Source organism: Gossypium hirsutum, chromosome A09, assembly GCF_007990345.1.
Source record: "Gossypium hirsutum isolate 1008001.06 chromosome A09, Gossypium_hirsutum_v2.1, whole genome shotgun sequence".
Lineage (NCBI taxonomy): Eukaryota > Viridiplantae > Streptophyta > Magnoliopsida > Malvales > Malvaceae > Gossypium > Gossypium hirsutum.
Window position 1 is genome coordinate 76510827 of NC_053432.1, and position 104233 is coordinate 76615059.

Below are 104233 nucleotides of genomic sequence, written 5' to 3' on the forward strand. Positions count from 1 at the left end.
GTGTAACAGTAAGTTGACATGCCATATTAAATCATCATTTTAAACGAAACTTTTAAGTTAAATTCTACAATTGATCCTTACATTTTTTTTTATTTTGAGAAATTTAATTTTTTTTAATGTTCTTTTAATTTTTTTTCATTCTCTTTTGTTTCTACTTCTGTTTTCTTCTATTCTTCATTTCTTTTAACGTAAGCTTTATATATTTTTTATTTGTTAAAATTAATCCATAAGCCCACTTCACTTTAAAAAAATATTATTGTGCACCCTCAAAAACATAACGTTTCAAATATTATTTTTGATTATATCTATTTTTTTAGAATAATATTTAAAACTATTCATAAACCGTCCTTAATCTATATCTATACCTATTGTGCACCCCCGGCGACGTTAGCAAACGAGGGAAAAGTTAATCTGACGGAGCGGGCGCACTTTAGCAGGGAAATATCTATACCTATTCCTACTTAAAATATTTCTGTTTGAGTTAAATCCTAAGTTAATTTAGGTATAATTTAATTTTACAAAATTATAATTTTTTTTGTTTTATTTTGAATTGAGTAATTTTAATATTAATTTTATATTTTTATATATTTTTCTAATATTCTATTGTATTAATTTTTTTCGTAAAAAATTTATACAACATATTGATTTATATTCAAATTCGTTATAAAAATTAAATTATGTAATATTATTTCTGGTATTTCATAATTAGTGTTGTTTATTTTGGCGAAATTTTTTATAAACCCTTTAATTTTTGTGTTTTTATAATTTAATTTAAAATCTTATTATAATCCTTTTTTGTTTTGCCTATATTCATAGTTTTAATCTTGATTTTTTTTATTACAATCAAAGTTTATATTATAATTTAAATAAGTTTTTTTTTAATGCTTTGTGGCTGTGATTAGCCATATTGTATCACTGACTTTTGTCTTGTATTTGTCAATGTAGAATGAGTTCTAAAAGCCACATTCTTTGTCACTAAACACTTTATACATATAAAAAAGATTCAATTTTCTTATCAGATAAACATTGTGGTTGTAAATCATTAGCCAAATTGTAGCACCGTTGATTGTTGTCTCTGAAGGCAACTTCAAAGTCTTATTTTAAGGTTTTCTTGGGGGTGGTCCTTCCATTTCCCATACCAAACACATATTTATATATATCATTTTACAGTTGATATTTAGATTTTTATTACTTTTTTTTAATAATACCATTTTTAATATTTAAATTTTAAATAAAGATTTTATTATAATTTATTAAGATCTTAAAAATGTTATGCTTTCGAACAGTCATGTAGAACTCTCATTTAAAATTTATCATGAAGACTTGCCTAATTAACAATTTGCATGATAGGCGAATTTATTTATCAACCATCATATCTAAGTTTCAGCCATTACACCAAATTTAAGTTAACATGAGACACATCAAAATGCCATTCTACTAAACTTATAATGTTAGGCCAATTGCTTTTACTCACCGATATCAATTCAGTCCGTGATATCTCAAAATCAGTATATAAAAGATTAAGAGCTTGAAGTGAGGGAAGAAACCATTAACCTCCTTCCTTCTCGCCAAAACCTTCACTCCCTTCCCTTACAAATCTTGCCACTCTTTCCATCGATCAATAAATCCTATCTTAAACAAAGTGAACCAATCATCTCTACAACCACTCCATCAACACAAATGACAGAATCATAACTTGCTAAAATTTTTAGGAGCATTTTGGTTTTAGTTTACAACAACGCATAACACTGTTAACTTTTGTTCTCCATTGGTAAAGCATCAAACTCTTGCATTGCGCTCTCAATTTTAAAAAAGAAAAAACAAGACATTGATAATGTAATAACTTTCACCTTTAGCTTTTAAGAATAATAATTATTACAAGTCCATACCCTAAGGTTTAATATGCTTTTCATATCTTTCCATTGATATCTTCGTTCATTGAGAGCAGCATATGTTCGGGTTTCTCCTGGATATATATTATTATGCTCTAATCTCCTGGATATTATATGTTGTTCCTCTTTTCCTATATTTGCAGTAAAGTCCAAGTTGCAATATGCCCAAGAGGAGGCCAACCAGATTGGGTGACTGCCATATATAATAACATATAAACTGCTTCAGAAAAAAAACATTTATTGATCTTTGTAAAAATCAAATGAAGCTTTCTTTTGAAATGATAAAATCCAAGGTTTAACTACTATGATGTTAGTTCAAATGTTGTTATGCATCAGTTTTTTTATATATAAACAGTTAAAAATATGTTTGTAAAGTGTAATTTTTTTTAAAAAAAATATGTTAATAAAAAAAATTTATGAGATTTAAATTTAAAACTTTAAACATTCAACTATTATTTTTTTTATTTTTATCAATCTCGATGCGCCATAATGTAATAAATATAATACGAACCGCAAGAAGGAGATCGTGACTCAGTAGTCCATAAGCCAACCAAAGAACACTAGCCAAGAACGAGAAAAAAGATAAATAAAACGGCATAAATTCCACACTCTTTGTCATTATCACTTGTTTCTGCAAACTTAAAATAAAGAAAAATAATCAATTCCCACACGAAGATGACACGAATCAAGCTGAAAAAAAATTAGAATTTTCTGTTCTTTTTTAAACGGCTTACCACGACGACAAGTGGAGCAGCGTACATTGCCACTGAAGCCACCAGCCCAATAGTCCCAACAAAAACTTTCCGATGATGATGATCATGAAATACAAAAGCCGATATAATTGCAGTTACGGTAAATATTACCATAACCATCGTCGTTATGGTACCAGCTTTAATCTGCAAATTTTTTCACCAAGCTACCATCAATGGTGATCACATGATAATGAAAGAAGAAAAAGAAAAACAGGGTTTTATTAAGAAACTCGCCTTTCCTCTTGTTGGAGCAAACCAAAGATAGATGAAGATGAAAGATAACTCTAAGATGATCCCTAAACCATTAATGGTGATGACAGGGAAATTTTCCCACTTGTAGCTCACAACAGGCAATCCATACCATGTGTAAAGGAGACAATTCGATAGTGCAACGATGTATGGGATGCATGAGAATTCTTCAGTGCTTCTTTTCCTTATGACCCTTGTAAAAGTCAAGCTGTACAACACATATATTCGTTTATCACGTATGTATGTATGTATGTATGTGTAGGGATATATTGACATTACATTGGTGCAGCATAAAGCAACAAAGAAGAAGCATTGCCTGCAAGAGAAAGATCGTGTAGGTATTATGCTTTTTGTATCAGCAAAAAACTAAAAAAAAAAAAAAGAAGTATAGAGGAGATGAGAGAATTACCCATGATACCAACTGCTAGGCGTAGCCTATCACCCATGATTTTGGACCTTAAAAGAAAAAAAAAATGGTCCCTAAGATGGAGAAAAAAAATGGTCCAAAAGGTGTGAAAAACTTCATAAAAAAACTACATAATTTAGTTGTCTTATGGATTGTTTTAATGAGCTTGAAGGGATATAAATTCCAGTGAGATATTGGATTTTTTTCATGAAAAAAAGTGGGGGAAGAAGAATAGGAATAAATATATATTTATATATATTTTTTAAATTGAGAGAATTTAAGAATAGGAAGTGCTGTCTACGTCTTATAGGGACTTGTGGATGCCAATAGCTTGATTTTAATAAGAATGAAAAAATAAAATAAAGATTTTTTCTCTAATTGTTCTGTTAGGTTTGATAACAAGGTCAAATGGAAAATGGAAAATGAAGTATATATCTGCTGTTTATGGTTAGTGGAATCAAGTTGAATCACAAGAGACGAGAGGACAACAAAAGGGGCAAAATAGCTGTTGAGCATTGGCCTGCAATGCAACAAGAGACCAGAAGCAGTTCAGCATGGAGACCAGCACCAGCTCAACATGAAGATCAGCATTGGAGTTGAACCGAATGCAATAGCATCTTTAGTTCATTCTGTTACTATGTAACTTTACTTAGTTTCCTTGTAATTTGTCCACAAAGTTAGTAGGATTAGATTTTGATTTGAATTTGATGTAATAGCTGATATGTCAGCTTACTTTTGTGTGTAATTCAAGTTTGTATTAGTCATGTATTAGTGGGAACAGTTATGTCATTAGGTAACTGTCCAATTACCATGTAACTTACATATATTTTCAAATTTTCAATGAAATCAATGAGAATTTCGGTTATTTTTATGTTCAAACTCTTTCCTCCCGATTTTGCTTCTGTCCTTTTTGTTTTTGCTTCTGTTTTATTTTGTTTTGTGCCAAAACTCCAACAATAGCGAATAAGCTACTGCCAAAAAGAATCCAAATTTTCAGATACTTAAAGGAAACAATTGTCCTGCTTATCATTATGTTCAAATCATTGCCAAAGCTTAAAACGTCATCAATTTAAAGCTTACAGTAACCATAAGTATAATGATGGTAAATCAAAATCCTATAATAACTCAACATATTTCCTCACCGCAAAAGGAAAATCTAGTGAGTACCGAAAAGACAAGTTTAAATCAAGATACTACACACACAAAAAAAAAAAAAACTGTAACTCATAAGAAGTCTGAGTGTTTGGTATATCTCAGATCCATGGAAGGTTCACTCAAACGTTAAAAAACATAGTATGTAATATTCCAAGACCAAAAATACCCATAAATCTGCATGTTTGGGCATGCATGCAAAAGTAGGAAACCCAGGAAACAAGGGAGAATTTCGATAGAAAGAAGCCAAAAACACAAGAATCAAAAGTCTATGAACGTGACGTACCTTTGAAGAAAAAGTGCAGAAGAGAAGAGAAAAGAAGATAAGAGGAGTTAATAGGAGAGAAACAAGGAGAAGGGAAGCCCGGTTCCAACTCCGGTACACAGCCAACGGGGTTAGACTTCAAACCTCAGACGATATGTCACCAATTGGCAACCTTTCTATACTATATACTATAATGCAATATTTTCAGATTCTTTGCTTTCTAGTCCCCATACTGCTTTGGGATTTGCATTTGGGATCATTATTACAAATGGGTTCGATCATTAGAGAATATCATGGCGAGTCGAAGGTTTCATTCATTATAAAACTATTGACCAAGCTCGTTGGTTGCTTATGCAATTTTCATAAAAAAGGAATTAGAGGAGGACATAGACAGTTTATTCAGAATCATCAGGGACTGATGTGAAAAATCATAAATATTGATAACTGGCATTTTCTAAAATTGGATTCCGCAACCTGAATATTCCAATCCAGGTTGACCTTTGTATCTGGACATTTTACTGGCATTGTTTAAAAATGGAAAACATTAAACATCTTTCCTTTTAAATCTAAATCATAAAAAGCCCATTCGTAATTATGTTTTAGGATGCTTTTGGAAAGAATCTGTGGACTTTTCAATTATTTTGATGTTATATGGGATATTCTTTTATATAATTTCACTTTACTCCCCTTTTTTCCGTTACAAGAGATAGGATTCCAGCAAATTTGTAGTTAATCAAGAACAGAACCAAGATAAGTGGAGGGTAGGTCCAGTTCATGTTCACACCTAACTCCCAATTCTTTTTCCTAAAACAATCCTTTCCAGTTTCCCCTTGGGCTTAATGATGTTGACAAAGACTTGTGCAGAGGGATGACTATTAAAACTTTGGGAAATTAAAAATCCATATCAACCTTATCTTTAAAATTAGACATAATCACTTTTTTTTTTCCATTAATTTAACTTTTTAAGATATTTAAATAATTTTTAAGATGAAGTTATTGTTTTATTTTTATTTAAATTCATAATAAGTGTTAATTTATTTTTAATTACACTTTCATTATAATTTAAACTATCCAATTTAATCAATCTTATTATTTTAAATTATTTTTCGCTTGGTTTACATTAACATTGTTATTAGTGTAGGAGGATATAGGTTGAATGTGTTGAAACACGTTTATCCTCCTATTTAAGGATTAATGAGGGATTATGAATAATTATAGACAGTATATAAAAATTTAAATTTTTAAAATTATTTTTTTTATTTAAATCGAGATCAATTTTATTATCAAATAGAAAAACAAAAAAATGCCGTATACAAAGAGGTGTTACTACAAAGTAAACACATATAATATATTTATTTTAAAATTGAAAATAACATTATTATTTAGAACATGGATAATATTGTTATTTTGTTCACATCGATTTTTTAGAGATTAAAAATAAATAAGATTGAAGAATAAAAATTATAAATCTATAGTAGAGGTGTGCATGGGCCGGGCGGCCCGGCCCGGCCCGAAGGCTCGCCCGAAAAATAGGAGGGTTTGGGTAAAAATATGGGCTCGAAAAACGGGCTTGGACAAAAAATGAGGCCCGTTTAGAAAACGGTCCGGGCTTCAAGTAAGATTTTTTTGGCCCGGGTCCGGCCCGATTTTAATATTAAATTATTTTTAAATTTTTTTATTTTAAATTTTAAATAACTTTAATACTTTTACTTTACTTTTTTTGTTGTTTTAATGTTATTTTGATATTGTAAAACTTTTGTTATTAATATAATTTAATTCTTAATTTAGTTTTAATTTGTTTCAATTTTTCAATTTTAATATAATTACTTTTTATTATATTTTTAATTTATGTATTATTTTAATAATTATTTTAGTCTCATTTTTTATTTATTTTTTGTTTTAATATTTGTTTTTATGTTTTAAATGTATTTGATTTATTATATTTTAAAGTTTTTTATTTAATAAAAAAAGCAAAAAAAAATTAATATGACCGGGCCGGGCCGGGCCTACCATTTTTTTCTCGGGCCGGGCTTGGACAAATTTCTAGGCCCATATTTTGGGTCTGGCCGGACCCGAACCCGGCCCGGCCCATGCACACCTCTAATCTATAGTATGTCCATCTTTTAAACATTGTACATATATATTTTATAATATTGTACAATTATTTAATTACGATTTAAAATTATTTTATTTTTTAAGAGTAAATTTCTTAAAAATGTCTTTTTTTTTAATTACTTGATTAGGTTGTTTCTTTGAAAAATTATTGGATTAGGCCAAAATAACGAAAACACTTTCAGCGGATTTGTAGGAAAATATATTTTGTTAGAGCTTAATGTTGTATAAAACTTTGTCTTTAATTTATAAGAATTAAGTGTAGTCTTTAATATTATGTTGTTAGTTAAAAGAGTAAGCAATCCCGCATTATTTGGAAACAAATTGCAAATAGATTATGAGTCTATATAGACCCATATCCCACATCGTTTAATAAAACAAGAAAAATGAGACTTGTGGTCTATATAAAGACATATTTTTGTAAATTTTATTTTTACAAGAGATGGCACCAAAAAAATAAAAGATATTGATTATTTTTTCAATACAATGCTTCCAGTTGGAAATGTTTTTTGTTATTTCAGTTTAGTCTCATAATATTAAAAAAAAAAAAGCCTAATCCAGTACTTTTTTTTAGAAAATGACATTTTTGGGAAATTTACTCATTTTTTAATACTAACTTCTAATGCCACATGTGATTTTATTCATTTTTTAATACTAACTTCAAATATTATAATAAAACATTTTCAAATATAATTAATGCATTTTTAACATATTCAAGTGACAATATGGTTTTACTTTATGTAATTAAGGCAAAGTAAAATTATTTAAAAGAATAACTAATTAGCATAATTAAATATAGTATTAATTAAGTAATAATTAATATGCTTAGATTTCTATAATAAATTTATTTTACATCAATAAAATTAAAATTAGCACAACTTTGTTCCTATATTTTATGCTTAGAGTTCTATTCAAGTAATAACTCTAATTTAAAATTAGCAAACTTTTTTAATTAGTAATGTTAAATTCAATAATAATTAATTTTAAATATATAATTATCTCAACTTCTATTTTATTTGAATTTTAAACTTATAATTATAAATTAAATATTATAATTATTTTTAAATGTGAATTTAATAATATGATAGAAAATAAAAGAGTATTCTTACCGATTCAAAAGTTTTCCAAACTTATGCTCTTATATACATTATAGATAATGTATATTAAATGTTTTTAAGAATAATAATTATGAAATAAAAGTATTTTTTAAAATAATAAAAATATAATTGTATATATTCAAGTGCAACATATATGATATAAAAAACTAGTAATATTTCAACAACAACAAAAATAGTAATATTTAAAAGCTATAAAATAAGACTAAATTAGTTGAATATGCAAAAAAAAAGTTGATTAACTAAATAGATTTTTTTTAAAAAAATTAGAGAAATAAATCATTTTTGAAGAGAGTGTGAAAGCGCGTTCACACCTAATTTGGTACGTTTTTCGATAATTACAAAGAAAGTATGTCCAGTTAGGTGCGCTTTCCTTGACATGTCAATAGAAAAACTAGTTTAGCTGAATGCGCTTTCACACATTCTCTCAAAAGACGGCCTAATTTTTAAATAAAAAAAATTGCTCATTTGGCTGGTTAATTTCCTTTTGACATATTCAACTAATTTAAACATGAAATAAAACTCATTTTGTAAAAATAAATAAAAATCCAAAACTCAAAATTAAAATGAAAAAGAAAGACTCAACTAGATAAAAATGATCATAAAAAATTAAAAAAAAAATCCAAAATATTCAACCAACCAAATCTTACTTGTGCATAAAAAATTAGTATATCATCAGCGGGTCTATTTATATTTGGAAACTAGATACGCTAATGCTTTCATCTACTCTACAAAACAAACACACTAAACCATGATAAAAACTAATTCATCTTCAAACAATACAACATATTACTATTTAACAAATAAAAGAAGTCATTTAAACTTTAATTATGAAGATTTATTAATATAAACTGTAGGCCCCAATTTTAGCCCGGGGCCCAACAACTAAAAATCCAAATAATAAACAGTCTCCTATTAAAGTCTAGTTTACAAACCCAAAAGTATTACAGGCCCAATTCGTAAAACAAAAACTTAGACCTAAAGAAGATACAAAGGCCCGATAGACCCAAAGCTTTGAGGTTTTCGAAAACCCTAGGTTTCCCTTTGCGCCGCAGCACTAGCACCTCCACGCACGACCTCTGTGCGCCCCGCTCCACGTCGCCCTCCACCACGTCCTCATGGCACCTGTAACTTGAGTGAAAAATAGCAACAGAAATGGCTATAAAAGCCCTCAAATTTCCATTTTGTTTGGACTTTTTTTTTGTACGAACATATACACAAAGAAATCAAAATACAAGGTGACCCTTTTATTATTTTCGAGTGTTTTTTATTTTTTATTTTTATTTTTTTGAGACGTTTTACTACTATTGTTTTATTTTTATTTACATATATTTCATAAAAAAAGAAACAAAAAATAGGGGAATTTTACGATGGCACCGGAAACGGTGGCCGGCGGCCGGCGGCGAGCGGCGGTGATCGGCACTAGGGCCTGGCCGGGCTTCAGGCCTGCAGAGAAAAGGGGAGAGGGGCTTTTGTTTTTTTTGAAGAAAGAAGGAAAAAAATGAAGTTTTCAAAAAAAAATTGGTATTTATAGGCCTCTCAATACGGCGCCGTTTTGGGCCAAAGCATAGGCACTAAAACGACGTCGTTTTAGCTTAGCCCGTGTGCGTGACCTGACCCGACCCGACCAAAGGATCCGCGTGTTTTCTATGGAAGGGCTAATTCCACATTTGGCCTCTCTGCTTTTTATGAGTTTACAATTAATGTTATTTTTATTTTTTAAATTCGCCCTACAATTTTACTGTAGTTTCAAATAGGTCCCCCTGGCAACGGCGCGTTTTGGGAAGAGGGATATTTTCTTTTTTGGTCCCTCCCTATTCTGCGCGTTTTTTTGATTCAGTCCTTCCTTATTCTTTTATTTCTGATTTAGCCCTGAAACTTCTGTTTTAAGTTCAATTTGGTCCGTTTCTGTTATTTTTGCTATTTTCTTTTTTAAATTAATTAATTTTAATATTATTATTGTTATTATTAGTATTATTGTTAATATTATTTTTATTTCATTATTACTATTTTTCATTTTTTGCTATCGTTATTATTAGCCTATTTTTATTCACATGTTATTATTTTCTTTTTTTTATTATTGTTGTTAACTTATCATCATTATTATTGTTATTTATTTATCTTATATATTTCTATTATTAGTGTTATTTCATTATTATTATATGTTACTGTCACATTCATTTTATTATTATTATTATTTATTATTATTATTCTTTTTATTAATATTATTATTTATTATTATTATTCTTTTTATTAATATTATTATTTACTATTATTATGTTTACTTTTATACTATAGTTATACTTTCTCTTATGATCATCATTTTTATTATTATTATTATTATTATTATTATTATTATACTTTCTTTTTTACGTAAGCATTTATTTTATAATTATTTTTAAATTATTTTTACACTATATTTCGATTTGCTTTGTTTTTTTAATTTGTTATATATGTTTTTAATTCATTTACCTACATTCTTTCAAGTTTTGATTACCTATTATTCATATTAGTATTATAATCATTATTATTTTTAACTTTTTTACATAGTATTTACTTATGTATTGGTTCACTAATACTACGATATATTCTTATACTACAAATTTGTGTTGTATCGATTTTTACCCAAACACATAAAAGTTTTTTTTTCAAATAAAGGCAATATTTTGTATTTGAAAATTCGAGGAATCGTGCCCTAACGTGCTGGGTTTCGGTTTTTCGTTTGACTAAATAACTAAATATCCTTCTAATTGCATGCTTTGGAAATTATGAGATGGTCTCAGTTTGTGAGGGTTTAAAATGTCGCATCCTAACGTATTGGATGTAGTATTTTATGCCTTCGAAACGAGTGAGTCTTAAATTCTAATTCAAGTTATTCAAACACACTTTTAAATGGGATTGTATTTTTAAAATCATTTCAAATTTTCGACATTAGGATATTAATTAATTGATTAGGTACTAATTTTGGGCGTTGCGAAGGTGCTAATCCTTTCTCGTACGTAACCGACTCCCGAACCCGTTTTCTTGACTTTTGTTGGCCAAAACCAATATTTTAATAAATCAAAACGTTTTATTAGGTGATTCGATCACACCTAAACAAAAAGGATTGGTGGCGACTCCAAACTTTCGTTTTAAAAAGTCGATTCCCGTTTTTCAAAAAATAGTTTCAACATAAACTATGGTCGATTTTCGGATTGCACAATCAACAATGGCACCGATATTTTTATTGTTATTGAATTGCATAAATCATTAGTCAAAGCTAGAAAGGGGGCCGGGGGAGTGACAAGTTTGTTACATGCTCTCGGTTGGTTTAAGTGATGGCTTTCAAGCAAGACATTGCACTCTGTTTTGGGTTGCCATTTGACGGACAACTTGAAAGCCATGTCTCAACCTTCGATTTTCTTGGTTCATAAGATAAACATCCAATAGATTGGATTCCCATGCTAGCGACCTTGTGACTATACATGTAAGCTTAGATTATCGGGGTGCATTTCTTAAGTATGATTTGTTGTTATATAAAATATATATTACTAAAGTTTTATATTCTTACAACAATCATATATATATATATATGTAAAATGTTTATATATAATGGAGAAAAAGGAAAAAATGTAATTGACGAAAGGTATTTCTATGTAAATAGAGATAATTATTGATAAAATTTTCTAAAAAAAAGTTGCGTTCTTTTGAAGAGACATATAGATACCTCTTGGAACTCTATATATAGACACCGAAAATGAGAATTGAATAAATGGAATTAAATTTTAAGAGAACACTATTAAAATTATATTTTTATTTCTTGTGTGTCTCTAGATTTAATTCTAGTTTTAAAATAATTGATAATGCAGTACGAATTCTTCCGTTCGAGTAAAAACATAGTATTCTAATAATAGTTTTTCTTGATAGTTGGAGAGAAAATATCTATTCTTAAAATAGTTTCTTTGAAACACCTTACCTTTATAAAATATCAATAATCCAACTATTTTTTTTTACAACATGATCTACATTTAAAGTCACCGAAACCAATTCATTTATTATGCATTGTGTTGGTGTGAAGCTTCTATTGTCGGTAAGTCCAATGGTCATAAGAAGCATTGCAATTTAATCATTAGAGGTCCTTGAAGCACTAAGCAAATCATTAGAGGAGGAAAAATCATGGAAAACTTGTTGGTTGCTGATAGAAATGGTGGTCGCCACAAACACCATAAAAAAACAATTTTGAGCCTTCCATATATTCCACCATAAAATGGGAATGAACAGGGTATGGATTGGAGTGGATTGGAGTGAATTGGTAAGTGTCACGTCTAGGACTTGCGAGGTGGATTGATGGCAGCGATTGATAATCAAAGTTTACAGTGGAATTTTCAAAATCTCAAAAGCCCATGCCTCGTTGAATCTTAGTGTGGCGAGTCAACCAACTCATCTAATCGATGCCATTATGCACCTCCTCACCGTCACTTGTTAAGCATCAAATTAACAATATGGCAGAGGATGTGCAGTAATTTGAAGCACAATGTTGTGTAAAACAACTGCTTTAAAAAGAACCTCTTTCCCTACTTGGGAAAGCAATTTTCCTTTTCATATCGGCGTTTTACCGTATCTAAAACAAAGCGGAGAGATGCTTTCTAATTTTTGCCTCAAGTACACGGTAATCCCAAATATTTGGCCCTTTGCCTCATATTACACCTAATTAACGTCTAGCTTATATGTTCAAGATACAAAAATTCTATTGAAATTTAATAAGATTTAAGTAAAAAATATTAATTTCGGAAAATGAGCTTAGGTAAAAATATGGTCTGAACTTAAGTTTAAACATTCAAAGTTTAAGTCCAGCTCGACTTAATTTCTAATTTTGCAATTGTAATCTACTGTATTATGTTTTTATATATATTATATGCAATTTATAACATAAAAAAATCCATAATAATATATTAAGGGTAAATTACACTTGTTGTCCCAAAACTTTGATTAAGATTACATTTCGATCACTCAACTTTTAAAACTTATGTAATAGTCATTAAAATTATCGAATAGTTACATTTTGCCACTCATCTATTACCTTCCATTAAAATAATGACATGGCACGTTAATTTAAAGAGCTAATAACCAATTTGATCCCTAAATGTAAATAATAAAAATATAATTATTAAGAAAATAATTAAAAATATCAAAAATAATATTTTATTTATATTTCAAGGACCAAATTAGTTATTAGCCCTTTAAATTAACGTGCCACATCATTATTCTCATGGGAGATAACGGATGAGTGTAATAATTTGATAATGTTAATAACTATTACATAAGTTTTAAAAGTTGAGTGGTCGAAACGTAATCTTAACAAAAATTCAAAAACAATGCATATAGTTAACCTATATATTAACATCATGCTTAAATCAAACCCGGCTCATAAAACACCTCCACTTCGTATCATTAACCCCTAGTAATCCCAACTAATCTTAGAGGTGTATTGATGGAGAAAACTTAATTAGTAAGGACATCCAGAGCTGATCCAAAATTCCTTTGCACGGCATGAGGGAACAAAGGAAATAAGACATCAATAATTAAAATAATAGAATCACATTGTCCGAGTCCTCTTCGTCCCTCAACTCATTAACCACAATCTAAAAACTTTATACAAGTGACACAATTCATTACCTATTGAACCTAAAAATAACAAAATTCCAGCTTCGTTAAAAAGCGGTTGAAGCTCCAATCTTGATAATGATAAGTCCAATTTCATAGCCATAACTCCTTAATTTCACACCTGGATTTCTGAGCTCAAGTACTTATCTAAGGTTGTGGAGTATAACTGAAGACCAGTAATGACTGAGGCGGCTCAAAATGGGGCCTTGTCGCAAAATTTATTTTCCCACCTTTAAATTTATTTTTTTTAAATTTTAATTAAACTATAATCTTTGAAAATCCTCATTAATCTAAAAAAAATTATTAAAAAATTTTACTAACCCCAAAACTTAGTTCCAAAATCCTTCATGGAATAAGTTTTGAAGATTCGTATTCAATTATTTTAAATTTGATTTTATAATTAAAAATGTTAATAATTATCAATTAAATGTATTATAGTAATTTTGTAGAAAATCGGATCTTAATTAGTATAATCAGTTTCGCACCAATTTCTGTTATTATGGCCAATGCACACCATTCCAATAATATACTAATGCGATCAACTCCCTATTCTACACCAGTTAAATTGAATTAGTCAGAACATTATGCCCCAACTGATGCATGAATAATATTAAAAGAATATAAAATTCTAACTTTTTATCGTTATGGCAATAAAGAGCTTTACTAAAACATTGTGCATCATTAGCTACATGAACATTTTATATTTGAAAGTTATTAAATATCGTTTATTTGATATTTGTAAATATTTTATAAATATATATTAAATATTTTTTTAAAAAAAATATCAATAAATTCAAAATGGTATATTGAAATAGATTGATACTATTATACACCGCATTAATTCAAGTAGAAAAATGATGTATCTTTTGATGCTTTAGTTATTACCATGTCTAAATTATTAAAAAGAAAATTAAAATATGCCATAGGTTTCTATGTTCTTAATAAATTTGAAATTTAATCTCTATATTTTTATTTTAAAAAATTTACTAGTGTAACATTTTAAAATAAAAAAATAATCATTTAATAATCATATAATTAAAAAATAACTTTTAAAATGTAATTTTTTTTAAAAAAATCATGATATATTTAGGATAATGATGGAGAAACGTGTGCTACTGCCAAATGTCAAACACTCAACCGCAGTTAGCACCGCTTCCGTTCACCAACCAAAGCCAATCAAATGCCACATTCTCCTTTTCCCAACCTCCGCCCCCAATAACTTTGCTTTGGCTGCCTGCCACACTCACCAATCTAAACTCGCCTCCTTTCACACCCTCTCCATTTCACCAATCCCTGATTTTGGGTGTCTCTTTATATAAAATATTACATCAAGATGTGCCTTTTCTTTTCATACTGCTTCTCGAATTTTCCTTGGGTTTTGGAAAGTTACTTTTTGAGATTCCCCTATTTGATCTTAGGTGAAAAGTAAGGGCACCTGGGATTCCATTTAAATGCTTCCATGAGTTGATACTTCTTTGGTCATTTAAAGCAGTCGCCATTTTTGAACATTTTTATTCAAAAAGAGAGCAAAGAAATGATGAACAGGGGATTTGAGATTCTCTCCCCACCTTCTTATTCACATGCTTCGAATTGGTTGTTTCAAGAGAGCAAAGATATAAAATGGACTCACCAAGAGAACAAGCGTTTTGAAAATGCTCTGGCTTTGTATGACCAACAAACTCCTGACCGATGGTTTAATGTAGCTGCAATGATTCCAGGGAAAACAGTGGCTGATGTAATCAAACAGTACAGAGAATTGGAAGAGGACGTTAGTGATATAGAGGCAGGGCTTATACCAATTCCTGGATACCTAACTGATTCTTTTACATTCAATTGGGTTAATAATCATACCCCGGGTGGAAAAACGGGCACTGGGACTCCACCTTGTGATCAAGAAAGGAAGAAAGGTGTTCCATGGACTGAAAATGAACACAGGTATTTTTGCTTGTCTTTGTTGATTTTTTTAATGTCATTTAGTTATGATTGAATAAATCAGGATACATTACCAACTAATATAGGAAATTCCTGATTGATCACAATGTGCCTGTGCTTGGTTTATGAAGCTCCATTTGATGATTAAATGACAGGCAATTTCTAATGGGTCTTAGAAAGTATGGTAAAGGGGATTGGAGAAGTATATCGCGCAATTTCGTGACGACTAGAACCCCAACTCAGGTGGCGAGTCATGCTCAAAAGTACTTCATCAGGCAGCTCACCGGAGGGAAGGACAAGAGGCGGTCGAGCATCCATGATATCACTACACTTAACATCGCCGATACGCCCTCTTCTTCACCAGATCATGGAAAGCCTTCGTCTCCCAAAAATGCTTCTGCAGTAGCCGGGGTAACAAATGAAGTGCTTTTTGATTTTGAGTGGAACCTACAGAAAGAAGGAGCAGCCATTGTTTTCGACCAGAGGAGTAGTGGCAATGCCTTGCTGTCTCCTTTCTGTAAGGTTCCTTCATATGGACCTAAGCTAGATGAACAAAATTTGGCAAGTGGAACTTTCCCCACATCTCAATTCGGACCTTACCGTGGGATGTGAGCTATCTGTGCCCATGCCTCGTGTATAAACCTTGAATATGCATAATAGTCCATAGCATGGTTTTAGTTTTGTTGTCACCGCCTTAGATTAATGATTCGTAAGTATGCCATGTCCTGGCTGATGAACTCTCTCTTTATCGGTTGTATATAAATTTGTTAAGAAATAAGAATTGTATTCTCATTTCATCGTATGGAAGCAATCCTATTACAGGTAAGGTTGATTGAGGGCATCTTCCTTTTTCTAATGTAGTGGGATAGGAATCTTAATTAATGAGGAAGAGCATAAGTGACCACCTTTATACTTGTCAAATTATTTTTTGGTTTAATGATAAATTTGATCACTAACCTTTGCATGTTTTATTAAAATAGTCCTATTTGCATTTTTGAGACTTTATTTACATCAATTTTTGAATTTTTTTTTCTAACTGCTTTTTTTAACAGATTTAATGAATAAATTTTTTTCATACGTTTGTTTACTGAGAAATTTTTCGTTAATTTTTTTAGATAATTATGTTTATTTTCTTTAAATTAAGAGTTATTTTTTAGTTTAATATATTATTTATTTCTTTATCTTCCACGTGTAATTATCTTATTAGGTTATTTAAGTAATAAATTATATCTCATTAAAAATGTTCCACATATGAAATTTCACATCATCATCATTAAATTTTTTAAAGATATTTATATTAAATTTGTTAGAAAAAGCAGATTGACAAAAAGAACAAAAGTTGATGGTAAAAAAAAGAGAAAAGCTTAAAAATACAATTAGGGCTATTTTGACAAAACATGTAAACATTAGTGGCTAAATTTATAATTAAGCCTTATTTTTTTTAATAATTTCTTTTGAAAGTTTAGGTCAATCTTCTCGATAAGAAAATCCTAAGAAAAGGGTTTGGAAAAAAGTAGTAATATCATGGTTTTTCTTGTTGGTAAAGAACACATAAAAATTGTAAGAAGCACCTCTCCCTGGTTAGTGCAGTGAGGAATCCTGATGTTACTTTTACCCAATATCAAAAGAGTTTACTGTTGCAAGAAAACTATGTACTAGGAGACTATACAATTGTAAAGAAAATAAAAAAGTTCCAAAAGTCTTTTGGTTGTTGCTTTTTTTTGTTGATGAAAATGATAAATAAAGAAGTAGTGTTAATGCTCAAAACGTGGCAGAAAAATGAAGAGCAAAGCAAAGCAAGAGTTGCCATCGATGCTTTCCTGAAAATATGCAAAAAAAAAAAAAAATCTTTTGGTCACTATTCAGGTTATAGGAGAGAAGGGTAATGATGTTTACTTTTACGATTACTAATAAATTTCCGTTATTTAGTTGTTTTCATTACTGCTTGTTACTGTTGCTGTTGCTGCATGCTTTAGTAAACCATGATGAAATGAAAAGGCCATATTGATTGCCCAGTGCATATATAATTTTCTGGTCCCACCCGCTACACAAACAATATCTTTTGGGTTCTTTACTACACTAACAATTTCAGAGCAAAATCAAGGGATGGGCTAAAATTAGCACTACCTTAATAAAAGTTGATGCAACTGTTGTTATTAGCTTCATGATTAATATTGTAATTTTTAGTAGTTTTCTTAATTGGTGTTTTAAATAATGACTGGAGGACGTTTTTGACTATGATCTCGCATACTAAAATCATGTATTTCTTCAAAAAAGGGAATTGGCATGTTGATGCTTTGGCAAACTTAGGGAGTCATTTTCAGCTTTGTAGCTCCTCGGATAATAACTATTGTAATGATCTTATTTCCTTGTGATGAGCCCCCTCATGCCATCAAATTATATGTGTTGGAAAAGGTTCATAGATCTCCTTATATGCACACTATTATGTAATCATTCATGTTAACACTTGTTCCTTTATTTAAAGGGAAAAAAAAAACAAGGCAATATAAACATGCTAGTTTCTTATTCTTGTTAGTGACAAATTTGTCCATTTTCATTTTCTTTTAAAGGAAAAGAAAACATCACCTCTAGTTTCATGCAAGTTGCATAGGTGAAGCACTTTAGGCACCTTATTATAATTTTCAATCTATCCCTACCTTAGATTGTGCTTGGTAAAATGAAAAAAAGAAAGAAAGAAAGATTTCAATAATATATGTTTCCTCTGAAAGGATAAAGTCTTGGCCTAGCAACACCATTATATCCAAGCAAGAGTTGGTGTAAGGACGGCATCATCTCGGTCACTTTTTTTTCCTTTCTATCCAATATACTCAAGCTTTATTTTCTTTTCACTTTTTAACTTCCTTTCTTTTTATATATCTATTTTTTCTTTCAACCAAGCATACAGAGTATGTTTTAAGTCGTTTTGAGATCACAATGATCCCATTCTTACACCCCATTCTTCTCTGATCTTAACATTTATTAATTTCCCTCACAATTGAAACTTTGATTCTTCTTTCTCAAGCCATTCAAATATCATGTCCGACATATATTCGATAGTATAAAAGTTTAAATCTCTAAATATATATTAAAAAAAAAGTTGAAAAAAGTTATTGTACTTATCATGTAAGGAGCCCACACTAGACTCTCATTCATGTATAAATATCCCCCTCTTCCAACATTATAGGACACACAAGATCAACTTTATAGTCCACTCTTGCTCAAATACCATCCTAACATAAATAAACCGCCATCTTTAATAGTTCTACCACTACATATGGTGTGAACCACTGCCATCTTTATTGGCTGTTCGGACTATCTACCATAAAACCACCTTCATTATCTATAACATGATCTAAAGATTGTATGATGATGTTATTTTGAGATTAGATTCCAACGATTGGATAAATTATTAATGGTTAGAAAATTGTTAATGGTGTATTTTTGGGGATAATGGCAAGAAATATTTTCGTGCTTTAACAAATTTGTCAATGTAGTACTTATAGTTTTAATTTGTTCAATTTAATGCATGTACTTTTTTAGTATTCCGGATTAATTATTGTCAGAAATTGAAAACCCCCATTATCTTCCATCATTCATATCACACAAAATGGACAGGCTAAGCTTGTCATTGGTAATTAGTAAAAATTAATCCAAGAGTTAAAAAGGTAAAATTTGAAGTTTAATTAAAATGATCAATACAATCATTATTTTAAAAGTAGTAATTTTTTTCGAGTTATAATTACAATCGGAACTACAATATTTACGTACCATGGTACTTGAAATAAAAAAGAATTATCTGAAAATCTACACATAAGGGTGAACATGAGATACCATTTGTGCAAGTGACATTTCCTAGAGATGAGACCTCGTCAGAATAATGGTTCAGCCCAACCACCCAATCTATGGAGGTTGAGCTACTTATTAGTCCAAAATTCCATTGGGCCAAACAAAAATGATTCGAACACCACAACTATCCCTTAAACAACAAAAGTGCTGAACGAACAGGGTAGAAAAGCCTAAGCCGATTCATAATAAAGACCTTTGAATCCATTTAATTTAATGCTTAGCCCTAACGACATGGTCCATCCTCCATCCAATAATAAGGACTGTCATCGCTTCACATCACGGGGACAAGAAAATTTATGACAAAAAACAGGAAATGCCAAGTGCTGAAAAATGGTTCCACATCTCAGTAATGACAATCGAAAACAAGCATTTATGGAGTTATCGTCACTCTTTGTACCGCGGGCACTATGACCCTTAATCACGTTGAAAACCAAAGCCCAAACCTCACATATTTTCTATCATGTACCTACCACTATTCCAACATTTTTATATCAACGAAGTTATTGCTTTGAAATCTCGTTCCACTGTCACCTTCATGCTTATCTCACCTACGGAATTCCACACTGGACATTAAAAACTTTGATTGGAACTTTCAAGGAAAAGAAGGAAATGCAATCCTCTAGCCTTTAACCCCACTTCTTAAGTCATCATCCTTTTTTATCCCTAAAATGAAATTTTCATTATGTTTATATATTATATCAGCATTCGATAAGCTAAGATAATGAGGGAAATAAGTCGTGTGAGTGGCTAAGACTCACTTTTGCTGCTTTCCCTTTAATATTTGCTGTGCATTCAAAAAGCTTTATTTATGAACATGACGTCTTTGATTACTTGACCCATGAATGCACTCCAATAGAGATGCAAAAACTGAAAACTGGGGCCTTTTTCGGTCAAAAAATATCCTTAGCAGGCAACAAAGTTCAACATGAAATTGTCTTCTGCCAAAGTGGTAAAGGGGATGGGATGGTTGGTTGGTTTCCCTCGTATTCACGCCAATGCCCACACTCCCATATTCAAATCAAATAGATTCCCTCTTCTTTCTTTTTCATGTTTGAAAAATGGGCCAATCTCTCAACCATTCTATTTCCAGAACAGGATCAAGAAATGGCCAACAAAAGAGAAATAAAGTAGGCCCTGACACCACCTCAAAAGCAACGCTGATAAGAAGAGTATCGAGTGCTTGTCTCCCTGTGTTCCCTTCCCTTCCTACCTTCTGCTACTCTCTTTATTTTTGACCAACCCTGCACCCCCCCTTTTTTTTTTCCTCTTTGCTTCCCTTTCCCTACCTTCCATTTTCTCCTCTAATCTTCTTAATCTCAGGTTTAATAGTCTTATAACACTCTATATGGTTGTTTTCGTTCTTCCAAAGAAGTCGAATTATGAGCCAACTATGACAAACAATGTCATGCCGGTATTTGATTGGGGGAGGGGGGGAGTTGGGTATCAATAATTATAGTGAAAATAAACAGCAATTATATTTATACATTCCAATACGCCAGATGCATGGCTCATGCATTTAGATGTGAAAAAAATTGAAATGCTATGTTGAAAACCGTAATTAGCCCCTGCAGTCAACATCTATGAACATTATTAATACGCATTTGCTTTGCTCACCCACAAATTAAATTCCTCTGCCAATTACTCATTTCAATGACAAATCCTATCCTATCCCATCCCTTGCTTCAGTATTCTCCCCTTTTTTTTTCTCTCTTTTCAGTTTTCACTTTATTCACAATAATTCGTCAATAAATTAAATACCCCTCTTAACCTTTAACAACTGCCCCTTCTTCCGTGTTCAAAGCTTCACATATCAGAGTTCCTTTCTCTTTTTCTCCTCTAGAATGTCGAGAAGAACAATCAAGCGAGTGAGTTTCAGTCCTGACGTCAGTGAAAGGCCTAAGTTGTTTGTGAAACATGGAGGCAGCGCCACAACTAGAGGAAGTAACCGAAGAAGGGTGGTGGTTGGGATTTTCACGTTTAGGCTTGTGGAAAGGTCAAGCTTTTCACCAGCAAGTTTTTTGAGACATGTTGGGGCTAAAGTTGCAGGCGCTTTGCGTTTCGTATCCATTCGAGGGAACTCTTCGCGTAAAGTTTCTTCTTCCAACCTACCCAGGTCTCGATCGCTGGCTGAATCTATCGACTCCCATCGTGCTGAAGCTATTGAAGACTGCATCGAGTTCTTGAATTCTTCTTCCTCTTTGTCAAGGTCAAACTCGGTTACCACATGTTCTTGCTAGAAACTTGAGTAAATTTATATGTAAATGAAAAGGAAAAAGATAAGGGATTCCATATAATTCATTCATCGCTTAGTTTCCAATATTAGATGTAGAAAAACACATGCATATCTATTCATTAGATGGTTATTAACAATCATTTGCTACCATAAATTTTCATGGAAAACCATTCTATCGCTGGCCAGGGCAGAGGGTTGAGCCTGAGGAAATATTCCAAAGGAAAAAGTCAGAGTTAGGACCCTAGGTGTAAGCTCAGTAAAATACCCCACTTGGTTTCTCATTTATTTCGGTTCTTCAGATTTTAAGATTGTTTGGACCAAGTCCACCTGATTATGTAGTTTGTAAAGGATTGAGACCAGAGAGAATTAAAAATAAACTCTTGATAGGTTCATAACATGAATAACTCGTATGATATACTATGGGTTTAGTTCAATGATTTAAACATTAGAATGGAAATCTTACCTTTGAATCATGATTTCTTAAAAAAATACAATGGTCATTGTTTGGAACAAGATGCCAAGGGATTAAAGATGACTGATAGTTTGAGGGACAGAGAGGGCATAATGAAAGAAGAGCACTCCACTTTCTTTTCATAGAAAGAATGTAAATTGTATATAAAACAATAACAGTAATCATTGTTTCTACATTAAAAACTCCCATCTCACAATGGGTTTACCCTTCTTTTTTTAATTCAAGCATCCAAAGAAAGCTTTTCAAGGTCTCGGATACCATGACTGGAAGCTTTCTTCATCTCAAGAGCTCTCTTATAAGGGGGGGCAATGGGAGGCTGGACAGGATCCAAACTCTGGTAAGTTCCATCAGCAACTTTCGGCAGTGGATATGAACGGTCAGAATCGTACCCGCTTAGGTCCCCGCAAGCTAAAAATGGAATATAAACCTTATTTGGTCCTTCTAACCATCCACTACTGCAATCTGACAAATGAATAAAGGAAACAAGAAATACAATAAAGTATAAACCTTTTACTAAAAAAAGAGGATTATCAAAGTATCTTGAACTCTTAAGTAGGAAATCGGATTCTTTGGCAAACATGATGTCCATTTACCTAGATCATCTCCACCCGAGGGACTGCCAACCATTTCCAGGAGACGATGCAAGTCTTTTGGATTGAATCCTCCAGGCGGTGAATAATTCTCACAAACTGCAAATGCCTCTGTATTAGAAATAAGACAAGAATTAGCCACTATCGACTTAACGTCAAGTTGTTTAGAAATTGCTATGAAGCAATAAAATCCAAAGAGGGGAAATGAAAGGAGGTGAGAACTAGATATAACATATAATGTCTAACTGCCCCTGCTTATACATAGCAATATAGAGCATTCCACAGGTTCGATTATAATGCATGAGCCAATGTCTTATATTCAACCAAGGTAAAAAATTATGCTGCTAAACAAACTTAAAAGCGTGAAAGATGAAGTCAGAAGATTCTAAGGATAATACAAACAATATATCAATATGTTCTAAAAAGAGAAGGAACAAAAAAACAAACTGATGCAGCTGCCAAGGAGAAGTACATGTATGATCTACACATTTTATTCCTACCTATGCTGGAGTTTCTGCTGCTTTTTGGTTTTGCAAAAGTAACTACAGGGAAAAATAATTTCAGCTGCAAGAAAGAAGAAAAAAAAAGGAAAGAGTGTTTCTCAATTAAAGGAGCTCGATATTGTAATAAGCTTTGTTACTAAATCTCACAAAACTAAGACACTAAAATTAAGTGTTTTTGGAAAAACTTTACCTGGCAATACAGAAGACTTGTATCTTTTCCACGAAATATTTTTGCAATGAATTTTCCACCTGGTCTAAGTATATGAGTAACAATTGTTAAACCCTGCATTAACATGCAAAATCATAAACAAAGACTGGAAAATTCAGGGAAACGAAAAGAAAGAATAAGATGTAATACACACAGAAAAACTATATTATCAAGTTTCACAAATGGTATGGGAATGGCCGTATATGATGAGGCATATCACAATTCACATCCATGCACATCACACATCCAGAATTATTCATAAAACTGAGTTTCTCATTACAGATGAAGATCAACACAAGGAATTAGAACACTTACAGCAAGAATGAGTTGGGACTGAACAAATTCATCCATGTCATGAAGACCAGTTACTGCAAAACCAGAGAGAATAAAACAAGCTTAAGAAGCTTAAGGGGACAAAAAAGAAACAACCAAAATGCTTTAGACCGTAGGCTAAGTTAGAAACCCTAAATATTGTTTTACCATCAGGAGCACCATCACACACAACAAGGTCAGCCTTACAGCCATCAAAATGTCTAATTACCTGCAAATGACTCAAATAAATAACAAATGAAATTGATGTCGTATATAAACATTCGATAAACAATATAGGGTCAAACAAATTAAACCTTAGCTCCAAAAAGTAAATCATATATATGCACTATCCATATTTTCTAACCATTTCACGATTCTAAAACAAGCACAGTGAGTACTGAATCATCTTAGATTTTAGAAGTGGATCAAGGCTTCCAATTTTCATGGAATTATCAACAGAATATTGGACCTAAGTAGAAAGCTAATAATTAATACTCAACATCAAAACAACATGCAAACACTCCACTGAATTAAAGAATCTTGCCTATAATAATTGGTTCTGTCCCAAAGCACTTTTGGCATTCAGGGATTCTCCTAATGTGACCATCCAAAATACAAGCATGGAAAATTTCTAATTATCATAAACTGGAAAGGCAGGTTAAAAACAAGTCAATTAAAAAAAAAAAAAGAGGAAGTCCTCACCACTTCAGCTGTCCGGGCATTAGTTATATCGCCCTGCACTTGGATTACGCCTTCAATTGGAGCCATTGGCTGCAAATCAATGGCTACAATTAGCGGAAGCTCACCATCCCTGCAAGTTTTAATAAAGTTAACGAAAAATGGTAGCAGGAAATTAAATTTCAGGTGCAAAAGGAACGAGCAGGCAAAACCAAACTACAAGGTGTGTACTTCAGCATGCCTCCTAATTCCTTAAGCAAAGAAGTAGACACTAAACGCATGAATCAGGCAAATATACACCAACAAGTAAGCAGAAAAAGAAATTACTTTGAAACAGGTGATTGCTTCGAAGGAAGATACAATTTGCGGCTCAAAACCTGTAGGCATTATTACAAGCATGTTAACAAAGAACACTAGTTACTTAAAGTAGCCGATCGGGTTATCATCACTAAGTAAGTGCAAACCTGACTCCAGCTACCAGGGGCAGCACATAAATCTACCACGCGCTTAACTCCTACACATCAAAACAGAATCAAAACCAATGAATTCAATGTTCTACGCATGTACTTAAGCATAGACATATATAAGAGAATTTGACCTTCAAAAATATTGAATTCTTCGTCAATCTGGAGAAGCTTAAAGGCACTCCGAGCACGCCAACCTTCTTCTTTTGCTTTCCGATAGTAAATATCCTGAATATCAAACAGCTTACCCTTGTTAAAAGTTGCAAAAATCACTGAAAAATCCAATAAAGAAATTAATACGACAAAAAAAAAAACTCACCCTCTTATCCCTGGAAGCTTTACCCATTAGTTTCAAAATATGATACCGTTTCGTTTTCTAAATACACGGAGGAATAGGGAAATTTCTTAGTTCTAACTTCAAAAACCCAGCCGTCGAGGTCGAGGTCGAGGTCGAGGTCGAGGTCGAGGGTTTTACAGTAAAAAGAGGGTGATCGGACAATCAAGAAGGAAAAGACTGGGCAAAACTACGTACCCAGAAAAAGATAATTGGGCCGTGAAACAAGAAAAGGTTGGGAATGGAAACCGGTTCAACAACCATGGGCTATTTGCCTATTAAGCTATAATAATAAAAACCCACTAAGTTTGATCGAATAGACTTTTTTCCTTTCTTGGAGTGCCTTCCCATTCTTTTTTAGTGGTATATACTATGCTTCAACTCCATGCAGACAGTTTATAGCATAAACATAGTATATACCACTAATAGAGTCTGAATCACCTTACTGTCTCAGTAAAATTACCCTGAATTTCTCTATGGACACTGTTTTATCAGTTTTATTGAAGCGTATGAAAAGGACAAAGGTCCTTAAATGTCCGTACAGATTTACCGGGTCTCATTTATGTACGGTTACTGTACTCCCTTTTTATTTTAATTGGATGAATTGGGATTCTTTTTGAATACTCTCTTTTTTGGAGGACTGTTTGCTCAATGTGTGGAGGATAGGCCAAAGCAAGTACATGGTGTTTTCAATCATATTATTCGATTCTTGTTATAATATTATCTAATAAAAAAGTTTCTGATTTTATGGGTCCAAATATCCTTTTTGTTTTTCTTTCAATAAATTATGCGAATGGTGAAGTAATTGGGTTTGGAGCTTCCACTCTTTTTTTTCCTTTTGAGCAAGTGGAGCTCAGAAGTTCAAAAGAGCCCTCTTGGCATACAAATTAGATTTATCTATTATAAGCAGTTGTTGATTGGATTGTGAGATGGATTGAAGCAAACCCTATGGAGTAAACACTACTGAGTAACAACTCATGGATTTACTGATATAATAAATGTTGATTCCATGCATTAAACAGGCCGAATTTAAGAGCTGCTGCAGTTGTGGGACTGCTTGACAGTGTGGCTAACATAACGGTGCCAGATTTGGAGTAACTGCAATGCAAGCTCAATTCTTTTTCTGTCATGGCCACGTGCATTATTACTGAATGAAAAACAACACCCAAAGTTGTAATTTGAATATTAGGCAGGGGATCTAGAATTCCAACTGTTTGTAATCAAAGGTGGGGGAGAACATGGGGATTGGTCCCCATTTTCCAGGATGGACCACTCCATTTTAGATCAAACCAATGGTTTTTCTAATATTTTTGTTTAGCACTGAAGCCAGCCAAATCTGGAGGTTTGTATATCACCCAACTCCTGGAATTCATGAGTGGTGGCCGTATTTATTCTTCTGCTTAAACAGTGGGAGAAATTCAAGTAATAAAATTGGGCTGGTGGGTGGAGACTGGAGAGGTAAGGGAAGATTCTGGTTTATGAGCTAATTTTGGAGACATTAATGGTCTGGTTTGGTCTATGGCTCTATACTAGGTCAATAAAACAGAGCTAGACAAGAAAACTAGTGTCCTGCAATTTCAGCAAGTGTTGGTCACTATTCGTTGGCATTGAGACAGAAAAATTCTTAGGTAAACTAGGTTCTAATTCAAGCATCTCACCCTAGCAAACAGGGAAATCAAAGGTGAAAAAAGCAGGCTGCAATTGCAGTATTCATCTCTCAACTTGAATTGAGGTTGGAGGCCCATTAAAAATAGAAAAAAGGAAACGATTTTAGTTCACCTATACCATCAAATCCATACGCTTAATCAATTCCGTTGACACAAATGCATTTAATTTTATCACCTTACTAACTAACTAGGAGCCCGCAGCCGTGGCTTGATGTCTTCAACTTTATTTAGTAAACAATGAAAAGATAAATGTAAAAAAAATATCTTCATTACCGACTTTCTCATTAGAGGTAGATTGTATTCATAAGCTATTTATGTTTTAACTTGATGATTGTTTTCCTTCGTTGGAGATTTCTTGAAGTTAAAAGAAGAAGAAGAAACAATCACGTGACTCAAATCAATGCAGCGTTACTTGCTCTGGATCTAATCTCTGATAAGTCCTTATCGAGCCAAGCCAACCCTTAGGACCACAAAACAAAGCAAACATCTCATTTTCATCAATTCATCAAATGGTCATCACCAAAAAATATGGTGATATCCTAGAAGAATGAAGATGCAGAAAGAGAGGGTAGGAATAGCAGAGAGCAACCAGTGACATTAGGCATTGGCCATTAACACATTAAAGATTTGTATGTATTCAAATTACTAGCAAAATATACATATTTGTTATTTTTATAACTAGCATCACAAACAATTTTTTATTTGTAAGACAAAGTTTTAACGTAATGAAAAACAATGGCCAAATTAATATAAATCATCTCTTCTTTTTTTTTTTTAAAGTACTAGAGCCTTTTCCTTTTCTTTCTTGGATGGAACCCGACCGTCCGTTCCTGCAAGCATGGCATACTTGTCCTTCCTTGTCAAGTTGGTGCACTCAAATCCCAATGTCCCAGCCAGCACCCTTTGGATGTAGTTTGCAACTTCAATGGCTGATTTTCCACCTTTGCAAGTAAGCTCTGTAGGCAGCTGGTTCAAGAAGGTGATCTCGTAAGTAGGCATCGGATTCATGAATACAAAATAAGGATCCAACAATTTGTGTCCCCGAACTGTTGTCCCGTGGAAAACTGTTTGTTTTGTGTTGATTGCGACCGGCACAATTCTATCAGTGAGTTCAGCGAACAGTGCACTGAATCTTAGCAGAAAAGGTTCTCGGCAGGTAGTCCCTTCAGGACAAATAACCAAGTCACCTTCCTCGAGAAGGCGCTTGATGTCGGCTGCATCTTTTTCTCTTTCTCTCGATAATGCAACGGCCCGAATAGGCGAAATAATTTCAGTGAATTTGCTAATACTGTAAGTAACACAACTGATTTTTCGGCCTAAGGCAACCGCTGTGACAACTGGGTCTAAAACTGTTCTATGGTTGCAAACAAAGAGGACTCCACTTTGGCCTTTCCTAGGTGCTGGTGGAGGGGTACCCTTAACAATCAATTTGATCCCCAGCAACCTGTAATTGTATCGAGCAATTCGCTCCGGTAACGGGATGTTGGTGTAGACCCTGAGTAGGGAGAGGATGAAGCCTATAGGAAGCCATAGGAAGGTCAACAGAGCAGCCAAAGGGGTTGGCCTTTGGACTAGGCGGCCCTCATGAAATATAACATGGCTTAGAAGCTTGTTCCTTGGCAATGGTTCGCATTTGGTTCTTGGCACCATGTATCCTTCCTGTACATAAACAAAATCAATGTAAAAAATGCCAATCAATTCCATAAGTTTATTCAATAAAACTTGAAACTTTTTGGTGTTCACTTCACCAACAATCATCTAACCATCTTGCCATGCATTAACTCCAAATAATATTGCAGCTCAAGAATATGAAGTTATACGTAAGGAATCCATGCACATGTTAATTTTTTGTGTTAATTATTATTACAGAGTTAATTCAAAAGTATTAGTACTATATTTATGATACATGTTAGTTTCATGTAAAAGTACTTTTCCTTTTCTTCTTATTATTAATTGGGAGACAACCCATTGAAAACATCACGTGGATGGCGCTGCTGCTTGGAACAAATTGACCATGATTTGTACAAAAACTAGAGGTACAAAAGAGTGGTTATGGCACGAAAAAGTTGTGTTCTTTAGTAGAAAATTAATTGAAGAAAAACTGGCTTGAAAATTGAATTGCCACTTGTTCTTTGATAATCTTTTCAGCAAAAAAATAAAAAAAATAAAAAAAATAAAAAGCTAGAGGAGAAAAGGCTTTCAGGATTAGGAAAGGTGTTGGGTAAAGCTAAACGTAAAATTAGGAGTATGGAACACTGTGGACCATTGAAATATGAATTTTGTAACTATAAAAAGGCAATAGCAATCTAAAGATCTAAAGGGACAGGCATCTCAAGCAAAACCATTATTGGATCATAAACGCTCTCACCAAACATATATAATCTTATGTTTAAGGAATATGTGTTAGATCCTATACTAAGAAACCATTTGTAAAATTGTTCAAATATGGCAGTAAAAAAGAGAAAGGAGCGAGGGTTTAGTTAGTGAGACTGAACCTTGCATAATGACATGAAATCATGGTCGGTTTCTCTGTCTCCTAGCCCCAAATCTGGCAAGTTGGTGCCGAATTCTTTCAAAACGGCAGCCCTTTTGTGTTCTCCGACGAGAACTCCAGGTTTAATGGCAAAACCAGTTGCCCTGCCAGATTTCGTCACTTCTAACTCTGTTCCAATAACCTTGTCAGCTCCTAAATATGTCTTGGCAAAGGGTTCCACCATGATCCTAGGACTCGCTGTAATAATGTATCGTTTGCCAAAGGAGCTGAAAACTCTCCAGGTGTCTGGATGAACATCCTCGGCATAAAACTTGGGCAAGACCGACCCCGAAACAAGCTCAATGTCTCTAACTTTTAGCCCGGAGAAGGTGATGAAAATGAAGGTATTAATGGCTACGGACTCAGAGATGAACAAGTACGTAAAGTACACAAATGGAACGGATGTTAACAGAACAAGTGCTCTAACAAGGCTACCAGCTTCAAGAGCAACAAGCATGAAATAAGGAAAAGCACTTCGTGACACGAGAAGGGTCCCATCTAAATCCGCAGCCACTGTCTGATTCGATCTTCCGTCGCTGCTACATTTGGAAATCGGTTCGAAACAACGGTAAGCCCCCATGATTATGGAAGAGAAGTTAAAAGATAGCCTTAGCCAATTGGTTTTTGTCAGTAATGTCGAGAAAAGAGAAAGGAGAAAGGGGACTTTAATAGGATTGGAGAAAGATGGCAAATGGCAATGATATTGTTGAAGCTATTCGTTAGCTTTTATAATTTAAGAAAAATAAATAAATAAATAAGCAATGTAGTTGAGACTTTGAAGGATAAGAAAATGAAATGTTTCTAATTAATAGATCCCTCAAAAAAAATGATTATTATTGTAGACTTGTGATTAACCTTTTCAACGACAAAAAGATTATATGCATCATATATATTTTACGTACAAATTTGGGCAGTTAAGTGAGAAGAGGGGTCCGTCCGAGTAGTTGGAAATCAGATACCAATGTCCACAGGGTCATCAATTAGCCTAAATTTTAGTTCTCGGACGCCGCCCACGGCCGCTTCACCAAAGCTCATATTTCGGCTCCACTTCATTCCTCGATTGCTACTAAATTTACCATACCCTCTTTAGGTTAGATGAAATTTTCATGGTTGTCAAACTTCTTTCATTTTTAATAATCATTAATGTTAGGAACAAATATAATCTACTTTAAACTGAGTTTTGTGTTTATATTTGAAGGTCTGATTGAGGGCAGGCATAATGAAACATTAATTTCGAGTTTGGGTTGAGCAGAAAGTGACCAATAACTAATTACCACGTGGCTTTAAGCTCTCAAATTAAAAATATATATATTAGCATGTGGTGACAAAATAATATATAAAAAAGTAAATAAGACATTAAATTCAATTAGATGTAGTGGGAGAAAAACAGCTGGATGAGGCTTCAGCAGTTGAGCCAACTGGAGACTGGAGGTGCTTGACTTTTAATTAATGCAAGGCTAACTAAATGGGCTTCATTTTCATTATCTTTTCTAAATATTTCCGACATATTATTTTATTTAATTTTTTTAATAACCCCGTTATAAAATTACTCATAATTCTTTTCCAACGGTCTAACCCATATAATACGCTTCAACGCACTCGAGCTAAGAAAATTAATTTCGTTATCAACTAAATTAAATTTGTATGAAATGAAATAAAAGAATAAATTATTTGTCTTATTTTAACTTAAAACAGGGATTTTCAGTTGAACCTGTTATGGAAATTTATAGAAATCGAAAAAGTAGTTAAAATTCCAAGGGGGTTAGATATTGACATCAACCAACTTCGACTCGTCTCTTGTAGCCAATAAGAAAGCGATTAAATAAAATAAGGTCATCAAAACACCAATTAAATAGAAGCAGGATTTTGTGGTTGAAAGGTAGGAAAGTTTTAGCCTTTTATTTTTCCTATCTATATTTTATTTTATTGGGTAATCTGTGAAAATGGTCCCCAATTATTCTTGTGTTTCTGATCTGGTTACTCAATTTTAAAATTTTCAATCTAGGTACTAAACTTTGTGTTTGTTTCTAGTTTGGTCATCTGCCGTTAAATTGATAACGTAAATAATAACATGACGTTTTTCTAACTGGTATAATGACACATTTAGTCATTAATACTTACATATCCTATTAATTTGATTCTAATTCTAAATAATTTAATAAATTTAACTTTTCACATCTACAAATTCTATCAAATTAATCATCGCACTTCCTAACCAAAGCTTTCAGAAAGCTTTGACAACAGAGGCATTCCAAAACCCAAAAAAAAAAAAACTTCTTCGATTGTGCAAATATAACATGCTTTAGAGGGTTTCTTGATAATTGAACTGAATGGGGATTTTAGTTTCTAGGTCATTTAAATTTCTACTTTTTCTTGTATTTAATGGTTACCCAATTTAATCCATAGCTCAAATATAGGTTCTTTGCTACTAGAAAAACTGAAAAAATAGAATTTTTGTTGTTAATTGATTTTATTTTGTCTGCTAAATCATCCTTAAAGAATAACTTCAACTTTGATATTAGTTATTCTAAATTTTATTGAATTAGTTAGTACCTACGGTTAGATTTTATGTTTCAAGCTCGGTTCTTTAGATTTGGATGTTTAGTGGTGATTCGATTATTGTTTAGTTTCTAAGCAATAATATATTTTGCACGTGTTATCTATTATATGTTATATTTGTACAGCTAGAATATATATTTTTTTCTTTTTGGGGTTTTACAAATTTATAAACGTAGAATACATATGTTTTAAAAGTTAAAATATAGAATTTGTAAATGTGAAGAGTTAAATTTATTAAATTATTTAGAATTAAGATTTGGCTATTTGGTTAAATTTATTAAATTATTTAGAATCAAGATTTGGCTATTTGGTTTCTAAGCAATAATATATTTGCACGTGTTATTTATCACATGTTATATTTGCTCAGTTGGAGAATTTTTTTTTTCTTTTTTGGGTTTTACAAATTTATAGATGTGGAATGCCTCTATTTTAAAAGTTGAAAGCTTCGGTTAGGAGGTTTAAGCATCAAATTGATAAAATTTATAAATGTGAAGGGTTAATTTTTTTTGAATTATTTAGAATTAATATCAAATTGAAAGGATATGTAAGTATTGATGACTAAATGTGTTACTATATCAGTTAGAAAAAGGTCATGTCATTATTTCCATTATCAATTTAACAGCGGGTGACCAAAATAAGAACAAATACAAAGTTTAATGTTTAAATTTGAGTGACTAAAACAAGAATGTGATCATAGTTAAGTAATCATTTGTATAGTTTATCTTCTTCTTCTTTTTTAATACACCTATCTATATTTTATTAAGGTGCTCCCAAGTCCCAACGACTCATGTGAACCCCCCCTCCCCCGCTTTATATAAGGGGTAGTAAAATAAATGACCCATCTCAAACCATATATTTTAAATTAAGTTACATGTTATTATAATTTTGAATAACATTATTATAATTAAAATAAAATATTGTCATCGGTTAATTGTTTTATATTAAAAATGCAAAAAATAGCCAATTTTAAAAAATATTTACCAATTTAGTACAAATTATCCTATTCAACATCCAAGAACAAACAAATTTTGGGAGAGTAAATAATGCAAATATTTTGCATAGAAACAAAAAATAATAATAAAATAATCAAGCTATGAACGAGGGGTAGTCTCTAAAATGAAAATTTTTTCATTTAAGTTTTTTTTAAAAAATTTTAAATTAGTAAAAATAAAATTACACTTTAACTTCTTTAAAAATAATAAAAATATAAACTATTCAAATGATGAACTTATATTTTAATATCATAAAAATTAAAATTTAATTTCCACCCTTAAAAAATAATTTTTACCTTCACTCCGGTTGGCTTGTTTCATTTCTATTACCAGATCAAGGAAACTCCATGAAAAAGCAAATGAAAATAGTCACCAAGTGCTTTAGAAATTTTAAGATTTTTTATTTTAATATTTGTATTTAATGCATTAAAATAGACTGAAATTGCCAATTTATTTATTTGTTTGTAAATAATATAAAAGGAAAATGTTATGCTTAATGATATTTGATATTGGTTAAGGTGATATTAACGAATTTTCTCTTCGATTCAATAAAATTAATACATTAAAAATAAAAATTAATTAATAAGAAAATAATAATTTATTAATAAGGTAAATTATAATAGTCATCCAACTATTAATATTTTTTTTTCTTCAACCAACCATGAAAAGTCCTTTTTTGATCACCCAACCATTAATAACTCCTTTTTTTATCACTCAACTATTCAATTGTGTCTTTTTTCATCGTTAGCTCACTAGTGATGACAACTTTTAAAACTAGCATAATAATCACTTTAACCTTATACATTGTGTCAATTTAGTCTTGATTCTAAAAAATCTAACCCTCAATATTTACACATTATATAAATTGATTTTTTTTTACAGTTTTGCTTGACCCTTCTACCTAAAAAGCAATAAATAAATAAATAAATTATAAGTTAAATTTAGTTGAAAATATACAAAAGATGGACACGCCCTAAAAATCCAATGTAATAATTTTTATTTTTTCTCATTCTTTTGAAATTAATCCTCAATATCATAAAGAAAAGTAAAATTGAAAAAAAAAACATAATGACTAAATTTAATAACAAAATTTATTATCTTCTAAAATTGTAAATATAGTTTTAAATTATTAAATCAATTATAAAAATCAATTAATTATTTTTCAATTATAACCATTTTAAATAGGTAATAAATTTTATTCAAACATAATATTTTATTATTATGAGCAAATATAACCTAATTTTGGTCTAAATTTACTAACAAAATAAATTAATTAATTAAATGCATGGACCTAATCGAACATGCTAAATGCTTCAAATAGGGACATAGTTACATAAACAGTAAAATGTGAGGAACCGAATATGGAACTAGCCCATTATTCATTTCCCTCAAATGCCAACATTTTCCTCTCTAGGTAGGTGTCACCATGCGAATACCCATGGACACTCGTTTCCTATATAGTTTATGTTAAATTATTGAGAAAATATTTGAGGTAAAAATATGCTTGCAATCTCTATATAATTTCTACGTTTAGGGTTGGTTAGTCAAATTTTTTTAAGAAAAAACTTATTAGTCTAATGACTTATATAAAAAAATTTCGAATAGTTCAATGACTATTTTGTAATTTTTTTAAAATTGAGTGACCAAAATAAAAATCTATAGATAGTTAAGTGATCTTGGTGTAGTTTACTCACATGTTAGTCTTTAAAATTCTTAGAATATTTAAATTATATATAATGATATAATATTTAATAAGACAAATAATGACTAATTAATAATATTATAAAAAAAATTAACTTCTAGAAACAATGAATAAACCATAGGTGACAAAAAACATGGGAAAAATAGAAGAGTGAGAAGGCAAAGAAAAGCAGAAAGATATGATTATAGAAAGAAAAACAAAAAATTAAGGCCCTGTTTAAACCAAAATCCTTCAACTAGAAACTGGAGCTTAGCGTTTCCCATGAAAGTTGGCACAAAAGCATGTGCGGGATATTAACTTCTAGAAACAATCAATTATAAGCAAATGACAAAGCAGAGGTCAAAACTAAAGACAAATCCATATCTCAAATCTAAAAACACCAAAATCATATCATACGAGTTTACAAAACCAACAACCCTGAATAAGTCTAAAACACTTGTAAATCAAGAAAGATATGCTTAGACAAAGCAGTCATGGATTCAGTTAGGTTAAGCCACCGGACTTAAAAAACAAAGGAAGATTAACCAACAAATTGCTTTTTGGTTTATACTAATAATTTATATGAAAAAAGTTGAAAATTAGCAGCTCAGGATATAATTTGTATTAAATTAGGAATATTCATCACAACTAACATAGCGGCCTAGTTCGGGAAGGTCCATTTTCATTAATTCTTTTTATATACAATGTTGACATTAATTTGTTAGGCCATAGTTTTCTTTCATTAATGTATATTATATACATATTTTTTGGATAAATATAATAGAAATATTTGTTATTTATATGATGTAAGTTAAAGGTTACATGGCTTTTTGCATTTGGTCTTACCTAATTTATCGGCACTTCCTCCAAACCCATTTTTCAGTACAGTTGATCATAATACAAGTAACCAGTGTAAATGTAAGGAGTATTATTAAGTATATCTGCAGCAGTTGAATTTATAAAATTCCATAAATATAATGAAAATTTCACTATTGATTATATTTTATAATATAGTCGGATTCAACGGCAAAGGAAGAGGGGCATTCCGCAAACATATTTTTTTTAAAAAAATTATTATGCATTTTTTTAATTCAACTTTTGAAAAATGTTTCTTTTAATATGTTTATGAAAATCCATGAATTCAAAATTAATAAATTTTTTATTTAATCAGGGCGGAACTAAGAAGGGCTGGCAGGAACCTCGGTTTCTTCTAAAAATAAAAAATTTATCTTTAGTTCTTTTATAATTTTTAAAACTTTAAATTAGTATATAGTAAAATCACGCTCTAGCCCCTAAAAATAAGAAAAAATTGATTTAATACTTTAATAATTATAAAGATAAAAACTATTAAAATTGTAAAATTTCACTTTTGCTATCATAAAAATATACAATTTTATTCTAGACCCCTCAAAAAATTCTTTATAACTCTACCCCTAAATTTAATATTCCTAAAAATTATAAAAATATAAATTAATACAATAATAAAATTATATTTCAATTCTCATTAAAAACATATAACTAGCTTTCGTAGAAGTGATGTATTTGATTCAGATTTCCTGTAACTTCACATTGATTATAAAACAAAAAAAGTAAATGCTTGCCGAATTAAGCTTTGATTTAATCTCAATGATTTGGGGAAAAATAACCATTTAGTCTATTTTAGTCCAATAATGGGTAAATTTAAAAATAGTCATTTTTATTTTCTTTTGATTATATTTTAGTCATTTACGTTATCATTTTATTATGAATTAGTGATTCTGTTGTTAAGCTCCGTTACTTCCCTAATAACAATCCTACGTGGTTGTTCAAATGGGTTTTAAATACCAACTTGGTCCAACTAGGACGAGAATCAATTTTTAATTAAAAACTTTAAATTAATTACACCTTAAACTGAAAAAGAAAAACCGTTTGTCTTCTTTTTCTTTTAGTTTTCTTTTCCATTTTGACAGAAAAAATTATTTTCATCCCAATTGGACATCCAAGTTGACATTTAAAACCTATTTGGGCTGTCACATAGGATTGCCATTAGGAATGTAACGGAACTTAACAACGGAATGACTACTTCGTAACAAAACAATAACGTAAGTGACTAAAACGTAACATTTCAAATATAAATGACTAAAATATAATCTAAGACAAATAAAAATAACTATTTTTATAATTTACCCTAATTATAAAATAGGTATAAATTATTAATGGGGAATAATTTAGATTAAGATAGGCATGGCATGTCATGTCCTTAATGAGATTAACATAAATTCATTTGACAACAATAACTTAAGCCTACCTTCCTTAAACATATACAAGTGTAACTTACACGTCAATCAGCATTTCATTCAAATGTCATGTAAAAGAAAGAAAGTGAATTAAATGCGGTAGAAATAGACATCATTTCATTCCTTTCTTTCGTTAAACACATTATTTACTTTTATGGGAAAAGAAACTTTCTAGTATTTTTGTAGTAAGCCTTTTTTTTTTCTTTTTTAAGCAATTTCTTAAAACGGAAACTACTTTTTTACTTTTTTTTTAAGAATAAATTGAATTAGTAGTAAAAACACAACAAAAAAAGTTAAAATTCAGTCTTAGATACACTCAAGTTCTAGACTCTTTCTGTCACGTACACATTAGAAACATCTATAGAAAAGAGATCATATAAAAATAGTCAAATGCGTGAATAAAATCGCATTTAACGTCACCCTTTATTTTTAAGAAAGGTGAACACAGATTAATAGGTGATAATATAAGTTTTAAATTTTTATATTTCAATCATTTATATTATATAGATTTTGAAAAATATCTAATATATATTGGGTTAGATTAATATAGACGTGAATTGTCATATAAATGCCACATGAGCGGTTAATTAATTTTTAAAAAAATTATAAAAAATGTAAATGTTAAAAAATAATTAATTGCTTACATGGTATACATGTAGGTGTCATGTTAGCAAAGTTCACAGACAAACAAATAATGAAAATTCAGGAGTTAAAAGAGGCAAAAATTTAAATAAATGGCTAAAATAGCTTTTTTTAATAAAGTTAGAGAACCAAATAAATCATTGTGCCAAAATAAATAAATACCAAATTGCATATTAAAATCTAAATTTACGTGCTAAATGATACATGAAGCAAGTGCATTTTTGCTAACATTGAAGACGTTGTGTGTAATATTATCTTGTTATTTTACCCTAATAGTAACAAGCCAGCCCACAAGCGTGCGAACCAAATACGGGCCAACGTCATGGGGGCCAACGTCATAGGCTGTCAATGAAGAAGCCCACTAATAATTGTTTTCTGTTTGGCCCAAAAAGGGAAAATATCGAAAAGTTATATGCGATTGAATGGGAAATTTATATTTTAAGCCACTTAATTTACCATTCATTTTAATATAGGTTACAAACTTTTAGTTTTATCAAATTATATCACTAAACTTCAATCATTGTCAAATCAAGTCACTTATGCTAATTCTATTAAGTGATTTTCATAGAAAAATGGGCTCAAAATGCATACTTGACTTAGCATGATATCCCGAAATTGATTTTATTTAAAACACAAATCATGTATGCATGCTAAGATAGATTTTAGATTAAAATTATTGAATGGAGTTAGCATAAGTAGTCAATGTTAAAGTTAAAAAGATGGATATAAAACTTAATAAATCGAGATTTATCATGTCAAATTATCAAGAATAAAACTAGATGCAAAAATGTACATTAATCCATTGATATTTTGAAATATTTGAGTTTTGCAATTTTGATATTTTAAATTAACACACAAATTATTTAGAGAAGGTGACTCTCTTTTCTATGAAGATGAGATGTCAAAAAAATTACGTATATTTAATTTTGTTAATATACTTTTGCATAAGTAATTTTTTCACATGAGAAAGCTTTACTTAGACAATGTATTTAAATTTATGTTATATTTGTTTTTAGTAAGGATGAAAGATGGAAAGGGTGCAAAATGCAAATCATATGGAGACTTTTTTGTGTGAATAGGCTTAGGGCGGTGATAGAGGAAACAATTATTTTGCTACTAACTCAGCCTATACGGCTATACTAGAGATAGAGTGAAACAAGCCGGCAATTTATTTAAGAGTAGAAAATGGTCAATTTGCCTGCCTTAATCATAACTTTTGTCGTGCATCAATTACATTCATATTAGAGAAAACCATTGATATGGAACCACCACTAGTACAATATAGGTGCCCATGCTTCGTTCCTTAACCGACCATTAATTACATAGATGAAAAATAAACATCAAACTCACTCCTTGGAAGAGAAAATGATAATGGAGAACACTTCATCATAGACTGGCACTTATCAAGCACCTGTTTCCTCCCTCACTCCCTTACTTGGACTTGAAAGGGATGGCCCTTATCACTATTTGGTGGTACAAAGCTGCTAAGGCTGCTCCAATGAAAGGTCCTACCCAGAATATCCACTGCAGTCAAAAGAGGATTTTGCATTAGATATACATATGGTTTCCAAATCATATTTATTTGGCCTCTTCTACTTGCTTGAAATGGAAAAAAAATTAAAGAAATATGGGAAGACTTACATGGTCATCCCATGCTTGGTCCTTGTTGTAAATAAGAGCTGCGCCGAGGCTCCTAGCTGGATTAATGCCTGTTCCAGTAACGGGAATTGTTGCCAAGTGGACCAGGAACACAGCAAACCCAATAGGCAGCGGTGCCAAGATCTGACATCCATTTTAGATTAAACAATGGGCAACTTTACAATAAATTTCAGATAGAAAGGAAAGGGAAGGTAGAGAAGCTGTAATTTTTGCTTACAGGGACGTGGGAGTCTCGTGCATTACGCTTAGCATCAGTGGCGGAGAAGACCGTATAGACCAGAACAAAGGTACCAACAATCTCAGCACCAAGGCCACTACTCTTGCTATATCCCGAGCTAACCGTGTTTGCACCGCCGCCTAGCCTTTCGTATTGGGTCTTTTGGAAGCTCTTTACGACGGCAGCGCCACATATAGCTCCAAGGCATTGCATTATCATGTAAAAGACTGCTCTTATCAGCGACAACTTCCTCGCTAAGAACAGCCCGAAAGTCACCGCTGGGTTAATATGACCCCCTGCCAACATACATAACAACATTAGTACATATCCATGTTGGAACTAATCTCCAAGATTTTAACTCGAGTAGTGTACCTGAAATGCCAGCAGTGCAGTAGACAAGAGCAAAGATCATGCCACCAAAAGCCCAAGCAATGCCCTGAATCCCTACAGTAGAACACTTGGTTGAAGATTTAGCGACACCCATTACAGTTAAAACGGTGATGTAAAGAAACAAGAAAGTGGCAACGAATTCGGCAATGCCAGCCCTGTAAAAGGACCATGAGGATAACTCGGCAGGCTCAAACAGTGGTGCAGCAGGTGGTTCCTTGTAGTCCTTGGTATCTTGGGTTTGAGCAGCTGTTCCTATAGGCTGCCTTTCCCTGTACTTATTTGCTCCCAGCCTAACATCTTCACCTTGTCCTTCCATTTTATCGACGATTAATACTGTTTCAGGCTTTTGCTGGGATGGAAATGGATCAAGCAATGAACTTAAATAAAAATCAAGGCCATGGCTTAGGAAGTGAGGGGATTGGGGGGTATTTATTTGTAGCGTGACTTTGGGACAAAGATTTGAGGGAGAGTAAGCCGAACCCTTCTGGAGTATTCTGATTGGTTGAAGAGGGAAATGGACTGTGTCACTGTGCACTGGTGTGACATGTGACCGACAGTCCATTCTCCACGCACATCAAGAAAAGGTCGCTTCTTTGCTGGATATCATGTAAAGATTTTGGATGTCCTTGTCCTCTGTTGTTTTTCTTGAGTAATTTTCACTTCATTAAATATGGACCTCGCATTTGAATATTGCATGCAGGAGTGGGTTTCTTTTTCTTCTCAGTATGTGGTTTGCAGTATGGTTATGATTCTCGCTTTCGGCGTAAATTATTAATGTTTATTTTGTATGATAAGAAAAATGCTATGGAGGATTAATTTGTTAAAAGGGTTGGTGGAGTTTTCAAGTTCTCAACGTGTTTCATTAAAAAATCTAGTTTTTTTTTTCTTACGACATAAACTCAAAATTCGTGTAATCTTCGTTGTAAAATACTACGCTTTATATAAGGGAATGATGGTACCAAATATTATATTTACTTTGAATTATTTTTAACCTATAAATGTAGTTAATATTTCAAACAGAAAAAATGTAGCTGGTGCTATAATAGTACATTTTTACCTAAAAATAAGAAAACAAAAGGTTATATAGCACGGGTTGGCAGATGTTGCGGTGGGCGCAGTCACATCCTGGGACCGAGGCTCACACCCTTGCGGGTCCCAAACTAGGACCCTCAAGAATGACTACTGATCAATTTATTTATGAAACTAGATAAATGGTTTTCACGCCTACAACACCACAGTCAGAAACTACATTATAAATTATAGCAAATTCTTACTATGAGTCAAGTACTAAGGTTGAACCACGAACTAGATTATTGTTTCCATGGCAACATCACCAAAATCAATATTGTTTTAGTTAAAAATCTCTGTCCACATTCAACTCCATATAGGTCTAAATTTAAGTGGTAGTCCATACCGGGACTTGGGAGGAATAAGATGACAATAAACAATTAGAAATGATTCTCTCCAAAGATGTGCTCTTTTTAACTGCTTAATCACTAACATAAACATTCCAAAGAGTAAAGACAATTATTTATGTCCTCAGAACTTAATAATTGGTTATGGAGGATGATGGGTTTCAGGCAATGGTCCAACCTAATAATCTAGTAACTAAAAAGCAATGTTGCTTTTACATTTATATTGGTTGTTGTTTTTCTTCCACTATAGTGAGAGCTGTAGCTATAGGACCGACCTCATCCAAGGGGAGGATGATGGACGAAAAGTGCGAGTGGGTGGTAGGGCCCTGATGTTGCCTGCTTTTGGTTGAATAAGAGCCGCAAGATGAACAGACTCCTACTTCTAGTCACCAAATTGGGCATGGTGACCCCCGACTTTTGCCGCCCTCTGTGCTAAACTAGTACAAAACTCATGTACGTCACGTTGCTAGGGAAGGGACATTGGGCTCTACTCTCAATAATGACCCATTAGCTAAGGCTTCTTCTTCATTATTTTTAGTGGTTTCTTGAGAATGAACCCACCACAGTCTGGGCTATGAGCCTATAATGTTTTATCATTATCTACTTCTGGGCTTGACCTCCTCATAAATTTGCCAACCGAATGCAGTGATGACTTTGCTGACTACACCAATGCGATTTTTTTGGTAAAAAATCCTCTCTGGTTCCTCTCAATTTTGATATTAAACAAATTGGTCCATCTCAAAAAATTCAAAGCAATTTGATCCTTTTAATTTCAAAAGTGAGCAACTAATGACAATTAATCACAACATTAATGTTTCTAGCAATTGTACACGTTTTTATTGATATAATAACAAATTTAACCCTCAAAGTTTACACATTTTGTCAATTTGGTCTTAATTTAAAAAAAAATTAGCATGCAACATTTACACATTCTATCAACTTGGTATTGATTTAACAAATTTAACCTACATTTGTTAACATTTAGGCAAGATATGTAAACACTGAAGGTTAAATTTGTTATTACACCAATCAAAATTAAGTAAAATTAACAAAAAAATATTAACATCATAATTAATTATCTTTATTTGCTCAATTTTGAAATTGATAAGAATTAAATTGCTCCAATTGTTTGAGAGGGACCAATTTGATCAATTTTAAAAATTGATAGGGACTAGAAAGGTGTTTTTACTGAACTTTTTTTGTAGTAGTTTTTAGTCTGGAATTTCACTCGTAATATGTGGCCCAAAGCTGAGCCTGGTCAAGAAAACTCCTCTATGCATCATTGATAAAACCCAAAAGTCAGACGATTAAATTTAACGAGGCTTTGTATTCTTAGCCATAGTCGTTAACCCAAATAAGTGGTTTTCTTACTTTATAAAAATTGAAAAGTTAATTTAACAGTTAATAAACATATAAACTTCAACTACAAATTAATGAAATATTGATTTTCATGTCCATGATAATTGGATTAACTTTTCAGTTTTCATAAAGTACGAGAGGTAATTACTGAGAAATTAAAATAAATGAATTAATTTAATAATTTCTGTAAAATTCAAGATTATGCATCTTTTCAAATACATGCTCCATGTAGGACATTGAAAACACCCTGAAAATCGATACCACTTCCTTTCTGAGCCTCCCTTCACCTTGTATGCTTCGATACAATTAAACCATGCAATTTGGGCAATGCATTATTAAACTTAACGGTCCAGCCATCCAAATCTTGAAAAACAATTTCGCGTGGGTTCCCTTCATGTCTGCCACAAACACTATCCAATCCCTTCTTGTAATGAGAGAAGGGAGGCAAATATTAGTGGCAGAAAAGAAAAGAAAAAAACAAAAGAACATGAAGTTGGAAGAAATACACTTTCAACATGGACTCCTTTTCATTCATTCATAATAGAAAACCATTTACTTCAAATCATGCCAACAAGCTACTGGTTTAGTGGGCATTTAGAGTTGCCACCAAGTTCAAGATTTTAATTCTTGGACAAACCCTAAAATTAGCAAAATAAAGAAGATAAAACCAGAAATGAATGTGCCATCGGTTACTCTTTTTCAGTGCCTGGAAGCATCAGCTCATAAGGCTTCCATTTGAGCAACTCGGTTCATCACATGCACTTTCAACAGTTGTAAGGTGTAGGACACGAATGCCCACTAGCAGAGGTAAAAGGTGAAGCTTTAGTTTTGTACCTAGGAACTATAGAGCTCAATCAATCAATTGATGTCTGTGTAAATATCCATGTATTTGGATTTCTAAAGTTAGTGAAACCAACGCTTAACATTCTATCAAATTCTTATCCTCGCATAAAACTTACATTAGACAAGAAAAAGAAAGCCAGAAAAAGGCCACTTCAAACTTAGAAAGCGGGGTCAGAAAGCAAGGCAAATGGATAAAAAAGCAAAGGAAAAGAGGTGTAAAGTGGAAGGATGAAGACAATTTTTTCTATTATCTTTCAAGTCCTCTGTCCTGCTCTGCTACATGGTTATGAAGTTTGAGTACTCAGTTTCCCTAGAAAACTTGGAAAAAGACGTGTGGTGGGAAATGGCTCATATTTTTGGTACACCATAGTGGCTGCAAATATGCTATGTTAGCCCCTGGAAATCTAACAAGCCCAGGAAATACTTTTCGTCCTCTGGCATTGGTTCATGCGTGTCACAGAGCTTTTGTGTGGAAATATGAGGGATGTATCCTTAAGTCAAAAAGATGCCCACAAATTCGATGGTGGCTATAGTCTGATAGGACAATTGGTATTGAAATTAATCATTTGATTGGATTCCATCGAAGGGTCTTAAAATATCTCAATATCCAAGCCCATAAAAATAGCAGTAAAAGGACTAATTTGTGCATAAAAACAAACTCTGAAAAAATGTGTGAATACTTATTGATTCAAGTTTGTTTATAGGATATTTTTGTTTCATTGAAAATGATTTTTGAAAAATAATTTTTTTTATTTTTTTATGTTGGTAACTTTTACAAATGACTCGACAGGTAATTTTAATTTTTTATAAAAATTAACTTAAGTCAAGCTTGATACTATTATAATAAATAATAATTTTTTTTATTTATAAAATATTTAAAATAAATAAAATATTATAATTTTTAATATTATTAAACATACATATTTAATTATCTATGTCTAATCATATAATAATTTATATTAATAATTTATAATTTTAATAAATCAATTAATATTTCAATTTTATTTTAATAATAAATTTTAAAAATAATAATTTTAAATAATATTCTTCATATATTATTGAAATTTCTTCAATATTAATATTTTAATAATAAATATTTATTAAAATTATAAATATATTAATAATAAATGTTTTGTAGTGTAAAGGTTAAAATATGCCTTAAGTCTATGCACTTTTCACAAATTTGGAATTTAGTCCCTATACTTTTATTTTCAAGAACTTTGTCCCTCTACTTTTCAGATTTGAAAATCAAGTCTAATTGTTAATGTTGTTTTTTTTTTCAATTTTGTTAATATCACATTTTTAAATAAAAAATACTTGGAATTCATGTAACTAAAAAATGACGTTATAATAAACATGAATTTAACAAAAAAAATTTAATAATTCTAACAGCTGAATCTGAATTTTGATATCTAAAAAGTAGGACTAACCCCAAAATAAAATTACATGAACTAAATTTCAATTTTACAGAGAGTACAAGGACTTGTGACATATTTTAACCTAGTATAAAAATATGAATATTTTAATTGTTTAAATAATGCTTAGCTTCATTTATCTATTACAACTCTAATGTGTCAATATGTACTCTCATATATATAATTTAAACTAAGTTTTAATTAAGCATTATTTATTATTAAGTTCATATACAACATTGATTATTACAAAATATTTTTTAATTATAATATAAATTTCGATTGTTAAAAGGAAATTGCACTATAATATTTTATAACAAATATATTTATATTGTGTTTGCTTTACAAAGAACAATGTAAAATATAAATGTATAGATATAAAATAAACTTAATTAAACAATAAAAATATAAGAAAATATCAAATATATGTTTGTTTGATTGAAAATAACTTTTACGAAATATTTTCAAGAAATTTATTAAATAATAGAAAATATTTCGCATAAATCTATTTAAATACCAGAAAATATTAATTTTTTTAAAAAAATAAATATTTTTTAGAAATATTTTTTGAAAAGTAATTTCAGTGAAACAAAGGGAGGAGGTAGGCATCAAATTTTGTTCATTAGCCTAACTGGCATACGACAACGTGTGGCAATTCAAGAAGGGATAAATAGGCAGAGCTGCCTTTGTGTATAAGAACAGGATACACGTGACTAGCTCGATGATCCCTAATCTCGAATGTCTGTACTCTTCGATAGCTCCAAATAGTTAACCACCCTTACCCCAACCTAGCTTCCTCAGTATGACATTGAGGCGCCATTAATGTTTGACATTTGACAACTTAATTGTTGAACTCATTAAATCGGAATTTGCTGAAGTTATATTGCAAATTCGTTGTAAGGTGATGATATATACAATTGTAATAGGGTGCTCATTATTTGTGAAGGAATGGAAATGGAAGGGGCTTCTCCTGGACACATGAATCCAAATAAAATTCAAAGTTTTTGTTGATGATCCATCATGAAGGAACATTGAAAAGATTGATGGGAAATTGAAATCAGGGAATTCCCCCCCCCCACCCCACCCCATTAAGCCCGAATAATTCTTCTGCTCACCACCAATTGTTGTTTCATATCTAAAATGGAATACATACGATGTGCACAGGTTTGAGACAGACCCCATTAGTTTCTCATTTATGATGATCCACCCCATATGTGTCCATCCAGAGATGCTAATCATGTATATGACTTACTATAGCATGTCTCAAACATGACGTTTGGATTTTTTTCCCATAGAAATTAAATACTTTAAGTTTCAATAAAAACAACCAGAGATAGATTGTCAGTTTGATTATTAGTACGCGTATAATAATTGTACTACTATCTTTAGCATGCAAATGTTTGAAACATCGACAGCTTCAAGTTAAATAATTGAGCATGGAGTAAATTTTGAGCAAGAGAAAAACAAGTACAGATTGAGAGACAAATGAGGAAGCATATATAAACTGGAATCATGCCCATGTTAGGAAGAAAACAAGTGGGCTATAGGCTCACATGGCATCTAAAACAACAAACATTGAACCTCCTGACATGAAATACTTTCCCAAGGAGGGAAGAAAAGAATCTCATATTCAAGATTATATTATATATATTATGTGCCTTAGAAGAGCTGGTAATTAAATAGAAGGAATAAAGTATGGGAAGTCCTTGAAGCTTCCTTCAAACCCCAGATGGTGTAGCTCCTTATATGGCGTGCAATGAGGGCCGAGACTCTCAGGACTCTGATTACCACTCACATTTCATTTCAAAACATAGTGTAGACAATACATAAACATCACACAATAGCTCCTCCACATATATACATATTTAAAAAAAAACACAGACAGAGAACAAAAGAAGCATTATTATCATTATTAGGGTTATTATTATACATGATTCGTAAGCCAAATTGTCACTGTTATGCCACGGGCTTTTCCAACAACTCCCACATGGCTATGTAACCAAAAAGCCAGGCATCTGATGTGTGTCTCCTAATCCAAGGCCTTCTCCTTCATCATCTTCCGGCAAAACAAAAAGAAATCTTTAATTACATGATCTGTAAATAATTTTTACAACTTTGCCTAAGCCTTAACCACAAATCTCTTTACCTGCAAACAAAATCAACAAATTCATTTTCCCATGCACGTTCAAATATTAGCTCAAACATATGACTCTATCATCGCCATTAAAACAGTCACTGATCGAGCATAGAAACTGAAACTGAAATGGCACAAAAACAATTGCATTGAGCTCAGCACGAAAATTTCTGTTTACGTACGTACAAGATGGATGAAAAGTAATTATTAGTCCATTTTAATCACAAAACCAGAATTCGTGGGCACGATGTTCTCTACATGTCCAGCTTGCTCTCGAGTGGAGGCTGCGAATGTGGGCCACTAAAAATCCCGGGCATGGTTCAAATCACTGATTTTGTTTCTCCAACACAATGCTTGCATGCTTTGAATAGCCGCACCAATTCCTCTCTAACAACTTTCACCACCCAAAACTCATCTCCTTATTCATGCTTGCCATTCGCAATGCACCCTTATCTCTCTCGACTCTAGTACTACAATTGCCATGCTCGTCAATACCTGATTGGTCCCGGAAGTTCAATTGGTTGATGAATCATATACGTTTGAACTGAAAAAAAATTTAAAAAAATTGTTAAAATAATGAGATTAGAGTAGGGATGAGTGTTCGATTGAATTTAGTGAAAAATTTTTGAGTTGGTCTAGTTGACGAATCATATTTTATGATTCTAACTTGATTTTAATTTTTTTTCAAATTGAGTCCAGTGAAATGAAATTTAGAGTCAAATCGAGTAAAATTATTCAAGTTAAATTAAAAAATTAAACATGTCAAATCAAAATCTTATTATAATATAACTAATTCTATGTTAGACCACATAAATTTGAAATTATATATATTTAAAAAAAATTCAAAGCAAAATAAAAAAATTGAACTATTAATTAACTTATTTAGGTCCCGAAATTATTATTTTAGAAAATTTTAAAAATTTTAAATTTCTTTATATATATTTTAGAATTTCTATAATTTTTTAAAAATATAAATTTTGAAATTTTTATAAATATTTTGAATTTTTGAAAATTATTTTGATTTTTGATTTGTAATTTTTGTTGAGAGCCAAACCAGTTTGCTCATTTTCAAAATTGATAGAGATCAAAAGTATATTTACACCAATCTATTATTCGAATTATTCAAATTGTAAAATTTAACTCGACTTGAACTTGAAACTCGAATTACTTATTTGAGTTGACTCGAGTAGCTCGATTCAATTAACTCGAAATTCAATTTTTTTTCAAATTGAGTTAAGCTTTGCCCATCCCTAGATTAGAGAATAAAATAATCCCGTAAAATCAGTTTGTTATTATTTTTATTAATTCTAGATTAGTTTAATAAAAAAATGAGCTTATTTTGTTTTTTGGTTTATTTTTTTGTAAATATAAATTTTAATTAATATCTTTTAAAGAGTCACAAAATAATTGTTGATTAAGTCTTAGTTAGATTGACACGGACATTATTGCCAATGTAGAAAGACATGAGTTCAAATGTGTTGAAATGCATTATTTTCTTATTTATGAAAAACAGATACAATTTGAACTTATAATAATTCAATTTATTTCACCCATTTTAATAGATTTACTAATTATGGTTCACGTTGAGAAAAGAAAAAGTAATTACAATAGCAAATATTTAGATATCACCACAATTTTAAATGGAGGAGTTCTCCTAATTTGTTATTTAAGATGAAATAATTCATAATTTTATCATTTTCAATAATATATTCACCGAAGATAAAATTATATATAATAACCTTAAAAAAATGTTTTCACAACACTAATTTATAATTTTATCTTAAAACACCATTAGATGCTTGACGGTAAACAATTTGCTTCAAGTGACATCGCAATTGCTACTTTTTTTATTATTATTTAATTTCCATTTGATCAATCCGCAACTTTTGGTATTGTGATAATGCCGTTGGAGTTAATCCAGCCATGTCTTAGATCCGTTGAAGAAATTAAAGTGGAAAAAGTTGAAGACAAAGTGCATGTTTACTAGACTTTGGTCTCCCAATTGTGAAGCCTAATTTGTCATGCAAACTCTATGGTGTCTTTGTTATCATATTTTGCTCCTAATTGTACCTACCATCACACTCATTCGTTTCCTACAGTGTGGAGCCGATCATTCATTGCTCGTTGCTAATCAAAATTAGTGTTTTGTACGTAAGTTAATATTGGAGATTAATGCAATTCAACTCTTTGGTTAAGTTCAACTATGAAATTTTCCATTTTCTATTGAATAGGTCATAGTTTAATTCATAATTCTTTAATTGTTAAATTATATTTAAAGCATAAATTAAGACGATTTTTTTTTTGCTTGGACACTTTTTGATATTCATAATTACATTGTATTTAATTAAATTTAAAATTAAGTCGAATTAAGCTACGAAATTTGCCAAAAAAATTGATTTCTGTGTATATAAAATTTAAATTCAGAATTTTAGTTAAAGCATTATCTTTATCATAGAATTCAATGTGTCTAACTAGGGTAGCATTGAATAAATATATACTATATAAAGTGAAAAAGTTATTATGATTTTGCTACAACTTTGGCAACTTGCGGTTTCATTAAATGTGAATTGGGTTAAACGATGTTGCTTTGAATTGGTGAAATTCCGAACAGCTTTTTGTCGCTGTACTGTCTAGCAGCGGTGAACTCATGTTGGCGTCACAATTAGTGGCGCCACCTTCGTCGGCAGTTTTACCCATCAAAGTAAGAAAGAAATTGTTGGACGGCAGTAAAAGTAAACTAATAATGTATATACTGTTTCCGCATTTGAAAAAAAAAAAAACCGACAGAACAGTAGCTTCCATTACTCCCAGAACAGTAGCTTCCATTACTCCCTAATAGCATTTTTTTAATTTTTAACCTTTCGTAACGGAATCTTTCAGCCCTGTACATAAAAAAGATTTTACACTATCATATTCTAAAATAGGATTTATTTTATTTTAATTATTCTAAATTTTTATGAGATTAATCACTTTAAATAAGATAATTGTATTAATTAATCACTATCGTTAAAATTTTTAGTTTTTAATGGATTGTTGATGTGATATATTAGCCTATTAAATAAATGACATGTAACATTTTTTATTGACTTTTTATTAAAGTTTAGGCAGAAAAAGTTTTGAACTAATTATAAGGAGGTCTCTAAACTTAAACCAAAAGTTAATAAAAAATGTCATGTGTCAATTACTCAATTGTTAATGTGTCAAATTAGCAATCCGTTAAAAGAAAATGAGAATTTTAACAACAGTGACTAATTCATATTGTCGAAACCATTTTAAATTTGAAAAACGGGAGTTGACTTAAAAACAAAAATGGAGTCGCCACCAATCTTTTCCAATGTGAGATTGGGCCACCTTAAAATCAATCGTTTTAATAAAACATCTGGGCCTATTAAAACAATAATTCTTTTTGGTCTGCTAAGTTTGAGAAAATGGGCTCGGGAGTCGGTTACGTACGAGGAAGGATTAACACCCTCGTAACGCCCAGAAATTGGTACCTATTTGATTAGTTGATGTCTTGATGTCGGAATTTGAAAAGATTTTAGAGTACGATCCTTTTATTTGAAAGAAAATCGGGATTATTCGAATAAAATGTAAAGACCTACTCATTTCGAAGGAAAGAATGCCATACCCAGTAAGTTAGGGTCCAACATTTTAGACCTTCGGAATTAAGTTGGTCTTCGATTTTACAATTCATGTAAGGAGGTTCAAGAGAAGGGTATTCGGTCATCCGAGCCTTGTGAAAAATTGATGCTTAGTAAGTTAGAACGCAATCTCTCAGAACTCCCAAATACCGAATATTGCCTTGATTTTGGAAATCATTATCCTCAATATAACGCAACGCCACACCCAGTGAGTTAGGGTGTAACATCCCGAATTTTTAAGAATAGGTTTTTTATTCGAACCTCATACAATTAAATTTGAGAAGGGTACTCGGTTATTTAGATTCAACGAGGAAAATTGGAACCCAGTAAGTTAGGGTACAATCCTCCCGTTTAGGGCACAATCCTCCCGTGGATCCTAAATATCGAACATTGCCTTTATTTTGAAAACAATCGAGGATAAATCTTTGAATAAAATGAATTTGGGCGGCTGAAACTTAAAAAAAATGATAACATGCAATATGAAAATAGTAATATAATAACCCTAATAACATATATTAATACCTAAAATATAGCAAGCATAAAGAAAATTAAGAACAGTAGTAATAACAGAAGTGATGAATGTAATAACAGTACAAAACTAGTTAATATAGTGCCATTATAATAATAAAAATAAAAATAATAAAAATAACAATATGTTACTAATAATAATAAATAAATATTGGTAATAAATATATATAAAATAATAGTAAAAGTAATAAAATAAATAAAATAATAATAATAATAATAATACTCTCCCCCTCCCATCTAAATCCGGCCATCAGTCCGACCTTGCTCCGGTCACCAGACCCCCATGAGCCACTATCGGCGCCACCGTACACGACAGTCGAACCTCAAAAAAACCCTTTTTCGGTAATTTTAAAATGGGTAAGCTTCTTCCTTTTATTTTTACTTTCGTATAAAAAAATAAAATAAAATTGAAATGAAAAAATAGACAAAAAAAGAACTTAAAACGAGAATAGACAAAAAAAACCTCTTTTGCTTTGATCTTTGATTAATCTCCAAAAACCAACCCCCCTTTACAATAGTTTTAAATGACTTTTATAGCCAAATTTTACAACTGATTGCCTTCTTCCATGGTGGCAAGTAGGGTAATGGAGTTAGTGGGGTAGCTTAGTAGGGTGATAGAGTTAGTGGGGTGACTTAGTGGGTGATGAAGTTAGTGGTCAGTTTAGTGGGTGCTAATTGGATGGTTGGTGTTCTGGGCTCTGCTTATTGGTCCCGGGCATAAATTTGGTCCTACACATATAATTATCTTATTTGAAGTAACTAAATTAAAAGAAAAAATTAGATTGATAAAAATAAGACAACGTATTTTAGAGAGACTATGGAGGTAGTTTATACTAAAAAAATTATAATGAAGAGTAGATATATCATTTTGTACTGTGCATATATTGCTATATTTTCACTTATAATTATATGTGTGTTTACATCTGGTTTGTGGATCATAATTCGTTGATAAAAAAGATGATATGATTTATGTTTAGTATGCTATTCCACCAATTGAAGGATTCTCTTCGTCACTTCTTCATGCCATATGCGCGCACATATACACATATATAATTGTTTATACCTCTCTCATTGTTTTAACTAAAATCAAATATGATTTTATGTATTATTTATAGTAAAATAAGCTTGTTTCACAAGAAATTTAATTTTCTATAAAATCTCAAATATATTTAGTTTTTGGAGTGAAATCATAATGTGGCAAGGTGCTTCTTAACCCTCACACACCATCATATATGTATGTATATATGACAATTTGCATCGACAAAATCCCAAGAGAGAACTTTTGGGGGGAACTACTGGAAACCTGCAAGCTTCATCTTTGTCCATTCTACTCAACCACCATGATTATCTTTAATCCTAACCAACCAAGTAGAAAGCCTGTTATTATATATTATTACTGGATGGGGGGCATTTACATGATGTTTAATGAGAATTTGGGTTCCAATCCCTACAAAGTGACGCCTAGATATGGACTCACCTTTCTCCAACTGGAATTCCCATGAACTGCATGTTTCCATGTTGATGCAATCCATCAATGTAAACGCAATTAATTGCATCAGATGCACTCCACATTTAATCCCAAAGCTATAAATGTAAGGATATATAATCCCAAAGCTATAAACTCTTGAATCAAATTCATAATATAATAATTATTTTTTATTCCAAGAAGTGGGAAAGTATGAGCCGATCATCGTAGGCTGTAGCCACTGGTTTGACCCTTATCCCAATTTTGCTTTTAATATGGCCTACTCAATTATCACCTATTATTAAATCCCATTACAATATTCTTCTTCAATGTGCAAACTCTTTATATTTTTAATGTTTTCCGTATTCCAAAATTTACTCAAAACTTCTTTTAATTAAATATCACTCGACTCAGCATTTTTATAAATTTAATTTCTCTTTATATTTTTCGAATTTAATTTTCCAAATCCCGTTTATATATAAAAGATTTGCCCAATCATCCAATCTTTTAGAGTTTTTTACAGGTACCTTTAAACCCCCAAAAAAGGGACTGTTTATACATTTATTCTTATTGGCATTTTTTGAAACAAAAGTAACTTTTACAAAAATAGAATTACAAAAATGGGGAAAATATAGTTGATTTAATAAAGACAAAGAAGGGCGGATCCAAGTATAACATAATGGGCCACAACAAGTCGTCCGATTAAACTATAAGCCTTCCGGGAAGTGAGGTTTTATTTGTAAGGCTTCATTGCGCGCGTGTTTTTCCTTTAAAAGCGTGCCGCGTTCTGGCGGGTCCTTCTTTGCTCCTCTTTTTACCCTTCTTTTCCTTTTATATCAACTTCCAATTATCCCGCTGTGCCCATGTTGACTTTCCTTTACTGCTTGCGAGGAATTACTAATTTATTTCTATTTGTTTTATTTTAATCATTAATTTTTGAAACTAAATATTTTGTTCACTTACTTATTAGTTGGTCTAATAATAATTTTAACTCTCCAATATTTACTCATTTTTTAATTTAATTCTAAATAGAAAATATTTAACAAATTTATCCTTTAATATTTACAAAATTTATCATTTTAATTTGAATTCAAAAAATTAAATAAATTTAACCCTCAAAATTACAAAAATTATTAATTTAATTTTAATTCCTAAAAAAAAAAATACCCATCAATCTAACTCTTTATCTTTTTTTAGGTCTCTCTTTCAATGACATTTCATCTTTATTATAATTTTTCTTCTTCACACACGCTTAATGAAAAGTAAGTTTACGATGGGATTCATGTATTCTTATAATACATAGAGAAAAGAAAAGAAAAAACACAGGCTAACATCATTAAAAAGAGAAATAAAAAAAAAAGTAAAAATGAAAACCAAAATGGACCTCCATTAGTCCTTATTATTGGCTAGATTAGGTGTTCAATTACTAAATAGAGAATAAACAAATAAAATCCTCCTCATATCTTTCATTTGGGACTTGCCAATGTGTACCCACAACCGTCACAAACACACAACTTTAAACTCATGGCTAACTAAGCAATTTTAATGGGTTAATACTGAAAATTTACCATCATATTTTTTTTATAATTATTGAAAATTTTTGCTATACATTATTTTTATTGATATTTTTCATTATATTTTAAAATTAACTACTTTTATATGTTTGAATTTTATCATTAAAATTTATCATCAATTTTAATTTTTTTATTATTAAAATTTACCATTCAATTTCAATTTTGATAATTTGAAAACATAATTCAATAAAGATTTCTTTTAAGGGAAAATATTTGGTGCAAAATACTAGCCCTTATTTTAATTGTTAGCAATAAGTTAATTTATAAAATATAAAAATATATAAATTGAATTCAAATTTGTATTAAAGAAACAAATACTTGAAAAAAATTTAAAAACTACATGGATTAAAAATTAGTTTACTTTAAAAAAAAACCATTTTTATTATTTTTAATATTATAATAATTAGTTTATTATGGTTGAATATTAAAGTAAAATATAAAAATATTTATTTATTAAAATTGTCTTCCAATTATTCCAAATTAAAATTGAATAAAAATAATATATTAGTGGCAAAATTGAATCCAACCAAAAGTAAAACCATAAAATTGAATATGAAGTTAAAACATAGTGAATGAAATATAATGAAGAAATTTTAATTTTCAAAGGCAGACATATAAATGTTTGAATTTTTATTAAATTTGGATTAAGGGTTTGATTATATGATTGATTGAATTGGTTGAGAGTGTAGTGTAAACCTGATCCATGTGCTGATGGGATGAGTGGGAAATGGAATCCATTTCATTGATTGAAGAAGCCTGCATCAATGACCAATTAAAATTCAATACAGAAAATGAATCCCCTCAATTATTTTGACTGAGATTTGGTTTTGGATCTGAGGTTAAGCAACAAGCAGCAGCTGAGCCACCATTAATTGGGAAAATAAATCCCCGGAATTACACAACTTAAGAGCCTCGTAAATCAGCTCTGGATCTGTTGCTTGCTGTAATAAATAAATTATCCTCTCACTGACACACACAGCCACCATTACATATGTAACACCCCTTACCCGTATCCAACACCGAAATAGGGTACGAGGCATTACCAAAACACATACACTTGTAAACGTATTTAACCGAGTTATAAAATTTCATCAAAATTAAAACTTTCAAAAATAATTAACATGTTTCTATAACTTTTCACAATATATCCTCAAAATATTATAATCATAATAATTAGGGCCTGCGAGACCCGATACATACTCATGCAATTTAATGCTTCATTTCCATTTCATTCAATTCGCAATTTCTCATGCTCATAATTTAAATCATATCACTAGAAATTTCCATTTAATTCACGTACAATTCAATGACATCAAATTCAAAACTAATACGTATTTACCATTTAACTCAATGTTTATTGATTATACCATTCAATAACACATTTATGAAATTCTCAATTTAGCAATGAAAATATCACTTTAGTTTGAATAACAACATCGTCCTGATATAAATACACTACCACTTATCCATTTACTTTAATTCTTTTGGGCCCATTTGTCACTTACCATCCTTAATCAAATTAGGGAACGGTCACGGAAAATTGAGTACTTCACTTTCACTTTGCCATAGTATAACTATGGTCTTACGTATGATCACTTATCACTTGTCCCTTGATCAGATAAGTGTAGCCACTTATCACTTTGTTTCTTGATCAGATAAGTGTAGCCACTTATCACTTTGTCTCTTGATCAGATAAGTGTAGCTAAAGCTATCACTTATCACTTTGTCTCTTGATCAGATAAGTATAGCCGAAGCTATCACTTATCACTTTTCACTTGTCACTTGATCAGATAAGTGTAGCCGAAGCTATCACTTATCACTTTCCACTTGTCACTTGATCAGATAAGTGTAGCTGAAGCTATCACTTATCACTTTGTCACTTGATCAGATAAGTATAGCCGAAGCTATAACTTATCACTTTATCACTTGATCAGATAAGTATAGCCGAAGCTATTACTTATCACTTTCCACTTGTCTCTTGATCAGATAAGTGTAGCTAAAGCTACCACTTATCACTTTGTCACTTGATCAGAAGTACTCAAATCCGGCGTTCCGCTCAATTTGATCATTTATTCATATATCAGGCTTACCAACATGTGTTAATTCATAAACCATTCATGGTATCATTTCATGCCAAATCATATACTGAATATACCATACACACATACTATGAAACTTTATTTTCACACATGAGCTTAAACCATGACCAATAATGCACAAAAATAAGCATCATTCATATTTCATCGTTTATGAGTTATAATCAAACATATGACCATTTATACACGAATCATTCATATATTTCCCAATTTTCCTCCTCCTCCTCTCCATTCCACATCCTTAATGTGTATAACACACTTAAACAACATTAACCATAATTTCAATATTCACTAACATGTATATTCAAAGCTGTTTATCCGAGTCAGAGTCACTAAATTATTTTTATCTGGAGCTACAGAGCTCCAAATTAAGATCCGTTAATTTTCCCTGAAACTAGACTCACATATCTTCATACCATAAAATTTTCATAATTTTTGGTTCAGCCAAATAGTACAGTTTATTCTTTAAAGTTTCCCCTGTTTCGCTGTCTGACAGTTCCGACCACTCTTCACTAAAAATTAATTATCTCATTGTACAGAATTCGGATGATGTTTTAGCTTGTTTCTTCTAAAAATAGACTCATTAAGGATTCTAACCATATCAACTATAACTCATAATCATTTCTGTACAATTTTTAATGATTTTCCAAAGTCAGAACAGGGGAACCCGAATTCATTCTGACCTTGTCTCACAAAATCTATTATATCTCATGATTTACAATTCCATTGCTCACATCATTTCTTTTATAAGAAACTAGACTCAATAAGCTTTAATTTCATATTTTATTCATTCTATAATTCAATCTATACAATTTTTGGTGATTTTTCAAAGTTACACTACTGCTGCTGTCCAAAACTTCTTTAGTGCAAAATGTTGATTTCCATTTTGCCCCAAATTTCACAGTTTATACAATTCGGTCCTTTCTCAATTAACCCCTCAATTAATCTAATTTTCTCAATTAGTACTTTACTAGACATTATAAGTTGTTACACAACTATTGAAATTCAGAATTGCCACATATAACTCTATCTTCAAACTCTTTTACTATTAGGTCCCAAACATTCACTTTCTATTCAATTCTTTCAATAAAATCAGCATATGAACAATTTAAAGCTCTAATTTCATGCTAAATCATCATATACTTCCAGCACATATTCATATCAACTTTCAACTTCTTTCATAAAATCAAAAACTAATGAATTTAACAAGTGGGCCTAGTTGTAAAAGTCATAAAAATACAAAAATTTCAAGAAATAGTCAAGAATTGAACTTACTTGTAATAAAAATATGAAGAACCAGCTTGAAGAAGCCCTTCCATGGTGTTTTAGCTGATGAGAATTCAGAAAAATGAAGAGAAATCTGGATAATTCCACTTGGGTCCTAACTTTATTAAGCAAATTTTGCAATTTTCCAATTTTGCCCTTAATTCTCCTTACTTTCTTGCTGATTTCATGCCTCTGCCGTCCAGCCCAAATAGACCTTGGGTCTATTTTCTTTTAAGCCCTCTTCCTTTTATCATTTAAGCTATTTAATCATTTCCCAAATTTTGCATTTGTTACAATTTAGTCCTTTTTGTTCAATTAATTATCGGAACTTTAAAATTTCTTAACGAAACTTTAATACTAACTTTTTAACACTCCATAAATATTTATAAAAATATTTATGGCTCAGTTTAAAATCCCCGAGGTCTTGATACCTTATTTCGATTCTAATTATTTTAATATTTATTTCTAGTGCACTATTCACTATTTCAAAAATTTTCCTAACTTCATATTTAACTTACACTTGCTAAATTAATAATATTTTCTACCCATTTGTCGAATTTAGTGATCTCGAATCACCGTTCCGACACCTCTGAAAATTCAAGCCATTACATTTTTTTTTTCGTCGGATTTGTGGTCCCGAAACCACTGTTCCGACTAAGCCTAAAATCGGGCTATTACAACATAAATACCAAGCAATAACTTGACAGAATTAGGTAAAAAAACTTTTGTAAAAAAAATTATGGTATTTGGTTAGGTTGGGACTCTCCATTTGAGATCAGAACAACGTCTCAGTCGCTTTGATCTTTAATTGTCTTTTAAGAATCGAATCAAAAGTGAAATAATACACAGGGAATTTTGGGTTTAGTCACTCTCACACTTTTCCTTTCAAACTCCACTCACACAAAAATAATTATTATTAAGAAAAAAGAAGTATCTTTAGCTGCTTACTGCTTGATGTAGTGAACTTTTCAAAAGCCAAATACAAAAGCAACTGTAGTATTACTTCAGAGTATATAAATATAAATCTATATATAGTAGTTCAATAGGAGTGAAATGAGCCTTTAATTCAACCACTGCAAAGACAATTGAATCTGGTTGGAAGGAGGGCGGTTGCAGTGAGAGAGAGATTTTTTTACTTCCTACTTTTAAGGTCTCGCCGTCATTGGGTGCCACAGAGTTGTTCTTTTTTTTATTTATGATTTCAGCAGAGAGAACCATGGTGGCTGCATTAAAGTAAGAAGCTTTTACTACGCCTAAAGTCTTGACTGACGAAGAGGAGGCAAGCAGACCCAGAGCTGGATTTTTGAGGCAATTATTTCTGCCAATTCTTCAAACTCTTTATCCCCATTTATACAAGTCTGTGCTACACATAGTCTGCCTGTTAGTTTCTTTGGCTTTCCCTTTTTCATCCAAGACATAATATTTGGGGGTCATTCGCACATATCTGCTTGATTTTCTTCAATCTTTTTACACGAAAGAGACAACTCAGAACAAGGTTTGTGCTCAACTCACTTGACTTTTTTCTTTTTGGAGTTTCTATGGAGTTTATCTTTTTCTACATTTTGGATCTGGAGTGTTATTGACTATCGTTTTCCTGGGGGGCTGCTCTCGTTTTGATTATAATTTGTCTCGTTAATTGTCCTTTTATATGATTCAGATTCTACCAGGATTTAGACGTTAAAACAATGTTGCCTCAAAAGCAAGCGGAAGAAGCTATCGTCTCCAACTTTAGCGAGACGGGTCATGAAACCAGAGAAGAAGAAAATGAAGATGAGCAACAACAATCGATGTTCAGCGTTACGAGCTTACTCTGGCATGGTGGCTCCGCCTGGGATGCCTGGTTCAGCTGCGCCTCCAATCAAGTACCCATTTATCTTCACCTACCAGTACCCACCATTCTTTCTAAACCTCTTAATGTAACAAAGTTTTTCTCCTTTTGTTTTTCCTTATAGGTGGCGCAAGTGCTATTGACACTTCCCTATTCCTTCTCTCAGTTGGGGATGCTGTCAGGGATTTTACTTCAGGTATTTTATGGACTGATGGGAAGTTGGACTGCATATCTCATCAGTGTGCTCTATATAGAATATAGAAGCAGGAAGGAGAAAGAGAATGTCAGCTTCAAAAACCATGTCATCCAGGTTAAGAAACCTGCTGAAACCCACTACTACCACCATTTCTGATGCTTAATCTTTCCTTGCAAAACCCTGAAAGAAATATCTAAAAAACCTTACTGTTTGGATTTGCAGTGGTTTGAAGTGCTTGATGGGTTGCTGGGTCCATACTGGAAGGCAGCTGGACTTGCTTTCAACTGTACTTTCCTCTTATTCGGATCTGTCATACAACTCATAGCTTGTGCTAGGTTAGGAGGATCCATCTTACTTCTTGATTTAACATCAAACTTAAGCAGAATCTGAAACTGGGTTTTTATTATTTTGTTCTTTTGTTATGCATGATAACAGTAATATTTACTACATCAATGACAAGCTGGATAAACGGACATGGACCTACATCTTTGGTGCTTGCTGCGCAACCACAGTTTTCATACCATCCTTTCACAACTATCGGATTTGGTCTTTCATTGGCCTTGGGATGACTACCTATACGGCCTGGTACATGGCCATAGCTGCTGTTCTTCACGGCCAGGTAAAATATATAAAAAAAAATGCCATGCAACCACCGGCTTCAATGCTTTTTTTCTTTTTTTTCCTCTTCTCTTTGCATAACATAATTTTGGTGCTTAGGCCGAGGGCGTAACTCACAGTGGTCCAACAAAGCTAGTACTCTACTTCACCGGAGCTACCAACATTCTCTACACCTTTGGCGGACATGCGGTGACTGTGTAAGCTCTTGGGTTTCTCCTTGAAAAGTTGGAAGTGATAATAGATATTCATTTCTCTTTCTCTTGTTTCTACGCGGCTTTTCTTTGCAGCTTTTGCCGGCCATCTCGGGGTTCGAGACCAACACAAAATCATGCAAACAACTTTTTGTTTGCTCGTAAATGAACATTATAATCCCACCCACGCCCTTTATCCATTTCTATAGGAAATTGAACAGTTAAATAGTCATATGTTCAACTTCTTTTCTTCGTTTCTTCAAAAAAAAAAAAAACTTTATTTTGGGGGTTCAATCATATATTCAACAATTTACGAATTGTTTTCGCTGCTACATACATCTTGATTCTAACAATTAGCCCAGTTTAGTCTCCTTTGTCTTTACCTGTACCATAATTTCTCTATAATAGACTAAAATGTGATTAGTTCATTCACCCAAAGAATATTACTAAAAAAGTTACATCACTTGGCTTTAGGGCATTTTTGCCATTTAGTTATAATTCCTAAGCAACTTGTTATATATAGACTAAGATTAAGCTAATGAATGAACTTTATTGACCATTTTATCACTTTCTTTTTTTGAGGTAAAAACTATTTTGACTGAAGTTTTTTTTTCCTTTTCAGGGAAATAATGCATGCAATGTGGAAGCCTCAAAAATTCAAGTGCATATATTTGTTGGCCACATTGTACGTTTTTACCCTAACAATTCCATCTGCTTCAGCCGTGTACTGGGCATTTGGGGACCAGCTTCTCAACCATTCCAATGCCTTTTCTCTCCTCCCTAAGACCGGTTTCCGTGACGCCGCCGTCATCCTAATGCTTATTCACCAGGTTCCTTTATACTAGTATTTTTTTTTTGCTTCATAATTAAACCAGCGAGTTTTCTGAATTCGAACGTGTAATAATGGTTTTATTTAATAGCAAAACTAACAGTGGGATATTGATGAAATGTTTTGGCAGTTTATAACATTTGGTTTTGCTTGTACTCCATTGTACTTCGTGTGGGAGAAAGTGATAGGGATGCATGACACGAGAAGCATTTGTTTGAGGGCGCTGGCTAGGCTGCCAGTGGTGATTCCGATATGGTTCTTGGCCATCATCTTCCCATTCTTCGGACCCATAAACTCAGCAGTTGGTGCTCTTTTGGTTAGTTTCACCGTCTACATCATCCCAGCTTTAGCCCATATGCTCACCTACAGAACAGCCTCTGCCCGACAGGTAAAATTTTTTTATTTTGTTACCCAGTTTTTTTGGACTGTTATATAATCTATCACTTCACAAAAGTTTCAGTAAGGCCATCATCTTGTTGTCCCACTTGCCATTATTGCCCTCTTTCTTCATCACTTCATGCATGGTGCTAGTTGTAGTTTCTTTGTTTATGAAGGCTATGTTGTTGGCATTTAATTGTGTGGAGAAAAAAAGGGATCGGGATGGGGGGAGTCTGCAGCAAGTGTACAAAAGCATTTAAGGCTTGGATTTGGAAACATTATTGTGTCTTGGATTAGCTGGCTGACTTGACTGTTCCCCTTCCAGTTTGGTTGTGTATAAGTTGGTCACACTCTATATCAACAAATGCCTAACCCCAATTGACTGATTTGGTGGCCCAACTTTGATACTAACCCTTTTGGGTGTAAGGATTTTGAACTTATTCTGAGTGGTTCGTTCTCTTTTCCCTGTTGTGAGCAGAATGCTGCAGAAAAGCCTCCATTCTTCTTGCCAAGCTGGACTGCAATGTATGCAATAAACGCCGTGGTTGTGATGTGGGTGCTAGTGGTTGGATTTGGGTTCGGTGGATGGGCTAGCATGACCAATTTTGTCAGGCAAATTGACACTTTCGGGTTGTTTGCAAAGTGCTATCAATGCAAGCCTCCAACACCAGCAGCTGCACAGCACCACTAGTCTTACTCATGAATCCAAACCCCAACAAAAAAAAAATTGAATTCTCTCTTTTTACTCCATGTTTTGTATCATACATAGGGAGATAGCAAAACCTCCCCTACATGTGATGTATGTTAGATTTTGCCTTTTCTCCTTTATATATATATATTTATCCCCTCCCCCCTCTCTAAATTAGTTGTTCAAATTAAAATAGTGTGCTTAATAGTGATGATTCCTTTTTGTGTCATGGCAAAGGCCTAAAATTAATCATAAAATAGTCTTGTATGTTTAACTTCACTTCATTCTCTTCTTTTGTTTATATATATTGCTAATTTTTTTCCTTTTGTGCAATGCTGGTTTATATAAAAAAACGAAGGGTCGATTACATTATACATTCACAAAATATTAATCTCTAAACTTCAAAATATTTTACTTGAATCTTTAAATTAAACATTATTTCAATCAAGCCATCAGCTTTCACATCAAGTGCCACTTTAGATTGAACATGATTTTCTTTTTAAATACATATAGATTAATAAATATTTTCTAAAGCTAATTGATAGATTGAATAATAAACTTGATTGGAATAATGAAGATCCAACTCTAAAAAACAATGAAAGCGTATGGGTGTATAGTATATGGTATTTTGGACATGTTTAGACGGGCCTTTTAACATTAAATTCAGTGGAGGAAAGTGGACCATGGACCCGCGCCACATTCACATGGGTTTCATGTTGACTCATCTGATTGTCACATGCCACTCTTTACTCCAAAATATTCCCTCCCAAAACTTGGAATGTGAACATACCTACACTACTAAATTCATGTATCTCACCTCACGTGGCTTCATGTATAATCAAAAACCAATAATCATATAATATATCTATCCTCACTAAATTATTAATAAATTTATATTATAATTTTTTTAATTTTAGAAAATTATAATATGATAATTAAATTATTTAAAATTTTTTATTTAAGTTATTAAGTTGTGAAGTTTTTTATTATTATAAAAATATAAAAATTAGTGAGCTTAAAGTGACGATTGGATAGGTGAATCAATAAACATTGACAAATAGAAGAACATATGTTAAGTTCAAGTCGATCTGATAGTCAATATTAGAGCTCGAAGAAAAAAAGTATTTAATTTTTAGTTTGCAAGTTGAAGAGAATAAAAAAGAAAAAGAAAAAGAGAACGATAGTTTTCAATTGGTCTAGACAGTATGAACAAAGGCCATATTTTTTAATAACAATGATTTTAATAACTCAATGACTTAAATGAAAACTTTAGAATAGTTCAATAATTATTTTTTAATCTTTTGAAATTAAATTACCAAAATATATATTTTCAGATAATTTAATAACTTTGGATATAATTTAGGTTTATATATAAAACACTAAAATATATATTCTACTCCATACACTTGAAGATATTTTATTAAAATTCTAAATATGGTATATGAAAAACGTAATGATGCAATTTATAGATAAATAAATTTACAGTTAAATTTGGAATTAATGAAACATGCCATAGAAAACGAAAGTAATATCAAAATTCGACGAATGCATTAACGTGTGAATTTTAATAAATTATTAGTATAAAAAATTATATACATTTATGATGTTCTACCCGTAAAAGATATTAAATGCAATTTCGTTATGAAAATAAAGTTTTATATAAATTGAAGATGAACATATGATGTAGGACCAAATTTATGCCCGGGACCAATAAGCAGAGCTCAGAACACCAACCATCCAATTAGCACCTACTAAACTGACTACTAACTCCTAAACTATCCCACTAACTCCATCACCCCACTAAGCCACCCCATTAACTCCATTACCCTACTTGCCACTATGGAAGGAGGCAATCAGTTGTAAAATTTGGCTATAAAAACCATTCAAAACTATTGTAAAGGGGGGTTAGTTTTTGGAGATTAATCAAAGATCAAAGCAAGAGGTTTTCTTTTTGTCTATTCTCGTTTTAAGATCTTTGTTTGTCTATTTTTTCATTTCAATTTTATTTTATTTTTTTATACGAAAGTAAAAATAAAGGGAAGAAGCTTACCCATTTTAAAATTACCGAAAAAAGGTTTTTTTGAGGTTCGGCTGCCGTGTACGGTGGCACCGATAGTGGCTCATAGGGGTCTGGTGACCGGAGCAAGGTCGGACTGATGGCCAGATTTAGATGGGAGGGGAGAGTATTATTATTATTATTATTTTATTACTTTTACTATTATTTTATATATATTTATTATCATTATTTATTTATTATTATTAGTAACATATTGTTATTTTTATTATTTTTATTATTACTATAATGGCACTATATTAACTAGTTTTGTACTGTTATTACATTCATCACTTCTGTTATTACTACTGTTCTTAATTTTCTTTATGCTTGCTATATTTTAGGTATTAATATATGTTATTAGGGTTATTATATTGCTATTTTCATATTGCATGTTATCATATTTTTTTTAAGTTTCAGCCGCCCAAATTCATTTTATTCAAAGATTTATCCTCGATTGTTTTCAAAATAAAGGCAATTTCGATATTTAGGATCCACGGGAGGATTGTGCCCTAAACGAGATGATTGTGCCTTAACTTACTGGGTTCTAATTTTCCTCGTTGAATCTAAATAACCGAGTACCCTTCTCAAATTTAATTGTATGAGGTTCGAATAAAAAACCTATTCTTAAAAATTCGGGATGTTACACCCTAACTCACTGGGTGTGGCGTTGCGTTATATTGAGGATAATGATTTTCAAAATCAAGGCAATATTCGATATTTGGGAGTTCTGAGAGATTGCGTTCTAACTTACTGAGCATCAATTTTTCACAAGGCTCGGATGACCGAATACCCTTCTCTTGAACCTCCTTACATGAATTGTAAAATCGAAGACCAACTTAATTCCGAAGGTCTAAAATGTTGGACCCTAACTTACTGGGTATGGCATTTTTTCCTTTGAAATGAGTAGGGCTTTACATTTTATTTGAATAATCCCGATTTTCTTTCAAATAAAAGGATCGTACTCTAAAATCTTTTCAAATTTCGACATCAAGACATCAACTAATCAAATAGGTACCAATTTCTGGGCGTTACGAGGGTGCTAATCCTTCCTCGTACGTAATCGACTCCCTGAGCCCATTTTCTCAAACTTAGCAGACCAAAAAGAATTATTGTTTTAATAGGCCCAGATGTTTTATTAAAACGATTGATTTTAAGGTGGCCCAATCTCACCTTGGAAAAGATTGGTGGCGACTCCATTTTTGTTTTTAAGTCGACTCCCATTTTTCAAATTTAAAATGGTTTCGACATATGATATCAATAGTCTTTTTTTTTTAAATGTTATATTTTTTTACCATCCAGACACATGTCCAACACCTTTAAGAGAAAGGTACCTGAAATGTAATCAGCTGAAGCTCGAAAATGTTGTATCATTTCCCTAAAGTTGACAAAAGAATGAATAATCCTTCCCCTTCCTTCTACATGTTGCAATCATATTCAACAAAGCTCATCCACAAAACAAGCGTAGACTTAAAAGGTTCAACAATGAGGTCTAAGGCCAACCTTTCAGCATCCAAAAGCTAAAGTTGTGGAGGTCACAAAATCTCTGTCCTTAAGTGCAGATGATCCGGAGAGCAGTGGCGAATCTAGAGGGGGGCTGGCATGGGCTTTGGCCCCCCTAAAATATAAAATTATTATTTAAGCCCTTAATTTTTTAAAAAAAATTTAAATTAGTAAAGGTAGTACTTTGGCCCCCCATAAAATTATAAAAATTCCATTTAATCCTTTAAAAATTATAAAGATATAGACTATAAAAAATTAAAATTTCATTCGGCCCCTCCTAGAATATTATTCTGGCTTCGCCCCGGCCGAAGAGTGTCACAAATATGGGTGAGCGTTCAATAGAATCGAGTAAAAAAATTTCGAGTTAATCGAGTTCACAAGTTCTATTTTATTATCCTAATTCAATTTAAAATTTTTTAGAATCGAAGCTAGTGAAATTAAAAAAAATTGAACATGTCAAATAAAAATATTGTTATAGAATAAATAATTTCATATTAAAGCACATAAATTTAAGACCATATATATTTGAAAATTTTTCAAAGAAAAATATAATAAAAAAAAGATACTTGAGTACAGAGGTGTTCATGGGTCGAGCTACCCGGCCCGGCCGGAAGGCCCGCCCGAAATGTGGGAGGGTTTGGGCATTACCGAAATTTTCAGAATAATTTGAATTAATTTATATCATTTAGTATTCATTTTCATGTTTCATATAACATCCTTTTCATATTATAATTCTTGTATCATATCAAATATTCTATCCGTTGAATCATTGGAGGTCCGATGAATTTTTCAACAGTACACTCAAAGTGTACATTTCCTATTCCATCAATTCATATTCAGAAATAACCCTTAGAACGTTTAATCATCAAGTACTCTCTCGAGTTACATCTTATGTAACTGTAGTGAATCAGGATTAGCTGTTCAGGTCAAATCCTATCCACCTTAAGTTATCATAAGGAATCATATATCGTGTAACCGTAGCGAATCAGGATTACCATTTTCAGATCAAATCCTATCCACCTTAGGTTACCATAATGAATCATATATCATGTAACCGTAACGAATAAGGATTACCCTTTTCAGGTCAAATTCTATCCGCCTTAAGTTACCGTAGTGAATCAGGAATAAATCCTATTCACTTTAAATTACCATAGTGAATCAGGAACAAATCCTATCCACTTTGAGGTATTATAGTGAATTAGGAACGAATCCTATCCATTTTATATTCTCGAGAAGGCTTTTTTCAGATTAACCGTCCGGGTTATCTATTTCTGCAACACATGCAGGAACTCTTTCATTTGGGAAATCACCTATATCCATCCGGAACTCAATATTCAAACAGATTTTATCCCTTTCAAGTAGTTTCAGAACATGTATTATTTCTTTCATTTCAACATCCATACATTTCATATATTCAATTCAAACATCATATAAAATACAATACAATATTTAAATTGACATATTTATATGCTCATTCAAGTTATACGAACCAGAAATACCAAGATTTAAGGGCATTTGGTAGTTTATTATTTTCCCAATTTTCACCCGATCTTAAATTAATAATTTCATTCAATTTATTAATTTAGATAATAAAACAATTCATTCCCTTCAATTTGGTCATTTTTTTTACATTTTTACAAAATTACCCCCTAAAGTTTTACTTTTATTCAATTTTGTCCTTGAGCCTAAAACATGCAAATTAACCATACTAGGTGAATATTCATATATATTTTCCTCGTCCTCCTCTCCATTCCACATCCTTAATGTATATAACATGCTTATAAGTAACATTATCTATAATTTCACTATTTACTTATATGTATATTCAAACCTATCCATCTGTGTCATAGTCACTAAATTATTTTTATCTTAAGATAAAGAACTCCAAATTAAGATTTGATAATTTTCCCTGAAACTAGATTCACATATCTTCTTACCATAAAATTTTCAGAATTTTTTGTTTAGCTAATAAGTACATTTTATTCTTTAAAATTACCCCTATTCTGCTGTCTGATAGTTCTGACCCCTTTTTTGCTAAGAATTAATTATCTCCTCGTACGAGATTCAGATGATGTTCTTGATTATTTCTATTGAAAATAGACTCATTAAGAATTTTAAACATATAAATTTAAGCCCTTAATTATTTTTCTCCAATTTTTTTATGATTTTCCAAAGTCAGAATAGGGGAACCCGAAATCATTCTAACCTTTTCTCACAAAATTTATTATATCTCATAATTCTCAATTCCATTGCTTACATTGTTTCTTATATAAGAAACTAGACTCAATAAGATTTAAGTACATATTTTGTTCATCCTCTAATTCGATTTCCACAATTTATGGTGATTTTTCAAATTAGGCTATTGTTGCTGCACAAAACTGTTTTATAGCAAGATGTTTATTTACCATGTTTATAACACATTCTTATTTTCTTTCTCTACACTATTTCTCATTACTTTCTCTTCACTACATATCAAGAACATAAAACCTTATATAAGAAAACTCTACATTAACATCATTTCCATGCTTTTTCAATAGTATCAAACTTAAAAAATATTGAAATCTTGATGTTCTTACCTTGTCTCATTGATTTCAATCTTTAACTTGATTTTCTCTCTCCTCCAGCTTCTATTTCTTGAACCTAACTTCATATTCTTGATCCTCATAGTCTCCTTTTCATCTTTCTCTCTTGATAGCTATGAAAATTCTTTTGATTTCTAAGTGAAAATAGTAGATTTTTGGTGGAAGGACCAAATTGTAAAGAAAAGAAAATTTTCTTTCTTTTCTTCTCTTCAAACATTGGTTGCATGGATGGAAAGATGATAGAAATTCTTCATCTTTCCTTCCTTATATATTAAATAAATTAATAATAAAATAATAATAAATAGTAAAATATCTCATTAAAATATTAAAATAATATTTATCTTAATTAAATAATCATAAAATATCACCACATCATCATTACTTTCTAGATTTCTCTCTCTTTCAATTGACCATTTTGCCATTTATTATCTTTTAAAATTCTATCCTTGAGTCATCATTTAATTTGGTAAAATTATCATTTAGTCCCTCATAACTCTTCACCTATTCAATTTGGTCCTAATTCATCTATTTTCCTTAGTTTCTAGATCATTCCACCCTTAAAATATTTACACTATTGGCCCTTCAAAATTTTTATATTTACACTTTAACCCCTCAAATTTTGAGTATTTACTCTTAGGTAACAAAACGTTTCACACTTTTACAATTTAGTCCTTTCCTGAATCAAGATATCATAATTTACTTCACAATGTTGTCATAACTCAAAACTTCCCTTTTTGCCACTTATTTCCTTATTTTTCTATATCAAGGATAATATATTACTATAGAAATTTTCAAGGTATTACATTTTCTCACTATTTTGCTACCATTTTACTATTATGTTGCTGCTATTTTGTTATTATTGTTTGGATATTGTATAAAACTCATTTTATTGTTAATTTTCTTATTATTTTAAAGACATTTGTTAATTTTTTTATTATTTTAGGGGTATTTGCTTGTTAAGTTGCATTTATCTTAGTGTTATTTAAGTCTACATATTTTTTAAAATTTATTTTCAATTTGTTAGGAAATATTTATTTTGATATTTTTAGTATTTTTGATGTATTATATATATTTAAAAATAATATAAAAATAATATGGGCGGGCTTAGCCAGACTCAGATTTTAATATTTTTATCTGTGTCGGGCTTGGGTAAAATTTTAGGCCCGTTTTTTGGGCTCGGCCCAGCCTGAGCCCAATAAATGTACATGATTTTTTAGTTGAGCCCGGCCAGGCCCAACCTGACCTGGCCCATGAACACCTCTACTTGAGTATGATACATTTGAATTATTAATTAGCCCCCCAAACTTATTATTTTAGCAAATTTTTAAAATTCTAATTTTTTATATATTTTTATATATTTTTGGAATTTTTGTAAATTATTTTCAAAGTTGACAAGGACAAAAAAAGTATTTAAATCAATCTGTTATTCGAATTATTTGAATTGTGAAATCCAACTTGAATAACTCAATTTGATTAACTTGAAATTCATTATTTTATTTTATTTTTTTCGAATTGAATCGAGTTTTTCTCACCTTTAATCACAAAGATGGCTGCCACTTCCTAGCAACAGAAAAAGAGTTGTTGAGCTCTTTACTGAGTGAATGTAAGGATGTTTTCATTGGATCTGGTGCCTTAACTGTAGTATTTTTGTCTATATACACTTGCAATTTTAAAACAAATTGGTTTAAAAAAATATTATGCATTAATTTATATGACTTTTATAAATGTTTTAATTTTTTTTGGCTTCGACTCTTATTCAATGATTGCAAATATTTATAATTGTATATGACATTTATTTTCTTGTTTTTTGTTGGTAATTATATTGTCGACTACTTTCTTATACTAACATACTACAAATGATTATTTTGATTTTAATTTTAATTACTAGTTAAAATTTTTTTTCTCAAGTATTATTAATAATTACAATTTATAGTACTAAAAATGACATAGATAATTACAAAGTAATTACCCTCTACCAATTAAGTATGTCTTGGAAATTACAATTCTTATAATTACTGGGTGATGTAATTACTACCTTAATGTTACACTTTTATCTAATTGTAAGTACACCATTAAAGATTATGAAATTTTAAGCTAAAGTATTAAACTATCTAAAGGTGAAATAGGTGACTAAATTTCAATCTTCAATCGTATTTGTTGTTTTTGTTTAAGCACATGGAACAGATACATGGTTGTCTTGTTGCTGTTCTTTTTTATTTATAAAGGATAGGTGTCTAATTCCAAACGTCCCCATTTGACAATGCTGACTGACTAATTAAGATCAAAGTACGAGAAGTAAGTGAAAGGGAAGAAGCATTGATTAGGCATTTATCCGATTTCAGGTCGTCATTTTAACTTTTAATCATGATTAGGTAAAAAAAAAAAACCGATTCATGTGGGAAAGCTGGGTTCCAATAAGATGATAAATATGGTAGTGATCGCAAAATCTACCACATGCTGACTTCTTTGGTGCAATTATTGCAACCTCAACAAGTTGATATTCATTCCAAAAAGATGGCTTAGGATTCTATCTTCATAAACAGTTTAGTAATTACGAGTGTTTATGCATAAAACAATTTGATAAATGTATAAAATATCTAATAATAGAAACGGGTTTTTAAATTTTCTTGTCTATGCTCGAATATGATAAAAGAAGATATAAGTTGCAGAGACAACTCAAGTTTATTTTGATTACTTTTCTTTTGGCATTCAGTAGTTATTTTGAATTCCGATAAATTTGGAGTCAAATTAATTTTCACGTGAAAGCAGCAATTTCAAAAGATTTAATTAGATTCAGATCAGATTGCAAAAGAGGAATGATTAACATTGTAATTTGCAAAAGGGTAATTAGGGCCATGGACCTTACTGTACTTACTCCTTTGGGCCATCCATTTTAACTTCCATTCTCAATTAAAGAGTTTGAACATTGAAGGCTTAAACTGAGCCAACATTTGAATCTTAACTCAATCTACAAAATGTAACTTGGTTTGGAAAGGGAAACCTTGTAAGATCCATTGTGTCCCCAGCTGTGTCCATTTTTTTTTAATTACTTGGTTGCTTGATACTTTGTGCACCAATTATTGGCATTCTTCAACCCGTAAACCTATAAAATAAAATAAATTGAAATCTGTATACAAGTAAACTCCCTCATAGTTGTACAAAACTGCTTAGGCTGATATGAGAAAGATGATTGAATAAAGAAAGTGAGGCAGGAGCAGGGTCCATATTCCCATTCTTCAAGTCATCAACCCTGGTTTAAGCTGGAGTATTCTTCACTTAAAGTCACCTCAATGTGACAGCAAAAACATTAAATCCACCATTCATGAGTGAATTCAGGATCCTGTAACCTTCTGGGGTGTTCATGAATCTATACAAATTAGATTAGTAAACGTATGCACAATCTATCTGGTTTGGTGCCGAACAGTCAATCCAATGGCTAACAACTATCTAGGTCCCAAAGACTGCCACATTATGAAGAACTGAGCCGAACAATTTGAATGTAATTTCTCACTCAATTCCACTGCACTATTCCATTCTTTCATCTACACAAGCATTGGGAGGTGGAGATGAATGATCTTCATTCTCTTTTTCTGTCAATCCCCAAAATCCAAATGTTGTATTCTCACGAAACGAATCTTATAAGCATTCCAAGTAATATTTATCATATTAAATAAAATCAAATTACTAAATGCCTTTAAATTGAAGAAAATACAAAAACATCAAAAATAGAAAGAAAAAAAAGAACTAACTTGATGAGATTACTTGGAATCTAACAAGTTGAGTTTTTTTCCTTTAAAACTATGTACAAACTTGTTATTCTCCTTCAAAGTTTAATCAAAATTGTAAAGGGTAGGGCACTAAGGGTGGGTTTGGGGCGGCGGTGCGGTGTCGTGCGGTGCGTTTAGCTTACTTTTTGTCTCACCCTACAGTATCGCTACAATATCTAATCTCACCGCCACCACTATTTTTACACTAACTACAGGTAAACATACCGCCCATCCAAACTCAGCCTAAGTTATCTATATGGGTAACAAAAAGTATAGCAGCAAAGGAGATAGTGGAGAGGCAAACTGGCACATTCATGGGTTAGTGGATTTTTTTTTTGAAACAATGTTACAAAAACTTCCGAACTGCACCATCAGTGTTCAATTGAATTCAATTTTTGAACAAGGTTGGAGTCGGAGTAGGAATTTGCAACTTAGACACATTTATTGTTTAGCCCAACTATAAGATGCGTTTTCAACACCTAAAGATATTCCTTGAAAAACAAATAGATTGTGATTCGTTCAAATATGCTAGACAACCATTTCAAAAAAATATTGTCACTCAATCCCTTCCATTTGCATAGTCAGCTTATTCTGTAAATTAGACGCTAATCACTCATGTAAACCTCCAAAAAAGAAAGCATTCAACTTGACTACTAGAATTATTTGAGACCATATCTCATTTGTTGCAGGACAATCACGAATAACATGTAATACAACCTCAGAGACATGCCCACATAGACCACAAGAACCATCATGTCCAATCCCTTGCTTCATACATTCCAAAGTAGTAAGTAAGCATTGTTTGCGTACAAGCCATATAAAGTACCTAACCCTTTGAGGCCCTTGAAACTTCCATGGAAGCTTCCAAATCATCCCCTTAGGATTCCATGACTCCTCACGAATTTTTCAATAAACACTTTTGATGGAAAAGAATCCGATTGATGACCTAACCCAAATGATCCTATCAGATCCTGCTTTCAGATGGAGGAGAGGAAGGCTTAGAGAAATATTTTAATTCTACAAGAGAATTCAAAGATGAATAAATATCTTCTTTTTTTTAAAATGAATTACTATACTTTAAATGTTACATGTACCTCTCCTTAAAACTTTGCTAAAAACTCTGATAATAATATATTAAATAATTTTCCGTGTAATATTGTTGGTGGGTCAAATTTAAACAAATTGTGGTTGTACATGCATATATACATGTGATCATAATTATACTAATAGAGTAAATGCATGATATCAAAGAGAATTTTCTTGCATGCATCTGAGGAGAAATGGATGTATCCTAGTCTGAACCAAATTTGGATGGATAAATGAGAAAGTGACTGAGACATGCCTGGTTTCAGGTAGTTAATAATACCGTTCAGGGATCTCATGGAATCGGCTCCATAATTCGGTCCTACTTATAAATGCGTGAGCTAGGATGTTCAGGGGAACAATATATATAGATGGATGTGCCTTGTTCTTTTCATTATTACTGTCCTGGGGAATTCCAAAGGTATCTCCCTTATCTAGAATGAACATATTTACTTGATGAAATTCTTTTCTTGGTTTCTGTATAGCATTTAATAAAATGTGTTCTTTATTTAGCTTGTTTATAAAGCAAGCTTCAACCATTATCTAATGTAAGAACATCCCTGTTTAAGTCAAGTTCCAGGTTTACTTATAGATATGAACCCAGGATGTGTGTCATCTAGCACAAAACTAGACCCTCCCTCTTCTGGTCTGTTTTCTTTTACCATGGCCGGCTTTTACTTTTGTTTTCTGGCAGTTGTTGGCATATGTGTTCCTTTTTTATTTCTTCTTTTGTCCATATTGAGTTTCTCAATAACAATGAATTGTGTTTTAATTCTTGAATTGAGGGTTGATTTTGGACAAAAGAAAAAAAAAACATTTTGGATTATGATATCATCGGAGATAACCGAAGAACACGATGAAGAGAACCCTTATTTCATCAATTCAGAAGCTCAAAAAGAAAGCATTAGGCGGATAATCCAGCACCAGAAATCTCTGTGTTGGTCTTCATCATCATCGTCTTCGATAACTTCCAACACAGCGGCTTCGAGTTCCTCCATTTCGTCTTCTCGAAGAAGTAGCAGTTTATTAGAGTTGATGAAAAGCGGAAGCACGTCATTGAAGAGATTATTCGAAATGGAACATACTAGTTTGTTAACTCATTTCCAGGATTACAGTGGCTCACCAATCGTAAAATCTGTACCCTTATGGGGAAGTGATACAGATGGTGAAGTAGAGGATCCCTGGGCATCGATTAAGCCGATTGGATCGATAGATAGGTTCGAAACCGGTAGCCTAAGTGGCTCTGTTTCAGATGGTAGTTCCATGGGGAAAGACTCTAGATTCAACAATAGGAAAACAAGAAATAGTAACCGTAGACTCAGCAGGAAAAAGTCATATAGGAAGCTGCCAGGTTTTAGATTCAGGTTGAGGTTGAGAAGACTTAGGATTATGATTTGTGGTAGATTGTTCTGATTTATCTGTATCTAATTCACATTAAATTTACAAATGGAAATCATAAAGAAATGAAAAATCACAGACCTCGAATTCGAGTTCCTTTCAAGCAACGAACTGTACAAAATTGTGAACCTGTTTGAATCGACTTTACAATGTGCAATCAAGAACTATATATCTGATTACACAAGACACAGTGTTCTGATAATAATTTTCCCATTGCGCTTCCCTCTTCAACCATTAGTTTGCTACTTTGCTTATTCCAGAGATGGAGTCCATAGCTCTTCTCGTTTAGCTCTTGCAGCTTAGCTTCAAACCATTTGGGGTCAGCCTGTTGTGATGGCACCTTAAAAAGGCTAACTATTTTAATCCAATCAACAGGATAAAAGGCCACAGGTGGCAAGATGGTGAAATTGTAACCAGGTCTTCCTTCCACTCTATGAACCACCCTGGAAACCATATAGGGACCATTATATCCCCATTTGTTACCATCAAATGTTAAAGCAAATTCCTCAATGAACTTGTATAGGAGGGGATGGTTCTTATCGAAAACCAGAACTGCATTGTTCAATCTCGTCCAGTTCTTCGCCGAATTAATGCTTTGTGCTCCTATTGTATTCTTCAGACCTTTAAAACTTTTCAGCACTATGAAATCCGTGTCCAAGTAGACACCTCCGTACTTGTATAAAGCTGCAAGTCTCATTAAATTGGATAGATTCTGAGCCAGAGGGATCCCACCAGGGTCCTTTTCCCCACTCTTGATGTCATTGAACCAAGCTTCGGCCGGCGTATTGTTGAGCAAGAATGGCAAGTCTGGGGTCACTGCTTGAACTTTGAACCCCCGATCGAGCAGGGGTTTAAGGATCATGTGACCCTGGGCAGAGTCCAGGGTTCTTGATAGAATCATCAGACAACCATGAGGATGCGCCTTAAAAACACTTTCCACAGCTAAGATTTCTCTTGCTCCAAAAGACTCCGTCGAAATCCATGTCATGAAGAATTGAACCTCGCACTTATGATTAAAGAATTCCTGGACCCGACCATGGAACTTCTCCGTCAACTCGTCCGACCTGAAAATCTCGTTTTCCGGTAGTTTTCTACGGATTCCCCTGTGAAACTGATCATTTTCACTATCACCTTCAACGATCATATTCCTTTGCGTAGAAATAGTGAATGAAATAGGAAGAACATTGAAGGCAGCCGATTGCAGCGACATGTTAGAAATGATACTGTATGCAAACATAAAAAATATAAGAAGCGAAAACAAGACAATAGAAATAACAGGCGATTTGGACCGGCTAACTAGCCGGTGCCCAAAAATTTCATGAGAAACTACTCTTTTAAACGTCATGGTACTTGGCAAGATATGGGGTGGAGTTTCAGAAGCAATTAGAATTTAGAGCTCCCGAAATAAAGCATGGATGGAGGTCAGAGAAGAAAGAGATGGTTTCAAGTAAATAAAAAGAGTGTCAGAGACACGTCCCAAAGGAAACATGTATAGAATTAAATATATAAAAATGGGAAACTATGAAAATCAATTTGTTTTTCCCATAGTTGGTTTTTCTTTACACACGTATTAATATTTATTATAGGTCTAAAGCCTGGCGTAGTGATTGAAGAATTCTAAAGGCATGTTGCCAGTCGTGTTTGGCAAGTTTGAAAAGCCGCCAGCCGCCTGGGTGTATCGAAAATAAAGGATGGAAATTAGCAGTTTCCTTGACCCTTCTTACGAGTTCTATTTATCCCGTCCTGCTTATATCATGCTCTTCATGGGTAAGGCTTGAAAGGAATAGTTGAGGCTATCCATAATCCTACAAAAAAGCCAATAATCATGTTATCTAAACGTTTAGCTCTTTAAGGAAATTTTGACCAATTTTTTTATTCCCATTAATAAAAACAACTCTCCGATATAATATTAACTGACAAAAATAAAATAAAAAACTTGTCCTTACTTAAACCTGCTTTAAAATCTAAGGCCGATAAAGAAGAAAAGTCATAATTTTGAACATTACTTGTTAATTACCAACCCTATCTAAAATTACTCGATTTATTATTGACTTCTTCCTTTATTTATGCTTTACAAAAAAACTATTTTTATTTTTATTAATATGACCCACATACACTCTTAAATACTATACCTAATATTCAGTATCTTGAATTTGTGGGTTTTAAGTTTTAACTAAACTCACATGAAATTGATTTTTTCTTTAAGTAAATCTTTTATGTACAAATAAGCTTAAATTTTATCCCTACCATTCAAAATATTTCATGTAATTATTCTTTTTAAAAATCAATTATTTATTACACATTTATGTAATAATTGTTTTTTAAATAATTTAATTACACATGATATCTATAATCATAATTAAGCAAATCCATTAAGATTTATTTCCTGCAATAATCGTGCGAAAGTAATGCGGATTTCTGACTTTCAGGATTCAATTAATATACTTGGAATAGATTATGGATTCTGACACAGACAGGTCCGACTCTAATTTTTATTTAAAATTATGTTTAAGTCTACATCCAAAGTTAAATTTATCAAAAATTTGTCTAAATTACTTGTTTTAAATAAGGTTAAATTATTATTTTTTATTTTTTATTTGATGTTATTTTACTTATATATTTTTATAGCATCATCACTAGTTCGTTAAGTGATTTTTTTATCGAAATGATTTTTATAAAGTACAAGTTTAAATTATAGGTTGTCCCAAAAATAATAAAATATCTATTTAGTTCTTCTAAAAATTATAAAAATATAAGTCAATACAATGATGAAATTGTATTTTAATTTCCATAGAAATGTTAATCTAATATTTCCCCCAAAAAAAAAATCTAACTTCACCTTTATTGGAATATTAGATTCGATTTTCTATTTTAATATAAATAACGCTTCGTATCGTTCATAATAATACATCTCGATAAATTCCACCCATACATATTTGAAATGCGGCGTCTCAATCGTATAAATTTTTTTTAAAAATTTTAAATAAAACTTCGCTTGAAATCTATTCAATATAATTCATTAATATTTTATATTTAAAATCTATTTAACTTTATTAATATGTTATTTGTAAATATTTTTTATATATTAAATATTTTAAAAATAATAATTAATCTGAAACGATAGATCAAAGTATCAATATATAATAATACTAATCAAATGTATATGTATCTGTATGGTACTCACTGTGTTGACAAAAACCAATCTATACGTATATTACCTTATCTTACGCTAGCTCAGCAACACCCAATTAGTAATTCTTATAGGACTTAAAATTGGTTGAATTTAATATCGGTGGAATTTGAAAGGTTATAATTAATTTTAAATATTGTGTTAAAAGAGTTATATTTATTTGTCTTTTTTATTAGATCTAAAAGATTTTGTAAAAAAAAATAAAATAAAATAAACATTAATTGAGTTTGATGGGTATAAATGATTTTAGGAAATAAATTATTGAAATTTATTGTTTTAAAAATTGATGATAAAAATAAATAAAAAGTAGTGGAAGGGAGCAAAATAAGTTGATATCAATTATAATCGATTAACAAGAGAGGACCAATGGGTTTCGGTTGATGATGTTTTAGGGAAATGGTTAAATCAAGCTATTTAATTTTTATGATGTAACCATTGAAATTGACTAATTCTTTGATTTTGACCCATCTGAATTTATAAATTATATGGACCAGCATTGGAGGTCTTGAAGACCAAAATTTGGTCCCTAATTATATTTTGGAAGATGAGAAGTCCCTATATGGTTTAAGTATTTACAATTTTTTAATTGATAAGAATTATTTACAGTAAAACAAAAACCTTCAATTATTATAAAAATTAGTCATGAATCATGATAAAATTGTACTTTTTGTTATGTCATGTCAGGTACAAAAAATCATCATAAAATATTTAATTAGAGATAATAAAAAAATCAATGCTGCTTCATGATAATTTATCTTCTTTTCTTTCTTGCAGGTCTTTACTTCTCTGCAACTTGGATTTAGCATTAAACTCATGTATGCAATAACAAGTTTAATTATATTATTATATTTATTAATAATGGTCGATTGTCCATGTCTTAATCTCTAAATTAGCTCAATTAATTATTATATAAAAAAATCCAGGCATCTAACAAACACAAAGATGACAACATGTGGAAATTTCTGCATTATTTTTATTTTCGATAAGTATTTTATCCATTAATTGCTGTATTTGTAAATTGAGTAATCAAATCGTGACTACATGATTAATGAAGAATTTAAAAGGATGGAATCAGGGACCGCGCTAGGGGGCGGAGGAGGGCAGGGCGGCTTGCCCCCCAAAATGGTGAATTATAGTTTAGTCCCTTTAAATAATAAAATTTTAAATTTATATTTTGAATTTTAAAAAATTATAATTTAATTTTTATTTTTTTTAAATATAATAATTTTATAGTTTAATTCCACTAAATTTTAAAGTTTTAAATTTACACGATATTAAAATTTTATTTTAACCCTTCAAAAACTTAAAAAGAGAATTCCTAGCTTGGTCCTTGGATGGAATGGAGGCTTCATTTTTCTCCATTTTTTTATTATTTTTTTCTTTTTTGCCCAGAAACATCAATTGGCTCCACATTTGACTTTAAGCACCATTTGATTGCCTTCTTCATTGGGTCTAAACTATTATAGGTTTTTATTTAGATTTATTAGCCTATATATTAATATCATATTTGTATTCTGACCCCAAACATACATCATTTTAACTTTTAATGGTAAAATTTTATTAAGAGTAAAAATATATTGTAAAAACTTTTTATAATACATTATTAATAAAATTTAATTGATTAAAGCATTTAAAAATAATTTAAGTTCAAATTTAAAAGGTTTGATCCTAAAACCTCAAATTTGAGATATTTTAATTGGGACATAGAGAATAGAATTTTTGTATTATTAATTCTAACATATTATATTTACAATAAGGGCCATTTTAATAAAACATGTCAATGTTAGTGGCCAAACTGGTCATTAAATCATAAATTTATTATGTTTATGTATTTATTTTAAATATTCATATTATTTTTATATGGTATATGAATTTATCTAAACAGTACCGTTTAGATTTTATTTTTGTAAAGACAAGTTGTCTGGCCATAGTGCTTTATATATTTGTAATGATTTCCATTTCAGAATTTGAGCGAAAACAATAATTCAAGGGTGTTTAAACAATTAATTCAACGATTAATTAAACATTATTAATATTAATTCAATTTTTTTATTTTTTACCTATTAATCGAATCAAAATTTATATATTCTTATTTTTTAGTCAAAATAAGTATAAAACATATCAAAAAAAATAAATTGATAATGTCAAATTGATCGAATTAACCAAATTAAAACTACATATAATTTGTATTATTAATTAAGTTTGGTTAATTCGATTAATTATCCGATTTTGAACCAAACTAACTAATAACTAAACTTTAAAAAATTCATTAACTAACGTCCAACTGAATTAGGTGAAATAACTAATCGATTCAATCGGTTAATTCAATTTTAACCGAAATTTAAACACCCCGATATAGCATATATGCTGTTGATTAATTTATGTACCTTACCCTGTCGAAGTGGAGTTAGACTCCATATATAGTGTTAGAAAATTCTAATGCCTTCTTACACTTTAATTAGAAAAAAAAAACAAAAAATACATTACTTTTTTCAACTCAACCGAAGAGTTTTTCAATTCCACCATCAATATACTTAATAGGCACAATTAATCTCTATATTTTTAGAATTAATTTATATGTTTTAATTTAGTATTTTGTTCTCTATATTTTTGAATTATTCAATTTTATTATTATTAGCAGTTAAATTTTCTTGATTAAGTTTTATTATTGACGTACTATATGTAAAATTATAGATTTAGTCTATGTTTTTCAATCTGATCATTTTGAGTATTTATATTTTTTTGAATTTTAAAATTTCGGTATTGATACAAACAATAACAATTAAATATCTTAATTGATTTTTTTGGTGAGTAATATGTAAAAATAACATTGTAAATGTGATAATATATTTCCCACGTAAAATTTCAAAAACAACAAACTTAATGAAATTAATAACCACTGTTTTGTCAGGATTAAAATTTCAAATTTTAAAAAATATATATAGAAACTAAAAACATCGTGAAAGTATAAAGACTAAATAATAGAGTTTAACCTGCCTAACAATGAATTAGTAAATTAATTTATTTGTTCATTATTAGTGGCGAAATTAGGGAGATGGTAGGGGCCCAACTCTTTTAAAATGAAATTTTTTTCATATGATCCTTTAAAATTTTAAATTTTAAATTTATATTATATTTCGACCTCCTCAAATTATAAAGATATAATATATTAAAATAATAAAATTATATTTTTTTATCGTAAAAGTTATAATTTAATTTTGGTGTATGGTATATATTATGAAGAATAAATTTATAGGGCGTCAAACTTGAAAACTGAAAGTATCATCTAAATGGGGGCACACAGTAAGTTTTATTGTTTGCAGCAAACTTCAGGCTTTAAAAAAGGAAACAAAATCACTTTTGCATTCGCCGATTCAGCAACAAAGATTAAAAGATAGTTTGGTGAAGTCCAACATTTCCGAGAGGAAACCATGAAGCATCGTTTTCATCATATCACAAGCTTTGGCTCCCCAATCATCCTATAATCAATTACTTGCTTTTCAGCATGCAATATATATGGGTAAACTACTTAGTTGGTCACCCAACTTTTAAAATATTTTTATTTTGATCACCCAAAATGAATTTTTAACAATTTGATCACTCAACTTTTAGAATGTTTTCATTTTAGTCACTCAACGTTAAATCTCTAATGGCAATTAACTCTATATGCCAGATCATGTTTTCACTTTCATTTTAGTCACCTAATTTTTAGGTCGCTTTTATTTTAATAACCCAAAATGTATTTTTAAAAGTATTGATTGGGGTAAACAAATCAAGGATTAAAATGAAAAAACGATAGAAACTAAAATAATTCACAAATTGTTAACCATCACTGAAATTTTAATTTTTTTTTAATATTGAAATTTGAAAATTCAAAACATCAAAATAAATTGTTGAAATTTTTTTATTCATTGATAATTTCAACCGATTAGTTACTATAATATCAAAAATAATTAATTTAATCTCCTTTTAATTTTTAAATTTTTTTTCTAAATTATCATTAATGAAATGAACTCAAATTTTGTCTATAAAACTTAAATTTTTTTTGATTATATACTCTCGAATATTCCATGTTAAGCTAAAAGTAAAGGAAAAGATACTTGCAATTAATTAAAGGCATAATGACTTTTTTGGCTCTCCAACTTTACAAAAAAAAAATCATTTTAGCCATTCATTTAATTATTCACTTCTTTTAGCCCTTGAACTTGTATTTTTTGTCAAATCACCCCAAAATAGATGAAAAAGTTAATATGTGTTAACTTTGCTAATGTGTCATACATGTGGGTTTTGATACATCAACATTTAATTAATTTTTTAAAATTTAAATAATATTAAAAATACTTTTATAAGTTTTTAATAATTTTAATGATTTTTAAAATTTAAAAATAGTTTTATAATTTTTTTGATTTTTTAAATTTTAATTAAATGCTTATGGGTCATCCACGTGTATCCAACGTCAGTAAAGTTAAAAAATGTTAATTTTTTAATTCATTTTGGGGTGATTTGATAAAAAATGCAAGTTTAAGGAATAAAATAGGTGAAAAATTAAATGGATGGCTAAAATGACTTTTTCTTTTTTGTAAAGTTTGAAGATCAAATAAGTCATTATGCCTTAGTTAAATTAATTACTTGTTTTAGGCTTGGGTAAAGAAGTGATGAAAAATTTATGAGTTTTGTTTGTAATGGAAAATAAGATTAATTAATTGTAAATATTTTTCTTTGCTTTTAGCTTAATATGAAATATTCAATATCATATAATCAAAAGAAATATAATTTTAAAACATCAAAATAAATTAAATAAATTATTGAAATTTTTATCCATTGATAATGTCAACTGATTTGTTATTATAATTTTAAATATTACTATTTAAAATTTATATTTCAAAACCCAAATTTAGAATTTCAGCAATGGAATAAACAAATATAATTTAACAATTTTTGTATAAAAGTTAAGTAAGATGATAAAAGTATCTACTATTTTAAACAATAGTTGAAGATTTGACTCTCGTCTTAAGGGGCTTTTAGGATTTTGGTTGATTTGAGTATGAATGTTTTAAAATTATATTGATTTTGGAGTTTGATTTAATATAAGCTTGAGTTGAATGAATCACATTTTATAAGTTAAATATCGCTTTTTGGAATTTGGTTTGGAATTGATATGCGACTGTCAGTCCATGCCAATTGTTGTGATCTTACAATGATCCTAGAAACTAGATCTCAAAGCCCAAATCAGACGAGGTCTAACCAGTCTCTTTCAGCAGCCCTTAAACAGGATTGTGGCTCCAGAGAAGGCTTACCAAAAGGCCCAAATTTGATAAGTTATTTTAGGATTTGATCATACACCAAATTTCAGGGAATATGGTAATCCATGCTCCGTAATTCATGTCAGTGTTACAAAAGGAGATTGGATGGAATGTGGAGAGTGTTAACCCCAATGCTGTGTCGACTGGACCCTGACCTCTAACAACTTTTAAAAAACTGGATAGCCCCTGGAACTGCAAGCCGATTATGAAACTAGTAAAGAGACAGATGTGACCGCCATCGAACGGCGTGGGATCAAAACAAAGGCTCTCTCGATATGTTAAAAACATAACAGTTGCCAGTCAGGTTGAGAGATTCTTACGCAAGTAAAGCCAAATTCAAACTCAACTCATACGGTCATTACGTGTCTAAACGCCACGTGGATGATGATACCAATTCCCTTTCCTTCTTTATCCCGATCAGGTCCCACCCATTTTACAGAGATCACCACCACCACAACCAAAATTATTACTACTATTTAGTTCCCACAATAGACAAAAGGCAATGATTTTTGTGAACCACAACTGAAAGCCGCAAGTGAGAGAGAGCGAGAGTTACTGTTGTGAACTGGAAAATGATGAAAACCTTGACAAGTTCTTGTTGCTCCAAGCCCATCATTGAGAGGCATAATGATGTAGGGTTTTCTTGTTTCAAGGATCTTTCTCTTAATAGACCTCAACTATGCTTATTTCCTTCAAAAGATGTTGCTAGAATCCGGTTCTTGCATTTGCTTTCTTTGCAACACAAGCGTCTGCACCCTCTTCTTTCATCACAGGACTCGCAGGTATGTACCCTTTATCTCTATTTTCGGTTTTTTTCCCCCTTAGAGATATTTCTTCAAATATTTATGGTTTTGATTTATTTTCTTCTTGTACTGGTTCTTGAATGGTTTTGGTTTCTGGAAACTGTAATTCTTGCCTTCTGTTGTTGAGGAAACTCGTTAGCACGATTCCCAAGTTTCTGCTCTTTTTTTAATATATATGATCTTCCCTGTGAATCTTTAATCTAGTCTGGCAGTGACTGCCTTTTAATATTTTAAGGAATCTTTTAGACTGTCTAGTTCTAAAGAATTTAATAATCAATCGATGGTTTCGTTTAAATGTAGAAACGTAATATATTGTTTCATTTACCGTTTCAATCGGTAAATTTCCCTTACGTAGGTGGAGTTGGAAACGGTGGAAACTCAACCTGAACAAGAAAGTAAGATCTTGTAGCCTTTTAAATATTTGTCTGTTATTGATTTTGCTGAAATTCTCATTTTAAATCCTGTAATGCACAGTTCCATCAAAGACTGTTAATGTCAGATTCCAGTTAGAGAAGGAGTGCTCCTTTGGAGAACATTTTTTTATTGTAGGTGATCATCCAATGTTAGGGTTATGGGACCCTGACAATGCTGTACCACTGACTTGGTCTGAAGGACATGTTTGGACAGTAGAGCTGGTAAGGAGGAATTTTATGAAGAATGTGAAATATTTTTAATGTTGAAACTCGCAATGGCCATATTGATGACATTTATTGTTTTGAACTTGCTCAGGATGTACCTGTTGGAGTATCAATCCAGTTCAAATTCATTCTTAAAACTAGCACTGGGAACCTTTTATGGCAGCCGGACCCTGATCGGATATTTGAATCCCGTGAAACTGAGACCAATAGTACAATTGTTGTTTGCGAAGATTGGGATAAAGCTGAACATCAGAAAATTATAGAGGAAGAGGCATTAACTAATCAAGACGGACCTCTTCTTAATTCTGAGATGGCAATCGTTCAAGATAACTTGACACCTTCAGAGGAAGAACTAGTCCCTGACATAAATCTTACCTCTCCTGGAGAGGAGCACTTACAAGCATTATCTGAGGAATTGGCCACTGGCAATGGTGATCCTTCAACAGAGAAGCCCTTGGCTATTGTTGCAGAGAACATTAGTTACCCAACAGAAGACTTCATAGCAAATGCTGCAGATGATGGAGTGCTTGATTTGAAGAGAACTAACAACCCAGATGATGAAGCTTTGGATATTTCAAATAAGAATGTTTTGGTAGCAGAAGACATTGGTGATATCAACAGAGCAACTGAAGAAGTTGAGGGAAATATGATAGCATATGAAGGTAATCCTGTTCTAGTGCCTGGCTTGGGTCCATTAACAACAGTGTCAACTGAAGAAGAGATGTTGAGTGATGATGAGAATAGTACAATTAATGCATTGATTGGGGTCGATGAAGCCTTAGATCACAATTTGTCTGAGGTAATTGCCTGATGAGTGTATTGCTCTGCCCTTTCTGATGATCTAAGAAAAATGGCATATAAAATTATTGCAAATAGGACAAGAATTATCAATGCTTGATCAGTTATTCTAATATATAAAGCCTCAAATGTAAAGGAAAGTCTTCAATGCTTGATCAATACAGAATTATCAATTACTTGCCCATTTAACAATCTCTGATGCTTTGATATGAACTTTACAATGATAGGGTTAAGGGAGGCAATATATAGTTTTCCCCTTGCAAAATCTGCCATGGTTGTTGGTATTGCGGCTGATATAGTTATGCCTTTTCCTTTGCGATGTTATTTTAATGCCAGCATAATAATATTCAGTTAGATGAGAAGCCAGAACCTGAAGGTGAACAACCGGAAGCTTTTCAGGAGCAGTAGCCAAGGACGATGAGGAGCAGCCCAACCAGCATATTCAGGAGCCCCCAGTAGCCAAAGAAGAACTTCCTGATGTGGAGCCTTTTCACAGCAATGTGTTGCAAAGTGATGTCCAGTGGGGTCGTAAAACATTGCAGAAGCTTCTCAACGGTTTAAGATTTCTATAGCTCATCTAGACTAAACTAGATATTACATACAGTCAATGAAGGAGGCATGCTCATTGCTATGCTTCATTTCTGTTATATTCTAAAGAAGGCCTGGCAAATAAAAATGAGGGTTAGGTATTGGTAGTGCATTATTGTTGTTAGTGTGTAGCATGTACATACAAACACTGCTTCCTTTTATTCTGTTGTGTATTCTACCATGTGAAGTAACCAGAATTTTGTACTATGCGTTCATGGCGTGTTCTGTATTAATACCAGGAGTTAACAAGCAATCCATTTGGTAATATGTAAAGACTTGCATAAAGATTTCATTAGGAAACAATGACAAACAACATGGACTTTGACGAATGGTATCATTCTAGTATCAATTGCAAAGGAAGTTCCAGTAACAGAAAATATTTCCATATTAAGAGGCCATGGAGGGCCAACGATCGCATGAGTTTAAAAGGATGTACAATTAAGACGTTTGGTCAAATGGCAAACTGCCAAAACTTAATTGCAAAGTACTCAAGCATTATCAGCATCACTTCCACTAACCATAGCATCGTGATTCACCAAATAGTTGCTTCCATCAGGACCCAACACCTTAAACCTGCTCCACAGTTAGAAAATACATTTGAGAGCATTGAAATTTTACACGCAAACCAAAAAGAAAAAGGTGAATATGGTACCTCTCAAGAATGAACTTTCCCTCTTTGTACTTCTGAGTCTTTTCACGTGCAGACTCCTAGAATGACTCAGAATTCACAACGTTAGCAGAAGATAAAAAGGTTCTGTGAAAATAACTCATGCAACTAAGCCTTGAAAAGAAATCCAACCGGCAAATGCGCCAAAAACTGAAAAACTAGTTCTTACATATTTCCATCCCACAATTGAGCCACACCCAACACAGAATATATCAACCACAGTGTGCAATCCAGTCATCATCATCCGTTCTTCTTTCTCTCCCACTGTGATATTCACACTGCTATGCATTAAGAATTAAAATAAGTAATTTGAACCATTCATTTCTGCAGATTATGCTATGATATAAGTAATGAAGCATGCCCCAAGGCTTTGAAATCCATCATGAGTATTTTGCATTTGCCTATTCCATGGTTCTTCTTGCAACAATGCATATACTTCACTTATAATCTAGAGATTTGACAAACTAAGCAGTCATTAATGAAGGGAAATCATAGAAAAGTCATGAATGACTTATTTATTTTGAGCTGTCTGCTTGTCAGTGTGTTGTCTAGAATAGCAGGTAGCTGACTGGTTCAGATTGTTGACTTCTTAGTGTTTATTTAGTGGAAATAAGATGATCTGGGTCATCTTTCTTTGTGCAAATTGAAAGAAAAGAGCATACATACCACAATCAAAACCTCACAAATACATAGCTCTCATTGATTGCAGAAAGGAGAGAATAAATACATAGTAATATAGTAGAAAAAAACTAGATTTTTTAATAGAAAAGAACATTGCTAGACAAGACTACAGACAAAAGTTGGCTTTATAGAGTACGCAACAAAGGAACACTTACACCTTATCAAAGAGATAAGCCTTTCCATGCCTGCAGTGGAAAGACTGAAACACGGGTAAAGGATGAGGTTAGTATGTGTCTGTATTGCTGAAATATAACAGATACTATGCCAGGGGACAATGAGAAAACAGGGTTTAGATGAAGAGATAAAAGACAGAAAATCCATTTAGATTCGAGTAAGTATTGACAATCTCCCCTGTCAGTATGATGATTCTAAGAGTATCCAAAATTTAACAAGTTAGACTAACGTACAACCTACTTATTCTACTTCTTCAATCAAAGCAAATATTTATACGAGAATCAACATACCAACATCCGCAATTGCAAAACAAAAAAGGAATCACATTGAATGTAATGTGCAACATTTCAGCAATCAGAAGCAGAATAAGGCATCAGTTGAATCCCCACTATTATTTAGATGATGGTTCAATCATATTCGGTATATCTATCACAATATTTATCAATTTCCCGTAACCCAAGAACACTTCAGAAAGGAAACCAGAATCACATGTAACCCCCATAAAAAAAAAAACTAACAATGTAGAAAACTAACACGTGAAAGATCAAAAGATGTTGTCAGCAATAAGAAAAAAATGAACCTTAGAAATGATGTCGTCGAGGAGAGCCAGATGGGTATGGCAGTGGTTGCAGCTATAAACGCTTCCTTCAAGAGTAATTACGAACAACCTCCCCATTCTGCTTTTTTTTCCCTCCCTTTCGTTATCAAAAAAACCTATCAACCTTTCCACTAAACCTTCAAAAAGAAACCAAATAAACGAGAAAAAAAAAGTAAGAATGGAAGAAACTGGATCGAAAAAGAAACCAATGAAAGAAAAATAATGGCGGACGTGTAATGTACACATATGTTACATATGAATGACATTACCTTTACCAATTCCCAGGCAGCAGTCACAGAGAGCAAAATATAAATGAAAATCGCGATGAAATTTGGAGCCAATACTGCATCGGTTAACCCAATTTTTATTTATATGATTCCAGGGTAAAGAAAATATGGATAGTTGAGCTGAGCGTAATTTATAATCTTCATTATTAATATTAATTTCTGGAACTTTTAGCTTATAACTAATTTATTAAATATATTTTTATAATTTTTAAAATATATATGAGAATTGATTTAATTTATAATTAAATTAATTAATTTTAAATAAATTTATGTAATTAATGTAAATAAAATTATTAAAAATATTATTTACACTTTCTTCTAACATATAAAGATTAATTTATTTATCTTTTTAACAAATATTAAAACGCGACAGATTTCACCCGTCGTCGCACCTTGGGGAATAATTTGGCGGCAAAATAATCAGCAACGCTCAAGCTCATCGATCACAAAATTCCCCTAAATTAAGTACGTGGCCCTAATAAAATTTCATTAAATACAATTATATAATCATCAACCATATCCTCGAATATATCAAACCGGCTATATCCAGTAAAATAAACCGCATTGGCTTCTGAGGCGATGGCGGCAATCGTCTTCACGCCAAATCCCTTAAAAGAATAAACCGGCTGATCCGGTCATTTCTATCAAGTTTTTTCACCGCTCTCTTCCCCCCCGTTTTCCTTTCTCTTTCACCGCCCTTTGATATTCTCTCAAAACTCTTCGATCCTTATTTTTGTTTGCTCTCAAAAGCATCTGTTATTAATTTCCTGTGAGGTAGAGTTGGTATTCTCTAGATCTGGTTCCTTCTAGTTCTTTTTTTATTTTATTGTTTTTATAGATTAGAACGGTGAAGTAAGCAAAATTTAAGAAAATCGTAACTCTGTTTGTGTATATATAATGTTTTTTTATTCAGTAAATAATCATGTAATGCGAATAGGCTTATTTAAACACTTATATTATGTTATTGGAATTCGACTTTTCATGATTTCTTTTGTAAATTTGAGTTATGTTATTAACTTAGGTTCTGCTTTGCTTGACTACTAGTAGTTTGTAATGATCAAAATGTCATTTTATTTTATGCTTTTTTGTTTGTTATTCTAATGTTTTTACTTTTTTAAAAAAAAACAAAGAGGGTAATTCAAAGTCAATGTGTTTATTTTATTCTGAATTTTGATTTACATGTTTATACAAGTGGTTTATTATTGTCTTTTTTCGTGTTTTTGGTTTTCTGTAGAATGACAGGAGCTAGAGGTAAGGGTGCTGTGAAGCCTGCTGAGGATAGGTGAGGTGACGGAGTACTGCTTTTTTCACTTTTAGTACTGCTTTTTTCACTTTTACATCTAAAATGAATTTTGAGATATACTTTCTGATAATTTGCTAATTGTTGTCGTTGTTCCTGCTAATGTGTTAGCGGTGATTACTAAACCAATCGGTTTTATGAATGCTTAAGCCTTAATGAATGTTTATATATGGATATGATCCATACAGTTTATATAGGAATATTGTAATGATGAATATATTGTCTCTATTCTTTGTAGAAAGGTTGGGAAGCGGAAGGCCCCTGTTGATAGAAGCAGCATTCGGAAAGCTAAGAAGGAGAAAAAGGCTAAGAAAGACCCCAACAAACCAAAGAGGCCTCCTAGTGCTTTCTTCGTTTTCCTGTATGTATTTCACCTGTAGCTGTAGGTTATAAAATATTTGAATGTGGTGCTCTACTGTTTTCATTGTTTTAATCATTTTTGCGTAACAGCGAGGAGTTTAGAACTACATTCAAGAAGGAAAATCCTAATGTGAAGGCTGTATCAGCTGTAAGTTGCAATCTCAATCTTTGAGCATGCTATTAAATGTATGTTTTTCGAATGACTTTATGGTTTTCTATTTAATTTTTTTTGCTTCCAGGTTGGAAAAGCTGCGGGAGAGATGTGGAAATCCATGTCCGAGGAAGTAAGTTCTGAAATCTTTATTACATAGATGTCTATTTGTTGTTGCTTGATACTTCAATTTTGTGGATCTCCCCCTTTTTCTGCCGCAACTTTGGAATTCTTTGTGGCTTATTATTGTCTGAATGTATGCATATGCGTTATCATTTCTGGTAAACAGTTTCCATGTCAATTTATCATGAAAGGTATATTAGTAGTCATGGTACATAAAATTTTCATTTTTACAAGAAGGGTTATTAATAATTGTAATAATTTCTGTTAATGACATTATTGCATGTTTATGAAGGAAAAAGGCCCTTATGAGGTCAAAGCACAAAAAAGGAAGGCTGAATATGAAAAACAAATGAAGGACTACAACAAGAAACAGGTGACTAAATTGCATTATGATTTCTTCATTTCAAGCAATGATTTGTTCGACTTTTTATTTTATTTGTTTCACTGTCATAATTGGTAGGAAATTTCTGCTAATGGTCGGGATGCTGAAGAGGTGAATGATGAAGAGAATGAGGGTAGTGGAGAGGTAATCTAGTTTTAAATTCTGCAATACTGGTTTGTATTTCCCTTTCCTTATATAGTATTGACGCTGTGCACCTTTTGCAAGGAGGAGGAGGAGGAGGATGAAGACGAAGATTGAAGGGCAATGGTTGATTTGGACATAAAATATAATTAAACATAGCGGAAAGGTTCTACTTTTTGTATGCTAATACTTGTAGGTCGCTTTGTACCATAGCATAATGATGTTTTTGTATCTTTCTCGCTTTTATCCAGTATATAGTTGCTGACAAGATGAAACATATTCTAGTGTATCATTCTTTTCCTCTGTTGGACAATTATGCGCTATAAAACAGCCCAATTGTTGACCTTCGATTTCATTATTTTGTTGACCTTCGATTTCATTATTTTGTTCTGAAAAGGGCTCTAATTAAGGAAAGCCACCAATGACCAATCAGAGTAAATCAAACTCCATAGCATTTTGAAGAATCACATATTTACGAGGACAAGGGATTAAAGTAGATATGAATTTATTGACAAGTGGTTGAGTGTAATGGAAGCCATATTGTATTCTCAAGAGAAGGATTTAAGTTAGAATTTTGTAGACAATATTGTTGGTAGAGGCAGTCACGGATCTTGAAAATGGACCGTAAAACAGACATGAAAAATATTAAAAAAATAGATACAAGTTTCGTTACTTTTAATTTACTTGGATTTCTTTACGGATTGCGGATTAAGTCAAAACTTGACACCCAACCAATGTATGAGATTTTAAAAACTGACATTTAAATTTTTTATTGAAACTATAATTTATAATTATATTCACGGTTATCTTGATATCGAGCTGAATAATTAATTTAAATAAATTATATCAAATTCAATTTGTTTAAACATAATTGTCACAGTTAGGATTTAATTTAGGTGCTCATAGTTTTATGACAAAGATGCAATATTTTAGGAGTTGGTTTATTCCGATGAGGATAAAATTAGTTCCGATTAAATGAAAAATAATGGGTGAGATTTGTTATTGGTGACTATATTGGATAATGTAATAATGAGATTCAAGTCAATCATATGTATCTAGAGATAGTTTTAGGGAGGCTGGCTGGTTATGGCTACATTTAAATTGCCTTGCTTTCAATTTGCACCATTTCCCATCAAATGGATCATTCTCCATGTAAAATTTTAGGTATATTATAGTCTCTTTAAACGTTCAGCTCCACATGTTGTGCAGAACTTTGTTGGTGCTGGAAAATAAGATGTGATGGACAAGAATCTGGCAAAAGAATTGCACTTATATCAACTGTTACAACCCTAGCTGGAATTAAGTCATTCATACAAAAGCTTTGGCGCATCCATATCTTCCCGCGCTGCAATGAAACGATTGACCTCCCTACTCCCTATTGAACTTCGGGGCTCTGCTTCACGGCCTAATAAACTAAAGAAAATGCACTCTTCCAAGGCCTAAAATAGATGCAGTTACAAGCAATCATGTAAGGTAGTTCTTATCTTATGGTGTGGGAGGGCAATAGAGATAAGTGCAGTGGTAACGAGGATTGGTGGTTCTTATGATGGACGAGAATTGGTGATTTTTAGGTTGAAAATAAACTAAATAAATGTGTTTTGGATTAATTATAGAGAAGTCCCTAACTTTAGTCAAAAGTAAAAAAAAATGCTAAGTCAAATTTAATGACAGTGACTAAATTGTCCAAATAAAATTTAGAGTGATCAAAATAAAAGCTTCAGGCAAAAAAAAAAAAAGGGGACAAAAAGTAAATAACCGTATCTCTTTATTACTGAAGGCCTCCAGAGAAACATTAGGAGTACAGAGTGGAGCAAATCTTACTTCACTACACGTAATTTACATGGTTATTAATCTATCACCCTAAGGAATATAGAGGGAAGTCATGGTAAGGAGAACTTCATGACAGTTACAAATTACAGTGGGGGGTCTTTCGAGTGCTGAACCTTGTTTACAAGGACATTACATTTAGTTTCTTACCTGATTGCACTGCAAAATATATGCTCTGTGCAAGTTGATTCTAATACTCCAATGGCCAAATACAGCTTCTTGTTAAGCCCCTTCGCGTGTCACCATCAATTCCTTCCCATTCCACAATAACTAAGTGTCAACAGTCGTACACAAATAACTTCATACACCGTAACGTCTCTGCCTTTGCTGAAAGGCAAGCAATGCCTTCAAAAATTCGGCTTCTCCGAAATCCGGCCATAGTGACTGTGCAAAGTACAATTCAGTATATGCCAGCTGCCATAACATGAAATTGCTAATTCTGAACTCTCCACTTGTCCTTATAAGCAGGTCGGGATGGGGGAATTCTGTGCAATTTGTTTCTAGCTCCTGTTCCATTAGAGAGACATTGATGTCACTGGGTTCGATAAGACCACACTTTGCCTTCAGAGCAAGCCTTTGACAAGCTTGAACAACATCATAGTGTCCGCTGTAACTGACCGCTACGATTAGTTGAAAAAGTGTATTGTTCTTGGTGGCTTCCTCTAAGTTGACCATCAGTTCCTGAAGGGCCTTAGGGAGCTTAGTTAGATCTCCAATAACAGATATTCTAATGTTTTCCCTGTTATCAAAGCACTTTCTTCCTTAGATACTATCAACAAGTCAGAATGGAGAATCGGTGGAAATTAGGAGAGAAATTTGAAGACACCAAAGCAACACATAAGTTCATGTAATATAGTATCATTGGGTTCCAAATGCATATACAGTAAGGTGAGAGAAACTTATAGCACAACATGAAATTAGAAGATCAACAGAGCGAGTTCAAAATGTATTAATATTACCGAAAAAAGATCCCTGTATCCTCTTGCATTCCCCTTTCAAACAAACTCATCAAAAATTCCACTTCCACCTGCAATGCGATGAATGAAAGAGTGAGCAGCTAGAAATTAACACCCCAATTAAAAGAAAGCAAGGCATGAAAACAGAACTAACTTTGGGACGAAACCAATTATCACTAGAGAAAGCAAAAACACTGAGTACTTTTATCCCCCATTTGCAACAGATCTCCACAATCTTCCTCAAGGACTCTACGCCGGCTTCGTAACCTGACCTGACGGGCAAGTCTCTCAACCTGGCCCACCTACGATTCCCATCCATGATCACCGCGACGTGGCTGGGCATAGCGTCTCTCCGTAGTCCTAATGGAAGCGTTTGGCTGTCTTCAGGTCTCAGATCAAAGGCTTCTTGTTTGCCTTGATGAGTGAGCGCGTGTTCCATGGAGGAGCAGAGTGGGGATTTGGGCGCGTGGAGTGTGTGGTAGTACGGCACGAGGAAGGAAGGTTTGGATAGAGGAGAAGGAGCGGTGATGAGCGGAGTTGGAGAGAAATACAGAGAGAAGGGCATTGCTAGGTTTCGGCGGAACGGTGAAGGGTGTTGTTTTGCTCAAAATTGTCGGCATTGCTTCTAATCTATAAGACAACTGGTGAAGTAGGTTGACCTATTACAAAATATAATAGACAAAAATAAATAAGTAAAGTTAGCAGTTAGTTGTTTTTGTATGAAATTTTGTAACAACCCAAAATCCGTGGGTACCATAAAAGTATGTTATCGGGCTTCCGTCTTAGTAAAATAAGTTCGAAAATAATTATTAAAAATATTTATGAGTCTAGCAGTGTGTTTAATTAGGTTTTAATTAAGTAAATTTAGCTTAATTTAGAGTAATTAGTAAAAAGGATTAAATTGAATAAGAGTAAAAGTTTAATTATAGATTAAAGAAAAATTAGAAGGACTTAAGAGGAAATTAAACCATTTCCTATAGCTGAGGTGGTTTAACGTGAAAAATATCAAAGATTTTATTGATTAAAAAAATATATATTTATTTAATAATTAAGTATATTATATTATATTATATTATATATAAAAGAAACAAATAAGTTAAAAGAAACAGAATGAAAGCAAACGAAACAGAGAAGAACAGGGGAGAAAGAAAGGAAAGAAGAAAGAAAACGGGAAATAAGGTTTATGAAGCTTGGAGTTAATTGCCAACAAAGAACCTGAAGCATCAGCATCGAAAGGAAAGGAGAAAGTCATCGAGTACTAAAACGGGAGAATTACGGTGTGTATTACTATAATTCGAATTTTAATTATTACTGATTGCTGAATTTTTTTTATTGTTATGTATGGTAAGTAAGACTTGAGGTAAGTATGTGAAATTGATATGAATATTGAATGAAAATGAAAGTGATGCAAATTGAATCAAATTGAATTGAATAAGTGAATTATGGAAGATGTAATTATTTAAAAAGCGTATTGATTGAAAAATGATTGGTGATTTGAATTGTGAATTGAAAGTGATATAGGATTGAGAAAGTGAATTGAATACCCTATTAACTAGTCGGGCTGAGTCGGATATAGTTGGCATGCCATAGGATTGGAAGTGTTCAGGGATACTTCGACCTCGAGTCGATGAGACACTGAGTGTCACTATATTTCTTCGGATAGATTCGATGAGGTACTGGGTACCAACTTTACTTCGGCTAGGCCGATGAGACACTGGTGTCAACTATTACTTCGAACTATCTGATGAGGCACTAGGTGCCATATTGGTGTGTTTGGTTGAATCCGTGTATCCGCCAAAGTTCGAGTTACGTTAATAGGGTGAAAAAATTGAAATGTGAATTTGAGGCATTGAAACGAGAAAAATAAATTGAATTACGAATTGAAATTGGAATTGTGATAATAAGAGAAAAGTATGAAATGTATATTCATAAGTGATATAAATTTAAGTTTGAGAAAATACATTGATTTATGAATTAGTACATATGACATTAATTGTTAGGTATTTTAATATTTATGTTTTTACTATTGTTGATATAATTTGAATTATGGTAATATCACTGAGTATATCCATACTCAGCATACGGTTGTTTCCGTGCGCAGGTTAGTAGAAGTCAAGTGTCCTGGTTCAGCATCCAGAACATTCCCGACTCCAACACAAATTTGGTGATGTATATTTTTCTTTTGGGTAAAGGTGTCATGTACATAGGTATTATATAGTCACTTGAATATGCATATTACTTTGGGTAGTGAAGGTTGAATTATAAGATTTAGATGGTTAAATGAAATGGTAAGAAAAGTATATGATATTTTGATACATGAACATTAAGTTGTTAAATGAATGAAGTTTTTAATCAATTTTGAATGATGCTATGATAGTTATTAAGTTGAAATTATGTTAATGATATAAATATTAGTTATATGAATGTGAAAAATTGGTGCTGGTTGTTTTAGTTTGAATTTGCAGAAGGTTTTAGGTAAAAATAAGCAGACCGAATTTTTTATAAAAAAAAATTCAGAATATTCGAACAAGTTCCGTTCTACTTTTAACACGTGCTTGAACTTTGAGAGTTCAAGATAGGGACTCAATTATTATATTATACCATAAAAGTTATATTAATTGTAAATTATTAGTAAGTTGTCTGATATGTCCGGTAATGCCTCATAACCTCGTTTCGGTAACGATTTGGGGTTAGGAGGTGTTACAATTGTTGGTATCAGAGCTATCAGGTTTAGCCGATTCTCGGGCTAAATTGGGCTCGGAAGTGAGTTTAGAAGTACATGCCACTGTCGAGTCGAAATCGAGTCGGGATTTCTGGATGCTAATGTATTTATTTGATTTTGTTTTATAGATAAAATGTCAAATGAAAGAATGGATAATGTTGAACAGGAAATGTATACTGGAAGTCGAGAATTAGAAGAAACTGAATCTGTTACACCTGGTGTGGATCCGTTAAATAATCAATCTCCTAACGTAGGGAGAGAAAGAAATACCTCACAAGTGTTAAGAGATATAGCTGATGCATTACAGCATATAGTGAGAGCTATACCTGCTACTACATCTGTACCTACTGTCAGACAGGCCCCGATTAAAGAGGTACGAAAATATGGTGCAACGGAATTTCAGGGATTAAAAGGAGCTGATCCATCCGTTGCTGAAAATTGGATAGAAACAACAAAAAGAGTTTTGCAACAATTAGACTGCACCTCCCGAGAGAGTCTGATATATGCTATATCACTGTTACAAGGAGAAGCGTATCTCTGGTGGGAATCTGTGGTTAGACATTTGCCGGATGATCAGGTAACTTGGGACTTGTTTCAAAAAGAATTTCAGAAGAAGTATATTGGGGAATTGTACATCGAAGAGAAAAAGTAAGAGTTTTTAGTGTTGAAACAAGAGAATATGTCAGTACTGGATTATGAGCGAGAGTTCTCTAGATTGAGCAGGTATGCTTTAGAATATGTTCCAACCGAGGCTGATAGTTGTAAACGATTTCTACGGGGACTACGAGATGAAATCAAGATTCAATTGGTAAGTCTCAAAATTACTAAACTTGTTGATCTGGTCAAGCGAGCAAAAATGATAGAACAAGTACTGGGCCTGGATAAAAAATCAGAAATTGGTAAATCAGCTGGGAAACGTATGGGAACTACTAGTTTTAATCCATTACCGAAGAGATTCAAAGAATCAAGAAGTGACTGGAAATCTAGTTTTAGTTCAGACAGAGGTGGTAGAAGCAGAGGTAAACAGATGACAGTAACTACTAGCAGTGTGAGAGGTCCATCTCGAGGTGTAGAAATTCTAGACTGTGAGCACTGCGGAAAGAAACACAGAGGAGAATGTTGGAAAGTAACTAGAGGTTGCTTTAGATGTGGTTCTACAGACCATTTTATCAGAGACTGTCCGAATACTGATAGTGCTGCACCTGTATCATCACAAAGATCAGTATCTACTGCTAGAGGCAGAGGGTCAGGTAGAGGTAATTCGGCTTCCAGAGGAGGTGCTGGTAAAAGGAGCAGTGATATTGCTACTCAGCAGTCTGAAGCCAGAGTACCAGCTAGAGCTTATGTGGTCAGAAAACGAGAAGAAGGCGATGCACATGATGTTGTTGCAGGTATATTTCTATTGGATTCTGAGCCTATTTATGCTTTAATTGATCCGGGTTCGTCACACTCTTATATAAATTCAAAACTAGTCGAATCGGGGAAATTAGAATCTGAAATGTCTAAAGTTTCTATAGAAGTGTCTAGCCTTTTCGGACAAACGGTGTTAGTAGATAGAGTATGTCGGAGGTGCCCGTTAATAATACATGATAAAATGTTTCTTGTGGACTTGTTGATCATGCCTTTTGGTGATTTTGATATCATTTTGGGTATGGACTGGCTATATGAACATGGGGTAGTTTTGGATTGCTATAAAAAGAGGTTTAGTATTCAGACAGAAAATGGGGATAGAATTGAAGTGAATGGCATCCGTACCAGTGGTTCGACACGCATTATTTCAGCGATGAAGGCTAATAAATTACTGCAGCAGGGTTGTCCAGCATACTTGGCATATGTTATTAATTCTGATTCAGTTGGGAGTCAGTGCAGTCAAATTAGGATTGTACGTGAGTTTCCAGATGTATTCCCAGAAGAATTACCGGGCTTACCACCTGACAGAGAGGTTGAATTTGCTATTGAGGTGTATCCAGGTACAACACTAATTTCTATACCTCCGTATCGATTGTCGCCCACTGAGTTGAAAGAGTTGAAGGTGCAGTTACAAGATTTACAAGATCGTGGATTTATTAGACCAAGCATTTCACTCTAGGGAGCTCCAGTGTTGTTTGTTAAAAAGAAAGATGGTTCTATGCGGTTATGCATTGATTATCGACAGTTGAATAAAGTGACGATCAAGAACTGCTATCCGTTGCCTCGTATAGAGGATTTGTTTGATCAGCTTAAGGGAGCTTCAGTATTTTAAAAAATTGATTTGAGATCCGGGTATTATCAGCTAAAGGTAAAAGAAAGTGATGTACCGAAGACAGCTTTCCGTACGAGGTATGGCCATTATGAATTTTTGGTAATGCCATTTGGGTTAACAAATACCCCAGCTGCTTTTATGGATATCATGAATCGTATCTTTCAGCCATATTTAGATCAATTTGTGGTGGTTTTTATTGATGATATATTGGTTTATTCAAAGTCAGAGTCAGAACATGATTGGCATCTAAGGATTGTGCTACAGACTTTACGAGAGAAACAACTATATGGAAAGCTCAGTAAATGCGAGTTCTGGTTATCAGAAGTGGTATTTCTGGGACATGTAGTATCTGCAGATGGAATCCGAGTTGATCCGAAAAAGATTGAAGCAATTGTTCAATGGAATGCACCGAGGAATGTATCTGAAGTACGTAGTTTTCTTGGTTTAGCTGGGTATTATAGAAGATTTGTAAATGGATTTTCAAAAATAGCTTTGCCGATGACCAAGTTGCTACAGAAGAATATTCCTTTTATTTGGGATGATCAGTGTCAGAAAAGTTTTGAAACATTGAAGCGAATGTTAACCAAGGCACCAATTTTGACATTGCCAGAATCGGGTAAAGATTTTGTAGTGTATAGTGATGCTTCTTTGAATGGTTTGGGTTGTGTATTGATGCAGGATGGGAAGGTAATAGCCTATGCATCTCGTCAATTGAAACCACATGAAAGGAATTATCCCACTCATGATCTTGAGTTAGCAGCTGTGATTTTTGCATTGAAGATTTGGAGACATTATCTTTATGGTGAAAAATGCTACATCTATACTGATCATAAGAGTTTGAAGTATCTTCTTTCTCAGAAGGAATTGAATTTGAGACAAAGGCGTTGGATAGAGCTTCTGAAAGATTATGATTGTGTTATAGACTATCATCCGGGAAAAGCTAAGGTTGTAGCTGATGCATTAAGCAGAAAAGCTGTAATTGAATTAAGAGCAATGTTTGCATAGCTTAGTATCAGTGAGGATGGGAGTATTTTGGCCGAATTGAGAGTAAAACCGATAATGTTTGATCAGATTAGATCAGCTCAGTTGGAGGATAACAAATTATTGAAGAAAAGAGAGATGGTACAGAATGGCACAGCAGAAAATTTTAGTATTGATGATTGTGGATGCTTGAGGTTTCAAAATCAGATTTGTATTCCAAATACTTCTGAGCTTAAAAAGTTGATTCTACGAGAAGCTCATGATAGTTCATTTGCTATACACCCCGGAGGCACGAAAATGTATCGAGATTTAAAAGAATTATACTGGTGGCCAGGGATGAAAAGAGACATAGTAGAATTTGTAAGTAAATGTTTGACTTGTCAACAGGTAAAGGCAGAACATCAGGTTCCTACTGGATTGCTTCAGCCTATTAATATTCCTGAATGGAAATGGGATCGTATCACGATGGATTTTATTACGGGATTACCGTTGTCAGCAAGCAAAAAGAATGCTATTTGGGTGATAGTTGATAGACTTACCAAGTCAGCACATTTTATAGCAGTCAGGACTGATTGGTCGTTGCAGAAGCTTGCAGACGTGTATATTCGAGAAATTGTTAGACTACATGGCATTCCGATATCAATAATTTCAGATCGAGATCTTCGGTTCACATCGAGATTTTGGAGACAGTTACATGAGTCGTTGGGTACTAGACTTAGTTTCAGTACAGCTTTTCATCCCCAAACTGACGGACAGTCCGAACGGGTAATTCAGGTACTAGAAGATATGCTTCGAGCTTGTATTATTAAGTTTGAAGCAGGTTGGGAGCGATATTTGCCCCTAGCTGAGTTTGTCTATAATAATAGTTTCCAATCTAGTATTCAGATGGCTCCGTATGAAGCGTTATATGGTCGAAAATGTAGATCACCAGTATGTTGGACGGAGTTGAATGAAAGAAAAATAATTGGGCCGGAATTGATTCGTGAAACAGAAGAAACAGTCAAGAAGATTCAACAGAGATTAAAAGCAGCTTTTGACAAACAAAAATCTTATGCTGATCTGAAACGTCGGGACATTGAATATTCAGTTGGAGATAAAGTGTTTCTCAAAGTTTCTCCTTGGAAGAAAGTATTAAGATTTGGCCGAAAAGGAAAGTTAAGTCCTCGGTTTATCGGACCATATGAAGTTATAGAGAGAGTTGGACCAGTTGCTTACCGATTAGCTTTACCTCCGGAATTACAACAAATTCATGATGTTTTTCATGTTTCCATGTTACGAAGGTATCGATCGGATCCATCTCATATTATCTCTACTGAAAACATTGATATTAGACCAGATCTGTCATATGAAGAGGAACCAGTTCAAATACTAGCTCGAGAAGTGAAAGAATTAAGAAACAAACGAGTCCCTCTGGTAAAAGTATTGTGGAGAAGCCATAGTGTAGAAGAAGCAACGTGGGAGCCAGAGGAAACTATGGGATCGCAGTATCCTCACTTATTTTCAGGTAAAATTTCGAGGACGAAATTTTTTTAAAGGGGGAGGAAATGTAACAACCCAAAATCCGTGGACACCAGAAAAGTGTGTTATCGGGCCTCCGTCTTAGTGAAATAAGTTTGAAAATAATTATTAAAAATATTTATGAGTCTAGTAGTGTGTTTAATTAGGTTTTAATTAAGTAAATTTAGCTTAATTTAGAGTAATTAGTAAAAAGGATTAAATTGAATAAGAGTAAAAGTTTAATTATAGATTAAAGAAAAATTAGAAGGACTTAAGAGGAAATTAAACCATTTCCTATAGCTGAGGCAGTTTAACGTGGAAAATATCAAAGATTTTATTGATTAAAAAAATATATATTTATTTAATAATTAAGTATATTATATTATATTATATTATTATATATAAAAGAAACAAATAAGTTAAAAGAAATAGAATGAAAGCAAACGATACAGAGAAGAACAGGGGAGAAAGAAAGGAAAGAAGAAAGAAAAGGGGAAATAAGGTTTATGAAGCTTGGAGTTAATTGCCAACAAAGAACCTGAAGCATCAGCATCGAAAGGAAAGGAGAAAGTCATCGAGTACTAAAACGGGAGAATTACGGTGTGTATTACTATAATTCGAATTTTAATTATTACTGATTGCTGAATTTTTTTTATTGTTATGTATGGTAAGTAAGACTTGAGGTAAGTATGTGAAATTGATATGAATATTGAGTGAAAATGAAAATGATGCAAATTGAATCAAATTGAATTGAATAAGTGAATTATGGAAGATGTAATTATTTGAAAAGCGTATTGATTGAAAAATGATTGGTGATTTGAATTGTGAATTGAAAGTGATATAGGATTGAGAAAGTGAATTGAATACCCTATTAACTAGTCGGGCTGAGTCGGATATAGTTGGCATGCCATAGGATTGGAAGTGTTCAGGGATACTTCGACCTCGAGTCGATGAGACACTGGGTGTCACTATATTTCTTCGGATAGATTCGATGAGGTACTGGGTACCAACTTTACTTCGGCTAGGCCGATGAGACACTGGGTGTCAACTATTACTTCGAACTATCCGATGAGGCACTGGGTGCCATATTGGTGTGTTTGGTTGGATCCGTGTATCCGCCAAAGTCCGAGTTACGTTAATAGGGTGAAAAAATTGAAATGTGAATTTGAGGCATTGAAATGAGAAAAATAAATTGAATTACGAATTGAAATTGGAATTGTGATAATAAGAGAAAAGTATGAAATGTATATTCATAAGTGATATAAATTTAAGTTTGAGAAAATACATTGATTTATGAATTAGTACATATGACATTAATTGTTAGGTATTTTAATATTTATGTTTTTACTATTGTTGATATAATTTGAATTATGGTAATATCACTGAGTATATCCATACTCAGCGTACGGTTGTTTCTGTGCGCAGGTTAGTAGAAGTCAAGTGTCCCGGTTCAGCATCCAGAATATTCCCGACTCCAACACAAATTTGGTGATGTATATTTTTCTTTTGGGTAAAGGTGGCATGTACATAGGTGTTATATAGTCACTTGAATATGCATATTACTTTGGGTAGTGAAGGTTGAATTATAAGATTTAGATGGTTAAATGAAATGGTAAGAAAAGTATATGATATTTTGATACATGAACATTAAGTTGTTAAATGAATGAAGTTTTTAATCAATTTTGAATGATGCTATGATAGTTATTAAGTTGAAATTATGTTAATGATATAAATATTAGTTATATGAATGTGAAAAATTGGTGCTGGTTGTTTTAGTTTGAATTTGCAGAAGGTTTTAGGTAAAAATAAGCAGACCGAAATTTTTATAAAAAAAAAATTCAGAATATTCGAATAAGTTCCGTTCTACTTTTAACACGTGCTTGAACTTTGAGAGTTCAAGATAGGGACTCAATTATTATATTATACCATAAAAGTTATATTAATTGTAAATTATTAGTAAGTTGTCTGATATGTCCGGTAATGCCTCATAACCTCGTTCCGGTAACGGTTTGGGGTTAGGAGGTGTTACAACTTTGATAGAAACGGAACTTGTCATGATGATCACCATCCATCCTGTCGTTTACCATTAGTTTTTACAAGTGTATTTATATATAATTATAAGTTTTAAAAATATTAATTACCTCCAATAACTATTAATTTTAAATATAATTATATAAATTAAAATGGTTTAAAGTTGGTCTAAAATGTATCAACTAGTAAGAACCGGTATATACTAGTGTCATGGGGCTAGAACTTAAATTCAAATATGCTTTTGTCAACTTAACTCACGAACGAAAATTCTCAAAGGCAGCGAAATAAAACGAAAGTAAACTCTCAAATAAAGAAGAAAAAAGCGAATAAAAAAGATACAAAAAAACTAAGCACACCAAATATTCGAATAATTGCTCTCAAGGATATATTTATTTATAGTTGAATTTTTTCAAATATAATAGTACAGTTTAAATTACATTAATGGTTGAGATCAAAACCTATCTACAAGGTGTGAGTCTAAAAAGTTTTAAAGTTTTATACAATCTTATATTTTAAAATTTACAATATTATCATGGTAACTCTAGTTTTACTAGAGTGTTTCACTAGCCATCAAAATTTCAAGTAAATGAATTTTTTATATGTTTCACGAATCGGGTTAATGTAAGTGAGTTAAATGAGCTTCATTTAATTAGTTGACCACTACGAAATGTTATGTATACGTTCATCATGACCTTTGATTAGTGACCCCTGACATTAAAATTTTGATTGAATAAAACATAACTAATTGATATTAGTTTAGAACCGAAACAATATGTACTAACCAATACCAATACAATACCAACTACCATATCCCCAAACGAACATTTTACTTTTGGTTGACAATCCATCCTGGGCAGCTAGCTAAGAAATAAGCAACTCTATGCCAAGCAACTTTAGGATGCTTAAGTCTTAAAAGTTCTAAAAGTGCTTTGAAAAATACTGTAATAATGGGAAAGTTTCAATTTCTTCTTCCAAGCCCAGTTATACCAATTCTTAAACTTGATCATCCTGCAACCTTTCGCCTTCAAGTAAATAAGTATTTATCCATGCCACCTATAAGGATCATGTCTACAACCATATTAACCATTTTTTTCTTTACCGTACAATTTCAATACCAACTTATTGTATATTTTGAGAACCACTTTTTTCACCATACTTTTTAAATATACTTT

General features: G+C 32.0%; 12 protein-coding genes and 3 long non-coding RNA genes across 21 annotated transcripts; 5 read left to right on the forward strand and 10 right to left on the reverse strand.

Annotated features, from left to right (window-relative positions):
* Positions 1–1828: 1828 nt before the first annotated feature.
* On the reverse strand, positions 1829–3695 carry LOC107890148 (bidirectional sugar transporter SWEET3). The gene is made up of 6 exons (XM_041076860.1): positions 3303–3695; positions 3173–3209; positions 2879–3101; positions 2627–2788; positions 2404–2523; positions 1829–2085 (listed from the first exon to the last, which is right to left on the reverse strand). Exons 1-6 carry the CDS (start codon positions 3337–3339, stop codon positions 1981–1983), a joined length of 684 nt encoding a protein of 227 aa, XP_040932794.1. The 5' UTR covers positions 3340–3695; the 3' UTR covers positions 1829–1980.
* Positions 3696–8759: 5064 nt separating this feature from the next.
* On the reverse strand, positions 8760–9801 carry LOC121206219 (uncharacterized). The gene is made up of 2 exons (XR_005901236.1): positions 9313–9801; positions 8760–9068 (listed from the first exon to the last, which is right to left on the reverse strand). It is a non-coding gene; the product is annotated as an uncharacterized lncRNA (long non-coding RNA).
* A 4894-nt stretch (positions 9802–14695) lies between these two features.
* LOC107889761 (transcription factor DIVARICATA) lies at positions 14696–16320 on the forward strand. Its single transcript, XM_016814311.2, has 2 exons — positions 14696–15521; positions 15674–16320. The coding sequence occupies exons 1-2, from the start codon at positions 15121–15123 to the stop codon at positions 16128–16130; spliced, it is 858 nt and encodes a 285-aa protein (XP_016669800.1). The 5' UTR covers positions 14696–15120; the 3' UTR covers positions 16131–16320.
* Positions 16321–20784: 4464 nt separating this feature from the next.
* LOC107889763 (josephin-like protein) lies at positions 20785–21666 on the forward strand. Its single transcript, XM_016814314.2, has one exon. It carries the CDS (start codon positions 21206–21208, stop codon positions 21599–21601), a length of 396 nt encoding a protein of 131 aa, XP_016669803.1. The 5' UTR covers positions 20785–21205; the 3' UTR covers positions 21602–21666.
* Positions 21667–22162: 496 nt separating this feature from the next.
* Positions 22163–25619, reverse strand: LOC107889762 (putative tRNA (cytidine(32)/guanosine(34)-2'-O)-methyltransferase). The gene is made up of 11 exons (XM_016814313.2): positions 25144–25619; positions 24959–25052; positions 24825–24874; positions 24688–24737; positions 24385–24493; positions 23851–23911; positions 23686–23738; positions 23353–23445; positions 23160–23223; positions 22663–22770; positions 22163–22531 (listed from the first exon to the last, which is right to left on the reverse strand). Exons 1-11 carry the CDS (start codon positions 25168–25170, stop codon positions 22290–22292), a joined length of 951 nt encoding a protein of 316 aa, XP_016669802.1. The 5' UTR covers positions 25171–25619; the 3' UTR covers positions 22163–22289.
* Positions 25620–27436: 1817 nt separating this feature from the next.
* Positions 27437–30214, reverse strand: LOC107889764 (glycerol-3-phosphate 2-O-acyltransferase 6). Its single transcript, XM_016814315.2, has 2 exons — positions 29321–30214; positions 27437–28484 (listed from the first exon to the last, which is right to left on the reverse strand). The coding sequence occupies exons 1-2, from the start codon at positions 29936–29938 to the stop codon at positions 27600–27602; spliced, it is 1503 nt and encodes a 500-aa protein (XP_016669804.2). The 5' UTR covers positions 29939–30214; the 3' UTR covers positions 27437–27599.
* An 8445-nt stretch (positions 30215–38659) lies between these two features.
* LOC107889765 (probable aquaporin PIP1-4) lies at positions 38660–40510 on the reverse strand. Its single transcript, XM_016814316.2, has 4 exons — positions 39757–40510; positions 39385–39680; positions 39150–39290; positions 38660–39032 (listed from the first exon to the last, which is right to left on the reverse strand). Exons 1-4 carry the CDS (start codon positions 40334–40336, stop codon positions 38940–38942), a joined length of 1110 nt encoding a protein of 369 aa, XP_016669805.2. The 5' UTR covers positions 40337–40510; the 3' UTR covers positions 38660–38939.
* Positions 40511–46531: 6021 nt separating this feature from the next.
* LOC121206220 (uncharacterized) lies at positions 46532–47501 on the reverse strand. Of its 2 annotated transcripts, none has more exons than XR_005901238.1 (2): positions 46950–47501; positions 46532–46850 (listed from the first exon to the last, which is right to left on the reverse strand). It is a non-coding gene; the product is annotated as an uncharacterized lncRNA (long non-coding RNA). The 2 variants fall into 2 exon arrangements; XR_005901237.1 differs by having other exon boundaries at positions 46532–46859.
* A 5594-nt stretch (positions 47502–53095) lies between these two features.
* On the reverse strand, positions 53096–57603 carry LOC121206221 (uncharacterized). Its single transcript, XR_005901239.1, has 2 exons — positions 57517–57603; positions 53096–54901 (listed from the first exon to the last, which is right to left on the reverse strand). It is a non-coding gene; the product is annotated as an uncharacterized lncRNA (long non-coding RNA).
* Positions 57604–58347: 744 nt separating this feature from the next.
* On the forward strand, positions 58348–62514 carry LOC107889766 (auxin transporter-like protein 2). The gene is made up of 9 exons (XM_016814317.2): positions 58348–59002; positions 59165–59369; positions 59460–59645; positions 59754–59866; positions 59967–60150; positions 60249–60346; positions 60963–61170; positions 61300–61557; positions 62026–62514. Exons 2-9 carry the CDS (start codon positions 59193–59195, stop codon positions 62236–62238), a joined length of 1437 nt encoding a protein of 478 aa, XP_016669806.2. The 5' UTR covers positions 58348–59002; positions 59165–59192; the 3' UTR covers positions 62239–62514.
* Positions 62515–74683: 12169 nt separating this feature from the next.
* On the reverse strand, positions 74684–76344 carry LOC107889767 (lactosylceramide 4-alpha-galactosyltransferase). Its single transcript, XM_016814318.2, has one exon. The coding sequence runs from the start codon at positions 75964–75966 to the stop codon at positions 74779–74781; it is 1188 nt and encodes a 395-aa protein (XP_016669807.2). The 5' UTR covers positions 75967–76344; the 3' UTR covers positions 74684–74778.
* Positions 76345–83553: 7209 nt separating this feature from the next.
* Positions 83554–86148, forward strand: LOC107889768 (uncharacterized). 3 transcript variants are annotated; one of them, XM_016814322.2, is made up of 5 exons: positions 83554–83896; positions 84273–84312; positions 84392–84552; positions 84647–85354; positions 85581–86148. In XM_016814322.2, exons 1-5 carry the CDS (start codon positions 83687–83689, stop codon positions 85584–85586), a joined length of 1125 nt encoding a protein of 374 aa, XP_016669811.1. In that variant the 5' UTR covers positions 83554–83686; the 3' UTR covers positions 85587–86148. The 3 variants fall into 3 exon arrangements, with proteins under 3 accessions (XP_016669811.1, XP_016669810.1, XP_016669808.1); XM_016814321.2 differs by having other exon boundaries at positions 85705–86148; XM_016814319.2 differs by having other exon boundaries at positions 83556–83896; positions 85690–86148.
* Positions 86149–86208: 60 nt separating this feature from the next.
* LOC107889769 (protein yippee-like) lies at positions 86209–88472 on the reverse strand. The gene is made up of 6 exons (XM_016814323.2): positions 88331–88472; positions 88044–88198; positions 87445–87488; positions 86778–86886; positions 86594–86649; positions 86209–86514 (listed from the first exon to the last, which is right to left on the reverse strand). Exons 2-6 carry the CDS (start codon positions 88137–88139, stop codon positions 86430–86432), a joined length of 390 nt encoding a protein of 129 aa, XP_016669812.1. The 5' UTR covers positions 88140–88198; positions 88331–88472; the 3' UTR covers positions 86209–86429.
* A 399-nt stretch (positions 88473–88871) lies between these two features.
* LOC107889770 (high mobility group B protein 1) lies at positions 88872–91148 on the forward strand. 4 transcript variants are annotated; one of them, XM_016814326.2, is made up of 8 exons: positions 88872–89122; positions 89583–89630; positions 89887–90009; positions 90099–90156; positions 90248–90292; positions 90575–90655; positions 90743–90808; positions 90893–91148. In XM_016814326.2, the coding sequence occupies exons 2-8, from the start codon at positions 89584–89586 to the stop codon at positions 90920–90922; spliced, it is 450 nt and encodes a 149-aa protein (XP_016669815.1). In that variant the 5' UTR covers positions 88872–89122; position 89583; the 3' UTR covers positions 90923–91148. The 4 variants fall into 4 exon arrangements, with proteins under 4 accessions (XP_016669815.1, XP_016669813.1, XP_016669814.1 ...); XM_016814324.2 differs by having other exon boundaries at positions 88882–89122; positions 90890–91148; XM_016814325.2 differs by having other exon boundaries at positions 88910–89131; positions 90890–91148.
* A 1405-nt stretch (positions 91149–92553) lies between these two features.
* On the reverse strand, positions 92554–94274 carry LOC107889771 (cis-prenyltransferase 4, chloroplastic). The gene is made up of 3 exons (XM_016814328.2): positions 93743–94274; positions 93592–93659; positions 92554–93371 (listed from the first exon to the last, which is right to left on the reverse strand). The coding sequence occupies exons 1-3, from the start codon at positions 94151–94153 to the stop codon at positions 92933–92935; spliced, it is 918 nt and encodes a 305-aa protein (XP_016669817.1). The 5' UTR covers positions 94154–94274; the 3' UTR covers positions 92554–92932.
* Positions 94275–104233: the final 9959 nt, after the last annotated feature.

What these genes read in the sequence shown, in the direction of transcription:
- LOC107889762 (XM_016814313.2), bottom strand. Translation starts at nt 25,170, where the DNA reads ATGGGTAAAGCTTCCAGGGATAAGAGG. An exon ending in CAAGTCTTCTGTATTGCCAG is followed by an intron (nt 23,224 to 23,352) that starts GTAAAGTTTTTC and finishes TCTTTCTTGCAG; the next exon opens with CTGAAATTATTTTTCCCTGT. An exon ending in CAGCAGAAACTCCAGCATAG is followed by an intron (nt 22,771 to 23,159) that starts GTAGGAATAAAA and finishes TTTCTAATACAG; the next exon opens with AGGCATTTGCAGTTTGTGAG.
- LOC107889763 (XM_016814314.2), top strand. Translation starts at nt 21,206, where the DNA reads ATGTCGAGAAGAACAATCAAGCGAGTGAGTTTCAGTCCTGACGTCAGT.
- LOC107889764 (XM_016814315.2), bottom strand. Translation starts at nt 29,938, where the DNA reads ATGGGGGCTTACCGTTGTTTCGAACCGATTTCCAAATGTAGCAGCGAC. An exon ending in ATTTCATGTCATTATGCAAG is followed by an intron (nt 28,485 to 29,320) that starts GTTCAGTCTCAC and finishes GTTTATGTACAG; the next exon opens with GAAGGATACATGGTGCCAAG.
- LOC107889767 (XM_016814318.2), bottom strand. Translation starts at nt 75,966, where the DNA reads ATGACGTTTAAAAGAGTAGTTTCTCATGAAATTTTTGGGCACCGGCTA.
- LOC107889771 (XM_016814328.2), bottom strand. Translation starts at nt 94,153, where the DNA reads ATGCCCTTCTCTCTGTATTTCTCTCCAACTCCGCTCATCACCGCTCCT. An exon ending in ATAATTGGTTTCGTCCCAAA is followed by an intron (nt 93,660 to 93,742) that starts GTTAGTTCTGTT and finishes ATCGCATTGCAG; the next exon opens with GTGGAAGTGGAATTTTTGAT. An exon ending in GATACAGGGATCTTTTTTCG is followed by an intron (nt 93,372 to 93,591) that starts GTAATATTAATA and finishes CTTTGATAACAG; the next exon opens with GGAAAACATTAGAATATCTG.
- LOC107889769 (XM_016814323.2), bottom strand. Translation starts at nt 88,139, where the DNA reads ATGGGGAGGTTGTTCGTAATTACTCTTGAAGGAAGCGTTTATAGCTGC. An exon ending in GCTTATCTCTTTGATAAGGT is followed by an intron (nt 86,887 to 87,444) that starts GTAAGTGTTCCT and finishes AATGCATAGCAG; the next exon opens with TGTGAATATCACAGTGGGAG. An exon ending in GGAAAGTTCATTCTTGAGAG is followed by an intron (nt 86,515 to 86,593) that starts GTACCATATTCA and finishes ACTGTGGAGCAG; the next exon opens with GTTTAAGGTGTTGGGTCCTG.
- LOC107889761 (XM_016814311.2), top strand. Translation starts at nt 15,121, where the DNA reads ATGATGAACAGGGGATTTGAGATTCTCTCCCCACCTTCTTATTCACAT. An exon ending in TGGACTGAAAATGAACACAG is followed by an intron (nt 15,522 to 15,673) that starts GTATTTTTGCTT and finishes ATTAAATGACAG; the next exon opens with GCAATTTCTAATGGGTCTTA.
- LOC107890148 (XM_041076860.1), bottom strand. Translation starts at nt 3,339, where the DNA reads ATGGGTGATAGGCTACGCCTAGCAGTTGGTATCATGG. An exon ending in CCTAGCAGTTGGTATCATGG is followed by an intron (nt 3,210 to 3,302) that starts GTAATTCTCTCA and finishes TTTCTCTTGCAG; the next exon opens with GCAATGCTTCTTCTTTGTTG. An exon ending in TTGCTCCAACAAGAGGAAAG is followed by an intron (nt 2,789 to 2,878) that starts GCGAGTTTCTTA and finishes AAAAATTTGCAG; the next exon opens with ATTAAAGCTGGTACCATAAC.
- LOC107889768 (XM_016814319.2), top strand. Translation starts at nt 83,687, where the DNA reads ATGATGAAAACCTTGACAAGTTCTTGTTGCTCCAAGCCCATCATTGAG. An exon ending in AACTCAACCTGAACAAGAAA is followed by an intron (nt 84,313 to 84,391) that starts GTAAGATCTTGT and finishes TGTAATGCACAG; the next exon opens with TTCCATCAAAGACTGTTAAT. An exon ending in ATGTTTGGACAGTAGAGCTG is followed by an intron (nt 84,553 to 84,646) that starts GTAAGGAGGAAT and finishes GAACTTGCTCAG; the next exon opens with GATGTACCTGTTGGAGTATC.
- LOC107889765 (XM_016814316.2), bottom strand. Translation starts at nt 40,336, where the DNA reads ATGGACTGTCGGTCACATGTCACACCAGTGCACAGTGACACAGTCCAT. An exon ending in CACGAGACTCCCACGTCCCT is followed by an intron (nt 39,291 to 39,384) that starts GTAAGCAAAAAT and finishes AATGGATGTCAG; the next exon opens with ATCTTGGCACCGCTGCCTAT. An exon ending in ACCAAGCATGGGATGACCAT is followed by an intron (nt 39,033 to 39,149) that starts GTAAGTCTTCCC and finishes TTTTGACTGCAG; the next exon opens with TGGATATTCTGGGTAGGACC.
- LOC107889770 (XM_016814324.2), top strand. Translation starts at nt 89,584, where the DNA reads ATGACAGGAGCTAGAGGTAAGGGTGCTGTGAAGCCTGCTGAGGATAG. An exon ending in ATGTGAAGGCTGTATCAGCT is followed by an intron (nt 90,157 to 90,247) that starts GTAAGTTGCAAT and finishes TTTTGCTTCCAG; the next exon opens with GTTGGAAAAGCTGCGGGAGA. An exon ending in AGGACTACAACAAGAAACAG is followed by an intron (nt 90,656 to 90,742) that starts GTGACTAAATTG and finishes CATAATTGGTAG; the next exon opens with GAAATTTCTGCTAATGGTCG.
- LOC107889766 (XM_016814317.2), top strand. Translation starts at nt 59,193, where the DNA reads ATGTTGCCTCAAAAGCAAGCGGAAGAAGCTATCGTCTCCAACTTTAGC. An exon ending in CTGCTGTTCTTCACGGCCAG is followed by an intron (nt 60,151 to 60,248) that starts GTAAAATATATA and finishes TTTGGTGCTTAG; the next exon opens with GCCGAGGGCGTAACTCACAG. An exon ending in GGCGGACATGCGGTGACTGT is followed by an intron (nt 60,347 to 60,962) that starts GTAAGCTCTTGG and finishes TTTCCTTTTCAG; the next exon opens with GGAAATAATGCATGCAATGT.